Consider the following 121,896-nt stretch of genomic DNA (forward strand, 5'->3'; position numbering starts at 1 on the left):
AATCAAAAGAAAGGCTAGAGCAATAATAGGACAGCAGGTGTGTGCCAGGTATGGACCTCAAACAACCAAAAAAAAAAAAAAGGCTAATTACAGTTTGCACTTATTTTTTATTACTAATTTTTGTGTGTGTGTGTGTGTGTGTGGTTTTTGGGTCACACCCGGCAGTGCTCAGGGGTTACTCCTGGCTCCATGCTCAGAAATTGCTCCTGGCAGGCACGGGGGACCATATGGGATGCCGGGATTCGAACCGATGACCTTCTGCATGAAAGGCAAACGCCTTACCTCCATGCTATCTCTCCGGCCCCTTATTACTAAGTTTTAATTGAATCACTATGATTGTTGATGATTGAGTTTGTCATACAATGCCCAACACCCATTCCCTCACCAGTGCACATTTCCTGCCACCAATGCCTCCAACTTCCCTTCTACCCTTTCCTTACCTCTGTGATAGACATTTTCTTCTCTCTCTCTCTCTCTCTCTCTCTCTCTCTCTCTCTCTCTCTCTCTCTCTCTCTCTCTCTCTCCCCCCCCAACTGTGGTTTGAATTAGACACTGTGGTTTGTAATGTTGTTACTAAAGAGGGATCATGTACTTTATCCCCTGTCAGCACTCAGTTTTTGTCTAGAGTGATCATTTCCAACTCTCATTGTCACAGTGGTTCCTTCTCTGTTGTAACTGCACTCCTCTGCTCTTTGTGGCCAGCTTCCCTTTACTTTCTGATGGTGTAACATTCATTTTTGTTTTAAGCTTCCGTTTCCTCATTTGCCAAATGGAGAGAGAAATGTTGAAGTCTCTCGCATGAGGTACAGAATCACAAGGGACTAGTTCCTGGCCAGATGGCTAGAGGGGTGCTGGGTGCAAGGGTGCTAGGTACAAGGTGACAGAAGGGGAGGAGGGAACTGGAGTGGGTGCTGCCAACAGGGTTACCTGTCATGTCTTTTCACAGCACATTCAGCCTCTAGTTCCTCATCTCCGGCCAAGTCCAGAAGAGAGCATACAGGGTCTGGGGGAGTCAGGTTGCCCCTGATTTTTTTTTGGTTTGTTTTTTGGGTCACACCTGGCAGCGATCAGGGGTTACTGCTGGCTCTGCACTCAGAAATCGCTCCTGGCAAGCTCAGGGGAGCATATTGGATGCTGGAAATCGAACTCAGGTCCAACCTGGGTCGACTGCCTGCAAGGCAAACACCCTACCACTGAGCTATCTCTCTGGCCCTGCCCCTAATTTTGAACCAGGGAATACCTGACACCAGGGCTGCCCTTTTCTCCATACTGCCTAGAGCTGGTCCCATCTGGCTTTTGGCTTCTGAACTTTAACAGGAGATCTTTAGCATTCTGATCTTAAATGGAAGAAGCCCCATATCTGCCATGTTCTTTCCTTTCCCTTCAGACCTCCCATTCAGACCCCAACTTCTAAGGCCTTCCCAAGCTAGTGGAAGCCCGTGGGAAGGCCCAGTCTGGGCAATTGCAGGCCACTGTTAGCTGGTCTCCTTGCTCTGACCTTCAGAGAAAACAAAGAAAGGTGGGGCAAGGAGGGACAGGCAAGATTGTGTCAGCACAGATTCCTTCAGGAGCAATGATGTTTGCATTTCAGTTCATTCACCTTTCACAAACTCTTCTAATTTGTGTTTTGTTTGGGGGCCACACCTGGTGGTGCTTAGGACTTACTTCTGGCTCTTCACTCAGGGATCATTCCTGGAAATTCTCAGCAGACCATATGGGGTGCCAGGGATTAAACCCTGATTAAAGGCTGAAGAGATAGTACTTCTCAAACCTGACCTGGGTTCGATCCCTGGCATCTCATATGGTTCCCCAAACCTGCCAGAAGTGATTACGGAGTGCAGAGTCAGGAGTAACTTCCAACCATGCTAGGTGTGAATCCCCACCAAAACAGAACAAAACTAAACTAAACTAAACAAAACTAAGGAAAGAAGGAAGGAAGGAAGGAAGGAAGGAAGGAAGGAAGGAAGGAAGGAAGGAAGGAAGGAAGGAAGGAAGGAAGGAAGGAAGGAAGGAAGGAAGGAAGGAAGGGAAAGAGAGAGAGAAAGAAAAAAAGAGAGAAAGAAAGAAGGAAAGAAAGAAAAAAGGAAGGAAGGAAAGAAGGAAGGAAGAAAGAAAATAAACCAAAACAAACCTGGTTGGTGTGTTTTAATTTTTTTTTTTTTTTTTTAGGTTTTTGGGCCACAGCCTGTGACGCTCAGGGGTTACTCCTGGCTATGCACTCAGAAGTTGCTCCTGGCTTCTTGGGGGACCATATGGGACGCCAGGGGATCGAACCGCGGTCCGTCCTAGGCTAGCGCAGGCAAGGCAGGCACCTTACCTCCAGCGCCACCGCCCGGCCCCGTGTTTTAATTTTTAATCTTTAATTTCTCTCTTTCATTCTAATTTATTTATTTGGTTTATGGGCCACCCACCAAGTCCACAGGCCTTACTCTTAGTTCTGTGCTTAGGAATCACTCCTGGTGGGTCTTGAGAGCCATATGAGATGCTGGGGATTGAACTGAGGTTGGCTGCATGCATGGCAAGCACTCTGCTTGTTCTACTACTGCTCCAGCTCAGTCCTTTCGTTTTTTTGTTTTTTTTTTTTTTTTTTGGTTTTTGGGCCACACCCGGTGACGCTCAGGGGTTACTCCTGGCTATGCGCTCAGAAGTCGCTCCTGGCTTGGGGGACCATATGGGACACCGGGGGATCGAACCGAAGTCCGTCTCCTAGGCTAGCGCAGGTAAGGCAGGCACCTTACCTCCAGCGCCACCGCCCGGCCCCAGTCCTTTCGTTTTTAAACCAAACTTTCTTCAAAACTTCTTAAATCTTATTTCTTTATTTGTGTTCCCATCCCCCACCCTTTCATTGCTCTATGGCTGCTGTTGCAATGGCCAGTGCCTGCACACAGACCTGGCTGTGGCACTCTCCCAGTGTGGTGGTGGTGCTGAGGAGAATCAGGGTCCGACACACACAAAACACACACTCTACTGCTGAACCCCAACTTGGAAAAGGTGCTCACACTTCCAACTGCAGGTTGATGGAGGGTTGCATAACAGGTGGTTTGACTTGCTGTGGTGCTGCTCCCTGAAGTTATTCTCCCTGTTACTCTCCCTCTGCTGTGCTGTTTACATGCCTGCCTGCATGGGCTCTCATTCTTGGTTAAAGCAGAGGACTTCCGGTTCTGGTGCTCAGACAGCCCTTACTGCTGGAGACCAAGACCAGGACTCTGAGCTCTGTCCTGAGACCCAGTCTCTTGATTTACAGCAGCTGCTTCTCTCATCACATCTTCTTTTAAATCACATCTTTTAGAAGCCATTGTAATTAATTATTTTTTGTTTGTTTGTTTTGGGGCCATACCTGGTGGTGCTCAGGGGTTACTCCTGGCTCTGTGCTCAGAAATCACTCCTGGTAGACTCAGGAGCCCATATGGGATGCCAAAGATGAAACCCAGGCCTATCCTGGGTTGGCTGCATGCAAAGCAAATGCCCTACCACTGTGCTATCACTCTGGGCCCCTCCCATAACTTCTTGTATAAGCGTGGGGGGGTGGCTGGGGAAGTGAGTGTAAGTGAGAGAGTGAGAAAGAGAGAGAAGAGTGAGAAATGAAAGAGTTCTGGTGACTTTTTTTGGAGGGGAGCACCCAGCTATGCTCAAGACTTGTCCCTGGTTCTAGGCTCAGGTATCACGTCTGGCAGGACTCTAGGAACCATATAGGATTGAACCCTGGTTGGCCATGTGTGGCTATGTGCAAGGCAAGCAAGCACCTGCTGTATCATCTCTATGGCCCGTTGGTATCTCTTCTTAGGTCTCTAATCCTCATTTAACCTAAATTCCCTTCATAGAGACCTATCTCCAAATACATTGAGGATTGGGATTTCAAGATATGAATGGCGGAGGGAGTTCACAACAAAGACTGGGGGGAGGTGATGAAGGAGGAGTTCAGGAAACTAGAGGGTAGACTTGGCAGGTGACAGCTACAACTTCTTTTTTTTTTTTTTTTGGGCCACACCCGGTGACGCTCAGGGGTTACTCCTGGCTGTGCGCTCAGAAGTCACTCCTGGCTTGGGGGACCATATGGGACGCCGGGGGATCGAACCGCAGTCCATCCAAGGCTAGCGCAGGCAAGGCAGGCACCTTACCTCTAGCGCCACTGCCCGGCCCCATGATTGATCTTTTTTTTTGTTTGTTTTTGTTTTTGTTTTTGGGCCACACCCATTTGACGCTCAGGGGTTACTCCTGGCTATGTGCTTGGGGGGACCATATGGGACGCCGGGGGATCGAACCGCGATCCTTCCTTGGCTAGCGCTTGCAAGGCAGGCACCTTACCTCCAGCGCCACCTACCCGGCCCCGAGCTACAACTTCTATCCCTGGTACCATATGTTCCCCAATACTGCTGAGAGTAGCTCCTGAGCTAAGTACAATTCTCTTCCTACCCCCAAAAAGGTAGTCTGGAGTCTAGAGAGGATTGTTAGTTGATGTAAGAATTAAAGTGGAGGGGCCGGAGAGATAGCATGGAGGTAAGGCGTTTGCCTTTCATGCAGGAGGTCATTGGTTCGAATCCCGGTGCCCCATATGGTCCCCCGTGCCTGCCAGGAGCAATTTCTGAGCCTGGAGCCAGGAATAACCCCGGCGTCCCATATGGTCCCCCAAGCCAGGAGCGACTTCTGAGCGTCAAATGGGTGTGGCCCAAAACCCAAAAAAAAAAATTAAAGTGGGGGCCCGGAGAGATAGCACAGCGGTGTTTGCCTTGCAAGCAGCCGATCCAGGACCAAAGGTGGTTGGTTCGAATCCCGGTGTCCCATATGGTCCCCCGTGCCTGCCAGGAGCTATTTCTGAGCAGACAGCCAGGAGTAACCCCTGAGCACTGCCAGGTGTGGCCCAAAAACCAAAAACCAAAAAAAAAAAAAAAGAATCAAAGTGGACTTGCCCAGCAGAAACTAGGTGGAGGAGCTGCTGGAGGCAAAGAAAAGGGGAACTATCTGGGCCTTTTCTTTGGTCCCATAGTGGAATTTCCTGAGCTGGTTGCCATTCACTGACAAGACTGCAAGACACCAGCAGACCTGGGACAAACTAGGAGATGAGATTAGAGAGTCAGTTTGGTGGTGGCATGACCCAGAACAGGGAAAAGAGAAAAGGGGTAGAGGTAAGGCAAGTTTTCCCAATGTGTTTCATCCCTGTGTGGTCATGGGGAGATCCACATACTGAACTTGTGTCCCCTCTCAAACATAACTGGGTTAATCTCCCAAGAACTCACCGTGAGGGTTTGGAGCAATAGTCCAGCTGGTATGGCATTTATCTTGCATTCAATGACTTGGGATCAATCACCGATGCCCTCGGAATGATATCTGAGTTAAAACCAGGCAGGAGTAATCTATGAGCACCACTGAGGGTGGCTTCAAAAAACAATAACAAAACAAAAAGAATCCACTGTGCATCAAGTTCAACACTTTATCATGAAAATCGCTTCTATAGCATTGTGGGTGGTGGAGGGATGGTAGAGGGTGTTTCATTGGTTTGGTTTTTGGAGTCATGGACAGTTGCAGTGAGCTAATTCAGGTTTTGACTTTGTGAATAATGTTGTTATGAATATAGGGATGCATATATCCTTTCAAATTCCACATCCTCAGATCATTGCCTAAAGCTGGGCCACAATATATTTCCAGTTATAAAAATATATTATTTGGTCAGGAGAGCTAGTATAGTAGCTGGGGTGTTTTTGTCTTGCATGTGGCTGACCCAGGTATTGATTTAGAGTATTTCATATGGTCCTTCAAACCCTACCAGGAATGATTCCTGAGGACAGAGCCAGGAGTAAGTCCTGAGCATCGCTGGGTGTAACTCAAAAACAAAACAAAAAATCGATTTTTTTAATGCACCAAAGACATATGTAGACACATGATATAAATCTATATAATGATCCCATCTAGGGAAGTCTTGGAATAATGAACACTCGCTGTTGTGAAAAAACAACACTAGGGCTCAGAACATAACATCACAGAATAACACAGCTAGGAGTTTTCCCAATAGCTCCCCTTTCCATGATGACTCAGGGATCAAGGACCTTTGGGTGTAGGGCTGAGTCATCTCAGAGTCCTGCAAATTCTGTGGAAACATCAATAGTTTCTTTGTGTGTGTGTGTGTGTGTGTGTGTGTGTGTGTGTGTGTGTGTGTGTGTGGTTTTTGGGTCACACCCGGCAGTGCTCAGGGGTTATTCCTGGCTCCATGCTCAGAAATTGCTCCTGGCAGGCACAGGGGACCATATGGGCGCCGGGATTCGAACCAATGACCTCCTGCATGAAAGGCAAACGCCTTACCTCCATGCTATCTCTACGGCCCCGGAAACATCAATGTTTCACTCAATAAGGGATGGTTCGGAAGGCTGGGCTACTGTCAATAGTAGACTTGTTCCTGGGAAATCTCTGCACTTGTGGAAGGGATTACATCAGATCTGACCACACTGCCAAAACACATAGGAGCAGCTTAATTGTTAGAGCCTGGGAAATTAATTGTTTTCTTCCCTAAAAAAAAGGAACCAGGGCCAGAGAGATAGTATAGTAGGAGGATACACGTGTCTTGCACATGGCTGAACTGGGTTTGATCTATGGCATCCCTTATGGTCCCTGTAGTACCGCCAGATTCCTAAGTACAGACCCACTGAACATCACTGGATGTGGCTTAAAAAAAAAAACAGATAAACAAATAGAAGGAAAGGATGTGGGCTGTAGAAATAGTACAGTGGTAGGGTGTTTGCCTTGCAAGCAGCCAACTCAGGACAGATGGTGGTTTGATTCCTGGCATCCCATATGGTCCCCCAAGCCTGCTAGGAGCTATTTCTGATCACAGACCCAGGAGTAACCCCTGAACGCCACTGGGGTGTGTGTGTCAAACCCACTGGGGGGTCAAACAAAAACAAAAAGGAAAGGATGGTGAGTATTGAACCTCTGTGGATGGTAAGTATTGAACTTCTATTCTGAAAAATAAAAAAGGTGGGGCCAGAGAAATAATACAGGAGTGAAAGCACTTGTTTTGCATATGGCTGACCCAAGTTCAATCCATGGCACAACAGATGGTTCCCTGAGCAGAGTCAGGAATGACCCCTGAGCTCAGAGATTGTGCTTTGTACGCTGGAGTTCCAGAGTTGATCCATAGCACCCCAGTGCCACATGGTCTTCTCCCTTCTCCCCACCCCCATTTTTTTTGTTTTTGTTTTTGTCACACCTGGCAGTACTCAGGGGTTACTCTGGCTCTGTGCTCAGAAATCGCTCCTGGCAGGCACGAGGGACCATATGGGATGCCTGGATTAGAACCACTGTCCATCCTGGATCGGTTGCATGCAAGGCAAAAACGCCCTACCGCTGTGGTATCTCTCCAGACCCCACCACATGGTCTTCTGAGCACACCTAGGAGCAATCCTGAGCATGGAACCAGAAGTAACTTCTGATGCCTCCAGGTGTGGCCCCAAAACAAAACAAACAAAAGAAAAATAAGCAAATATATGCTGGCATGTTAATTAAAATGTTTCAGGAAGGATACATAAGAAACAAGATACAGGGGCCAGAGAGATAACATGGAGGTAGGGTGTTTGCCATGCATGCAGAAGGACGATGGTTCAAATCCCGGCATCCCATATGGTCCCCTGAGCCTGCCAGGAGTGATTTATGAGCATAGATCCAGGAGTCACCCCTAAGCACTGCTGGTGAGACCCAAAAACCAAAAACCAAAAAAAAAAAAAACCCAGGATACCGCATTGCCAGATGTGGTCCAAATCCCTCCCCCCACAAAGAAAGAAAGAGAGAAAGAGAAAAAAGAAAGAAAGAGGATTAGAAAAAGCAAATATTGATTATAGTGTGGAGACAAAGGCCTGTACCTGTTCGAGTCTCTTCAGAAATAAGCATGGAGGTTTCTCAAGATGCTAAAATATAAACATCACCCAGAAATGCCACTTCTGAGTATCTACCTTAAGGACCCCAAAGAGCTAATCAGAAAGGACACTTGTGTTCCTATGTTCATTGCAGTACTGTTTACAATAGCCAAAATCTGAAAATGGGCTGTAGCAATAGCACAGCAGGTAAGGCGTTTGCCTTGCATGTGGCCGACCCAGGTTCGATCCCCAGCATACTATATGGGCCCCCAAGCTTGCCAGGATTAAATCCTTGAGTGAGTACCACTGGGTGTGGCTCACCCAAAAAAAAATCTAAAAACAACTGCAGTGTTCAAGAACAAATTTTTTTTTTTCGTTTTTGGCTTTTGGTTTTTGGGCCACACCCAGTGATGCTCAGGGGTTACTCCTGGCTATCTGCTCAGAAATAGCTCCTGGCAGGCATGGGGGACCATATGGGACACCAGGATTCGAACCAACTACCTTTGGTCCTGGATTGGCTGCTTGCAAGGCAAACACTGCTGTGCTATCTCTCCGGGCCCAGAACAAATTCTTTATCCAGATAAAGAAACTATAATATATGTACACAATGAAATACTACACAGCTCTAAGAAAAGATGAAGTCATGTAATTTGCCTCTACATGGATAGAACTAGAGGGTATCATGGTGAATGAAGTCAGTCAGGAGAGGACAGATGTAGAGTGATCGCTTTCTTGTGTGGGATATAAAGAAGCACAGTAAAGAAATAAAAAATGGGCCCAGGGCCCGGAGAGATAGCACAGCGGTGTTTGCCTTGCAAGCAGCCAATCCAGGACCAAAGGTGGTTGGTTTGAATCCCGGTGTCCCATATGGTCCCCTGTGCCTGCCAGGAGCTATTTCTGAGCAGACAGCCAGGAGTAACCCCTGAGCACCGCCGGGTGTGGCCCAAAAACCAAAAAAAAAAAAAAAAAAAGAAAGAAAGAAAAAATGCCCAAAGCCACAAGAATGTGAGAAATGATCTAGAGAGATGAGTTTAGAATGGAAGGGAGATAGTGTAGGGGGCAGGAAAGGACATTTCACAGGGGGCTCTGAGACAACATTTAGAGGGACATGGAGGGAAATGGTCACTCTAGTGAATGATATGGTGCTGGCCCATTGTATGTATGGAAGCCTGTCATTAGCTGTATTGTAAATCATGGTGACTGATTTTGGACTGGAGAATCTCAATAAGCTGAGTGATTCTTGGCATGCAAAAGTAACCCTTGACCTTAACCCAGGAATAGCTCCTGACCATGTCATGTCCTCTTGGTGTGGCCACAGAACAGACCAAAACAAAACAAAACTTCAGCACTTCCACCCCTATCTAAGAACATACACATACTGATTTGTTTTCTTTGTTTTGGGGTCACAGCCAATGATGCTCAAGGCTTACTCCTGTCTCTGTAACAATAAGTGAATTAATTACTCCTGGTGGTGCTTAAGGGACCACCTGGGATGCTGGGACTTGAACCTGGGCTGGATGCATGCAAGTTCCTTACCCACTTGGCCATCTCTCTAGTCCTCTAATTTGAAAAGCTATATGAACCACTATGTTCACTGCTGTGATGTGTGTAAAAGCTAAGATATGGAAACAATCTAAATGCTCAATTAATTAAAAAAAAGGAGATGTGGTACAGTTCAGTGGAATACTATTCAGCTAAAACAAAAGATAAAACTCTGAGGCCAGAGAGGTAATACAGCAAATAGAGCACTTGCCTTGCATATGGCTGATGTGGGTTTAACCCCCCATGGGGATTATTTAGTCCCCTGAGCCCTGCCCGGCATGATCCCTGAATTCAGAGCTAAGACTAAGCTCTGAGCACCATCTGGCATGGCCCAAAATAAAGAACCCGCCCAATTTAAACTTTAAAAATATTTTGAGGCCACCCTTAGCAATGCTCAGGGGCTACTCCTGGTTTAGTGTTCAGATGTCTTTTCCTTAATTCATATGGTGCTGGGAATTAAACTGGGTCCTCCTGTTGGGTTACTGATCCTACCCGAATCAATAATTGTACTCGACTCTAGGGTGTGACCTGGTGACAGTATATTAAATTATTACTTACTTGGTATTCTGCTCCCACCCTAGGGTGGGACCTGATTTTTGTCAATAAAAGCAGGGGTCTGAGGAAGACAGGGGCTCATTCTTTGGTTTTCCACTGAGCTGCACTCCATCTTAGGAGCAGAAAGCTTTTGTGATTTGAATTCCTTGCTTGAGCACTGGATTTCCTGAACCCCATTCTTGTACCTTTTCTCTGTGAATTATTTTCTGCGGATCTCTACAATTGGAACTGTTCCCTGTCCTAATTGGACAGGGGAATGGGAACTGCCTTCCTGTCTGGGAATCAAATTTTAATAAATCTTCTAGAGAATGTGACACTTCATCCTCCCACTCCCACTTTCTTGGTTCCAAAGAATTACATAGTCAGGTCTCATGTCAACCAAGCAAGGGAAGAGAACCCTCCCCAAGGCAGTGAATGGGATAAACAGTAACACAGCCTATGACAGCAAAATACTGCAAAACTGTGAATTAAGAGGAAAAATCCTCAGCATGACACTAACTCTCCTAGCAAGCTCACAGACACAAATGAAGTGAAACCCCAAGCCTGCAATAAAAATGAGTTTGTAGCAGTTGAATTACTAAACTCCAAGCTTATTAGAAGACATAAATATAAAGGTCAGACAACACCCACATGAAAATGAGCATTAAACTATTGACAGTGCATCATCTTGTGGGTGTTAAGTAATCTCTTCTTGTTGCCTAACTAATCCCTCCCATCCTAAAGTGTGTCTTCAGAAGATCCGCCTCCCCTTTGTGCCGAACACAATTCTAAACAAAGTGATGTGCTATGGGGCTCATCTGCTTGGACAGATTTACCTGAACAGACCCGACCAGGAGATCTAGGGCAGAACTGCAGTCTTTGTTGTTAATATCACCTGAAAAAAAAAAACAAAACTAACTGTTCCAATCATCCATTCATAGTCAGGGCAGGGAAACACAGCCAATGATGGCACCACAGTCTGACAGTTCAAGGAAACTGACAGTCCAAGAGAACTTGGAACTACCTGGAAGGGTAAGGGTGGTCATTTACCCTGTAAATGTTGTTCCCTAACAACAAGGAACAGCTGATGCCAGGCTCAAGGCCAGCAGGAAGGGGGTTGAGGATGATAAGCTGAAAATTCTGCTGCACTTATTTTGATTTGGGGGACACACCTGGCACTACTCAAGGCTGACTTCTGGCTCTATGCTTAGGGATCACTTTTGGCAGGACTTCAGCCCTTCTGCTGCACTTCTTTTTTTTTTTTTTTTTTTTTGGAGCCACACCCGGCATTGCTCAGGGGTTACTCCTGGCTGTCTGCTCAGAAATAGCTCCTGGCAGGCACGGGGGACCATATGGGACACCGGGATTCGAACCAACCACCTTTGGTCCTGGATCAGCTGCTTGCAAGGCAAACGTTGCTGTGCTATCTTTCCAGGCCCCTGCACTTCTAAAAGATACAGCTGCTTTGTAGGAAAGAAACTTTTTCTTTTCCCAATTTTATTGAGAAAGACCTGGAGAAAGAGCAATGGACCATAGACTTTCTGCCTGACAAGTGTAGTCATGAGTTGGATTCCCTGGTGTCTCACGCCCACAGAGTTTGTAAGTACTGCAGAAAGGGCCTGTGAGCACTGCAAATAGAAAGATGGAGGAGCACCATGGATAAGAAGTGTGACCTCTGTCTAGTACCTATATGTGCACCATAGTGACTCTTTTTGTTTTTTGTTTTTTGGGCCACACCCGGCAGTGCTCAGGGGTTTCTCCTGGCTGTCTGCTCAGAAATAGCTCCTGGCAGGCACGTGGGACCATATGGGACACCAGGACTCGAACCAACCACCTTTGGTCCTGGATCTACTGCTTGCAAGGCAAACGCCGCTGTGCTATCTCTCCAGGCCACCATAGTGACTCTTGATGAGCCCCATAACCCTAACTTGTGTGCCTCAACTAAGAGTATTACCGTGGCAATCCCCTGGGAGCACTGTAACTATAGAAGTGTAAGCCTCGGGGCAGGAGAGATAGCATGGAGTTAGGGTATTTGCCTTTCATGCAGAAGGATGGTGGTTCGAATCCCGGCATCCCATATGGTCCCCTGACCCTGCCAGGAGTGATTTCTGAGCGTAAAGCCAGGAATAATCCCTGAGCGCTGCCAGATGTGACCCAAAAACCAAAAAAAGAAAAAAAAAAGTGTAAGCCTCAATGAGCACTATAGCCAGGTGTGTGTGTGTGTGTGTGTGTGTGTGTGTGTGTGTGTGTGTGTGTGTGTGTGTGTGTGAACCTGAAATCACATCACATCACAGCAACAAAGATCAACAGATCAGAAGGGATGTAGAGGTAAGGGCTAGGGAGAAATTCCCAACATGGGGACCAGAGAGATAGTGCAGGAGATATTGCAATTATTCTGCATGTGACTAATTCAGATGAATCACAGACAGTCCCCAGAGCACTACCAGGGGTCACTCCTGAACACAGAGCCAGGAGAAAGCTCTAAGCACTACTGAGTGTGGCACAACCCTACCCCTTCCCCTAGTTTCCTAGCTTGGGTCTTGGAGGTAAGCAGAACAGGATTTAAATCCTGAACCTTGGTCCACGTATTTGCCTAGAACATTTCTGAATCTCAAATCTGCAGTGCAAATCTATCAGTGCAGAGCTAAACAGTAATTTATGTGAGAGAACAGACCAAGAGCTTGCTACCTCAAGAGCTTGGTACCTCGAGGGACAGATAGGCAGCAAAGAGGAACTGGAGCTGTGCCTCCTTTATCTTTGCTCCTTTCTGTTTGGGCCACATCCGCCAGCACTCAGGGATCAGATTTGGCAGGGTTTGGGAGATTATCTGACGTGCTAGGTGAAGTGGAAGCCTCATGGCCCAATCCCGAAGGATTGGGGAAACGTGGGTCTCCAAATGCCAACAAAGGTAATAATCCGCACAAAATTGAAGGGGATGGTAGAAATCCAGGAAATTTCCACCACACGATTTCTGCTCCTAATGCTAAGGCCAGGGGGCATATAGCTCAGTTGTGGAAAACAAAACCACAAGTAGTTCTACCTGAAACTTGGAGTTTTTATTAGGAAGTGAAAGACCACCCTGGGGTGGAGAACAGCATCCAAAAGATGCTTCAATCCATTGAGTGATAAGCACCAGCAAAGAAGAATTATCCTGAATAGAATGAAGACCTGTTATTTGAACATTTCTCCCTTTTTAACTTTATATAAAAATTCAGACATATGAGGTAAAACAAAGTAATTTGTGTCTCAAGGTTCTAAAAGAAAAAAAGGTAGAAGTCTCTATCTAAAAGATAAAAGAGGTAACAGATTTTTGCATAGGTCAGCAAATTTTGGGAAAAATAGAAAGAAAAAAACCTTTGGCCTAAAAACAGGGTTTGTTACCCATGAAGCATTCTGTCTTAAGGCCAACTAGAGTTGACAGGTACACTAATTTTTCTAACCCCGAAGTCTTTCTTCATGATTTCAGAAAAGGTTCTCTTCAATCATGATTGTCAGTCAAGCTTCAGTAATTAGAGATTTTGGTGTTTGCACAGATCCTATGTCAAAGTCAGGGTGTCAAAAAGCATCTCTTGGTATCATCTCATTGGTAGGTGGTGAGGCAGGGAAACCCACCTGAAAGCAAATTGTTGCTGTTTCTAAGTCTTTAGAGTGTCATATGAGCCCACCAAAGTTCCAAAGGTGGGACCCAAAATTCAGGGGTGATCAGCCAATGCCCAAGCAACTGAATCCTAAGCCAAGTCACTATGACAAATGTTCAGGGTGGAAGGCCTCCTTGTAACAAAAATTTTAGAGTTCCCTCCTCTCTATAAGATTTCCAAGTTTTATGTGCCTACGTAGAAAAGAAAAATGCCTCAGTTACTATTGGTGCCTATGGGGAAATAATGACAAACTAAAAAATCCCTATAACCTATATATAACAACACAAAACTCAAAAGATACTATCTACTAGAATTTCCTACTAAACAAATCCAAAGAGGAGGTGGGAAACTACATCTACATCAGGAAATACACAATAAAGATTACACACATTGAGGAAATACACCTAAATAAATATACAAAGGAAATATACATATCCTTTTAAGTCCTTTGAAATAATCTGAGGAGAGTATAAATTCCAGATCAAACTTCAGCTGGCAACGTGGTCATGTAGAGACCAAAAAAATGGCTTGCAGCAGTCACTGATCAGGAAATGTCCTAGAGCCGAAGGTCTCTCAAAAGCTGAAACTAGTTGTGGGTAACAGTCCATGATGAAGGGAGAAAGGGACTGCCTAGAACAAATAATCAGTAGCAACGGTGGCGGTATCTTTTTTTCTGGGCATAGCAGGAGTAGGGCTGGGAGGTGAGGAAAACGTTCCAGTTCCTGGGGAGTTAAAAGCTGAGGGTAAAAAGGGTTAACTAGGGACAAATAACAAATCATGGTTGAGAGAGCCAAGGTAAACAATAGAAAAGAATTTTTAAAGTTGTAAGCAGGGGAGAGGGAGAAAGGAAGGCTATACACAATAGAAGGAAGGACTATATACAACATAGATCTTATGTACAATATTGACTGAGATTAAACAGACATAGAGTTGGTTACCAAACACAGACACACACACACACACAGACACACACACACACACACACACACACACACACACACACACACACACACACACACACACACACACACACACACACTGAAGAGCTATTCACAGGTTGCAGATGAAAAACTGAACCAGGTGGAATGGGTTAAAACACTTCAAAGGATACAGAGGCCACCCACAGAATGGGAGAAACTATTCGCCCATCAGATACCCATCAGATAAGGGGCAATATCTAAGAGTTACAAGCCACTGACAGAACTTAACAAGAAGAAAATCTAACCTCATCAACAAATGGGGAGAAGAGATGAACAGACACTTTCTCAAAGAAGAATTACAAATGGCCAAAAGACACATGAAAATATTATGATAGACATCTAAGAGAGCAGTTAGTTGAACACCTGAAACAGCTGTCCATTGCTGCAGGTCTCTTTGAAGTATAAAAAAGATTATAAGCTGTTAAAGATTTCACAGATGAGGTGGCAATTTCTGAAACTTCTTGATCATCAAATTTAAACCAATGTTGTCTTGCTGCATTGAAACAGAGGATAAGTTGTATTTTTCAGGGTTGTCTTAAGAATCGCACAGCGGCGTTTGCCTTGCAAACAGCCAATCCTGGACCAAAGGTGGTTGGTTCGAATCCCGGTGTCCCATATGGTCCCCCGTGCCTGCCAGGAGCTATTTCTGAGCAGACAGCCAGGAGTAACCCCTGAGCACCACCGGGTGTGGCCCAAAAACCAAAAAAAAAAAAAAAAAAAAAAAAGAATCCATAGTGTGGGGGCCGTAGAGATAGCATGGAGGTAAGGCATTTGCCTTGTATATAGAAGGTTGGTGGTTCGAATCCCAGCATCCCATATGGTTCCCTGAGCCTGCCAGGAGCGATTTCTGAGCATAGAGCCAGGAGTAACCCCTGAGCGCTGCTGGGTGTGACCCAAAAACCAAAAAAAAAAAAAAAAAAGAATCCATAGTGTGGGCCAGAGATATAGCATGGAGGTAGAGTGTTTGCCTTGCATGCAGAAGGATGATGGTTCGAATCCTGGTATCCTATATGGTCCCCCGAGCCTGCCAGGAGTGATTTCTGAGTGTAGAGCCAGGAGTAACCAAACCCTGAGCACTGCCAGGTGTGACCCAAAAACCAAACACTCCCCCCAAAATAAAGAATCCATAGTGTACTATGACAAGTTAAGGTTTTCCAAAGGAAAGTCCATGTAGGTCTGTAGTTTTTTTTTTTTTTTTCATCACTTGGTGTCATAGGAAAAGAGTTTCAGTTGTATTAAAAGCACAGGTGGTAATTTCCAAATTTCTGTCCTTTTTAAAGAATCCTTCTTGTATTGCAGTGACTGCAATAAGCCTTATTATTATTATTATTATTATTATTATTATTATTATTATTATTATTATTATTATCATCATCATCAACATCACCACCTCTCAGTTCTTTGAAAATTAATTTAACTTAAGGCAATTTTGCAAAACGCATGTATCTTTAGATGTCAAAGGCAAGGATAAATGAGTAAAGACCTCAAATGTCTGAGATTCTTGGTGGCAGGTGAGGTATTGAATTGTGGAATTGAACTGGCCTTGGAGAAATGTAGCAATAGTAGACACATTAAGTTGCTTGTGTTTCGCCAAGCTTGTTTTGCGACTTTTGAGTCAACAAGATAATCACTAGTTTCCTCTTATGTCTTTTCTGCCTATCAGCTTTGTTCAAATCCTGATAAGACCCTCCATCAGGAATAGAAGTAATTTATGTGAATCTTGTTTATTGTACCCTGCAAACTGGTCATTTAGCTTTCCAATGGTTGTCTTAAAGTATTTTGGGTTGATATACCTGTGTTCTACCCACAATGCTTTTATAAGTTTACCATACTCTTCTTCCACTTTGCCTATATGTCCCAATGAATTTGACCTGTTAATGTACTACTTGTAATGATTTTGGTAAAAGTAATTAGACTTGGAATATGACATAGGCATTGTAATATTGAGTTCATGAAACAAGTGTTTCCTAAATTATCAAGACTGGTGAGGGCTGGGCTAGTTCCCTCATCTACAGAACCAAAGTTCTGAAATTGGTCATTTCCAATACTGATAGTCTTTGCCTCAGTGTGAGGTGTCAGGTTTTTTTTGGTTTTTTTTTTTTTCGTTACCTGTGAAGGTCACAATTTGTTTCCTCTCTCTTTTTCTCGAGTAATCTGTTTTGGGTCTGAGGAAAGGCTTATAGTCCTAGGTTTGGAAGGTTCCTTACCATATATCAGTGTCTGAGTTTCATCATTTGTGAGAATCCTGCTTCTGAAAAGGCATAGTGGGATCCAGGATTTTTTGTAAGGGTTGCCATCTGTGGAAAAACAAGTATATTGTTTTCCTTGAATGAAGAGATTACCAGAAATCCACTCATCACAAATTTTTACCCAAATAAGTAAATTAATCGCGTTTTTTGTTTTTTGTTTTTTGTTTTTGTACTTTTGTTTCCTCTTTAAAGTGTCTTTCTGCAGCTGTGTAGGAATCTCCTTGGAGCATATGTAAGAAGTTTAGTGAAAATAGTGCTAAAGATAACAAGTCTATTGATCATATGCATTTTTCCTCTATTTTAATAATTAAATTTTGAGGGTTCTGTGAGCTCATTCAACTATGCCTTTCCTCGCAGAGTATAGGGTATTCCAGTGATACGTTTGATTTGACATTCTTTGCAAAATTATTGAAAAATTTTACTGGTGTAGGTGGGACCATTGTCCATTTTTATGGATTGAGGAATACCCATGACAGAAAAACATTATAGCATGAAGGTGCAAACATCATTTAGCTCTTTCAGAAGTCATTGGTATTGCCCAGAGAAATGTATCAACAACCATATGGAGATAAGGTTTTTTTGGGAAAGAAGTCAAAATGTGTAATAAAATGTGTAATATCCATTTGTTGTGATTTATTTGCCTGTAAATCTCAGGGGTTAGCCCTAGCTATAGTGTTCTTTTATGCAAAGGCTCACAAATGGTACATTTATCAACAATCTGTCTGGTTTTTCTTCATGGAATATGATATGATAGTTTACATGCAAGCAGTGGGCATTTGTATGGAGTGCTGTGTGTTCTTCTGCAGGTGACTTAAATATTAGCATGGCCAAAAGGTCAACAGTTTCATTTCCTCGAACCATAGGCACTGGGAGGCCAGAATGGGAACTTAGGTGAATGATGAATATTGACTTAGAACACTTTTGTAGAAGAGCTTATAATTGCTGAATCACTTCCTGAACCATGTGGTTATGGACATTTAGAGAAGTAGTGATGATCCCGGGGAAAAGGCTGACCACATAGTCTGAGTCGCTTACTACACTGTACAGCTCCGAAACATGTGATAGTAAGCAATATAAAGTAGCAAGTTCCACTTGTTGAGTGAACTTTTAATTTGTAGACACTGCTGTGGTGTGTGAAGGGTGAGTTTTGTTGCCTTTTCCTGATGATGATGCATCAATGTAATACACGGGGGTGTCAGGTATAGGGGAGAAACGAATAATTGAACAAATTACAAAATGTGTCCTTCTGAAAAAATCCCAAGGATTTTCAACAGGATAATGAGAGGAAACTTCTGAAATATCTGAAAAGGCTCATTGAAAGGTCTTACTGAGAGGTAGTATACATTCTACTTCCTTTTATGGAACTGGCAGGACTGGCAGGATCAAACCCTAACAAAGAAAGCTCTCTGAGCCTTGATTTGATTATAAGAGCAGCATCAATTTTAAATAGGGCACAAGTTTATGAGGTTGCTTGTTGTGTAAATACACTCTTTCTAAAGACCCAGACAGCTGAGCAATAGCACCCACAGAATGAAGAGAGAAACCTTCTTTCAAGGCATGAACTTGGAAAGAGGACTTATGGAGCCAGTCCATGAAACAATCCAATTACTTTTGGGCCATTCAAATGGGGCTATTTAAGACTAGCTCACCCTCAAGTGTGCTGAATAGGTTGTTGAATTCAGAATTTGGAATCTCAAGGAAGGGATGGATTCAATTTACGTTACCTAAGAGTTTTTGGAAATCATTAAGAGCCTTTAGGGGCTGGAGAGATAGCACAGCAATTGGGTGTTTGCCTTGCATGCAGAAGGACAGTGTTTTTTTTTTTTTTTTTTTTTTGCTTTTTTGGGCCACACCCATTTGATGCTCAGGGGTTACTCCTGGCTAAGCGCTCAGCAATTGCCCCTGGCTTGGGGGGACCATATGGGATGCCAGGGGATCGAACCGCGGTCCTTCCTTGGCTAGCGCTTGCAAGGCAGACACCTTACCTCTAGCGCCACCTCACCGGCCCCAGGACGGTGGTTTGAATCCTGGCATCCCATATGATCCCCCATGCCTGCCAGGGGCAATTTCTGAGCATAGAGTCAGGAGTGGCTGCCAGGTGTGACCCCAAAACAAAACAAACAAAAAAAGAGTTCTTAGATTTTTCTGATAAATAGAGATTTTGGGAATGCACTGAAGTACACTCCAATATGAAACTCAAGTATTGAAATGGAAGCAAAGTCTGATTTTTTTCCCCTGTGGCTATTGCTAAACCAGCAACCTGAAGGCAAGTGATAACATATTCATATAAACATTGTAATCCTCATTTTGTAGAGCAAGCTAAGAGGATGCTGTCTACGTAATAAAACACATGTTATAATGTAACACATGTTGTCCATGTGTAATATAAACATGGTGAAATTTTTCATGAGCAGGTGTACACTTAACAAAATATTGACACAATGTGGGTGTTCTGCCCCGAAGTAGAACAGTCCATTAAAACCACCGCCTCCACTTTTTTTTTTTATTGTTGAGTAAATAAACTGAAAAGGCAAAGCAATTTCTGTCTTTTGGGTGAGTGGAAATATTATAAAAATAGTCTTTTGGGCTGGAGTGATAGCACAGTGGTAAGATCCTTGGTATTCCATATGGTCCCTCAAGCCTGCCAGGAGCGACTCTGAGCACAAAGCCAGGAGTAACTCCTGAGTGCTGGTGGGTGTGGCCCCAAAACAAAACAAATAAACCAAAAAACAGAACAAATAAAAATAGTCTTGGGGCTGGAGAGACAGCATGGGGGTAGTGTGTTTGCCTTGCATGCAGAAGGATGGAGGTCCAAATCCCGGCATCCCTTATGGTCCTGCCAGGAGCAATTTCTGAGTATAGAGCCAGGAGTAACCCCTGAGTGCTGCCAGGTGTGACCCAAAAACAAAAAAGAAGAAAAAAGAAAAAAATAGTCTTTTAGGTCAGTTATTATCAAAGGCCAGTCTTTTGATATGGCTACTGGTGAAGGTAAGCCATTCTGTAAATTTACCATAGGAACTATGGATGAATTGACAGCTCTTAAATCAGATAAAAGTCTCCAGCTACCTGATTTCTTTTGTATAACAATTATAGGGAGGGGCCGGGCGGTGGCGCTAAAGGTAAGGTGCCTGCCTTGCCTGCGCTAGCCTTGGACGGACCGCGGTTCGATCCCCCGGTGTCCCATATGGTCCCCCAAGCCAGGAGCAACTTCTGAGCACATAGCCAGGAGAAACCCCTGAGCATTACCGGATGTGGCCCAAAAAACCAAAAAAAAAAAAAAAAACAATTATAGGGAAATTTTATTCAGAAAAGGAGGCTTCAATGTGTCTCAGTCTTACCTGCTAATCAACTAAGTTTTTCAATTTTGTGCTGTTCATGAGCCACTGGGGAGTCCCGATTGGAACATTCGATCCCATTCAATTGAAATGGGTGCTGGGTGTTGTAACTAACTGGCCCCAAATCAAAAGGCAAAACTTCTGAGCTGGTAAACTGGAGGGGTGTTGGGCAAGAGGATGAAGCATCTGAGATGGTGATTTGAGAGAAAGTTGGGGAGGGATATGGTACTCTGCCCCTTACTAGCTATGCAAGTCATGTCCCCAGAGGTTCAAAGAAATTGGAGTCACATATGGCAAAAAAGTCACTTGCTAAATTTCTGATCCTATGCACTTAAAAATTTTAAACTCTGATAGACAGGTGCTGAAGACAAAACACCACTTATTCCCTCCAGGCTATAAGGTATTTATTGCAAGGCTAGAATCCAGGTTTTAAAGCAACCATAGAAACTTCAGCGCCAGAATCAAACATTCTTCAACTTTTCTGCCCTGAAATTTAAGGGTTAACATTGGATGTTCTTCTTTAAACATAGCAGTATAGCCTAGTAAGAAATTATCAGAAGCATCAAGATTTGTACTTCTGAAACACCTTTCCCTGATGCATTCTGATTTGCCAGGCATAATATAAGGAAGTAATAAAGTTTGAGCTGTTTTCACCTTTTTTAAAAGTCCAAACTGTGGGCACAAAAATAAGTACTATTATTTCTCCTACATGGTCAAAATCTGTATTATAAGATAACCATAAATGCCTTTAATAGGCTGCTTCTCCCCATTATCAAGCCCACAGTTCCTGAAAGAATCAGCCCCTTTATGCCAGAACTTCTAGCTCCAGGTAAAGTGAAAGCCTCATGACCCAGTCTTAAGGGATTGGGGAAACATAGGTCTGGGAGCAAAAACCAACACAGAAAATCATTCACACAAAGTAAAGGGGATGATACAAGTCCAGAAAAATTCCACCAAGGGCCCGGAGAGATAGCACAGCGGCGTTTGCCTTGCAAGCAGCCAATCCAGGACCAAAGGTGGTTGGTTCAAATCCCGGTGACCCATATGGTCCCCGTGCCTGCCAGGAGCTATTTCTGAGCAGACAGCCAGGAGTAACCCCTGAGCACTGCTGGGTGTGGCCCAAAAACCAAAAAAAAAAAAAAAAAAAAAAAGAAAAAGAAAAATTCCACCACAAGCTTTCCACTAACACTACGGTTAGCAGGCAGATAGCTCAGTTGTGAAAAACCAAAACCACAACCAGTTTCTCCCTGAGACCTGGGATCTTGATTGGGAAGATCTTGATTGGGAAAGACCACACCCAGTTGGTTACAACACCCAGCACCCATTTCAATTGAATGGGATCGAATGTTCCAATCGGGACTCACCAGTGGCTCATGAACAGCACAAAATTGAAAAACTTAGTTGATTAGCAGGTAAGACTGAGACACATTGAAGTCTCCTTTTCTGAATAAAATTCCCTATAATTGTTATACAAAAGAAATCAGGTAGCTGTAGACTTTTATCTGATTTAAGAGCTGTCAATTCATCCAGGTAGGGAAAGGGATCAATCCAAAAGGAGCTTTAATCTAAAGGTGTTTCAATCCAATGAGCGTTAAATACCAGCAAAGGAGAATTATCCTGACTAGAATGAAGACCAATTATTCCAACAGCAAGGATCAAACTTGGGTCAGTCATGTACAAGGCAAAGTGCCTTTCCACTGTACTATCTCTCAGGCTCCTTCATGGGTTTTGTTGTTTTGTTGTTGTTTTTGGTTTTTGGGTCACACCCGGCAGCGCTCAGGGGTTTCTCCTGGCTCTACGCTCAGAAATCACCCCTGGCAGGCTCGAGGGACCATATGGGATGCCAGGATTCGAACCACCATCCTTGTGCTGGGAGTCTGGGGGTCACTCTCAGCAGTGCACCTGGCTTACACACCTAACCTGCACACTTGGCTTACATATCTGGCTCACCAGGTTGCAGACTTCAATGGCTGTACTGGCCGACATGTTAGCTCACTGACTCTGCTCTTTCGAATACATGTGGGGCTCAGCCGCATTTTTGTCTCCCTAGGTAGCAGTGGTGCTTTCACACATGCTCTCACACATGATCACTCATTTGCTCAAGGTCTTGGCCACAGTGCTTTCATACCTGTTAGTGGGGTACTCTGACACAACTTGGGTATGTGCTGAGGATTGCACACTCTGTTGTGGTGATGGGATGGGGTTCCAGATGGCAGGGTTTCAGGGATTGCATTCCCTGAGTCTTGGAGTGTTGAAATCATGGCTTCATGCTTATAAAGAAAGCACATTTGGTCCAGAGCCATAGTCCTTTTTTTCTTATGCTCTGTCAACCAAAGGAAGAGACTCCGGAAAGTTCTTTTACCAGGTGGCCTTGTAGACACTGCACTATCATTTCCACTTAAGATTCCTGAAACAGAATTAGCATAAGACTGAGGTCTTCATTTATAGGGACTCAAGCTAAGATAATGCTGCCCCTCCCACATATAGGCAGATTCACACACACACACACACACACACACACACACACACGCACGCACGCGCACACACACACACACTCAAACACACAATGGTGTATGATACACTGAGCCGAAACTTTAACTTTCTACCAGAAACTTTTTTGTTTGTTTGTTTGTTTTGGGCCACACACAGTGACGCTCAGGGGTTATTCCTGGCTCTGTGCTCAGAAATCTCTCCTGGCTTGGGAGACCATATGGGATGCCAGAGGCTTGAATCGCAGTCCTTCTTAGATTAGCCATGTGCAAGGCAATTGCCCTACCGCACCACCACTCCAGCCCTCTACCAGAAATATTTATGTACTTGCATTTCTTCTCCTTTTTTTTTTTGAGGGATGGGAGAGGATGTTATTGCCTGTAGTGCTCATGGGTCACTCCCAGCTCAGCCCTCAGGTATCACTTCTGGCAGGTTCAGGGGATGCTGGGGATTGAACCTAGGTCAGCACACATAAGGCAAATGCTCTACTGGCTATACTATTCCTTTTTTTTTGTTTGTTTTGTTTTTTGGGCCACACCCGGTGACGGTTACTCCTGGCTATGTGCTCAGAAGTCGCTCCTGGCTTGGGGGACCATATGGGATGCCGGGGATCGAACCGCGGTCCGTCCTAGGCTAGCGCAGGCAAGGCAGGGACCTTACCTCTAGCGCCACCGCCCGGCCCCGCTATACTATTCTTTAGCCCACATGCTTGCATTCTCTACCCCCCTTGCTTGCATTTCTTATAAGATGCAATAATGTTCACAATTAGGATGCAAAAAAAGACAGCCTTCATACACATACACACACGCACACACACACACACATTTAATTTTAAGAATGGGCCTCCATCAGCATTGTTATTTTATTTATTTTTGGGTTTTGGGTCATGCCCGATGATGCGATGATGCTCAGGGGTTATTCCTGGCTCTGTGCTCAGAAATCACTCCTGGCAGGCATGGGGACCATATGGGATGTTAGGGATCGAATCTGGTTCTGTCCAGAGTCGGCAGCATGCAAGCCAAATGCCCTATCACTGTGTTATCATTTCAGCCCCTGCATTTCTATATTGAAGAGAAAAAGGAAAGAAATGGATACATTTTAAAAGTTAGATCTCTCCAAATGCTTCCAAAGGAAAAAAAAATTTTAAAAGTGTTTTTTTTAGGGGCCGGGGCGATAGCACAGTGGCAGGGCGTTTACCTTGTATGTAGTCAACACAGGATGGACTTCGGCTTGAATCTCGGCATCCCATATGGTCCCCTCAGCCTGCCAAGAGCAATTTCTGAGTACAGAGCCAGGAGTATCCCCTGAGAGCTGTCGGGTGTGACCCAAAACCAAAAAAAAAAAAAGCTTTTTGCTTCAATTCGAGAAAGGAGGCAGGAAAGTGGGTGCGGATGGATAGAGAGAGAAGGCTAGTGGGGATCAGAGGGAGGAACCAGGTTGGTTACTCTGGTGGACAAACCCCTCCTGCCTGAGGTTCTCCTGAGGCAGGAGCTGGAGCTGGATGTCTTCATAAAAACCCTGCCAGGCTGGCAGTTTGGGTGGATTAATTAGAGACACAGAAAATTAGTTGTTTTGGCATCTGAAGCCAAATCACACTCTATTTCAGATCTGAGTTCACCTCCCAACTATGAACTAGACCCACAGCTTCTGCCTCATTTGAGATGTGTGGCCCGGGACCCAGGGATGTGTGTGGGCGGTAGATGGAGCATGTGCCTTGCATACCCAGGTCTGTGAGTCATCCCTGGCTCTGTCCCACATGCTGAGTTCCATTCCCAGCACTGCTGTTAAGATTCTAGGTACCACAACAAGTGTGCCACAGCCCCTGAAAACCCTCACTCCATACCCCAGAGCATTGCCAAGTGACTGTGTGATCCCTGGACATTGCCAGGACAATGAAGGGAAGGAAAAGGAAGAAAAAAAAAAAAGACAAAGAACATGTGACTGACTCTGAGCTGGTAACAAGAGGTTGGGTGCTCGACAGAGAACTCAGATCTGGGCTCATTACTTCCTGCTGGCCTTTAGTTCAGGAAGTCCCTGGACCCTGAGACCAGAGAAGGGATTTATGGGGTGGGAGTGAGGCACTCAGGAAAACCAGGATCTTTGTGTACTGTGTGCTGGGGAGGCAGGGAGGGCACCATGACGCAATGTCTGTGCTCTAGGTCGCATGTCCCAGCCCCTCTCCTCTCCATTTCCTCATTTGTGACGTTTGCTGGCAGCCTGACCTGGCTTCCAAGGTGATTGTGAGCACTAAGGGTCACATTGACTGGCGAGCCTTCACTGCCTGTTCCTGAGAGGCCAGATTCTACTCAGGGGGACTGAAGGGCAGGAGGTGTAGGACTGTGTGGAAGGAAGACTGTATTTGATGGACAAAAGTACGAAAGGGTGTGTATGTGTGTGTGTGTGATTGTGTGTGTGTGTTTGTGTGTGTGTATGTGTGTGTTATGGCTGGTATATGTTTGTTGAGAGACATAGAGTGTGTGAGTTGTGTTGTGTTGTATTGGGTTGTGTTGGGTTTTGTTGTGTTGTGTTGCATGGCCTCTGGGTTACCCTGGAATAAAAATACAAACATAATCTGACTTTAAAAATAAAGAGAGCCCTTGTAAAACAGGCCCAGGGATTTGGACTTGTATCTCTTCCTTGAAGGCACACGGAGAGCATGAAATAAATGTTTTGTTTTTGAGGTTTCCAGGCAATGAACCACACACAGGCTCAGATCCCCAGTAGAGAAAGTAGTTTCTGGAAGCCACATCCTTTGGGGCAAGCGGCCAGAATTATCCGGCTGTTGTTCTCGGACTGGTCACTAGAGGGAAGCCTGGGCTCAGAAGTGACCCGGCACAACGTGTTCAGGAGTGGGAGGGGGGCTTCCCAGCGCAAGAGAAGGACAGGGGTCTGTACCCCAAACTCACACCAGTCATCTCACATAGGCTGAGAAGGACCCCCATGTGACTCGACGGGTGTAGTCTCCCTCTCCTCCCCAGAACTTCTCCCCTTGCAAGGCCACACCCCATGGACTCTGCTTGTTCGGTTTGTCCACTGCTCGGAGGACCCACACTCAACATGGCACACAGAGGTCTGGGCAGCCTTGGGGCTCCGGGAACTCAGAGAAAGAACCACAAATTGGGGGGGAGGTGGTCTGGAGAAATAACACAACTGTAGGATGGTTGCCTTGCACGAGACTGATCCAGGACAGACCTGGGTTTGATACCTGGCATCCCATATGGTCCCCCGAGACAGGAGCAATTTCTGAGCACATGGTCAGGAGTAATCCCTGAGCGTCACCTCGTGTGGCCCCAAAACAAAACAAAACAACAACAACAACAACAAAAAGAATCACAAAGGGGCTGAGGCTCCTGGGCAACCTTCCCGGGCCTGGGTGGGCTGCAGTGAAGTGTCAGGGAGTACTTGACCAAGGTGAGACTTTAGATTGTCCTCTGCCATCCTTAGCTGGTTCCAAATCCAAAGTCAGCATAGGCGCTGCCCTAACACCAGTATTGGAGAGACAAAGAGCTGGTTTCAAGATAAAAGCAGTGGGAAGGGCATTTGCCTAGCCTGTAGCTGACCCAGGTTCGATCCCCGACATTCCATATGGTCCCCAAGCCTGCCAGGAATGATTGCTGAGTGCAAAGCCAGGAGTAACCCCTGAGTGCCACCGTGTGTGGCTCAGAAACCAAAGAAAAGAAGAAAGAAAAAAAAAAAAGAGAGTGGGGCGAGGAGATGGCACAGTGGTAGGGTGTTTGCCTTGCATGCGGCTGACCCAAGGCAGATGTGGGTTCAATTCCCAGCATCCCATATGGATCCAGCCTGCCAGGAATAGTCCCTAAGCACCACTGGTTGTGGCCCAGAAGCCAACAAATAAATAAAATTGAATTAAAAAAAAAAAGGGAAAAAGAGTGAAACTTGAGAGCAGAGCCAGAATAAGACCTGAGCACTGCCGAGTGTGGCCTAAAACAAAAACAAACAAGCAAGCAAGCAAAAAGAAGTGAGTTCCCTTGAGGACTTCAACTTGTGTGGGCCACCTGGTCTGAGGGCCGGGATTGAGTTGTTAGAGTGCAGTGATTTGGCCAAGGGTTGCTGATCCCGCCTACCCTGTGTCAGTGAGCTTGTCTGCGATGGGAGAAAGACTGCAGAAAATGGGCTGGGTCTTGCACAAGGATTTCTGCTGGTCATGTACGTTATATGTGTGTGTGATTCTGTGTGCATAATTGTACAGGTGTGTGAGTCTATGGTTGTGATTGTGACGATAAGTATTTTGTGTGTGTGATTATATGTGACTTGACTCTGAATTGGTGTTTGCGTGTACATGTGACTGTATGTCTGATTGTGAATGTGGTTGTGATTATGTGATTGTGAGTATGTGATAGTGCGTATGTGTGATTATATGCATGTGTATGTGCGTGCATGCCATGCACGCACACATGGGGGCTGCTGACCAAGTTCTGCATGCCTGTGTGTGTGTGGATGTGGCCCAATTCAGGATCTGTGCTGTTAAATGAAGCGAGGCATTGCCATGGCAACCCAGCTCCCTGCTCCCAGCCAGATGCCAAGGCCTTAAATTATATTTTTCTGGCTGAAAGCGCCTCAATTGCCTCTGGTCTCCAAAGTAAGGCGACTGTGGGGTACCAGATGCCTTACCCTCATCTCCAGCCTTTCAACAAAGGTGACAAGCAGGATACATGACGCTGGGGCACTGATGACTTATTTGGCGGACGGCTTGGGAGTAGTCTCTGGGGGGTGGGCAGGGACAGACCCCGCTGCTATCACCTCCCGGTTCAGTGATCTGGGATTAACATTCTCTGACATTTTGGAGGAAACTGTACAATGCATGTTCATGGAGATGCCCATCCCTTCGTGCACAAGCAGCTCTCCCATTCCGTCCCTCCCACCCACTACCCTTCTCCTGGGTGTGCAGAGGGACCACCCCTTTTTCAGGCCAGGTTAACAAAAACAAAACAAAACAAAACAAAAATGCTCCTTGAGGCTGGAGAGAATGCATGGAGGTAGAGCATTTGCCTTGCATGCAGAAGGACGTTGGTTCGAATCCTGGCATCCTATATGGTCCCCCGAGCCTGCCAGGAGCTATTTCTGAGCTTAGAGCCAGGAGGAACCCCTGAGCGCTGCCTGTTGTGACCCCCCCCCAAAAAAAAATTCCAGCTGTGAGTCTGAGTCCATTACCTAAATGTTATCAACCAGGAGAGCCTGGACTCAAGGAGCCACTGGGGGCAGCAGTGAGTTAGGCTGATAAAAGGAAGCAAGAGCAGAGAGGGGTTTGGGAATGGGATGAAGACAGAGGTGGCAGGTGCACCCAATCCCCTAAGTCTGGCTCACAGCAAGTGTGGACTCTTGTGTAATTCAATAATTTTGTGTGTCGTGCATTAAGGTATGGGGAGCTCTTGGCTGGTGATGCTAGATTTTGTTTAACCATATTTCCCCTCAGGATGAGCTGTGGACTCCCTTGGAAGACTGTAGGACTCAAATTCATGCAAATGTTGCCACTTCTCTTCCCATTAATTTCTAGCTAGGAACTTTTATGAGGTACAAGGTCACAGGCAAAGAGGAGAAAATAATGTTGTTTTCAGGCCTGAGAGATAGATAGTAAGGTGCTTGGATTGCATGCTGTAGATTCCGGATCCATAGACAGAAGCAATTATGGTTCCTCAGGCACCACCAGGGAAAAATAAAGAAAGGAGAGAAAGACAGATAAAAGAAAGTAGAAATAAAAGAAGGAAGAGAAAGGAAGAAAGGAAGGAAAGAGAAAGATGGGAGATAAAGAGTAAAGGAGAAAGAGAAAGGTAAAGAGAAAGGAAGAAAGAAGGAAAGAAGAAAGAAAGGGAGAGAAAGACAAGAAAAAGGAGAGAGAAAGAAAGTTATGTAAAGAAAGAGTGACTTGGTTCGAATCCTGGTGTCCCATATGGTCCCCCGTGCCTGCCGGGAGCTATTTCTGAGCAGAGAGCCAGGAGTAACCCCTGAGCACCGCCGGGTGTGGCCCAAAAACAAAAACAAAAGAAAGAGTGAGGAAGAAAGGAGGAAGGAAGGAATAAAGAGAAAGGAATGGAGGAATAAAGAAGAAAAGAAGGAAGAGGCTAGAGACAGCACTACAGGTACAGCACTTGCCTTATATGCAGCGATCAGCACTCTATATGGTCCCCTGAGCCCTGCCAGGATGATCCCTGAATAAGGGTGAACCTAGGAATAAGCTGGGTGTGACCCCTCCCCCATCAAATGAAAAAGAAAGAGAACAAGAAGGAAGAAGAAAATTGTCATCAATCATGTGTCAATGTTCTCAGGCAGGATTCTGGGTGTCATAAAAAGAGCTTGCCCTCAGGATGCTCCCCCAAGCTCAGAAACCTCTCCTGGTAAACTCAGAGAACCTATGAAATGCTGTGGACTAGGGGCAGGAGAGACAGCATGGAGGTAGGGTGTTTGCCTTCCATGCAGAAGAACGGTGGTTTGAATCCCGGCATCCCATATGGTGGCCAGGAGCGATTTCTGACCTTAGAGCCAGGAGTAACCCCTGAGCACTGCCGGGTGTGACCCAAAAACCAAAAAAAAAAAAAAAAAATTGCTATGGATTAAATCCAGGTTGGCCCCATGCAGGGCAAACACTCTACCCATTGTGCTATCACTCCATCCCCTCAATCTTCTTTAAATAACAATTATTACATGAGAACAGAAGTTACAACTGTGCTGCTCCTCCATAATGACTCTGCATTATGAACGTGTGATGGACCTGCAGGGCCAGGGCACAGTTTACAGACATGGTACCCTGAATTTACTTTCTAGCACTTCATAAGAAATGAAACAAAATAAGGTTCTCTCAGGGGGCTAAAGTGAAATCACAGTGGGTAGGTGTTGCATTAAATAATTAATGATGGGGCTGGATGGCGATGGATGGCATCCCATGCCACGTGGCTTCGCAACCCCATCCAGCCGGCGGGTCCCAGGCCCAGGTGAAAGGCGAAATCACTCACTCACAGGCAGGCATTAGGAAGCATCATCTTTATTCATGCCCTGACCACTACAGGTGTGTGGCCTATCTCCTAACCTTTCAAGCATTCGGCCATTCTTAGCCCTGCATCTTATAATTCAGCCATCTTCCTTTGGCCTCCATCCTGGTCCAAGACCAAAAGAGGCAAAGAACCTAAAGCCAGCGAGCTCAGCAGAGCAGAGAGCCCCTTAATTCCCTAGCTTCAGGGTTTATCTACCCATTCCAAGACCCCTCCCAGGAATGGGCGGGGTTTTGCAGGTAAGGTTACACCTAATATCTGGTTCCCAAGACCCCTCCCAGAAATGGGTGGGTCTTAGGTAGCTACACCCTAATCCAGGGTCTCAGATAGGTACACCAACAGGTAGGGCCTTTGCCTTATATGTAACAGTAGGGTACATGTACATATACATGTAGGGTTTGATCCCCAGCACCCTATGTGGTCCTTGAGCCTGCCAGCAGAGCTAAGAGAAAGCTCTGAGAACTAATGGGTGTGTCCCAATAAATTAGTAAACAAGGTCTTCTGGGGTATCTGGAAGCCTTTAGTCTCACAGGTCCAATGATAACAAATGCCTTCTTCAAAGACACAGGCGGAACCAAAAGTCCTTAGTCATCTGATTGACACTTTCTTTTGTTGTTTATTTTTCTGATTTTCCGGCCACATCAGCTGTACTGAGGGCTCACTCCTGGCTCCAGGCTCGGAGATGACTCCAAATCAGTGCTCTATCTACTATGCTATCTCTCCAGTCTGCTTGCCATTTGCAACCAGAAACTCTTCCCACCCAGCTCCAGGTTAGGGTCCCTCCACAACATACTCCACAACACTGCATACTCCCCTGCTTCCCTTGCCCTGTTGGTGAGTCCCAGAAATGCCTGGCTACAGTCTGGCTGGAAATTCTTCACAACTTAGGACTCTCAGACCGCAGAGCTGCTAGGAACATGTAGAGGCCTGGGCATATGCCTTTTGGCCTCATACAAGATAGTAATTTAGCCACTGTTTAGCTCTACCCCCTACCCCTCAGCACTTCACGCTAAGATTGCCAGATATGTTTTCCTCACTCATTCTAGGCCTGAATGCAGAAACCCTGAGTGCAGAGGTCCATCACAGTTGTACCACACAGGACTCGGTTCTCAGCGGCTCTATGATTGCTGGATAGACAAAAGAAGGGCTGGTGCTTGGTGATGGCATCAGCACTGAAGCCAAATTTACCCTTTGGGACACACACACACACACACACACACACACACACACACACACACACACACACACACACGGTTCTCATCCATAGTCAGAGACCAGGAGAGGGATTTTGTTAGATTTTTCTACTCTTGAGCCTGGTCCTTATGTTTGTTTGGCTACACCTGGCGAAGCTGAGGAGATACTTCTGGATCTGCACTCAGAATTCACTCCTGGCACGCTTGGGGGACCATATGAATTGGTGGGGCTCAAACCTGGGTGAGCTGTGTGCAAAGCAAATGCCCTACAAGCTGTGCTATCGCTCTGGCCCCAGAGCCTGGTCTTTTTTTGGGGAGCGGGGTTCATGCTTGGCAGCACTCAGGGTTTACTCCTGGCTCTGCGCTCAGAAATCATTACTGGCAGGCTCAGGAGACCATATGGAAAGCCAGGAATCCAACCACCTTCTGTTTTGGATCGACTTTGTGCAAGGCAAATGTCCTATCTCTGTGCTATCTCTCTGGTTCCTGAGCCTGGTCCTTTTTAAGTTGAGCTCCTCTTGACAATGCAGAGGTGGCTGCCAGGACCCTGGGGAGATAGGGGCAGGTCTCTCTCCAAAGCATGTGACCCAACCCTCAGCCCAGGGGAGCAATGGAAGCAGGTACAATCTGAAGATTTTTCTGATCCCAAGGTCAGGACAGAGTGGTAAAAAGGCCCAGGAACCAGATAGAGCTGCATGGATGGAGCACAAGCCTGGTGTGCAAGAGGCCCAAGTTCAATCCCCAGCACCACATGATCTCCAAGAGACCTCTGAGCACAAAACTGGGAGTAGCACCTAGGCACTGCTGGGTGTGGGGGAAAAAAACAGGGCAGGGGAGATTTCTCTAAACACATGTTACAACAGGAAATCAAACAGGGTCCAGTCCCCAACATTGTATGGTTCCCCAAGTACCACCAAGCATGGCCCTATTGTGACCAGCTCCATAAACAAAAGCGATCTGTCCTTACATAGTGAGTTACGTAGGCTACGGTGTCATAAATGAACCATAGACTATGGCCAGGAAGCCTAGGAAGCCACAGGATGCTGGCCAGTGGGGTAGACATTTTGATTTTTTTTTTTCATGCCACACCCGTTTGATGCTCAGGGGTTACTCCTGGCTAAGCACTCAGAAATTGCCCCTGGCTTGGGGGGGGACCATATGGGATGCCGGGGGATCGAACCACGGTCCTTCCTTGGCTAGCACTTGCAAGGCAGACACCTTACCTCTAGCGCCACCTCACCGGCCCCAGACATTTTGATTTTTGCTTGTTATTTTGAGCCACACCCAGCGATACTCAGGGGGTTAACTCTGGCTCTGCACTCAGAAATCACTTCTGGCAGTTCTGGGGAGACCATACCAGGATGCTGCGGATCGAACCTGGGTTGGCCTCCTGCAAGACAGACACCCTCCCTGCTGTGACACCTAGGGGTGGATACTTTGAACTGACAGAGAAAGGAGAGGAGGAGAAGGTGGGCTGAATGCTCGGGGATTTAGCCAAGATCCCAGTGTGTTGAAGAGTGTGGGGAGAGAAGTGAGAGGATATAGGGAACCAGGGGCTTGTAGGGACCTAATAAGCCTGAGGGTTTACTGGGGGTGGGGAGGGGGAGGAAAGATGAGAGCACAGGATACAGAAGTTGACCAGAGGCTGGTGCTGAGAACACAAAGAAAAAAGGTTGGAGGATCCCAATGCTTCAGATTAGAGAAAGGGAGAGCTTGTTTCAGGAGAACAGAAGAGCTTTCCTTCTGGGTAATTTGGAGGTCAAGGCCACATTCCTGGGGGATGAGAAGCAGGGTGTATTCTAAGAGTTCATTGAGACTGGTATGTCCACACTGGCCAGATGACAGCCATGAATGAACACCTCAGAGCCACTGCCTGCATTTTCCTGACTGCGCAAGGGCAGTGTTTGCAGGGTTCCTGGTTGCTGGTGACTTTGCTGGAGAAGTTTCCTTGGTTTCCCTCTCCTTTCCTTGGGTAACATTTTATCTCCTGATAAAGACTTGTCCATGGGCTCTGTGGCCACACACGACCAAGTCTTGTCTGTGGCCTCCTCTGTGGTCTCCCCTTGGGGAAATAGAGCTTTACGGAGCACCCCAGGGTCAGACCCAGCTGAGAAAGCTGAGGTCAGGAAACTTCACAGAGGGGGCCGGAGAGATAGCACATCAGTAGGGTGTTTGCCTTGCATGCGGCCCACCTGGGAGAGACCGGTTTGATTCCCGACATCCCATAAGGTCCCTCAGCCTGCCAGGGGCGATTTTTGAGTGCAGGGTGAGGGTGTGGCCCAGAAACCAATCAATCAATCAATCAATCAATCAATAAATAAAGTTCTTTTTTAAAAAAGGAAACTCCAAGGCTCTGATAAATGACTGTTTAGATCACTAGTTAAGCACTGTGGCTATTAGAGAGATGGAACTTTCCGGGGTTCAGGAGAAGTCTAAAGGGCTAAAGCTCATGTTTTGTCTGCTGCTGTTCCGGTATTACTGACCACACATACTGAGAAGGGTCATGTCCCCACTAAGGATAGACTGTGTTCCCTGATTAGCACACCATTATACTCATTAAACCATTTTACCTTCTAGAGAAATCTGTGGGGTTTTTTTTGGGGGTGGGGGGTGGGGGAGGCACACCTGGTGACACTCAGGGATTACACTTGGCTATGAGTTCAGAAATCGCTCCTGGCTTGGGGGACCATATGGGATGCCGAGGGATTGAACTGCGGTCCATCCTAGGTCACCGCGTGCAAGGCAAATGTCCTACCACTTTTGAGAAATTTGTTTTTGAGAGACCAGAGAGAATAGTTCTGGGGTTAGGGTGTTTGCTTTGTATGCTCCTGACCTGAGTTCAAGTCTCAACATCCTATAGTCCCCCGAGCCCTGCCAGGAGTGATTCCTGACTATAGAGCCAGGTGTAAGCCCTGAGCACCATTGTGTATGACCCAGAAACAACAACAACAACAACAATAACAACAGCACACACACACAATCTGTTTTGCCAATAAGCCTAATTTGCAACACACTCATCTCCCTGAGACCCCAGCATGGATCGGAGGGTGAGAAAGGCCTCTATGGGCCGGACCTTGTGACTCCCATGTACCACATGGTCCCATGAGCATGGAGACAGGAGTAGTCCCTAAGCACCACGGATGGGGTTTGGCTCCTGAACCAAACACGGGCAACAATCTCTAAGCTGAATAGGCGAGTTATCAGGACTGGCAGTCAAGAGGTATGGACCAAGCTAAGGAACTGGACTGTTATGGGTGAGCTGTGAGAAACAGGTGAGGTGTCTGTAGGCCTCACTCCTCCAGCCCCTCCATCACGCTGAGATCAATAACCATTCCCCAGGCTCCTTTCTGCTTCATTACCATCTTAATTTGCCTTTGAGCAAGCCACCTAAGGTATTAGGCTTTTACATTATTTTTTTCCTACTCTAATAAACCAAGCTTTTAGATAGAAGGGTGAAAGGGGATAAAACCAGCTAATCTTAGTGAAAACGGAATTGAGAAAATGAGAACCTAACAAGACACGTCTTGCTGAATCTGTTCTGTTCAGCAAAACAGCTCTATCCCACTGAGGAGACTGGGATCCTTCTAGGAAAAATCCAGTGTTGGTGTTGGGAATGGATCATACAAGAGGATGCACCAACATAAGCAATCAACATTATCTCAGACCATAAGCATTTTTGCTTTGTTTTGTTTTAGGCCATTTCTGGTGGTGCTCAGGGGTTAATTCTGGCTCTGAACTGAGGAATCACTTCTACCAGGCTGAGGTGGAGTGGGGGAACCATATGGGATGCTAGAGATTGAACTAAGGTCAGCTATGAGCAAAGCAAGCACCCTACCTGCTGTACTATCCCTCTGACCAGCCTCACGTAAATAAGTGCCTTACCCTAAAATTGTACTATCTCTCTAGCCCAGCCCTTCTCTTTTTTTTTTTTTTTGGTTTTTGGGCCACACCCTGTGACGCTCAGGGGTTACTCCTGGCTATGCGCTCAGAAGTTGCTCCTGGCTTCTTGGGGGACCATATGGGATGCCGGGGGATCGAACCGCGGTCCGTCCTAGGCTAGCGCAGGCAAGGCAGGCACCTTACCTCCAGCGCCACCGCCCGGCCCCCAGCCCTTCTCTTTTACTTGCAGGCAAACTTTCTCTTTTTTTTTTTTTTTTTTTTGGTTTTTGGGCCACACCCTGTGACGCTCAGGGGTTACTCCTGGCTATGCGCTCAGAAGTTGCTCCTGGCTTCTTGGGGGACCATATGGGGTGCCGGGGGATCGAACCGCGGTCCGTCCTAGGCTAGCGCAGGCAAGGCAGGCACCTTACTTCCAGCGCCACCGCCCGGCCCCCAAACTTTCTCTTTTAAAGGTCAAATCATCTTTCAGGCTCTATAGGCAGTGATTCAATTCCCTCATTTTAGCATAAAGGTAACCACAGATAATCTAAATAAATGAGTGCACTGTGTCCTTATAAAACATTTCAAGAAACTTAAAGGTTGGGGCCAAAGAACTAGCTTAAAGGGTTGGAGCATATGCCTGGCCCAGGGTTTGATCCCTGCACTAAATGGCCCCCCTAAAATCAATTGGGTACAACCTCAATGACCCTTGGGGAAATTTCCTAAAAAATTTCATTTGGGGAGCCGGAGAGATAGCATGGAGGTAAGGCATTTTTGCCTTGCATGCAGAAGGATGGTGATTCAAATCCCAGCATCCCATATGGTTCCCCCAAGCCTGCCAGGATCAATTTCTAAACGTAGTGCCAGGAGTAACCCCTGAGCGCTGCCGGGTGTGACAAAAAAAATTTTTTTTTTCATTTGGTGGATTTATTTTTGGGTCACACCCAGAAGTACTGGGGTCACCGTGAGGTGCTAGGGATTGAATCAGAGCCTCTTGCATGAATGTATTCCAGCCCATTAAGCCTTTGGGTTTTTGAATATTTGCTCCAATTTCAGAAATATCAATTTTATATCATTTGCATGTGGTACAAATAACTTTTGGTAGCAGCATTGGGGACTAATCTTACGTTTATCTATGAGGCATGTGCTTTGCTGCTAGTCATGTCCTTGACACCGCAAAATAGCATTTTTATTTTTCCCACTTAGAAATGTAAAGATGGGGCCGGAGAGATAGCATGGAGGTAAAGTGTTTGCCTTGCATGCAGAAGTAAGGTGGTTCGAATACTGGCATCCCTTATGGTCCCCCGAGCCTGCCAGGAGCGATTTCTGAGCATAGAGCCAGGAGCCAGGAGTAACCCCTGAACACTACTGGATATGACCCAAAAACAAAAACAAAAACAAACAAAAAGAAATGTAAAGATGAGAGCCAGAGTGGTGGCACAGTAGTAGGGTGTTTGCCTTGCACGCGGCTGACCCAGGACGGACCTGGGTTCGATGCCTGGTGTCCCATATGGTCCAAGTCAGGAGCGATTTCTGAGCACATAGCCAGGAGTAACCCCTGAGCGTCATAGGGTGTGGCCCAAACCTACCCCCCCAAAAAAAGAAATGTAAAGATGAGTCTTAGTATGTGGATAGTACAAACACAGGCAGGAAGGTTGTGTTTGCTCATCCCTGCCTTACATACTTAGGGGAATGATCAGAGAATTGCAGAATTGGCAATTCCCCTTTTCTTTTTCCTAAATTATTTAATTTCCTGCTTACTGTCAAAGTAATTTGGGTCAGAGTAGCATGACATACATCTGTAATTATGTCTCACGAGAGAATTGTGGAAACAGTTTTGCTGGTTGTCTCTGGGAGGGAGCCTGAGAGGGAGAAAAACCCGCTCTTCTCTTCTCACAGTAAGTCACTCTGGCCTGAGTTTCAATTTGTGCTTTTTGTGCAACAGTCCCTTGCCCCAAGTGTACACTTCGGAATAGCACCTGACTAGATGCTGGAGGGTTTAAGCTCTCCTTTGTGACAGCAGATTGGTTTACAGGTCACATAAAGCACATAATGGTGACTTTACGCTTTTTTTTTTTTTTTGACGTCTTTTATAATTAAAATTTTCCTATCAAGCACAAATTTCATTTTATTTTTCCTTTTTGGTTTTGTTTTTGGACCATACTCGGCCCAGTAACCCCAGCTCAGGGGTTACTTCTAGCTCTGCACTCCGAAATTACTCTTGGAAGACTTGAGAGACCATATGGGTCTCCCATATGGGGATCAAATCTGGGTTGTCTGTATGCAAGGTAAGCACTCTCCCTGCTGCTGTGCTACAGCTCTGGCTCAGCAAGTTTTTCTTTCCAACCTTTTTTAGGGGCAGAGGTTGGGGCCATACTGTATGGTGCTCAGGGATTAAATGAGGGTCTGCTTAAGTGGGATGACAAGGTAAGTACTATACCTCCTGTAGTATCTACTTATTTTAGGGGAGGGGGACCACAGCCAGCAGCCCTCTGGGGTTATTCCTGGTTCTGCACTCAGAAATCACCCCATGAAAGCTCAGGGGACCATATAGGATGCCGGGAATAAAATTACCGTCTCCTGGGTTGGCTGCGTGCAAGGCAAATGGCCTACTGTTGTGCTGTTTTCTGCCCCCTTCCCCCGAAGTATCTACTTTTTCCTTAAAAGAACTTTTGGTCACACGTCAATGCTCAAGGGTTAGTCTGGCTCTGCACTCAGGAATCACTCCTGGTGATCCTTGGGAGACCATATAGGATGCCAGATTGAACCTGGGATGGCTACATACAAGGCAAGTGCTCTATCTACTGTACCACAGCTCCAGTCTTTCTCTTTTTTTGGTTTTTGGATCACAACCAAGAATGCTCAGGGATAATTTCTCATGTTTCTGGTGTGTGTGTCTGTGGAGATTTGGGGGTGGAGGAATGTGCTGAGGATTGAAGATGGCTCAGGCTCATACAAGGCAAGTGCCTTAACCCCTATACAATCTTTCTAGCCCTCATGCACTACTTTTTGAACCTAGTAACAAATAAAAAATAAATCCTGGGCCCAAAGAGATTGCGCAGGGGTTAAGGCACTTACCTATCATGTAGCCAGTCCAGCATATGGTCGTATAGTCTCACAGATATGGTCTCTCTCTTTCTCCTTCTCAGCAGAGAGCCAGGAGTAAGCCCTGAGAAGTATGGGTCAGGCCCAAAAACAAAACAAAGAACTCAAAAGAACAATTTTATTAGTTTTTATTCCTTAACAGCGCCATCACTCTGGGTATTATAAATTCTCTCGGGCCCGGAGAGATAGCACAGCGGCGTTTGCCTTGCAAGCAGCTGATCCAGGACCAAAGGTGGTTGGTTCGAATCCCGGTGTCCCATATGGTCCCCCGTGCCTGCCAGGAGCTATTTCTGAGCAGACAGCCAGCCAGGAGTAACCCCTGAGCACCGCCGGGTGTGGCCCAAAAACCAAAAAAAAAAAAAAAAAAAAAAAAATTCTCTCTATATAAATACTTGTAAAGAAAAAACAAATGGGGACCAAAGTAATAGCAGAGTGGGCAGGGCGTTTGCCTTGCATGTGGCCAATCCAGGTTCAATCCCTGACATCCTATATAGTCCTCAAAGCCTGCCAGGAGTAACCCTGAGCAGGACACACTGGGTGTGTCCCTAACACAAGACAAAATAAAACAAAAAACAAATGAAGGGTGGGGTGTGTGTAGAGAGAGCTCAACAGACTGGAGTACAGGCTTTGTATGTAGAAGGTCTGGGTTGGATTCCTGCCACCACACAGTCCCCAGGACAATGCCGGAAGTGACTCCTAGCCTAGCTAGGAGTAGATGTGAGCCCTGTGGGTGTGGCCTTAAATTTAAAAAGAAAGAGAAAAGAAAAAAGCAGCAGAGAAAGCAGATGGTAAGTAGCAGGTATCTTTTCTCTAGCCAGTCCTGCCACAACAAATGGCGTTATTAAGTCCAAACAGTCATGAAACATGGCGTAACACCTTTCTAGAAAGGAGGACCAAATTCTTGTTCCCATCTGAAACATCAGCATCCCTTTACACAGATGGCAGTAAATATCTTCATTTTATGAGGGAGAAAACAGGTCCAGAGAAATGTAAAGTAATTCAGCTCAGAGTACTGTGAGTCAAGTTACTGGGAATATAAAGATTAAAATTCGAATGCTTCAAGCACTTTCCAGACTCTGTATAATCAAAAAACGACAGCAGTGACTGGAATAACAAAGACTGTCCTTTGTGAGTGAGAAAGCCACAAAGAAGGCTCAGGGCAGAGCAAGACAGGGTTGGGCCGAGAGAACTCCAATAGCATGAACAATACAGCCAATACAGCAGGGAAAAAATGAGTCCCTGATACACTAACCCTCCAAGACAGATACAGATCTTTAATTTAAAATCAAGTAAGTTTATTCATGGAAAAACAGTTACAGAACACCCTCCGGATATTTTCAAGCCCAACAATTAAAGCTGCATAAAAGAGGCTGCAGGGAGATTCCAGAAACTCGAGTGGCACCTGCAGCATAGTGGTGAGGAAATTCTTTTTTTGTTGTTGTTGTTTCTTTTTTTTGGTTTTTGGGTCACACCCGGCAGCGCTCAGAGGTTACTCCTGGCTCTATGCTCAGAAATTGCCCCTGGCAGGCACAGGGGACCATATAGGATGCCGGGATAGGAACCACCATCCTTCTACATGATAGGCAAACGCCTTACCTCCACGCTATCTCTCTGGACCTGAGGAAATTCTTTTACTGGGGATGTGATTTCCAGTCCTGCTGCCTTAATTTGGATAGTATGCATCGCTGAAGACTAGAAAAGGAGATCAAGGAATCTGACACTGACTGAAAAAACTAGACAGGTGAGATTAATGGCTGGTGCTCAGAACCACCAAAATACATTTGTGATTTTTACCACCAACCACCAGCTGCGGTGGCCGGAGGGGTATTTCATTCAGCATTAGCGAATTCTGAGCCATCTATGGAGACTCATAGATATGGAAACTCAGTCCTGTTTCCCTCAGAAACAGCGGGCGAGGCTGAGCAGGCTGCTGGGAAGGCCTCTTCCCACCCAGCCCCACCCAGCCCTTGCCTCTGAGCAAGACTCTTCAGGATGGGCTCCAGAGTCACGGGGTGATCAGGGGGAGTGTTTCTGGCTCTGTGCTCAGGTCTGTGGTGGCCTGGTGGTTTCATGGGAGATCTGTCCAGGTCTCAGCTGTGAGGGTCTAACCTGGCTCGTTTCACCTGGTCACTATTGTCATCCGGATGGCAGGACCCTTGTGTGGCGATGTCTCTTTTATGCTCGCCTGCAGACTCCGGGGGGAAGTCCTGGTCTGGGGCCAGCACCTGTCGCACCGTCATATTCACTCGAGCTGTTCTCAAATAAGCGGTGCACACCTGCAGGTCTTCCTCCGAGCAGGGCTCCACCACCGTGTCCGAAGGGAGCTGGGCGGGCAGCAGAGTCTCCAGGCAATGAGGCAGGCTGGCACTCTCGGGACTCGGGAGGACCCGTGGGACTGCGTGGTTCAACAGGCGGCTGAATCCCGACATCACCATGATGTCGCCACTGTGCATAAACATAGCTGTGGGGGCTTCATCTCGCTTGAGGCCACCCAGGAGAAAGATGGCAGACTGGCCAAAGCTAGGAGAAAACCAAACAGTGAGAACACTGAGTAAGTCTGTGACTAGCCACCATAGGAAGCTTGTGCCAAAAGCATCACACAGCCCTCCACCCCTCTGCCCAAATTCTGGCTGATATTTTTGTTCCCACATACTGTCTTTTTTTTTCTTTTTTGGTTTTTGAGCCACACCCGGCGGTGCTCAGGGGTTACTCCTGGCTGTCTGCTCAGAAATAGCTCCTGGCAGGCACGGGGGACCATATGGGATACCAGGATTCGAACCAACCACCTTTGGTCCTGGATCGGCTGCTTGCAAGGCAAACACCGCTGTGCTATCTCTCCGGGCCCCCACATACTGTCTTATTATTACTTTTTGGCCATGTTTGGACTAAACCTAGTGCCCCTTATATGTGAAAAAGAGCCTTACCACTGAGCAACATTTCTGGCCCCAATGTTTCTTTTGTTTATTTTGTGGGATCACATCTGATGTGTTTAACTGCTTCTTCAGGTTTTATGTTCAGGGGACCATCGATATGTGGTGCTGGGGGGGGGGTGGTGTCAAACCAGGGTTGACTGCATGCAAGTGCCTTAACTTTTATACTCTCTCTGGTCCCCCAAATCCTCCATTTAAAACTGTGCTAAGAGCAGAGTGATAGCACAGCTTGTCTTTCACATAGTCAACCTGGGTTTGATTACTGGTATCCTATAGAGCTAGCTAGGAGTGATTCCAGAGTGCAGAGCCAGGAGTAAGCCCTGGGCACTGCAGGATGTGGCATAAAAACAAAAACAAATAAAACATTTCAACAACAATAATATTCAGGGAGATAAAGAGCATCAACTACTCTGACTTTTTTTTTTTTTTTTTTTTTTGGTTTTTGGGCCACACCCTGTGACGCTCAGGGGTTACTCCTGGCTATGCGCTCAGAAGTTGCTCCTGGCTTCTTGGGGGACCATATGGGATGCCGGGGGATCGAACCGCGGTCCATCCTAGGCTAGCGCAGGCAAGGCAGGCACCTTACCTCCAGCGCCACCGCCCGGCCCCAACTACTCTGACTTTTGTGCTTCTTCTCTTTCAATAACCCAAAGGGTTGGTCACTTTGTCTTGCTCTAGTTTAGTCCACAGACACTGACTTCTCATTACCAAAGCAAAGCCTTTCATTATCCACACAGCTTAAACTGAAACATTACCTGTCATTTTCTGTGTGTGCTTAAAAGACTAAGCAAGTGCTTAGAAGTGAAAGAGTAGAGTTCACCCAACCACTCTTAAGAATGCTGTAGACATGTTAGAGAGTGATAGCACAAGAGGTAGGGTCTTTGCCTTGCACACAGTCGACCTGAGTTAGATCCCATGCATCGTATATGGTCCATTGACCACCGCCAAGAGTAACCCCAAGCACAGCTGGATGTGACCCAAAAACCAAAAACAAAAGCTGCAGGAAAAGAATGACAGCAGACTGTCCTTGCAATCCTGAGATAGAACTCACCTGAATGACAGCAGGGGTTTGGAGTGGTCGAGTTCCGATCTGTCGACATGGATCCCCAGCGTGGAGTCAAGCCGATAGTAGTTCAGGATACCTGCTTCCGCTCGGAAACCCTGAAATCCACAGGCAGCAGCGACTTGCTCTGAGAGGAAAGCCAGGTCAGAAGGGAAAGGTGTATAATGATCTGCTGAGTATTGCTTTGATAAAAGTAGGGAAAATAAGAAAAATAAACAATGATCTCAGGAAAACTGGACACGGTGGCATAAAAAAACCCCTACTGTTTTAAAACCATCTAGCTACAAGCCCCCCCCCACAGCACAGCATCACTCGAGCACTCCTGGTAATGGGGACAAGGCCCAACTAACTTTTGGATTAAGAGCAGAAGCACAGCATACAACGCTCAGGGGGGCAGGGTAAGCCAGACAGCAATGTGGCAGAGAGGCAGTAGGGGGAGCAATTACCTTCGTTCTCTGGGAGGGGATCCCTCTCCTATCCTGAGTTCCATTAGGGAAATGAAGGAAAACAGGGCAACTCCCCCGAGCAGTTCCGTTCGGGGTATGCAAATGTTTAATGCGATTTTTTGCGATTTTTTTCTTACTTACGCGATTTTTTATTGCGAATATTCGGTAAGCGAAATCCCTTATGTGGCCCTGTCTCACCCTGACTTTGCCTCCTGTGGCCCCCAGGTAAATTGAGTTTGAGACCCCTGTTCTACAGGCTGCAACTACATGTTAGGCAAGGACCCTAACCTTTGTACCAACATTCTGGCCTTGTCTATGTACTTTTTAAATTTTGTTTCACTTTTCTCTGATTAAACAAAGGTGTTTTTGGGGGATGGGGAGGGGTTGGAAGGGGGTTGGCTACACCTAATGATACTCAGGGCTTACACCTCAGGAGTCACTCTTGGCTGTAAAATACATGTAGTGTTAGGGACTGAATCAGGGTTGGTCTGTGCAAGGCAAGTAAGTACCTGAATTCCTAGACTAGTCTCGCCCTTAGAGGTTTTTGTGTTTGCTCTTGGCCACACTCACCCAGGGATGACTCATAGCTCTGCGTTTAGGGATAACTCCTGGCATGCTAGGAGAACCAAACGGGGTGCCAGGGATTGAATCTGGGTTGGTTACATGGAAAGCAAGTAACTTACTGACTGTACCATCTCTCTGGCCCTACCCCTAAAATGTTTGGTGATTTTCAAGCTTCCACTTTTTGTTGTTTGCTGGATTTGGGGCCACACCCTGCTGTGCTCAGGGCTTACTCCTGGCTCTGACTTAAGGATCTTCCCTGGCAGGATCAGGGGAACAGAGAGCCTGGGGCTGCAGGTCACGTCATTAGAGTAAAAGGCAAACATCTTATTTGCTGTACTATTGTTCCAGCCCTACTATAATTTGTTTGTTTTTGATTTTAAGACATATCTATCTGGCTGTACTCAGGGCTCACACCTAGCCCTGCTTTTAAGGATGACTCCTGACTGAGTTCAAGGATCACTCCTGGAGGGCTCAGGGAACCATATAGGATGCTTGGGATTGAACTGTATGCAAGACAAGTATTTTGCTCACTGTACTATGATTCTGGTCCCACAATCTCTACTTTCCTTAGTGAATGAAGCTGACTTTGTTGAGTCTTACCTAGTAGTGCTTAGGGGACCATATGCAGTGCTAGGGATTAAATAAGATTTGGCAACATGGAAAGCAAGTGCCTGAAATCTTGTATTATCATGCTAGTAACAGATAAAATAAGGGTTTTTTTTTGGGGGGGGGGATAATACTACAAACAAGAGTACTCCTGGTAGTGCTCAGTCCCTAAGTGTAGAGCATTCTTTCTCTTTCCTACTTGCTCAGACCTTTATAAAGTAATTAATGGTAATTCCTTATGAGCAGGGAAAGGTGTAGCTAGATCTTGAAGACTTTTTTTCTGAGTCAAAAGATGAGAAAACCAGAAGTATGTGCAAGACTTTGTTTACTCCAGGCAAACTACTATGTAGAAAATAACGCTCAACACTAACCCATAGTGGAAATAAAAATAAACATGAAGTTCTGTTCTGAAATGCAATAAAGAGCCATGGCCTTGGAATCAACCTATTTAGAGAAAGCACTGAACTAAGGACATCTGATAAAATAATACAACCTGAGGGCACACAAAGAAGACAAATGTTCACAATAAATAATCTAGACCTCTTGAGATATGGTGTCAAGAAGATTTTAGGGGAAGAGACAGAGATACTTCTACAAAAGCATACTTTAAAGCTTAGTCAGGAAGAAAACTATCAAGAAGCATAACAGGGAATAAATAATTGAAAAAATTGAGGATACCTTACTGTCCCAGTTATAGTGGTAGCCGAGGGTCACCCACCGCAGCTTCTCTAGCAAACTTCGGGGTCTTCGTTTATTCACGTCTTTACTGCTGCAAAGATTGGAGGGGATTCATTTCAATGGCAACAATCCCTTCCACAGACCCTAGACAGCAGGGGTCCTCAAACTTTTTAAACAGGGGGCCAATTCACTGTCCCTCATACCATTGTAGGGTCTACTATAGTAAAAACAAAACTTATGAACGAATCCTTATGCACACTGCATATACCTTATTTTGCAATGAAGAAACAAAACAGATACAAATACATTATGTGGCCCGTGGGCTATAGTTTGAGGACCACTGCTAGAGTCTAAACCTAAGATTCCACAGCACATGCAGCCCAATTGTGATAAATCAACAAAATAGCGAGCTAATTAAGAATATCATAATAGGGGGCCCGGAGAGCTAGCACAATGGCATTTGCCTTGCAAGCACACGATCCAGGACCAAAGATGGTTGGTTCGAATCCTGGTGTCCCATATGGTCCCCTGTGCCTGCCAGGAGCTATTTCTGAGCAGAGAGCCAGGAGTAACCCCTGAGTACCGCCGGGTGTGGCCCCCCCCCCAAAAAAAAGAATATCATAATAGGGGCAGGCTGCTTACTTTGCATCTAGTTACATCTAGCCAACCAGGTTTGATCCTCACTATCTCATAGTCCCACCAGGAGTAATTCCTGAGAGCAGAGCCGGAGCAACCCCTGAGCATTAGTGGGTGTGACTTTAAAAATAATAAAATAAAGAAATAATTATAATTGGGTTTGGAACAATAGTACAGTGTGTAGGACACCTGCTTTGCAGAAGGCTAAGGTAGGTAGAATCTTGGCATCCCATAAGATCACCTAAGCCCTGCCAGGTGAGTGATCCCTAAACACTGCTGGGTGTGGCCTCAAAAATCAAAACCGAAAGAACATAATAATAGTTAAAAACTTGTTAGCACTTCACATTTTTAGTTGCTGGCTCTAAATCCTGCTAAAGGAGATTTATTTTTTGGGCCATATCCAGTGGTGCTCTGGGGTTACTCCTGGCCCTGCATTCAGGAATCTGCTGGTGTGCTTAAAGAATCACGAGATGCTGGGGACCAAAACCAAGACAGGTGAAAGGCAAACCTTACCTGCTACACTCTTTCCAGCCCTTGAATGGGAGGATTTTATTTAAGTTCTTAAATTACTTTATTTAAACACCATGGTTTACAAAATTGTTCATAACATGGGGCCGGAGAGATAGCATGGAGGTAGGGCATTTGCCTTCCATGCAGAAGGACGGTGGTTCGAATCCCGGCATCCTATATGGTCCCCCGAGCCTGCCAGGAGCAATTTCTGAGCATAGAGACAGGAGCAACCCCTGAGCACTACCAGGTGTGACCCCAAACCCCCCTCCCCAGAAGAAATTTGTTCAGAACAGTTGTTTCTAGCCTTCAATGTTCCAACACCAATCCAATACCATTGTCCTCAATTTCCCACTCAGTTCCAAGCCTGCCTCTTTGGCAGGTACCAAATAATTTACTATATAGTGCTTGTTACAACTAAATGGCAATGGAAATATTAAAGAACTTCAGTATCAGAAAATTTATGAAAACTGTTGTTTCTCAAAAGGGTCATTAAATCACTGTACTAAGTTGTTTGTTGCTAGTTGTGCATTTGTTAATACTGTGTGTTGAGTTTATGCGGATTCTATTCTACTTTCATGTCTGATTTGGTGTGTGATGTGTCAGTACTGAAGAATTTTGAGGTGTCATGAACCACATAATCCAGAAATTCCAGGCTTTGTAGAGTTGGCTGATTAGCTTATATGGCAGCAGTTGTGGGATATGGTCGTAACTTCTGGGGCTTCTGGAAGTACAGAGGGAGCAGGAGGAAGCTATCTGCCCCCACTCTGAGAAAAATTCCAGTTTTCAGCCTCTTAAATTGGCATATCTGGCATTTTTATTGGTTAGGTGTCTCTGCAGAGGTTAGTGGTGAGCAGTGAAGTTGGGCCATTGGCGTGGCTGTGACTATGCACTCACTTGGCGTGTCTGAATGAGATCAATTTTAAATGCCTAGTTTCCAGCAGCTCGATAATGATAAAGCAAGAACGACAACAGAATCATCTTTACTGGACTATGGGGAATAGAACAGAGAGCACAATGGGCAATTAAAAATTTGGCTAATAGACTATGTTCAATTTGGTTGCTACAGTGAGGTCTGGTTAATCACAGTTACCACTAGGTCCAAAGACTGTAGCTTCCCACAATCACAGGTTGGAGGGGAAGTTTGGCAAAATACAATCTGTGATTAAAAATGACTGGTCTAATATGACTTCTTGAATCCTGTGTAACATAGCTAATTGAGGCTGAGCTAATAATTAAGGACCACTGCAAAAGACTTGGTTTCTAAAATATCCTTGTTTCAGCCACAGCAGCCATGAAATAGAGGTGACTTTCTGCAGGTATAGCGTATCTCATCCACTAGATGGATTTACTATTCTCTAAATAGAAAGCTTACTAGATTTAACTCTAAAATTTCTAAAAATAAGAGAAGGCTGGGCCTACTTTTTGTCCTTTGTAATCTGCCTCATTAATCAATCAAAAAAGATTTTTTTTTGGTCCAAGAACCACCGCTGTTCTTCTTAAAAAAGATTAGAATGCATCAGAGTTCATATTCTGACAGGAGCTGACAGATATGTACAAGAAGTGAGGAGAATTCAAGGCAGTATAAACTAGCATTTAATGGAACAGAGTGAGTCTGTAAGATGGGGCCGGGCGGTGGCGCTGGAGGTAAGGTTCCTGCCTTGCCTGCGCTAACCTAGGACGGACCACGGTTCGATCCCCCGGCGTCCCATATGGTCCCCCAAGAAGCCAGGAGCAACTTCTGAGCGCATAGCCAGGAGTAACCCCTGAGCGTCACAGGGTGTGGCCCAAAAACCAAAAAAAAAAAAAAAAAAAAAAAAGAATCTCTAAAATTAAGAAAAAAAAGAGAGGGGATAAGCAACAGCACAGCAGGGAAAGACTTTGTCCTGAATGTGGCCAACCTGGCTTCAATCCCTGGTTCAACCCCATACAGTCTCCCGAGCACTGTCAAGAGTAATTCCTGAGTAAAGAGCCAGAAGAGAGTCCTGAGCACTGCCAGGTGTGGCCCAAAAACAAACAAACACACACAGTAAAAGGAGAGTTCAAAGTCCACTGTCCAGACATGGCGGGACAGCAGTGCTGGGAGCAGGGCATGGCCCTACCTATAGTTGGCTACTGGCATCAGACAGGGTGCTGCAGCAAGTGGAGGCAACACAGCACCTACATGGAACCAGAGGGCTTATAAGAGGCAAATGGAACTCACTCTGCTGTCTGACAAAATTTTACAGAATAGATGCTATCTGTTCTCCCAGTTTCCATTAGAAGGACATCGTGACACAGACATCAGAATGCAGAACTAGGAGGAACAGAACCAACCCTGACTAAGAACAGCCAGGCAGAGGCACGGCAGGCTCCTGGAATGGGATGGGGGAGAGCTGCCCCATTCCCAGAAACACTATGCACTGGGCCTCATTTGAACACGAACTATGCTAATGGAACTCGTCTGCTTTTCCTCCAGAACACTGGGAAGTGCTGAGGAAGGCTGACCAGCTCCTCACAGAGGGCTTTGCTGGATGAGAGCCTCACGTATGCTGGTTGGAGCACGAAGCACATCTTCACTGGGAGAAGCCCGGGAAGCCTTGCCTGCTTCTTCCTAAAACTAAAACCACATGCATTTTCCCTAAAATGATTTGCCTTATTATTATTATTTTATTTTATTTTATTTTTGGTCACACTCAGTGTGCTCAGGATCACTCCTAGTGGGCTCAGGGAACTGTATGGGATGTCGGGGATGAAACCCCAGTCAGCCATGTGCAAAGCAAGTTCCCTACCAGCTGCACTATTACACTATTCCCATGCCTTGTATCTTTAGAGTAAGTTTCTTCCATGCTGTGTCTTGGGAATCCTATGCTCAGTCACTGAGCCTGGGGTGGTCTGGGGGCTCTGGCATACTGGAAAACTGAACAATTTAGGGAAAAAGAGATGCTGGTTTGGTCAGTGACTGTATGAGCTGATATGAAGTTACTATGGATAAGCACCATTATTCACATTTGCTGTGCATAAAAAAAGATGACAGTAGCCAGTGATAGCACAATGGATAGGGTGTTGGCCTTGCACATGGCCGACTGGGGTTTGATCCCCAGCATCCCTTATGGACCCCTGAGCCATATGGGGGCATTCCTGGCCACAGGAATGTGGTCAAAGAATAAAAACAAAACACAATTCCTTGATGTTCCTCTCTATTGCAGATTTGATTGGAGTAATTTTGAGATGGAAAAGTTCATCTTACTTCTGTCCTCTCAGTATATGCCTTCTTACTCACTGGTTGGAAACATCTTTGCATGTAACACCTTGGATTGGTGTTTAGACCACCTGGTCCCACCTTCTGTGTGGTGTCTTCCTTCAGAATACTCGAATTTTCAGAAAAATGTACTCTTGCATTTCCAGACCTCCACAGAGATTGGTGCTTCTTAGGAGCAAAGGGCAAACATGTGGGAACTCCTGAAAATCTGTTTCTCCCTCCATGCAGGTGCGTGTGGATTATTTTCCAAACTGCCATTTGCTTCCAGACAAGCCCCACTATCTCCGTCTCTCCAGTGTTTTGATTTTAGAACCCAAGGATTTAATTCTATAATCCACTCACAGCATTACTCTGTTATGGCTAAGTCTTTTTATTTTAGTTTTGAATTTTGGGCCACACTCGGTGATGCTCAGGGGTTACTCCTGGCTATACACTCAGAAATTGCCCCTGGCTTGGAGAATAGGGGACACTGGGGATCAAATCGAGGTCTGTCCTGGGTCAGCTGTGTGCAAGGCAAACAGCCTACCACTGTGCTATCGCTCTGGCCCATAAATGGCTAAGTCTTAACTCCCTTCTCTCAATTTTCACAATCACTGGTCTCCAAGCCCTGCTGACAATTATTTTTTGGTCTTTGTCTGTTTGGGGGGTGGTTAGGACTTACTGCTGGTTCTGCACTCAGGGAGCACGCTGGTGGGGCTTGAGGAGCTATATGTGATGTCGAAGATCACACCTTGCTTGGCTATGTGCAAAGCTGTGCACACATTCAGACCCTATTGACAATGTTTATTTTTCAGTCCTTTATCACAGTCTGCATGGATTATTAAGCTAAATTTTTTAATTGTGCTATTTGCTTATTTGTTGCTGATGGTGATTATGCCTGGGACTAAATCCAGGACTTCAAACATGTGTGCAACTGATCTTTCTAAAGCGAAAAAAATCAATTACTAATCTTGATACATTGCCACCATTTGCATCTTTCTTTTTCTGTTTTTAATATCTGCATCTTTCTTTTTCTTTTCTTCAGGGACATGCTGGCAGGGCTCAGGGGTTACTACTGGCTCTGTGCTCAGAAATTATTTCTGGTAGGCTCGAGGACCATGTGGGATGCCGGGGAGCGAACCTGGGATGACCATGTGCAAGGCAAACGCCCTACCCACTGTGCTATAGCTTTGGTCCCAATATTTGTATTTGTCTATATGGCACACAAATTCCCTTATAATCAGGTATAATTTTTCTTCTTCTTTTTTTGAGTCACATCTGAAGGTGCTCAGGGGTTACTTTTGGCTCACTCCTGGCAGGCTTGGGGAACCATATGGGATGCCAGGAATGGAACCTGGGTTGGCTGCATACAAGGTAAACATTCTAGCCACTGTATTATCTCTCCATCCCTAACTTTCTTATCCCTAATTTTCTCATCTTTTCTTCCAAGATGTCTCAGAAGAGAAGCTCCCCTTCATTTTCCATGGCTAATTCTCCTCTCTGGCCCACTTTCCCCCAGTTTTATACTGTTCCTCTATTGTTCCCCTGTGGGACCATGCAATTTTCCCTAGTCAACTCATAGCTCTGGTGCTGTCAATTCCTTAAGCATCTAGATTCTGGGGCTGGAGAGAGCACAGCAGGGAGGACACTTGCTTTGTACAAGGCTGACTCGGGTTTGATCCAGCCAACCAGGAGTGATTCCTGAGTGAAGAATCAAAGGGATTCAACTATGCAGAGCATGTGCTCTACCACTGAGCAATATCCCTGGGCCATAAAATTTAATAGATAATATATTTCTTTTTATTTGTTTTTTGGGTCACACCCAGTGCTCAGGGGTTACTCCTGGCTCTATGCTCAGAAATCACTCCTGGCAGGCCCCGGGGAACCATGGGAATGCTAGGATTCAAACCACCATCCTTCTGCTTGCAAGGCAAATGCTCTACTTCCATGCTATCTCTCGGCCCCGATAATATATTTCTTATAACATACTAATAAATTCCACAAAAGTGGCTTTGGTTAACAACTATGTACTGAATAAAATCCTTTATTTTATTTTATTTTTTTTGGTTTTTGGGTCACACATGGCAGTGCTCAGGGGTTATTCCTGGCTCTATGCTCAGAAATAGCACCTGGCAGGCATGGGGGACCATATGGGATGCTGGGATTCGAACCACCGTCCTTCTACATGAAAGGCAAACGCTTTACCTCCATGCTATCTCTCTGGCCCCAAAATCCTTTTAAAAAAAAAAAAAGTAAGGCTGGGGCTGGACAGATAGCATGGAGGTAAGGCATTTGCCTCACATGCAGGATGGTGGTTCGAATCCTGGCAACCCATATGGTCCCCTGAGCCTGCCATAGGTGATTTCTGAGCGTAGAGCCAAGAGTAATCCCTGAGGACTGCCAGGTGTGACCCAATAATCAAAAACCTAAAAAAAAAAAAAATGGTGTAAGGGGAGGCTGGAGCGGTGGTGCAGTGGGAAGAGCATTTGTCTTGCATGTGGCTGACCTAAGACAGAACGTGATTTGATCCCTTGTTGTCCCATATGGTCCCCCAAGCCAGGAGTGATTTCTGAGCACATAGCCAGGAGTAACCCCTGAGCATCACAGAGTGTGATCCAAAAAACAAAAACAAACAAACGGGCAAGGGTCAGAGAACTTGGTCATCCAGCCTGCTGTATGCAAAGCACTACATGGTTCCTGGCCACAAAGGCTGAGCAGAAAACTACACCCTTGATTCCAGGAGAGAGAGAAAAACAGAAGTTCTGTCTATTCTGCAGAAATCTCTTTCCATATCTTCTCACTTCTAGCCTCCATAATAATGTTGCAATCACTAAGTATTTAGTTTTCCTGAGTTTTGTGTCTTATACTAGAGTTATTTAGAAGTATGAGTAACTGGGAAATCTCACAGATGTGAGGCTTTTGTTAGAACTGTGACGCCCTGAACTGATATGAGTGCCGCCTCTGGATGACTGGGTCAGAGCTGACTGGTAGTCCTGTGGCATCGTGACAAGGTCTCCTCTCCAAGTAGAAAACAGGGAAGGGTGTGGCCAGGCACAGGGGAATTGTGGGGTCTTATGGTAGATAATTATAATTTCCAGGAAAACCTTTTCAACTGTAACTCCCCTTTCTGATATTCTGTGGGAAGCTGAGGGAACCAGTCTGTATTACTAGGGTGACTGACCATGACTCAGCCACTCTGAATGTCTTTTGCAGCCCAATTCCTTTGTTCCCAGTGAGGAAAACTGAACCGTGAACACACAGCGACAAAGAGCAAACAAGGACCCAATTCGATATTCAATGTAGTCAGCAACGTCCGAGCATATCAATCTTTCTCACCTATGACAACAGGAGGTATGGCTGGCACAATTTTTCTTCTTGCTAATTTATTTGATCAAAAAAAATTATCTTCCCTTGTTTACAGGATGATTTATTAAAGAGATTCATCTGAGTTATCTGAGATGGTGACAAGTGGGGTTTTTGCAAAGTCATTTATCAGAAGAAAAGAATCAATTATTTGAAACATTGGCTGGCTTAATAACAAGCTCTAATCTCTCTTGGATTAGCATCACTCGCTCATGATCTTTGCTCTCAGAGCCAAGGAAAATGCTCAGTCTTCAATCTGTATCATGAAGTTTAGGCCAAGGCAGCTTTAAAGAAAAATCATTTCTTTAATTTTACTTTGAATTTATTTATTTATTTTATTTTTGAGCCACACCCAGCTATATGCGGTGATCATTCTTGGCAGTCTTAAGGGAACAATATGGGGTACAGGGATTAAATCTGGGTTGGCCATATGCAAGACAAGTGCCCTTCCCAGCCCCCATGGCCCTACCTTCCTGGTGTCATCTCTTGCCAATTCTCTGCATGATTTCCAAGAAGCAATGTTCACAATCTGCCTACCTTTAATCAAACCATCCAAGTGACCCTTCATTCCCTGCACTTTGTGAATGAACTTTAATTATATGTTGACATGATTCTGTCATTACTTAAAATACAAATTTCTTTTTCTTTTTCTTTTTTTTCGGGGGGGTGGGGGTGGTCACACTTGGCAGCACTCGGGTTATTCCTGGCTCTGCACTCAGAAAACACTCCTGGCGGGGCTGGCGAGGTGGCGCTAGAGGTAAGGTGTCTGCCTTGCAAGCACTAGCCAAGGAAGGACCGCGGTTCGATCCCCCAGCATCCCATATGGTCCCCCCAAGCCAGGGGCAATTTCTGAGTGCTTAGCCAGGAGTAACCCCCGAGTATCAAATGGGTGTGGCCCGAAAAGCCAAAAAAAAAAAAACAAACACTCCTGGCAGGCTCAGGGGACTATGGGGGATACTAGAAATCGAACCAAGGTCCATCATGGGTTGGCAAGGCTTGTTAGCCTACTGCTGTACTATCGCTCCAGCCCCTAAAAATACAATTTTCTTGAAGGCAGGAACTATGACATCCAGCAGAATTCAACAGTTTTTGCTGAGTAAACACATGAAGTTACTCCAGAGGCTGAGCTCCTAGCTCACAGAACAACGTACTGTCTTACATATTACACCACTACACAGGCTACTCTCGTTATCCAAAGAAGCCTGAGCAGAAAGGTAAAAATCCTTTTTTCACAAAAATTTATTTTGAGCCTTATGCAAGACATGTTCAGAGCTTATTCCTGACCTCGTGTTTAGGTGGATCCTGGTGGTGAGGAACCATGTGGTGCCTGGAAACCCGAACCTCCAGCATATAAAGCATGTACTCAGCCTGTGAGCTAATTCAGCTCTCCTCGATCGATTTATCTGTCATTCCTTTTGGTTTTTGGGTCCTACCTGTGCTTTTATTCCTGTGATGATATGGTTAGAAAATCACTCCTGGTGGTGCTCAGCAATCTCTATTTGTTGCCAGGGATCAAGCAAAGTAAGTGCCTTAACCAGTATACTGCTTCTCTGGCCTCCTTCTAATACTTTTTAAGTTCCAGTTCAAATAGGTAGAAAAAATAAGAGACTAAAATCATTGTATCCTTTTTTGGTTTTGGGTTTCACTCAGCAGTGGCCAGGGGTTACTCCGGCTCTATGCTCAAAAATCAAAAAATCACTCCTGGCGGGCTCAGGGGACCATATAGGATGCTGGAGATCAAACTTGGCCATTTGGAAGGTAAGTACCCTATTAGCGCACTATCTTTCTAGCCTCTTTTTATCTCTTTTTACTTTTTTGGTTTGGGGGCACACCTGGCGTTGCGCAGGGGTTACTCCTGGCAATACTCATAAATTATTCCTGATAGGTTCAGGGGACCATCCGAGACATCAGGGATGAAACCCACATTGGCTGATATAAGACAAATGCCCTACCTGCTGTGCTATCGCTCCGCTCCCTTCTCCTCCTTGCATGATTTACCATACTTTTCGTGGTATAAGATACATTTCCCCCCAAAAAGTCCATCTTTTTTTTTTTTTTTTTTTGGTTTTTGGGCCACACCTGGCGGTGCTCAGGGGTTACTCCTGGCTGTCTGCTCAGAAATAGCTCCTGGCAGGCACAGGGGACCATATGGGACATCGGGATTCAAACCAACCACCTTTGGTCCTGGATCAGCTGCTTGCAAGGCAAACGCCGCTGTGCTATCTCTCTCGGCCCCTAAAAGTCCACCTTATGGAGTGAATGACACCTGGAGCTCAAGCCTGAGTGCAGGCGAGGAGAGCATCTAAAAACTAAGTACATCTTTGTCTTATACAGTGACAATTCTAACCACTTTATATCTTCTTTTTTTGAGCTGTTTAACGAGGAATTTTGGTGGAAGAGTCCCCCAGTTTAATGCTTATGATTGAACCATATCATGGGAATAATTGGTATTGTTCTTATGGCCCCCATATGCACCAATAACACCACGTGGCATTGCTTCTTATTTGCATAGGCACATTAAAATGGGAAAATACTATACATACAAATAAGATCCTATCTAATAGAGATTGGAACACACAAATCTTGTAGTGCAAAGGGACCTTACACCCTGAACATTGACATAACGACCTGGCACAGACCTCAGAAGAAAGGGCATAATCCATTCTCCCCTGAACCAGGGAAGCCATCCACGAAACATTCAGGCTGGTCTATAACATCACCTGGAAGCAATCCTCTACTACGGAAGACCTACACTGCTCAGACTTCGACCTGCTCAAAAGAGACTTCCCTTAACACTGAGAAGATTTAACAACAACAACGACCTGCTTACAGGACAGGGCTCCCTGCATTGCCCTTTGATTGTGAGGTGAAAGGAGAGGATGCTCCACATCCTGACTTCAATGTAAGATATGCAGATTCCAGGATCTTTAATACAGAAACATGATACCAACAACAGAGACTGTGTGAAAAATAAAAGTGTGTTGGCACTACAGACAATGTATTGGATTGGACGATCTAGCTTGCCTGGAGCCTAGACTTGGTCTTGTGCCAGGAAACTTCAGGGGTCTGGTCTCTTTGTACTTAGGCCAAGGTTATTTCTTTCCATGTCCCTCATATTTTGGTGGGCCTATGCAAACAACAATTGCCACTCTAACACCATTTTTACTGTGCTCCTTTGACTCTAATCCTTAAAAAGAACTCACTTAAAATTTGAGGTTAACTTAAGCTAATATGCATGTATATGGAAATGTAAGAAAATACTATGCCTGTAATGTTTAAGGAGTTCCGTAAGTTTTATGGCTTTAGATTGCCTTGTGTACTGTTAAGAAATATTATAATGTGTTACAATCTGGGGACTTGAGGGACAAAGTAATTGTACATGGATTCTGTCTTATTTATCTTAATGTTCTTTGGCTGAAATTTCAAAGTTAAGATATCAGCAAGGGGACTTCTGAGAATTATGTTATGGGTGATTGTCCTTCCACTGTAACTTTACCTTGTCCTCTTTCTTTGCACCCTTGTTCTCATAATTAAAAATAAAAATTAGGGCCCGGAGAGATAGCACAGCGGTGTTTGCATTGCAAGCAGCCGATCCAGGACCAAAGGTGGTTGGTTCGAATCCCGGTGTCCCATATGGTCCCCCGTGCCTGCCAGGAGCTATTTCTGAGCAGACAGCCAGGAGTAACCCCTGAGCAGTGCCGGGTGTGGCCCAAAAACCAAAAAAAAAAAAAAAAAAAAAAAAAAAAATAAAAATCAAAATTAAAAAAAAAAAGTAAATAAATTAAAAAAAAAAACTAAGTACATCTTATCGTCAGGTGCGTCTTATAGAATGAAAAATATGGTATTTCCGAGGGCAGGGACATAGCACGTGGGACTAGATGGCAAGCTCTGCATGTGGGACGCCTGATTTGATCCTGCCATGGCCCCATGAGCACATCTACAGGTGACCCTGAGCACCATCGGGTGTTGTCCCCAAGTAAGATAAAACAAATATTCCTTTTATCTCAGAACATTTTCCTTTCTTTTCTTTTTCCCTTTTTTTTTTTTTTTGGTTTTTGGTTCATCCCTGGTGATGTTAAGGGGTTACTCCTGGCAGGTTTGGGGGACCATACAAGACGCTGGGGAATTAAATCTAGGTGGCCACGTGCAAGGTTTACCCTTTGCATTACCGTTGAGTCCCTAAAGCATTTTGTTAAACACCTATTGTAAGGCTTTCCAAGCTCTATTATAATTAGCCCTTTTGACACCAAGTTCCTATCATAGTCTACATATTTATGAACGTAGGGAAAATACCTTTGTATCTCTAATGTCTAGCATAATACACAGTATACAAATGACTCCCAACAAATATATGTGGCAAGAATGAATGTTGAAACTTTAAAGCAGAAACATCCATTCAAATGAACAGGAGGTGAATGGGAATCAAACAGTTAATAGCACTGACTGCATCTAGGCAAGAAGCAGAGTTTTCAGTTTGACACCCCTGCCCCCAGGATGTCACGAGGTTCTAAAGAAATAAGTAGGAAAAAAAGGACTGCAGATGAATGATTAATGTGAATGAGTTCATATCTCAGTTATCAAAATCAAAATCTTAAAAATGGATCTCAATTTAATATAACTGTCAAAGCAACTGTCCAACTGTTCTGGGGAATGAATCTAATTGTGCTGTCTGCATGGAAATGAAGGGGAAATAAACAGCCCTGTCACTTGCAGTTTGCTGTTTAAGAGCAGGTCCCTGAATGACAAGGGCTGAACCGAATCCTGCTGTGGTACGTCAGGTTAAGACTTACCGCAGAAACTCTTTGCTTTGTTCCCACAGGTTGTGTGTCTCTTCTTTTGTCATATGCTTGTCCAGGTTACAGATATTAGGTTTCTGGCAATATAACTTAAGGCACTGCTTCACCCAGTGCCACTGGTAACCTGGGAGGAAGGGGTTGGGGATAAAAATAAATCCTATACCAAAAAAAAAAAAAAAAAAAAAAAAGAAGGGAAAGTCTCCATTAATGAAACAGCAAGTTTTGTTGATACTGTTACACCTGCTGCTTTATTTACTCCTCCATTTCCTTTTTTTTTTTTTTTTTTTTTTTGCTTCCAAAGGCCTCCAGAGTCTTAAGCAAATATTCTCATTCCTATTCTCCAGTTTTTTTTTTTTGTTTGTTTGGTTTTTTTTGGGCCACACCCGGCGGTGCTCAGGGGTTACTCCTGGCTGTCTGCTCAGAAATAGCTCCTGGCAGGCACGGGGGACCATGTGGGACACCGAGATTCAAACCAACCACCTTTGGTCCTGGATCGGCTGCTTGCAAGGCAAACGCCGCTGTGCTATCTCTCTGGGCCCTATTCTCCAGTTTTTTAAATTTTAATGCCCTACCACTGTGCTATCTCTCCGGACCCCTATTCTCCAGTTTTTATAGGACACATTTCTTCAAGTTAACATAAAGAAGATGATATTAAAAAAAAGCAAATATTATGTAAGCACCTCAGGTTTTTCAATATTTTTCTTTCTTTTAAAAAAATTACAAAAAGTATTTCACACAGCATGAAATTGAAAAGTTCAGGCCAGAGCCATAGTACAGCATAAAGGTGTACATAGTAAAGTCTTTTCTTGGGGGGAGGGGGCCACACCTGGTGATGCTCAGGGGTTACTCCTGGCTATGCACTCAAAATCGCTCCTGGCTCGGGGGACCATATGGGACTCCGGGGATCGAACCCAGGTCTGTCCTGGGTCAGCCGTGTGCAAGGCAAACGCCCTACCACTGTACTATTGCTCTGGCCCCTAAAGCATTTTTCTTATACACAGCCAGCCCAGGTTCAATCCTCAGCACCCTATAGTGTTCCCCTGAGTCTATCAGGAGTGTTCCTTGAGAGAAGAGCAGGAGTAAGTAAGGTCTGAGTACCACTGGGAGTAACCCCAAACCAAAACAAACAAAAACTGACAAATCAAAATTTTTATATGTCCAAGTTAACCATGTCTGAAAATGTAAAGCAGTTATTATGACTGATACCATGTTCAATATTTAATTTAATATTCTTCTAGTTTGTAACTAAGAACATCTAAATAATACGTAATTAAAAACCACAAATGAAAGGGCCAGAGCATTAGTGCAATAGGTAGAGTGCTTGCCTGTGTGTACCCACCCGGATTTGATCCCTGGTATCCCACATGTCACCTGAGGCCACTATGTCTGATCACAGAACACAGATGAATTCAGATATAGATGATCTGAACACAGCCAGATGTGGCCCCAAAACAAACAACAAAACCCTAAAAAACACAAAAAACATAACAAAGGAAGTGAAAGCTTTAAACTGGTACAGTTAACACCTACATTTCAAATTTGGAAATGCATATTTTCAAGCAGAAGTACGAAAGTATGAAGAATATACAATCTTGGAAAATTAGGAAAACAGGGGTCAGCGAGGTGGCGCTAGAGGTAAAGTGTCTGCCTTGCAAGCGCTAGCCAAGGATCAGGACCGCGGTTCGATCCCCCGGCGTCCCATATGGTCCCCCCAAGCCAGGGGCAATTTCTGAGCGCTTAGCCAGGAGTAACCCCTGAGCATCAAACGGGTGTGGCCCAAAAAACCAAAAAAAAAAAAAAAAAAGAAAATTAGGAAAACAACCTGCTACCAATATATTTCTAAATACTACCATATTGTTACTCCCGTATAGCAAGAAAAGTTCGTTTTAAAAATAGGTAAAATTCAGTGTTTAGGTGTGAACAGCTAGAGCTGGAAATACCTGAGTTTTTTTTTACATGTTTTTCTTAAAAGAAATAATAGTCTACAACTGTTACTCATGTATAGAATGAAACATGCCAAATCAGGTATCATTATTTATATTTTATTTTGTTTATTTTGGGGTCACACCTGGTGATACTCAGAGATCACTCCTGAATCTACACTCAGGAATCACTCTTGGCAATAGACAAGGATGGGTGTGGGGTGAAGGGAAGGAAATGGAAGGAATATGTGAGATGCCAGGGATTGAAATAGTCCGCCCTGTTCTAGGTAAATGCCCTATCTGCTGTACTATTCTCCAGCCCCTCATCATTTACAGTCATCCAAGATTTCTCTCCCCACTAATGCAGGCAAGGAAGGTGAAAATTATATTTAATTTAGGGGTTTTTGTCTATTTTTGGGGGGGTGGGAGGACCAAACCTGCGGCACTCAGGGGTTACTCCTGTGGCTCTGTAATCAGAAATTGCTCCTTGGGGATGGAGAGATAGCACAGGAGGCTGCAGTTATAGCACAGCAATAGGGCATTTGCCTTGCACGTGGCTGACTGGGAATGAACCAGGTTTGATTTCCAGCATCCATATGGTCCCGGAGCCTGGCAACAGTGAATTATTTATTTATTTATTTATTTATTTATTTATTTATTTATTTATTTATTTATTTTCTTTCTCCCTCCCTCCCTCCCTCCCTCCCTCCCTCCCTCGTGGGACCATATGGGATGCCAGGATTCAAACCAATGACCTTCTGCATGAAAGGCAAACGCCTTAACTCCATGCTATCTCTCCGGCCCCAGGTGTGGCCCCCAAACTGAAAACAAACAAATCGCTCCTGACTGGCTCAAGAATTTAGGCCAGAGAAACAGCACACAGGTGACAGCACTTGCCTTGCATGTAGCCAATCCCAGTTTGATCTCAGGTATTCTCTAGTCCCCTGAGCACCATAGTGAGATCAACTCCCAAGCAAAGAGATAAAATTAGAACTCAAGTACTGCTGGAAGTGGTCAAAAATCCCCCAAATAAAACAAAAATTTCTTCAAAAAGTTATAAAAAGATTCAACATTCTAAATCAGGGGTCTCAAACTCATGGCCCGCGGGCCGTTTGCGGCCCTCCGTACAACAACATTTTGTGGTCCTGCCCTAGAGGAATCTTTTTTTATTTTGTTTTGTTTTAGTTGTTTGGGTCACACCCCCCAATGTTCAAGGCTTACTACTGACTTTGCACTCAAGGATCACCCCGACCTTGTCTCCTGCGGCCCCCAGGTAAATTGAGTTTGAGACCCCTGTTCTAAATCAATCTATCAGAACTTCATTTCATTACTTGAATTCTCATTCCAAAAGATTGGCCCTGCTGATGGCAAGTTTTAAGCTGTTTTCTTCTGATACTGGAGAATGCAGGGACTTTGTGACAGAAGCGAGTGCTATGAGTCTCTCCGTCATTTCAGGGACTTGTCTTTGGGAGTGGGTGTTGAGCAAGTGGCAAGGAGTCCAGAGGCAACCTCCCTCACATTTTCATCTAGATAATGCATCACTTTAAAGAAGGGACTATGAACTCCTGCTCCATCCTCTGGGGATCTAAGTAAATGGAAATACTTGATAAGACAAAATTTAGAAGGGCCCTTCCAGTGAAACATTTCTGTTTTAGACTTTTATTTTGGGACCATACCCGGTGGTGTTCAGGGTTCACTCCTGGTTTTATATGCAGGAATTATTCCTGGCATTGTTTAGGGAACTGGATAAGATGCTGTGAATTGAACCTGGGCTTACCACATGCAAGACAAATGCCCTACACGCTATACTATTGCTCTGGCCCCAATAGTGAGACATTTCTGGGTGTTTAGTTTTCTTCACTGACTTGCCTACAGTGTCTCCTCTGGCATCAAAAAAAATGGCAGAAAGGTTTGCCTCCTGAGGCGAGCTGCACTTACCAGGGTAACCTTCCAGACCATAGGCCCTCCATTTGCTGACTGGTTGCAGACCGGCTCTATGTGCATCGTGTTCACTGACAGAAGACACACTTAGCTGAGACCTGATCACCTACAGGGAGAAAACAGAAGTCAAGGGCTATAAAGTGATTTCACAGGTTAACTTGGAGAACCTCAAATCTCTAAAGTTATTACTAGAATAGGGCAAAATTAGGTGTTACAATTCTAGGCTCCTAAACCTAGCCCTAACATGTAGCTAATGTAGTTAACATGTTAACTGTTAAGCCACTTAGAATTAGAATTTCAGTTTCCAGGCCCAGAGTAAGCTCAAAGAAGACCTTGGTTCAATCCCCAGAATATCACTTGAGCAACTCCAAGCACAGAGATGGGAGTAGCCCCTGAGCCTTACTGGGTGTGGGCCTAAAATAAATAAAAAATAAGTAAAACTTTTAATTTTAATAAAAATTTCCTTGTCAATGTACAGCAGCCACTAGAGACCTACATAAAGATAAGGTGAATAGTAATGAGGAGCAGGTTGAGTTTGAACTTAAGACTATAGTGTCCTATGATACTACATCTTATGACTGTGATTTGGGGGGGGGGGTTGGGTCACACCCAGCGGCACTTAGGGGTTACTCCTGGCTCTGAACTCATAAGTCATTCCTGGAAGGCTCCAGGGACCATGTGGATACTAGGGATTGAACTCAGGTCCATCCCAGGTCAGCTGCGTGCAGAGCCTTTCTGCTCTGTTACTGACTATGATTTCTTTAGGCCTTTAGATCATAAAAAGTGTCTCTGGTCCTGGAATATTTCAAGTTACAATGAGCTTTTCATTAATTAGCCACATTGGAAGTCTTTACAGAGAGATCTAAAGATTACCAGTCCAAGAAGGGTTTGATCAGTGTTTTCAAAGTGAGCAATTTTGGGGCAGAGCAGCGGTGCAGTGATAGGGCATTTGCCTTGCATGCGGTTGATCTAGGATAGACCTCAATTTGATCACCCAGTGTCCATATGGTCCCCCAAGCCAGGAGCAATTTCTAAGCACAAAGCCAGGAGTAACCCCTGAGCATCATGGGGTGTTGCCCAAAACGCGCAAAAAAAAAAAAAAAAAAAAAAAAAAAACCCAACCAAAAACAAAGTGAGCAATATTGTCTCTCCTCCATTACAGAGTACTAAGGGGGCAGTTTAGTCACCTAGGTAAAATTGGTGTTTTATTTGCCTAAAAAAGGTATATTTCCTGGAGGGAGAGGGCGCTAATTATTTTCTGGAGGGGTGCACATGAGGTGGCCCTTATGAGTTACTCCTGGCTCTCACTCAGAAATCACTCTTGGCAGGATGAAGAGAGGGGGCAGACCATGTGGGATGGTGGGGATGGAACCCGGGCCAGGAAGGAATAAGGCAAGTGTCTACCTGCTGTGCTATCACTCCACCCCTGACTTAATTTTAAAAATCAGTAGGTTAAATAATTGAAAACCTCAGAGTTAGATGAGGGAAAAAGTTCTAACTAGATAAAGAAACATTTCAAGGAAACATTGGCAACTTATTTGATAAAACATACTCTATTTTAGATGAAACCTCAAACTGAAACTTGGGTTTTTGCCCTTATTAACTGCTTAGAAACTAATCGGGGTTTGTGAAGGTTTCTTTGCACATAGGTATATTTTATGAAAGGCTCATGACATTGATTAAAGGGGGTTGGGTGTATGTAACTCAGTGGAAGTATACATGCCTTAAATGTGCAACGCCTTGGGTTGATGACTAGCATGTAAAATATTAAACACCCAAACCAAATCTTAGTTTGCTAAAATGATCCAACTAGAAATAGTCTTGAGTTTTTTCTTCTCTTTTCCTTAACATTTTTATCTCCAACAGAATAGCATAACTTGAATCATTCAGCCTCATGAATTGAGAGGGGAAAAGAAAGATACCAGGACCAGTCATCTGAACACATAGTGTAAATAAAAAATGACCAGACTGGAACACCAAACAGAATAAATACCCAACAACCTATAACAAGCTGTAAGGTGGAGACCAGTTACACTAGGATTCTGGGGGGTAAAGGAGGGATATGTGGGAGACAAGCTGGGAACAGGAGTGGAGGGAGGACAACATTGGTGGTGGGAAAGCTCTTCAATCATTGTCACTATGTACTGTAAATAATTCTGTGTAATGAACTTCAGTCACAATAAAAAAATTAATTGAAAAAAAAAAAAGAAATGAAAGAAAATAAATGCATTAACATTGTAAAAAAAAATAGTGTTGAGGGCCAGAGCAGTGGTATAGTGGTAAGGCATTGCCTTACAGGCGCCTGATCTAGGATGAACTGAGGTTTGATCCCCCTTCGTCCCATATGGGCCCCAAAGCCAGGAGCAATTTCTGAGTGCATAGCCAGGAATAACCAGTGAACGTCACAGGGTGTGGCCCCAAAACAACAAAAAAACAAAACAAAAACAAAAACAAAAAACCAGAAATATTCTTGGTGGCTTGCTAGGGCCCAGAGAAACAGTACAGCAGCTAGGGCACTTGCCTTGCATGAGGCCAACCAGGGTTTGATTCTTGACACTTCATGGAAAAAAAGGAATATTTAAGAGGAAAGAAACTTCTTTCCATAAATAAGTTTAGATTGCTTAAGTTTATGACATATCTTAGATCCTGTTCCCTTGGCCAAGAAGTGGTCCGGAGGAGAAATCAAAAAGTCTGTCTAATTAATTGCTCATAACAGTAAAATGGTTGTTGGGAATTCTCTTGAGTGCTGACTACTAGGTTCTTCTTCAGGCACCCAGCGCCTGGAAAGTTTTTATCTCAAACATTGTGTAATGATCTCCTAACTAGCATGCATTTAATACTACATAATAAATCCATCTGCACTCTCGGATCTGACCCTATTCTGTCATAAGTAGGCGACCGAAATAGTTGAACAACTGAAAATAATTGCTGTGATTCTCTGAGTGCTGACTACTAGGTATTTCTTTAGGCACCCAGGGCCTGATAAGTTTTTTGTTTTGTTTTGTTTTGTTTTTTTTGGGCCACACCCGGCGGTGCTCAGGGGTTACTCCTGGCTGTCTGCTCAGAAATAGCTCCTGGCAGGCACTGGGGACCATATGGGACACCAGGATTCGAACCAACCACTTTTGGTCCTGGATTGGCTGCTTGCAAGGCAAACGCCGCTGTGCATGCCGCTGTGCTAGATCTCCGGGCCCGCCTGATAAGTTTTTATTTCAAACACTTTGTAATGACTTCCTAAACAGGGTGCATTTAATACCACATAATAAATCCACTGACACTCTCAGATATGATTCTATTCTGTCATAAGCAGGTGACCCGACACTGAAAATGGTTGTTGTGATTCTGAGTGCTGACTACTAGGTACTTCTTCAGGCACCTAGGGCTGATAAGGGTACCCAGGGCCTGATAAATTTTTATTTCAAACATTGTGTAATGATCTCCTAACTAGCGTGCATTTAATACTACTAATAAATCCATCTTCACTCTCAGATATGACCCTGTCCTGTCAAAAGCACCCGACACTGTATATAAGGTTCCCCCTGCTCAGAGCCAGGATAGAGGCAAATGGGACAGCTAGAGAGGGCCAGGCCACTCCTCGCTCCATTACCTTGTGGGCAGCGGGTTCGGTCCCGCAGGCTGGGGGTACCGCCGAGAAATCGATGACCCCTCCCAGGTCCGTGCTCCCGGGCCGGCACTGCCGATAGAAGCGGAAAAGCTTTCGAAAAGCGTCTTCTCCGGGCTCTGCCGCCAGCGTGGCTATGGAGCCTATGGCCGCCGCCATCTTCCCCATGTCGGTGCCTGTGACCTCCTTTTGACCCGGAAGTAGTCGCCTCGCGCCAAGTTCTTCCGGGGTCGCGACCCAGGGTCACAGGGAGACTACAGCCTAAAAATGGCGGCCTCCGCGAGGAAGGCCGCGATGGCGGTGCGTTCGAGTTTGGGCCGGCACGTTGCTTTTGTCCGAAGAGTTCCCTGGACCGCGGCCGCCAGTGAGTGAGGATGGAGAAAGGGTTTTAACGTTTAGGCCAACGTGGTTGTCAAAAAGTGATTTTTAGGGCCGCAGAGGTGGCTCAGGGTAGGGCATATGCTTTGCATGCAGCTGACCTAGGATGGACCTGGGTTCGGTCCCTGGCGTCCCATATGGTCCCCCAAGCCAGGAGAGATTTCTGAGCGCAGAGCCAGGAGTAAACCTCTGAGCATCACCGGCCCCCAGAAAGGTTTAGGTGGTCATTACTGTCTTGCTTATGACCTTGGAGGAAAATATGTAAAGTACTAAAATATAATAATATTTACATATATTGAGGATATTTGGTGTGGTTTTCCTAATGTGACATTATTAGTATAGTTTAAATTTTATCTAGTACCTTTAACGATAAATATGTTGAATTGAGGTCATTTTGTATGTTTAGTTGATTCAGATAATGTTGTCATTCACGTACTCAGCCAGGAGGAACCCCTGAGCATTACCGGGTGTGGCCCAAAATCCAAAAAAGAAAAGAAAAAGAAAAAGAAAAGAAATGGTTTAGGTGGTCATCGTCTTGCTCCTGACCTTAGAGGAAAAATAATCATATATATATTGAGGATATTTAGTGTGTTTTTCCTAATGTAACATTATTATTATAGTTTAAATTTTATCTAGTATTTTAACAATAAATATGTTGAATTCTATCAAATGTTTTTCCCTCCAAGAATTGAGGTCATTTTGTATGTTTAGTTGATTCAGATAATGTTATGTCATTCATATACTCATAGCCAGGAGGAACCCCTGAGCGTCACTGGGTGTGGCACAAAAATTTAAAAAAATAAGAAAGAAATGGTTTAGGTGGTCATCATTGTCTTGCTTCTGACCATGGAGGAAAAATATGCATATATATTTATATATTAAAAAATACTCATATTCATATATGTTTTGTAATCACAAACATAAAAAAATGAAGCCCAATCCTGTGAGCTGGACTCCTACTTAGTACTAATCTCTTAGAGTGTATATTAGGTTACAAGGAAGCTTTGAATCTTGTGCTCCAAACGGGATAAATAGTCAGTAAATGATAGTTACTTTTACCAGTACTAAAATAGAATCTATGGGAGGGTTAGCAAAATCATGGGAATCTTAATCCACATTGACTGGAGGAAGTGGTCCTGCTTGCAGCTTTGAGATCAGATGTTTTTACATCTGTTTACCAATAACTACACCTTTGCTCTTGTTTCTGTGGAAACACCCTGGGTTGATTTCTGGCACAGCAAATATAAGTAAATAAAAATCCATGTCACTTATGATTATCTTGGGACCACACCCAGCGGTGCTAAGGAGTTGCTCCCGGTTTAGTGCTGGGATCTCTGACAGCTTTGGGGAGGTTGAGTGGGGGAATCTTGCTGTATTGAACCAGACCTGGGCCAGGCTCTTCAGTCATCTCCCCCAACCTTTTGTTTTCAGGTTTGTAGATATGGATGTGTCAGATTAAGGAGGAATAGTTTGTGTAATTTTGTGGTCCATATATGAGTAGAATGATAGATTTGTCTTGTCTCTCACCCTCTGGGTATATTCTGGGTGAAGCCCAAGCCTAGAATAGCTCTAGGTAAGGCTTAAGGAAAGCCTGGAGGGGTTCAGTAGATTTCCAGATGCAAATTATCAGGCCATAATGGACTGGTTTAAAATCCTCTATAAAAAGATTGTGCATAAATACAAGTTTGAAATAATTGAGGTTCATTTATTCATTCATCAGATACTTAAGGATTATCTACGTGGTGGTGGGCATTATTCTTGGTGCTTGGAGCTATTTTATTTGGGGGGGGGTAACAATGGCAGATGATTTTGAGAATGGTTATTACTACCTACCAGAATTATTTGGCTTTCTCTCTTTTCTATTTTTTTGGGCCACACCCAGTGGTTTTCAGGAGTTACTCTTGGTGCTGTGCTCAGAAATCACTCCTGGCAGGCTCATGGACCGTGTGGGATGCCAGGGATTGAACCTGGGTCAGCTGCATGCAAAGCAAATGCCCTACCCTCTGTACAATTGCTCCAGCCTTTCCTTCCTTTTTTTTTTTTTTGAGAGGAGTGGAATATTTTCTAGAATTTTAATCTCTGGTTTATTAAATTAAAAAAATTGATTGGGGGGCCACGCCCAGCTGTTCTTCTGAAGGGCTCAGGGGACCACATAGGTTTTGGGGGATTGAACCCAAGTTGGCCATGTGCAAGGCATGCACCCTACTTGCTGTACTATATCTCTAGCTCCTAATACCTGGCTTAAGATATGTCTTAGACCTTTTCTTTTAATTTCCTCATACTATGTTCCATGAGATTATGGTTTTGTTGTTTTGATTTTGTTTTTTTTTTGGGGGGGGCACAACTTGTGGTGCTCAGGGGTTACTCCTGGCTTTGCACTTGGGAATTACTTGGAGGACCATATGGGATGCCAGGGATTGAACTTGGCTGGCCATATGCAAAGCAAGTGCCTTACCAGCTGTACCAGTAGCTCCAGCCCAGTTCTTTGAGATTCGGATCTTGCCACCTGGTTTGATTATTATCAGCTCTATTTAAAAATTTAGCCCCGATGGGTTGAAGAATCTTTCATTTGTTTGTTCAGAAAACGATCACCTGTGTGGCCTCATAAAATTAACATTCATATTTGCTTATGGTTATTGTTGGAGTGAGAAAACAGAAACAACACATGTAGTCAGTTGTTAAACAATGAATTTTAGATGAACTGGGGGATTGTGCAGGCAATATGGAATGCAAGTCAGCTAAAGTACAAGCATTATGGTTCAGTTGATGAAAAGTTCATATTTCTGGGCCCGGAGAGATAGCACAGCGGCATTTGCCTTGTTAGCAGCCAATCCAGGACCAAAGGTGGTTGGTTCTAATCCCGGTGTCCCATGTGGTCCCCCGTGCCTGCCAGGAGCTATTTCTGAGCAGACAGCCAGGAGAACCCCTGAGCACTGCCGGATGTGGCCCAAAAAAAAAAATTCATATTTCTTTATTTGGGGGGGCACGGTATGGGCACACACCAAGCTATGCTATTCACGGCTTACTTCTGGCCCTGTGTTCAGGAATGACTCCTGGCTATGATTCCTGGCCATGCTAGGAGTAGGTTTAGCCATGCCAAGGCAGGTTGCCTTCATCCCTGTATTATGTCTCTAGTTTTTGGACAGAGGAGATTGAGTTTTTTGTCTTTTCAGACAATAATAGTTGCATTTGGCTGAAATTTTAAAGGCTAATTAGGTAGGAGACAGGTTACTGACATTTCAAGGGGAAAGGATGACATAGAAATTTAGGAATAGGGCTGAAGGAATAGCACTGTGGCTAGTATGTTTGCCTTGCAGACAGTTGACCTGGGTTTGATCCCTAAGGATCAATGTTTGGGCACAGAGCCAGGAGTGATCCCTGAGCATTGCAGGGTGTGCCCCTTCCCCCCAAAAAAGAAGAGATATAGGAAGGAATTCATAGGGTATGGAATTTTATTTGCTGCCCTTGAGAGTAACTAGAGGGGCTGGAGAGATAACATGGAGGTAGGGCGTTTGCCTTTCATGCAGTAGGTCATCAGTTTGAATCCCAGCGTCCCATATGGTCCCCCTTGCCTGCCAGGAGCAATTTCTGAGCGTGGAGCCAAGAGTAACCCCTGAGCACTGCCAGGTGTGACCCAAAAACCACAAAAAAAAAAAAAAAAAAAAAAAGAGAGAGAGTGACTAGAGAGCAATAGGAAACAAAACAGTACCTTTTCTTCCTTCCCTCCCTCCCTCCCTCCCTCCCTCCCTCCCTCCCTCCCTCGCTCTCTCCCTCCCTCCCTCCCTCCCTCTCTCCCTCCCTTCCTTCCTTCCTTCCTTCCTTCCTTCCTCTGCACACAGGAATTACTTCTGGTAGTGCTGAGGGTGCCATATGGGATGCAGGGATCGAATCTGAGTTGAGAGTATGCAAGTCAATATCTTACTGTATTATCTCTCTCCAGATCCAAGAACACAATTTAGAGTGCTGATTTCCAACCTTGTATATAAATTTTTGTGTTTGTTTTTGTTTTGGGGCCATACCCTGTGGTGCTCAAGGGTTACTCCTGGCTCTGTGCTCAGAAATCACTTCTGATAGGCTTGTGGGGACCATATGGGATGCCATGAATCGAACCTGTGTGGGTTCCGGGTTGGCCACTTGCAAGGTAAACACCCTACTGCTGTGCTATTGCTCTGGCCCTTTGTATATACTTTAAATCAGAAAAAGGCAAGGGATTTCATATGAGATTTCATTTGGAAACATAGTAAGCAACATACCAAGTTGTAGTTGTTTTGTCTTAGGGATAATTTTCCATGTGCTGTGCATATTACTTGGTGTGATGAAGACACTGTTTGCTGGGTCTGAAAACAGCTTTTGTAGTCTCTTTGCCACGTGCCCTGATCTATCAGATTGCTACTTTATTGTCACTATCAAAGCTATTTCCTAAAAGTTCTTTCCTTTTCTTTTTTCTATCTTTTTGTTTTGTTATGTTTTGTTTTGGGGGCCATACCAGGCGGCACTCAGGGATCACTCCTGGCTCTGCTTAAAAATCAATCTAGGCAGCCTCAGGGAACCATATGGGATGCCAGGGATCGATCCTGAGTCAGCTGCCTTCAAGGCAAGCACCTTACCCGCTGTGCTAAAAGTAAAAAGCACCGTATTAGATCCAGGGTTTTAGATTCGAAAGCTGCCTCTTACTGTAGCCCAGCTACTTCCAAATTCTGAGGCTTCAAAGAAATGCTAAGTAGCTCATGTTCAGGAATAATTCCTTTGATTTCTATTTACAATCTCAAATGAAAAGTGCAAAATTGCATTCATTACCTTTTTTTTTTTTTTTTTTTTTTTTTTGGTTTTTGGGCCACACCTGGTGATACTCAGGGGTCACTCCTGGCTATGCGCTCAGAAATCACTCCTGGCTTGGGGGACCATATGGGATGCCGGGGGATCGAACCACCAGTCTGTCCTAGGTTAGCGTGTGCAAGGCAGATACCCTACCACTTGTGCCACTGCTCCAGCCCCTACATTCATTGCCTTTTATATGTTTCTTCTCCCATACAGGTCAGTTGAGAGAACACTTTGGTCAGTTTGGTCATATACGGAAGTGCTCCCTACCTTTCGTGAGTATTATTTTAACGAGGGCATTTTATTTTTACTTTTATTTTAAAGTAAAGCATTCATGTTAAGCTCAGGGATCACTCTTGGCGGGGCTTGGGATCAACGCTAGATTGGTTTCGTGCAAGGCATTACCTGCTGTACTGTTGTTCCACCCCACAAAAATAGTTGTTTTTTATTTTTTCTTAATTTTAGGGGAGGGGAGGAGAGGAAGTGGGAGGAAACAAAAAATAGTTTTTTGTTGTTGTTTATTTATTTTTTTTGGTTTTGGGGCCACACCCGGCAGTGCTCAGGGGTTACTCCTGCTGTCTGCTCAGAAATAGCTCCTGGCAGGCACGGGGGACCATATGGAACACCGGGATTCGAACCAACCACCTTTGGTCCTGGATCTGCTGCTTGCAAAGCAAATGCCGCTGTGCTATCTCTCCGGGCCCTGTTGTTTATTTTTTGAAGTAAAAGCTTAATTATTTGGAGGTACTGAGGAAGAAAATAAGAAATAAAAAGTAATGCACGTTAGAGAGAGCACCCCAGTACAGTACAGTTCAAGTAGGAAAGTCCCCATTTCAAATGGGGAGAGGCAGGCGACATGTACATGAGGTCACCATGAACATAGGCCCAGGGAGCACATTTGACACAAAAATGGCTTTTATTGAAAGAGATTTACTTAGAGAAGTATGAGAGGAGAGGAAGAGAGGAATACATACATGCTCAAGAGAGAACATAGGCTTTTCCAAAGTGGAAAAAAGGCTTAGAAATTTTCTTAAAAAAGTGTTGTTGAGGGCCCGGAGAGATAGCACAGCGGTGTTTGCCTTGCAAGCAGCTGATCCAGGACCAAAGGTGGTTGGTTCGAATCCCGGTGTCCCATATGGTCCCCCGTGCCTGCCAGGAGCTATTTCTGAGCAGACAGCCAGGAGTAACCCCTGAGCACCGCCGGGTGTGACCCAAAAACCAAAAAAAAAAAAAGTGTTGTTGATAATTGTGTTACTTTTTTTTACTGCTGTATAACACAAATTACCACAACTGTTTGGCTATAAGCAATGCACATATTTTTGTCCTGTTGTTGGGGACTGCAGCTTCGCTGGATATCCCAGGGTGCAGTAGCTCCTCCAGTTAAACTCCAGGTGTCAGCTCAAGCTGTGGGGTCCATGAGAACTGAGAAAGAGGATTTCCTGGCTCCCTTAAGACTGTTGGCAGGACTCGGGCTCTGCTTCCAGCCCACAGGCATTGCACTTTCTTATTCCCTGCTTCCCTGAGGCTCCTGCCAGCAGACAGGGTTTCCTTCCCTCGGCTGCTTAGACAACTCACCCAGTTCATCAGTTCTGCAGAGAAGCATGTCGCAGATTCTGTCTAGATCCAGAGCAGGGACTTAGATTAGGAGGTAGTTGAAGTCTGTGAAGAACATGGACACCTAGAATTCTGCGTGCTACAGGATTCTTGGGAAAACGTAAAATGGGTGGAGAGTATTTCATCATAAAACAGATTGGTTAAGAATGACTTATTTTGGGACCGAAGAGATAGCATGGAGGTAGGGCATTTGCCTTGCATGCAGGACGGTGGTTCTAATCCCGGCATCCCGTAAGGTCCCTGGAGCCTGCCAGGAGTGGTTTCTGAGCATAGAGCCAGGAGTAGCCCCTGAGCGCTGCTGGGTGTGGCCCGAAAACCAACCCCCCCCCCCCCCAAAAAAAAGAATAACTTATTTTAAGATTTTTTCTTACAGAGTATCATCTTATTTGTTTGGTCTTTTTGGGCGACACTCAGCTATTCTTAGATTCTTAGGGCTTACTCTTGGCTCTGCATTCAGGAATCACTCTTGGCAGACCATGTGGGATGCTGAGGATCAAACCCAAATTGGCCGTGTGCAGAGGCAAGGGCCTAATCTGCTGTACTCTATCTCTGGCCCTTAAACTTTTGATTTTGAAAATACAAGATAATTTAGGTAGTGCTGTATATTGATTAGAGATATTATTTGCCTGTTTGGGCAAGGAGTGCCCCAGCACTAAAAATGTTTTCTCACTCATTGTTGCAGTGATGGGGAGCAGGACACATATGCTTGGTTGTGGGATTGTACATTTATGGTGTTTACACGCCTGGCAGTGCTTTTTAGGACTCACATGTCTTAGATGCAATGCCCAATAGTGCGTGCTTTCCAGGATGCACTCTAGTTGGAGTACATTCTGCTCGCTATGCTGACACATCTTTTAGTTGAAGTGGGACTTATCAAAGGTCACACACCCTACTTGTGGTCACATACACAAACTTTTGCACATACACTTTTGCCCCGGAGGTCACACAATCTGTTGGGATGCCAGGAGCCTCATGTACTGCTGCTGCATGTGTGACACCAGGGGATTGAATTTGTGACCTGAATGAATCCTTGTAGGGCAGATGCTTTGTGCTAGAGCCTGTTGAAAATTTTCACATAAGCTAATTTACAAATGGAATGACAAGTATTGTTTTTTGGCACAGGATGACATAGTTTTACAAACTACATGAAGCTAGATAGTGGCAAGTCTTTTTCCTAGTCTTCATCATGAACATGATTGTTATGGTAGTGGTTATCAGTATGATAGTTTGAGAATACAGCGAAGTTCTGAGGCTTAATTTTCTAGATTGAAGAAGTGAGAACAATATTATTCTTTTATTTTTTTTTTTGGTTTTTGGGCCACACCCGGTAACGCTCAGGGGTTACTCCTGGCTATGCTCTCAGAAGTTGCTCCTGGCTGGGGGGACCATATGGGACGCCGGGGGGGGGGGGGGGGGGATGGAACCGTGGTCCTTCCAAGGCTAGCGCAGGCAAGGCAGGCACCTTACCTCTAGCGCCACCGCCCGGCCCCACAATATTATTCTCTTTTTTTTGTTTTGTTTTTTGGGCCACACCCGTTTGACGCTCAGGGGTTACTCCTGCTATGTGCTCAGAAATCGCCCCTGGCTTGGGGGGACCATATGGGACGCGGGGGGATCGAACCGCAGTCCTTCCTTGGCTAGCGCTTGCAAGGCAGACACCTTACCTCCAGCGCCACCTACCCGGCCCCACAATATTATTCTTAATGTAATCAAAGATTTTTGCCCATAATTTACTTCTCCAGTGGTAGCAGATGAACAGAATGGAAAAATAACTCTAAGGAATGGTGTGGGGAGCCAGCAGAGTGAACATGTATTAGTTTCATTTTTTTAAGTTCAAGTGGGTCAGTCACTTGCAAGGCAAGTACCCTATCTGCTGATATAGCTAGGTCAGTGCTTCTCCAATAGTGGGGCATGCCCCCTAGGGTGGGGCACGAGTCTCCATAAAGGGGGGCTCATTTGACCTCAGCAAACAGTCATAGTAAGCTAAGCCCCGTGTTTATGTCTCTGTATGTCTTTGGAGCTGAGAGTTGCTGTCTCCTGCTTCAAAAAGCTATGCGTTGCAAAACGTGCTCATTGTAGCCATTAATCCAGATGTCACCTCTGAGTAAAAAATCAGCTCAAAGGGCTGGCAAGGTGGCATTAGAAGTAAGGTGTCTGCCTTGCAAGTGCTAGCCAAGGAAGGACCACGGTTCGATCCCCCGGCGTCCCATATAGTCCCCCCAAGCCAGGGGCAATTTCTGAACGCTTAGCCAGGAGTAACCCCTGAGCATCAAACGGGTGTGGCCCGAAAAACAAAAACAAAAAAAAATCAGCTCAAATTATGACATATTTTTGTTTTGCAGGTTAAAGTTTTTCTTAATATAAGTTACTATTTACAGTCGCGCGGGAGGCACGAAAAATGTTTTCTTCTTCCTAAGGGGGCATGACCGAAAATAAATGAGAAGCACTGAGCTAGATTAACATTTGCTTAAGATGTTTGTGACCCCATTTTGGCAAATGGAAAATTTGGTAGTTTGGAAGCTCATGGAAACATTTTCTAGTTCATAATTTATCTTTACCCTGAACTTTGAATTTTTAGGATAGAGAGACTGGCTTTCACAGAGGTATGGGCTGGATTCAATTTTCTACAGAAGAAGAACTTCATAATGCACTACAGCAGGAAAATCATATTATTGATGGAGTAAAGGTAAGTATTTTTCTTATCACATGAACTTTCTAGATATTAATGACTAGAACTTGGGAAGATTTTGGGAAGAAGGTGTTGAGCAACACCCGGCTCTGCAACTGGTGGTGCTCACTGTGGCTCCATGCCAAGATAGAACTCAGTTGAGCTCCAGCCCAATCTCTTTCTCTCTGGCCCTGGTTTATAATTTTCGGTTGACATTCAGGGAGTCTTAACAAGAAGACAAATTCTCTTCAAATGCCAGTTTTACTTTCCTTTTTTGGTTTTTGGGTCACACCCAGCAATGCTTAGGGTTACTCCTTGCTTTGCACTGTGGAATCATTCGTGCCAGTGCTCAGGGGACTAAACCTGGTTGGCTATCTGCAAGACATGCACCCGACTCACTGTATTATTGCTCCGCCCCCTAAGTGCCAGTTTTCAGTTTCAGTATTTTTTGTTTTCTTTTCTTGCATTTCTTTTCTTTGCATTTTCTTTTTTTTTTTTGGTTTTTGGGCCACACCCGTTTGACGCTCAGGGGTTACTCCTGGCTATGCGCTCAGAAATCACCCCTGGCTTGGGGGACCATATGGGACACCGGGGGATCGAACCGCGGTCCATCCGCTTGCAAGGCAGACACCTAACCTGTAGCGCCACCTTCCCGGCCCCTAAACTTTGCATTTTCTAATTTTTTTTCTTTTCCAGCTCCATGTTCAAGTTCGAAGACCAAAACAAGGGGCTCAAACAACCGATGAAGAGAAAGATTTTTAAGACTGCCACTGTATATTAAATAAAGTAAACAAAACCAATTTTTGTCTAAATGTTTTTATTCGAAACAAAGAGTTGCACCAAGCAAGACTTTCCCCACTCCGAATTAAAACAGCACAACAGGGGCGGGTTTTATTTGGCAGGATCGTTCCAATATGTGAACATCCTTCTTACTGTGGTTGGGGTAATAAGCAGTCGTTCTTATGCAAAATATTAACCCCAAAGTACTAATGTCACAAAAGAAAATGGTCTCAATTTCATTGTGTGTGGGTTATGTTCTATAAATGCCAAAAGGTGGGAGGACAAATACAACCCATTCTTTAAAAAAACTAATTCAACATAGTTTTCCATCCCCTCTTTCTCTTAATAAAAAGTAGCACTGGGTCTGACACCAGGTTTGTTTTTTATCCTGGTTGTTTAGGTAAAGCATTGCCCTATGTGACTTGTATCACTAGAGTAAGTTACAGTTCATTCCCTCTAGAGAGAGGTGTCTATTCCTTCCTTCTCTTCTTGCCTTCATGCTCATGTTCCTTGGGGCGGTTGCTATCTGAAGGTCTTTTTGAGCCACCGTGCTGTTTGGCTTCTTCCAAAAACTTGTCCAAACCAAAAGGATCTTCTTCAAACTGAACTGGTCCTTCTCGGCCTCTTTGCCTGCGATCTGATCCAGAAAACTCCTTATCGGGAACAAATCTAAGAGAAAAAAGAGAGTCCTATGAACTACTTGATTTTCATTAATGCAACCCTGAAATTGAGTTGTCTGCCCTGGTACCTGTTGGTCTTTATCCTGGCTTCTAGGTCATCACCATACATGTCTTTGTCCAGATTTTTACTGGGTCTGTATATGTTCTGGGCCATATCTTTACCACCTCTCCATGGCTGATCATAAACATTATAAATTTCATCTTCTCCACCTGCAAAACCACTGTCCATACCCTATGGAAAAAATCAGTGACAGTCAAGAAAATATATTAAAAATTGATTAAGCTTACTTGAGGAATAGAATTGCTCACAGCTCACTTTTTTGTATGTTTGTTTTTGGGTCATACCCAGCAGTGCTCAGGGCTTACTCCACTCCTGACAGGCTCGTGGGACCATATGGGATGCTGGGATTCGAACCATCATCCTTCTGCATGAAAGGCAAACGCCTTACTCCATACTATCTCTCTGGCCCCACAGCTCACATTTTAACAACCAACTGCAAATTTAAGAGATTTTGATTGGGGGTTGAAGTGAGTACAATGGGTAGGTTTTTTTTGCATGCAGCTGACCTGGGTTCAGGCCCTGGTATGCCATAATTCCCTGAACATGGCAGGAGTGATTTCAGGGTGCAGAGCCAGGTAAGAGTAAGCAAGACCTGATCACAACCAGGTGTGCACCCTATTCCCAAAGGAATTTTTTTTTTGGACTACACCTGGCCCTGCAGGCTCGGTGGACCATTTGGGGGGCCAGGGATCGAACCCAGGTAGGCTGCGTGCAAGACAAAGGCCCTACTGCTCTGTTATTGCTCTAGCCCATCCCAAAAGATCTTGATGAAACTCTTTCATTAAGCAGACAAACATCTTTATTATCCTTGTTTTTGTGGGGCACTCCTGGCTCTGAGCCAAGGAATCATTTCTGGAAGTACTCTCTCTTCAGCCCCATCCTTGGGTTTTTTGTTTTTGTCTATCTTTTTTGGGTCATACCCTTCAGTACTCTGGGCTAATTCCTGGGTCTGTGCTCAGGGATCACCCTTCCTTGACTGGGTTCAGGGGACCATAAGGAGTGCTGGGGATTAAATCCTGATCAGTACCATCTCTGTTGTACTATTTTTCCAGCCCCCATTCTTGGGTTCTTTTGTTGTTGTTGTTGTTTTGATTTGGGGCCACAACTGGTGGTGCTCAGAAGTTGCTCCTGGCAGGCTCAGGGGACCATATATCCAGGATGCTAGGGATCGAACCTGGGTCCATCCCAGGTAGGACGCATATAAGGCAAACAAACGCCTTACTACTATGCTATCTACTCCAGCCTCTCATTTTTGGGCTAAGATTAATATACTCAGGACTGGAGCAATAGTACAGTGGGTAGGGCATTTGCCTTGCACATGGCTGACCCGGTTCCATTCTGGCATCCATTTTGGTCTCCTATGCTCACCAGGAATGATTCCCGAGTACAGAGCCAGGAATAGCCCCTGAGAACTGCTGGGTACAGCCCAAACATAAAACTAAAACAACAACAAAAAAAGATTAATAGTATACTCAAACTATTTTGACTTTGAAGTAAAAATTATATTGAAGAAATATTAGTTACAAGATATGTAATTGACAATTTCAATATTTATATTCATGTGTTCCATAATTTCACCATAATCCTAAAAATATAAAGAAAAGAATATATACCCTTTATTAATTCCTTTTTTGCTTTTTTGGGCTGTTGGTGATCAAACCTGGGTTAGCCGCAAGCAATGTGAACACCTTATCCACTCTTTGGCTCCTCTGTTTTTAAAAACCAATGACTGACACCCAGGGCCAACCAAATATCTTCATAAGTATTTTCATTTTATATCAATGCCTCAAATTTTAGGCAACTGTGCTAAAATCAGAGCTGTTTCATGTTATAAGCTTTTTTCTTTTATCAATTACTTAAATAACTAATAATCAGCGCATTAGGATCATCTTTGGATTGCACTATTCTTGTACTACTCTGGCTTGGAGCTCTGGAGTTGTCTCCTGGCTGTGCTTTAGGGAACCTTTGTGGAACCAGGAATTGAATTTTATGGGCAAAACTTGAATTCCTATTCTCAGAGTCATCTCCCTATCCTTCATTCTACTTGTACCTTAACTGCTAATAGAAATTAGATTTTTGTCGCCATACCAAAATATCTTAGGTTGAGCCAAATATATGATACTCATTTTCTTTTTCTTGAGGTGTGGCATTCCTATCAATACTTAAAATATGCCATTTTTCAATTGCTCATACCTTGGTTTGACTGAAGAGCCTCTGGTCATACTGAATATCGTTGGAAGTCCGAGGGTTGGGCACACCAAGTGCAATAACTTCACTGATATCTCGGTTTTCATTTCTCTGAAGTTTAGACCTGTTTTGAAATACATGTTACTAATGGAAAACTCTTCAAAGACAAGCTGAATTTCAATGTTAAAGCCAACCTCAGAGGCAAAGGAAGTAAATGAGTTCTCTTATGAACAGAGAATATTTGAAAATGCATAATCAGGGTAGTCCTTACAGCATTCAGATGCAAGACTGACTTAAGAGGCAAGTTTTACAATCAGGCTGTTCTGGTACTGAAAGAACCACCACATGACTCATTCTTGACATGCTGTCTTTAATGTATGCAACTGTCTAACAACCGTGCTGGGATATAAATTTGCTATGGTCTGTATTTGTGATTATGAGCGCTAGTGGGGAGAGGACTGGATACATCTGGTGCATCACCTGAGTCACTGTCGATAAGCTAGAATAATTTTTTTTTAAACCTCACTATATTTTGCAATTTAATCCTAGCATTTTTGGAGGATTTGGGGTCAAAACTGTCATTACTTGGGGGCTCAGTGCAATACTTGGAGATTAATCCAGTGTTGCTCAAAGGAGAACATGAGGTGTTAATTGATCAAGCCAGATCTCTTGAATGTCTGCCAGTAGTTGGAGCTAGCTCCCACCCCACCACACCCCATTCTAGGATTCTGAGAAAAACCTGTCAATGGGTGCTGATGTTCAGATTAATTAAAATTCTCCTCCTATTTGAATATGTATGTGATCTACATAAAAGAAGATCATAGAATCATAATTTTACCATAAGTTTGGGTCTTAGAGTGATTTTTTTTTTTTGGTGTGGTTTTTGGGTCACACCCGGCAGTGCTCAGGGGTTATTCTTGGCTCCAGGCTCAGAAATTGCTCCTGGCAGGCACGGGGGACCATATGGGACGCCAGGATTCGAACCAATGACCTCCTGCATGAAAGGCAAACGCCTTACCTCCGTGCTATCTCTCCGGCCCCTCTTAAAGTGATTTTTAAGATAACCTGTCTTCATTTAATCACAAGTTGTTTATAGTTTATTTTTCCTATCTTCTCTCAGTCACTTTACTAGTCTTAAGCCCAATTATTCTAGAGGGCCATTATAATTTCAGGAATTTCAGACTAATAATGTTATTAACTATACACATTCATGATTCATTCCATTCCTCTACAATGTATTTATGCATCACTCTAAATTCAGATTTTTTTCAACACCAGAGAGATATGAAATAAATATGTCACTAGATAACAAAGAACACCTTAGTGAGAATCTTTTTTTTCCTTTTTGATCATTAGGCCATACCCAGCAGTGTATGCAGGGCTTATTCCTATCTGCTCTCAGGGGCCATTTCTGGTGGGCTCAGAGGATCATATGGGATTACAGGGATCGAATCTGGTTTAAACTATGTGTGAGGCAAATGTCTTAGCCACTCTATCAGTCCAGCCCTAATATTACACCATTTCTTTAGTTTCTCAAGAGTTTCAGTCTCCTTAGTTTTCGCTAAATCACAATCTGTACTTTATTCTGTCTCTGTTCATATATTCAGTTTGTTTTATACAATTTTGTTCAAGAGTATTTTTCCACGCCATTTTATATTATAGCTTAGTCTTCAGAATTAGGACGTTAAAATGGTCGTGGGAAGTAGATTCTTTAATTTTTAATAAAGCTATACTATATATTTATATATATTCTATAGATATTTTATACTCTTGTATATAATATTTTTATATAAAAGGATTTCAAGATATGTATGCAGTTTATTTCTTGTAAAGAGAATAGGAAAATAACATCTCTCTCACCATTTAAACTAGGAATATAACAAATGGAACAATCCTCGTTTCTTTTTCCCCTCCTCTCACCTCGTTTCTTTGGGGCCCAAATATGGCAGTGCCCAGGGTTACTCCCAGCTCTGTGCTGTGGTGGGGTGGAAATCAGGAAGTGCTAGGGATTCCCGGTCTCCTTCATGCACAGTATGAGCTCAGTGCAGTCCTTGCACTATTTTCTTAACACAAACGATCTCAATTTCCTTTTATTTATCCCCATCTTTGTCATTCTATATACTTGACAAGGTGACAAAAGAAAAGATCACACTAGGGAAAAGACCATTTCTCTGCTAAGACAAAGTATTTAAATAAAAGAAATTAAGTTATGATTTACCAAGTTATCAAACTAAAGAAAGGGAGAGAAATACAACTGGCCTTAGTAGATTAATCTGCTTTCTACGAAGTTTACAAAGGTTACTCTTCGGAATATTAATTCACCTTGACTAGTACCTTCCTGTCCCCAATCCATACTCCCATGAAGGCCATTCTGGATCACACTGTGGAGCATCCACGGGACAGAGAGGTAGGCCCAAAGTGCTCTGACAAATTAAGTTGAGCATCTGGATGGATGGCAGTATACTTTAGACAGTTCTACAGTGGGCTTCTCAGGAATCAGGAAACACCAGTGCCCCGCCCTGCCCACACCGACATCCAGAGAAGAGGGACCCTGGACACTTACACACAGAAAGTTTGCCCCCTATAAAGCTGACTCCACCTGCCTAAGATATTGCGCTGCCCACTACCCTCTCCTGCTCCAGGCACAGATTACCAACTTGTTCTGTATTTCTCTACTTCTCTATCCCAATAGGATCTCACATTTCTTCAGATTTTGTTGTCTTTGGGTTTTTTTTTTTTGTTTTTTGTTTGTTTGGGTTTTTTTGTTTTGTTTTTTGGGCTACACCGGCGTTGCTCAGGGGTTACTCCTGGCTGTCTGCTCAGAAATAGCTCCTGGCAGGCACGGGGGATCATCTGGGACACCGGGATTCGAACCAACCACCTTTGGTCTTGGATCGGCTGCTTGCAAGGCAAATGCCGCTGTGCTATCCCTCCAGGCCCGTTGTCTTTGTTTTTGAGTCACACCCTGGCAATACTTTTGACTCTGCAATAAGGAATCACTCCTGGTAGTGCTCAGTGGATCCGATGAGAATGCTGGAGATACAACCTGTGTCAGCTACGTGCAAAGCAAACGCCCTTCCCACTGTACTATCACTCGGGCCCCACACTTCTTCAGATTACCTCACACATACAAGTCCAGTTTTTCTATAAGCAGCTAGAACACCCACCTGCCTGCCCCCACTTCTAGAAGTCCAATGCACTTCTCCCTGAGATTAACAGGAATTCCTAATGTAGGAGTCCCCGAGGGAAGAGGGTCCTATGAGTTAGACCTCCACCCCCAACGCTTTCCAATATAAAGCAGATAGTTGCGCAGACAGATGGGACCTCCAGACCCACAAGTCCCTCCAACTGGCCCCCACCCCTTTTCTCCCTACCCTCACATAATCATTATTGCTTCATCTTGCAAGTTTCCCCTAGATGCCTTCCCAACAGGCCAAGCAGCCAGAGTAGACACCTACGAAACTGACCATGGGCACAGGAAGAGCCGATGCAGCAATGGTGGCCCCAGGAGGATGGTGAGCACCAGCACCTACCTCTTATCCGGAGCTGCCCTGGAAAGATTTCGGTCATGTTGTCTCTCTTTCCGCCTGTCATGCCGGATTTCATCCCTCTCGCGTGCCTCTCCATCCTCTGTGTGCGACAGGTAGAATTGGAAATCACCTCATGTTCTTTCCCATTCATATTTGAAACTAGAGAACTCTCTTTTGTACATCAGAAAACTCTGTGAGTCTCCTGTATCAAGCACTTGCAATTAGTATAAATTCATGTGAGTTCTAGAATTGTGAATGCAGCAAAAGTGTATAGGGGTAAAGAAACACATATATTTAATAACTGAACTCATCAAAGTGGTAAAGTGGATTGATAGAGAGCAGACAGATGGGCAGGTGGGTGATGTTAACTTTGTTTTTTGTTTTGGTTTTTGGGTCACACCCGGCAGCGCTCAGGGGTTACCCCTGGCTCTATGCTCAGAAATTGCCCCTGGCAGGCATAGGGGACCATGGGATGCCGGGATTCGAACCACTGTTCTTCTGCATGAAAGGCAAACGCCTTAACTCCATGCTATCTCTCCGGCCCCAATGTTAACTTTTTTTAAAGAGCTAACTGCAGAGGGGGACAGGAAGAGAGCTAAATAGGCTGGAGCACGTTCTTTGCATTTAGGAACACCCAGGTTTAATCCCTGTTACCATCTGGTTCCCTGAGCACTATCAAAGTGTCCCTCTAAAGCAAACACACATAATATAACTACAGAATTCAGGTGGTGGAGATACAGGAGTTTGTACAATATGTATTTTAAATTTTTCAAAATTTCAGGGAAACAAGAATCAAGCAGTTTCCATTGACACTATCAGAGACTATGTCTGAATAAAGGACTTGTTCATAATTCACGAGGCTAGCCACTGTGAGGTCTGACTACTTCTTATGTCCATTACCAAATTCTCTTTCCTGTCCAAAGTGAATGAACATACAGTGTAATCAAAAGAAAGAGATTTGGACTTAACCTGTCTGGCTTAAAATCCTAGGGTTTTTTTTTTTTTGTTTTTTTTTTTACCAGATTAGCAGTGTGATCTTGTGTGGGTAATATTTCCATAATCAAATTAGCAATATATTCTGTGCAGCTAAATAAGTGAAAAGGCCTGGATTGTTTTATCATATGAAGTAACAAAATTATCCAGTTGGAGAACTCACTTCTCTTCCTAAGTATTTCTCTTTTTGATTTTTGGGCCACATCAAGAATTGCTCAGAGGTTATTCTTGTTTCTGTGCTTGTGGCTGCCCCTGGTATTCAGAACACAGGGCTCCTGCATGAAAAGTACTAGCTCCAGTCCCCTAAAATCTTTCAATCCAGATTTTCTAAATAATTATTTTAAACTGTTATTTAAAGCATTGGTTTAGAACAGGTGTCGGCAACCTGCGGCTCCGGAGCCGCATGCGGCTCTTTTGAAGGCTTGCCGCGGCTCCGGAGCCGATGTCATAAAAAAAAAATACTGCTTTAATCTCAGCTCCGCTTCTCTCCGCTATATCTATAGCAGTGAGGCGGAGCTGAGGAGCGGAGCCAATGGAGGCAGCCGTACCTGGTGACGTATATAGCATTAAGGTAAGAAACAATATATGCAGTGTTATATTTGTTTTAAATGTTGCAATGGTTTTGCGGCTCCCAGTTTCCTTCGGAAACGGGTCCAAGTGGCTCTTTATGTCTGAAAGGTTGCAGACCCCTGGTTTAGAACGTCATTTATAGTTGAGTTTTAGAACAATCCCAACACCAGTGTCAACTTCCCTCCACCATGTTCTCAAAGTCCATCCTATACCTCACCCTTCCGTCCTGCCACCTTACTAGCCGCTTTTCAGATTCTGTTGCTCAAGAATGGGTTTCATGATTTCAGTGTTGATGACTCCATGGTTTGGATATTTAGTTCTGGCCTTCCTTAACACCGCCAATGTACCTGAATCCCCTTGATTCTTTCCCACATTATTTCACAGATGTCTTTCTCTCCCTTCACTTTATTTCTTTCCTCTCCTCACTATACTCTGGGGCCAAGAGCTTGTTTTCTAAGCTTTAAGAAAATTAAAATAAAAGAAAATCAAGCCCATCAGTAGCATAATAAGCAATTTAAAAAGTGTATTACTTGATATTTAAAATAATACTATATGGCTCCTGAGGCTGCCAGGAACAATTTCTGTGCATAGAGCCAGGAGTAATCCCTGAGCGTTATAGGCTGTGACCAAAAAAAAAAAAAAAAAAAAACCCAAATAAAATAATACTATAGGGCCAGAGTGATAGCACAGCGGTAGGGCATTTGCCTTGCATGCAGCCAATCCGGCCTCTATCCCCAGCATATCATATGGTACCCTGACCCTGCCAGGAGCATATCTGAGTGTAGAGCCAGGAACAATCCGTTAAGGCCGCAGGGTGTGGCCCAAAAACTAAAAAATAAAATAATGCTATAGCAGTGGGTAGGGCATTTGCCTAGCAAGCAGCTGACCTGAATTTGATTCCTGACATCCCATATGGTCCCCAGAGCACTGACAGGAGTTAATTCCTGAGTAATGCTGGGCGTGGTCCAAAAAAACAGAACAAAAAGCCTTATAAGGGCCAGAAAGACAGTACAACTGGTAAAGCACTTACTCCGTATTTGACCAATCCTGATTTGATCTCTGCCATCATACCATGTCCCCCTAGCACATCAGGGCTAATTCCTGAGCACAGAAGATCAACCCTGGCTAGGTATGACTAAAACCTCTCCCCTCAATAAATTAAGTACTTATAGTGTAGGTACTTAAGATTCACGTTTAAATATTCCTTTTCTGCCGTTTTAGCTATGTAAATCGGGGTTTGCTGTCATTTAAAAGCTATCTACACTCTCAACCAGCTTCCTAAGCAGTGCTCAGGGAGCCAGGAGGACAATGCAGCAATACTTAGCCAAGTGGGCTGTACAGTTAGATGCCAGGAACAATGGATGAGGGCTACTCAGGCTCTGAGATGCTGACGATCACCACAGTTACATCAGTGGTATTCAGCAGCCTCCGGGGCTACCTGAGCACCAAAGGATATGCAGTGCTGGAGACTGAACAGGCATGCAATGCAATACTAACTCTCTTTATATTTTACTCAAATGTCTATGTTACATTTGTTTGCAGTAATACAAGGGATTTCTAAAACAAGACCTGTTCACAAAATAAATCCATTAATGCAATGAGTAAATTGTACCTTTCTCCACATGAGTTTTGATCCCAGCTCTTCTCTCCCTGGCTTTCTGGGCCATTTCTCTAAGCTTCTCTTCATGTTTCTCCTTTTCTTTTTGAGCCATTTTCCTCTCGACTTGAGCACGCATTTCCACTGCTTCACGAGCCTGTTAGTAAAGCCAGAAATTAAAACACCCTGACTAAATAAAGTCGGGCTTGAAAGAGCAGTTATACAGAATTCAGATGTTACTGCTAATTAAAACAAAAATTCTTTTTTTTTGTTTGTTTTGTTTTTGGGCCACACCCAATGATGCTCAGGGGTTACTCCTTGGCTATGTGCTCAGAAGTCACTCCTGGCTTGGGGGACCATATGGGACACTGGGGAATTGAACCGCAGTTCGTCCCAGGCTAGCTCAGGCAAAGCAGGCATCTTACCTTTAGCACCACCGCGCCGGCCCCAAAACAAAAATTCTTGTCTCTGAAAAGCCTGTCTGACAGACATCACACACTTTATTTGGGTAGACATATTAGTTGTTGAAACTAGTGACCCAAATCAATTCTATAAGTCAGGGATTCAGTCAGAGAGGGAGGAGGAGGTATGGGGGCATCTGGTCTACAGGCTTTGTGGTCTGGCCCTGATACAGAACAGGTAAGACAGGTATGGTTCATGTCAGATGCCGCAGCCCATTTGCTTAAATTGTATGACCCACAAATCTAATGTCACAAATATTCAGGAATGGGGTGAAGAAACTGATCACCAGAACGTTGGTTTACGTCTACAACTGAGCACAGGCAGAAAGGTGATGCCCAACAAGGGCATTCTCTTATATCTCAGAATATCACCAGGTAACAACTTACAAATGTTTAAGAGCATTACACAATTAAATTCTAACAGACCAACCTTCCGATCAGCAATGTAGAGCGCTTCAGCCAGTTTCGCAAAATTTTCATTGATGTGAACGGTCTGTAGTCCTCTTCCGTCAGCAGCCAGACGTTTGTCTAATGGAATTGTATAACCCTAGCACAGGAGCAAACAACAGAATCACAAAGAGTAACAATAGAGGCTTGCTTGTTAAATTTAGGGGTTGGGGATAGTACAGTGGTTCGATTCTTGGGCTTAATCTCAGTATCACATTATCCACTGAGCACAAGTGGGTGTGACCTTGTATCAAACCACTGATCTGGTTGGCCAGTGGAATCCCTGGACTTCATAAGCATTGTTTTGAAAGGCATTCCCCCAAGTTAAGATTTAAATACCAATTTAAAGCTAACTAATGTTTTAAAGTTTTATCTGCCTTCATAGTTATGCAATGGTAGCAAAAACTAACACTGAACTCATCATGTTAAAACATAAAATTGATTGTTAAAACATTACAGTTAAGGTTTTAACTTTCACCACAGACCTATGAGCTGGTAACACTTGTTTCTATTTCAGAGATGAAGATATTGAGGCAGAGAGCTTAGGTTATATCTCCAGTGTCAATATAGTAAATACATAAGCTAGAATTCAAACTTGGGCAAGTGTGACTTTCAAGACCAAGTTCTAGGAAAACAAATTCTCATATGAAAAATGATGTTTATAACTGTGGATTATAAAAAATGACTATCAATTAAGTAAATATAATAGTCATAGCAAAGGTGGAACACAACATTAAAATCATAGTATGTATAGGTAGTTTAATCTGTCATGCTTTAAATTCAATCTGTTTTTGCCGTAGGTTGCCACTCCTGGCAGCAATGACCATGAAAAGCAGGGAGTGAGCCCTGAACTCTCATATACAAAGCATGCCTTCATGCTGAGTCACTTCCCTGGGCTGCTGACCTGTTTAATTCTGCACCCTGTTTTAACAACTCAAATATCCATGTAATTTTCAGGCTTAGCTAAATTTTTCTAGATTTCTTCCTAGATTCTCTAATGCTGGCCTGGAATCGTCAAAGTGGTAAAGCTCTAAGTTCAATTCCTGGCATCACAGAGCTCCCTGTATAGCCAAATTTTGTGTAGATTGGATGGTTCAGTTGCTGAAGCACTACTGGGAGGATTAAACTTCTAATCCATGTTGCTGTGTTTTTTTCCCCCAGTGCCAGACAGGAATCCAAACCAGAATCATATATATGCAAGTCATGTCTTACCACTGAGCCATACCCAGGCCTCATGTTCTTTATTTACAATAAAGTATTACAGAATCATCACAAGATGCCACATAGTTAAACAATAATAACCCATATTAGACCATCCAAAACTCTTTGTATTAAGATAAGCATCTTTAAGTATTAAGTTATATTTACTTTATTATTTTTTGTTTGTTTGGGGCACTCCTGGTTCAGGGTTCAGGAATCAACCCTGGCAGTCAGATATTGGGAGAATATATAGGATGCCGTGTCTCCAGCTCCCAAATTATACTGTTATATTTAATTCTTGGATGAAATATGATTTGGGATAACGAGAATGTATGAGGAAAATGGAGAGCCTGTCTAGAGTACAGGCGGGGGTCGGGTGGGGAGGAGGGAGACTTGGGACATTGGTGATGGGAATGTTGCACTGGTGATGGGTGGTGTTCTTTACATGACTGAAACCCAAATACAATCATGTATGTAATTAAGGTGTTTAAATAAATTTAAAAAAATTAAAAAAAATATGATTTGGGAAAAGAGACAATAGTGATTAGTATCACAACAAGTGATTTATTCCAAAACTTATTAAAAATTCTTCATAACTCTAAAAACTTTGGTGATTAGCAAAGATAGAAAAAGTTTAAATAGGGGCCGGGTAGGTGGCGCTGGAGGTAAGGTGTCTGCCTTGCAAGCGCTAGCCAAGGAAGGACCGCGGTTCGATCCCCCGGTGTCCCATATGGTCCCCCCAAGCCAGGGGCGATTTCTGAGCACATAGCCAGGAGTAACCCCTGAGCGTCAAACGGGTGTGGCCCAAAAACCAAAAAAAAAAAGTTTAAATAGGGGCCAGAGCGACAGCAGTAAGGCAATTGCCTTCAAGAAGCTGCTCAGAACGGACCTGGGTTTGATCCCCGGCGTTCCATATGGTCCCTGCCAGGAGCTATTTCTGAGCACATAGCCAGGAGTAACCCCTGAGCATCACCAGGAGTGGCCCCAAAACAAAACAAAACAAAAATTTAAATAGTGTATACGTACTGTGTTATAAACATAAGCAAATAATGAAAAATTAAAGAACTAAGGAAAATTAAAGCTGAGGAAACATGTAGAAACTCGGGGATCAATACCCAGTACCACGCTGGGAGCAGCCCCTTACGCCCATCTGTGTATGCCCCAAAGCCAGAGCCCAAATCCAGCAGAACAAGAAAAATTCCACTGTATATATGCCTAAAACATCTGTTTTGTCACATTTGATTTGTTTTAATTTCTTTCAGAAATAATTTTAGGTATAAATTTGAGATCTTCAAAAGAAAACTTGTTTTTCATTGTTGTAACTTCGTTTCATTTCTTTTTTTAATATAATTTTTATTTTAATCATAGTTGCTTACAGATCATTCACAGTAATATTTTAGGTACATATTAACATTGAATCAGGGGATCATTTCATTTCTAATACTACTACTAAGATACTAGAAACTACAATTCTACTGTTAAGACTGTGCCTTGATACTGTTGCCTTCCTCACACCTATATTCATTGCAGCGCTATTTACAATAGCCAGACTCTGGAAACAACCAAAATGCCCTTCAACAGATGAATGGCTAAAGAAACTGTTATATATATGCACAATGGAATATTATGCAGTCATCAGGAAAAATGAAGTCATGAAATTTTCCTATACATGGATGTATTATGTTGAGTGAAGTAAGTCAAAGAGAGAGAGACAGACACAGAATAGTGTCTATGTGTTTTAAGAAAAATAAAAGACATTATTAAAATAATGCCAGAGACAACAGAGATGAGGGCTAGAAGGACTGCCTCACGATAGGAAGCTTGCCACAAAGAGTGGTGAGTACAGTTAGAGAAATAACTGCACTGAGGACTATCTTAACAATGTCAATATGTGAGGGAAGGAGAAAGCCTGTCGTAAATACAGGTGGGGAGGCTAGGGAGATGGGGGCATTGGTGATGGGAATGTTGCACTGGTGAAGGGCAGGTGTTCTTTTTATGACTGAAACCCAACTACAATCATGTTGTAATCAAGGCGCTTAAATAAAGATGTTAAAAAATAAAAATAGGAAAAAAAATAAATAAAAATAGGGCCCAGAGAGATAGCACAGCGGCGTTTGCCTTGCAAGCAGCCGATCCAGGACCAAAGGTGGTTGGTTCGAATCCCGGTGTCCCATATGGTCCTGTGCCTGCCAGGAGCTATTTCTGAGCAGATAGCCAGGAGTGACCCCTGAGCAACGCCGGGTGTGGCCCAAAAACCAAAAATAAATAAATAAATAAATAAAAGTAAAAGTGTTATATGTTCCTTTTTAAAACAAACAACATTTAATGGAATGAGGTTGTAGTTCTTTTATGGCTGTTTTCCAGTACCTTAAAAAAAACTGTTAAAATTGTTTTTAGGGCTGGAGAGATAGCACAGTGGTAGGGTGTTTGCCTTGCATGCAGCCAATCCAGGAGAGATGATGGTTTAAATCACGGCATCCCATCTGACCTCCCAGCCTGCCAGGAGCAATTTCTGAGCACAGAGCTAAGAGTAACCCCTGAGTGGAGCCGAGTGTGACCGCCCCCCCCAAAAAAACCCAAAAATCAAAATTGTTTTTGTAACAACTTAATTACCTTAGCATTTTTCCAATTTGAAATACATGGAGGAATCTTCCATTCTTGCTGTTCTTTCACAGTCATCTGAATTAAGGAAAAAAACAACGAAGAGGAAACATCTTTAGATTTGTAATCTAATTAAAAACACATTTTCAATCTTCCTTTTCAAAGACAGTTCTATATAGTGACAAACAGATTTAGTAAAAGCCAAATTGCCATTTGTTCGGTAAAACTACACATGCTTATGGTTCCATTTCCAAGTGAGAATTCTATAATAATTTACTGCCAAGTATGAAAAATTAAGTTACTGTAGATAGTTAGAAATGCTGGAAAGTATTTTCCATAGTTAAGGGAGATGATTAATGTGAAAAAAATCTTGATCTTTCAGGTTGAGGATACAGCTCGGTGGTAGAGCTCATGCCTCACATACATTAGGCTCTGGAGTTGACTCCTATTGCCAAAACACAAAGCAAACTGAATCTTGTTCTTTGAGTTGGGCAATCAAACAAATCTTAAAAAAGCAACTCAGATGATCAATCAGACACCTAATGATCCCAGGTCCTCACTTCCTATGACTATCAGCCTTCATATCAAATAGCAGATCCTGTTCATTTTATAAAAAGCAGGGGTTAGGGGCCGGGCGGTGGCGCAAAGAGGTAAGGTGCCTGCCTTGCCTGCGCTAGCCTTGGACGGACCACGGTTCGATCCCCCGGCGTCCCATATGGTCCCCCAAGCCAGGAGCGACTTCTGAGCACATAGCCAGGAGTAACCCCTGAGCGTTACTGGGTGTGGCCCAAAAACCAAAAAAAAAAAAAAAAAAAAAAAAAGCAGGGGTTAGATTAATAATACTATATCAAATACCTAACATTTTACATAAATTTCCTAGGTACTCTAAACTATATATTTACTTTATTTTTAAAAACAAACTGAAAAGCATTGTGTAGTAAAGTGTATCTAGTATCAGCTCTAGACTTTATTCTTTGAGAAGTTATTTCTAAATCAATAATCACAAGTACAAAAATAGATTTCAGACTATAGCAGACATTACCTTCCGGCTAGGAGAATGCATGACAGGTGCAGGAGGAGAAGGTGGTCCCCGAGGAATTTTCTTATTAATCCTGTAGATAAATCAAAGCACAACCATATATGTGTGTATGTGTTTGAGTGTGAGTGCGTGTATTTTCCCTCCACCTTCTAGTTACTACATTAAGTCTCCCCTTCTTCTTATTAGTTTCATACAAAATACAGAAAGACCATATATATAACATGCAAAAATATAGTGTGCTTGTATCACACACAGCAATTATAATCAACAATTAATAAAACATTGTCAACCTTGCCAGTATTACTACTTCCCTTACTTAAAAACTATCACTATTCTTTTTTTTGTTTGTTTGTTTTTTGTTTTATCGGGCCACACTGTTTGATGCTCTGGGGTTACTCCTGGCTAAGTGCTCAGAAATTGGCCCTGGCTTGGGGGGACCATATGGGACACCGGGGGATCAAACCATGGTCCTTCCTTGGCTAGCGCTTGCAAGGCAGACACCTTACCTCTAGCGCCACCTCACCGGCCCCACAACTATCACTATTCTAAGCAATAGTATAGCGGGTAGGGTGTCTGCCTTGCATGCAGTCGACCCAGGTTCAATCCTCAGCATTCCATATGGTCCCTGAGCTCAGCAGGAGTGGTTTCTGAGTATAGAGCCAGAAGTAACCCCTGAGCACTGCAAGGTGTGGTCCAAAACAAACAAACCAAAAGAAACAATCACTATCATTTTATAGTGTAATTTATCTCTTACTTTGTTTTTTTGGGACATACCCGGCAGCACTCAGGGGTCACTCCTGGCTCTACGCTCAAGAAATCGCTCCTGGCAGGCTTGGGGGACCATATGGGGTGCCAGGATTTGAACCACTGACCTTCTGTATGCAAGGCAAATGCTGTACCTCCGTGCTATCTCTCCGGCCCCTTTCCCTGATATTTTTTTGTCATATCCAGCTGTGCTCAGGGAATCTTACGGGGTGCCAGGAATCAAATATGAGCTTTGGCCACATGTAAAGCAAGAACCCTACCCACTGAACACTCTGACCTTGATTTATTTATTTTTTTTTTGGTTTTTGGGTCACACCCGCAGGGGTTACTCCTGGCTCCATGCTCAGAAATCACTCCTGGCAGGCTCGGGGACCATATGGGATGCTGAGATTTGAACCAATGACCTCCTGTATGAAAGGCAAACGCCTTACCTCCATGCTATCTCTCCGGCCCCCAATTTATTTTTTTTAAGGAGAGGTTTACACAGTGCCTAAAAAGGAAATAAAGGGGGGGGGGAATAGAGGGACGGTGAGTGGGTGAGAGAAGAATAGAGAACGAGGAAGAAGAGAGCGAGAGAAAGAAGAAAAGTGTCTACTAAAAGAGGCAGGCTGAGGGGTGGACGGGAAGGAAATTGGGGACACTGGTGGTGGGAAATGTATACTGGTGATTGATGGGTGCTGGAACATTCCATGACTGAAACTCAATCATAAGCAACTTTATGTGTATGTTCAAATGATTTAATTTAAAAAATAAGATAAATAAATTTAAAACAAAAAGATTAAAGATGAGAAGTATTTTCAGGAAGTCACCAACTTACTTGAACCTTGGAGGCTCCATGGGGTCCTTCTGCATTTCCACCATCCGAATAACCCTCTGTTTAGCTCCAGAATTGAAAGCTACTCCTTGTTGAGAAGGAGTGTATCTAAAGAGAAAAGATGACACTAAAGATGTAACAAGTTCATGTTTTCAACAAGTATTTTCCTTCTATTCAAATCTGGCCTATATTCATTTCTATTCCAAAGGATTTAGAAGAAAATGGAAAAATATTTTAGAAAAGCAGATTACTGGGGCCGGTGAGGTGGCGCTAGAGGTAAGGTGTCTGCCTTGCAAGCGCTAGCCAAGGAAAGATCGCAACCGTGGTTCGATCCCCCGGCGTCCCCCATATGGTCCCCCTAAGCCAGGGGCGATTTCTGAGCGCTTAGCCAAGAATAACCCCTGAGCATCAAACGGGTGTGGCCCGAAAAATCAAAAAAAAAAAAAAAGGAGATTACAACAGAGATTAGAGAATAACAACTGTCAGTTACAAGCAAAATGTAAACTAGAGTCATATTAGTTTGCAACATCCATCCCTGTCCATTTTCCACCATAAAAGGCCAAGTTCAACTTCACAGGTAACAGCTTTATAAAAATATCACCTTATTTCTAAGTCTGAATTTGAGGAAAAATGTCCTGTAACATTCTCAAAAGGTATCTTACAGTGAATAGATATAGACTAATGATAGGCTTTAAGTCAGAGAAAACTCCAGGTGAGAATGCAGACTGATCCAGCCTTTTTGAAAATCAATATGCAGATTCCTAAAAAACTAAAAATTGAACTCCCATATGACCCAGTAATACCACTCCTGGGAATATACCGTAGAGATCCTAAAACACAATGTAGAAAACTTATCTGCACTCTTAAGTTCACTGTAACAATATTCATAATAGCCAGAATCTGGAGACAACCCAAGCACCAAAGAATAGATAAGCGGGGGGCTGGTGAGGTGGCGCTAGAGGTAAAGTGTCTGCCTTGCAAGCGCTAGCCAAGGAAGAACAGCGGTTCGATCCCCCAGTGTCCCATATGCCCCCCCCCAAGCCAGGGGCAATTTCTGAGTGTTTAGCCAGCATCAAACGGGTGTGGCCCCAAAACCCAAAGAAAAAGAATAGATGAGTGGATAAAGAAACTGTGGTACATCTATACAACAGAATACTATGCAGCTGTTAGGAAAAATGAAGTCATGAAATTTGCTTATGGAGGGAAATGGAGAATCTTATGCTGAGCAAAATGAGTCAGATAGTGAGGACAGGCATAGAATGATCATATTCATTTATGGGAATCTTAAAAAAAATTGCATGGTAATAATATCCAAAGACAAAACAGAGATGGGTCAGAAAGATGACTCGAAGGACTAAGTACAAACTTAGAATATAGGAGGCGGGGCCAGAACCATAGTACAGAGGGTAAGGTGTTTGCCTTGCACAAGACTGACTTGGGTTCGATTCCCTGGCTTAACATATGATCTCCCCAGTCTTCTGAAGGATTCCTGAGTGCAGAGGCAGGATTAATTCCTGAGCACTTCTGGATGTGACCCAAAATGTAAAATAATAGAAGAGACACAATAGGTTCAATTCCTGTCACTGCAGTCTCTTGAACATAATGTTGGAACGAGCTCCCAAGCACCACCAAGTGTAGCCCCTAAATAAAATGACTATATTAAGAGGCCTGGGTTGTGGTTCAAGTGGCAGAGCACATACTTAGCATGTGCAAGGAACTGTTTTGTTTTGGGCCATTTACAGCGATGCTCAGTACAGGGATTACTATTGGCTCTGCACTCAGAAATTATGGGATACGAGGGATTGAATGCAGGTTGGCTGCTTGCAAGGGAAGAGCCCTGTCCACTGTATTATAGCTCTAGTGCAAAGCATGTGCAGGGAACTGGGTACAGCACCCTGTAAGGCAAGCACACCATCCTTAACCCACCCTACCAAACTGTGGTGTGTGACCTCTACAATAAGAAGCAAAACCTTAAACATTCTGATTTCAAATATCTAAATAGTGTCAAATGACTTCAAATCATTGTTCAAAATTCTGCATTTGGGATTAAGTAGGAAAATGAAAAGACACCAGAATCACCAACCCTAAATCATGTTCAACATGATACCAAGACTTCCAGGCATAATTCATACCGGATATACTGAGCAGGTGCCAGCTTATCAGCTGCTCGAACTGGCATGGCTGCGGCAACCTTCTGAGATACAGATTTCTCTAAGGCCACTCTTGTCTTTTCTGTTATCTAAAATAAAAATATCACCACAAAGTTATGTAAAAAGTCATGTGCAATAAGTATATGTGTATATATGTATGTATGTACACACACATTAAACAATTTCTACTTGCCTCTTTAATGGCTTCTTCATCAGGTCTTTGTAGGTCAGGGTCATCTGCATTCATCACTTCCTTGGGAACCAGGTCAGTGTACTTGCTATAAATGACCTAAAAGTTAAAATACAAGTAGGCTGCTTAGGAAGAAAGAGCTGAGAATCAAAAGAAACTATCTCATTTTAGAAACCAACATGTCCTCTCACCATGTTTAGCAATTTAGGACAGATTTTTTTCCTTTTATATTTTAAAGCTTAAAACATACAATTGCTGTCTTGATTATAAAAATAAATATTTTTCTTTTGATCACATGCATTAAACAAAGACATTCATGTCAAAACCCAAATAAACTGTGCCAACAAAACCTATGCATAGAGATCCCTATTTTTGAGGCTAACCAAGGGCTTGAAATGAACGATGATACAAATTGTTTGTTGCAGCATTATCATGGTTGACAAAGTGATCAAAATTGAAGCCAGACCAGTGAGAGTGGATAAGGCACTGGCCTTACACTTAATTGATAAGGGTTCAAGCTCCAGCATCCCAGTCCCCCAAGCACTGCCAGGAATAATTCCTGAGTATCGAGCCAGGAAAAACTCTTGGACAATGCAGGGCATAGCCAAAAATAAGTAAAGCACATTTATCATTCAATTTCTAAATTTGCTAAGTAATAGAAATTTGTTTTGCCTTTACCCCCACTTATAATGTCTTTTCTATTCAAAGATCAAAAAAATGAATATAGGCTAGTCAAAAAACTAAGAAAAGGTGGGCCCGGAGAGATAGCACAGCGGCGTTTGCCTTGCAAGCAGCCGATCCAGGACCAAAGGTGGTTGGTTCGAATCCCGGTGTCCCATATGGTCCCCCGTGCCTGCCAGGAGCTATTTCTGAGCAGACAGCCAGGAGTAACCCCTGAGCACTGCCGGGTGTGGCCCCCCCAAAAACAAAACAAAACAAACAAACAAACAAAAAACTAAGAAAAGGGTCCAGAGAGATAGTAAAGTGGGTAGGGCACTTGCCTTCCATTTAGCCAACTTGGGGTAGAGATCCCAGAAATAATATAGTTCATTGAATCTGCCAGGAGTGATCTCTGAGCACATTTGAGTGTGACCAAAACACCAAAAACAAGACAATAAAAACAGACTATATGGGATGCTGGGGATGGAGTCCAGGTCAGCTGCATACAAGGCAAGCTGCAGTGTTATCGCTCTACCCCTCCTACTTTCTGATTTTGGGGGGTGGGAGGTTTGAGCCACACCATGTGGTGGTAGGAATTGAACCCAGCCACACCTGGTGATGCTCAGGAGCTACTCTTGCCTGTGTGCTCAGAAATCACACCTGACTTGGGGGACCATATGGGACACTGGGGGATCAAACCGAGGTCCATCCTAGGCTAGTGTGGGCAAGACAGATGCCTTACCACTTTTGCCACCGCTCTGGCCCCTACTTTCTGATTTTTATTAAGCTTAACATAGTTTTTATTTAGATGAACAAATGTGGCCCCTGATAAACAGAATATTCTTTTCATGTATATCTACATTTCTAAAATACTTTCACTAGTCTTATATTAGGCTGGAGAGATAGTTCAAGTGGTTGAGCATATGCTTTGCATGTATAAAGTTGGGTTAAATACCTGACATATGGTCCCCAAAGCACTACGTGTAGCAAAAAAAAAAAACGAGCAGAGCCAGAAGTAGGTGTGGCCCCCAAATTAAAAACACCACCATCAAAAAATTACATGACAGAACTCATAGGAAAAAAAGTGGGAGATGTTACTGGAAAGTTAACAAATGAACAGTATTCTATGTTTTGCTGCTTTTATCATCATTTTTTGAGACCTACAAAGAATAATTTATAACTATTAAAGAAAACCATGGCCGGAGAGACAGTACAGCCCATAGGGCACTTGCTTTGCAAGCGGAGAACCTAGGATCAATTTATTGCACGTCATCTGGTTGCCCAAGCCCCATCAGGAGTAATCCCTGAGTGTGAGACAGGATCAAGCCCTGAGCACCATCCAACTATGACTCAAAACAAAAACAAAAACAAAAACAAAAAAAATCAAAATCTACCAACCAGTGGCTGGAGTGGTAGCACAAGTGGTAAGGCATCTGTCTTGCCCAAAGTAGCCTAGGACGGACCGTGGTTCGATCCCCCAGCATCCCATATGGTCCCCTAAGACAGGAGCGATTTCTGAGCACATAGCCAAGAGTAGCCCTGAGCGTCACTGGGTGTGGCCCACAAACCAAAAAATAAATAAAAATCCACCAACCAACCAACCACCACCACCATCTGGAGCCAGAGGGGCAGAAAGAGCAAGAAAGATGCTTGCACCACACAAGGCCCACCCAGGTTCAATTCCCAGCACCCATATGGTCCCCTGAGCACTCCATCCCTGAGTGCAGAGATAGGAATAATCTCTGAGGACAGCCATGTATGGCCTCCCCCCCAAAAAAAACAAATAATGGAAACCAAACTTTGGACACTGAAGATTATCAAGTATTTTTTTCTCATTTATTTAAGAGCTGCTGCATATTAGAGCATTCCTCATTCCTGTGAATGAGGTCACAGATTTGATCACTGGCACCATAAAAAAGAACAACATATTAGTCCAAACAACTAACTTACATCGGTACAGTAAATTCTCCTTTAACTTTGTCAATATGTTCTCAGAAATCACAACTTTTAGAAAACTGATTTATCCAAATGAAAGCAGGGACTGTTTTTATTTCTCAATATTAAAACAAAATGCAGAAAGAAATGAAATTATTGAGACCAGTTACAATTGCATTCTGCATATCATATTCCTTTAAACAGTTTAAAGCTATTGCCATTTACTGCAAATAACAGAACAATACTTTAGTGCCTATATGATTGGACCTAGTTTTGCTACAGCTTCCATTCCTCCATATGCTCTCATTCCCTCCATGTGTTTTGGGCATACTGGGCTTTAAAAAAAAATTGTGTGTGTGGGGGGAGGGCACTTGGTGGTACTCAAGGGCTTACTCTGGCTCTGTACTCAGGGATCACTCCTGGTGGCGCTCGAGGGATCATGTGTGGTACTGGTCAGCTAGGTTATCTGCATTCAAGGCAAGCACTCTACCTTCTGTACTAAGGATCTAGCCCCTCTAAGGTGTTTTTTTTTTTTTTTTAATTAACACAGCATACTCTTTCCTAATCCTGGGCCTTTGAGAGCGACTTTACATAACTGTTTAAAGTTCTTTAAGTGAGCTGTGCACACAGTGATGAAACCTCCTGACTAACAGTGCTGCCATCTATTAATTCATTATCACCGTACCCTGTTTACTCTCCGCAGAGCACTACTCACGGTCTTCTTTAGTTATTCGACTTACTATCTCATCACTAAAGAAAAAAATAGGAAATAAAAAGCAACCATTTCTTAAATTTTGTGTCAGGTTCTTTCCCCTTCCAAACACCAACTAATATAACCTTCAGATCAAACCTATGTGGTCTGCAAAGAAAGACTATTTCTCTGGATTAAAGCTGATGAGGAATCATTAATTCAAAGTGTCTCTAGTATGCCTATCAATGACTGACCTACAAGAGATATTCAGCAAAAATGTTTTATACAAATAAATTAATTTTAGGGATGCTCTCTCATGCCAAAAGTGCTTATAATTTAGGCCCCAGAGAACATTTTAAATAAGCTTGTTTACAAAAAAACAAACAAAAAACACTCTTTTAGCTATACACTGAAATCCCTAGTTTGCCTTTCTCGAAATCAGGAAAGTGCAGGCAATTTGCAACAAAACGTGTACTAATAATTGATATGTGAGCCATAAGAATTACCATACCAGGGCTGAAGCAACATCACTACGGGCACAGGGCATTTGCCTTGCAAGTGGCCAACCAAAGTTCTATCCGCACATTCTATATGGTCCCTGAGTCTGCCAAGAGTGATTTCTGAGTGCAGAGCCGGGAGTAGTCACTGAGTGCTGCTGGGTGTGGCCCAAAAGACAAAAAAAAAAAAAAAAAAATCACCATCCCATGAGCGTTCATTTGGAAAGGACCTATAACGCTTACTCCAGTTAGAAGACTGAGCTTGGTGTAGTAAGGTCTCATGGTTTGTAAATTTTTATCTCAAAAATTTTATTTCCTTTCAGCATGGAAAATCTTCAAAATTTTAAATTACACGATAGTACTCTAGAAAATAAACCAAGACAATGAAGAGTTAATTACCTTTGCACAGCAATTGTTGCAGAAATGGATCCTAAGTAAATGGCACCCTGATAGTCATATGTGTTCAACATAAAGTCTCAGTACTAATTTAGCATACAAGAACCATTTGCTGCTTCTTATTTGGGTATTCCAAAGTTAATAACCCTTTAAATGAGCATCAGCGAGATTCCAGCATCTCACAAAGCTGAATGAAGGACATCTGAAGAGCAAGATTCCTCTATGACAACATAAAACACCGAATTTCTACAGCATGAGAATAAAATATGAAGAAACTTAGTATCCCAGAAATTTAAAGAGCTAAGGATTATCTGAAAACTATGCTATTGCTCTTGAGGCATCAAAACCACAACTGAGCTTTGTAACAAGACAAAGCAGTAATGTGCCTGTGAAACCGGACTTTTGGGGCCATACCCGGTGGTACACTGGGAACCATGTGGTGGTAGGAATTGAACCCAGCACTAATGTATACAAAGTATGATCGAGCCCTTGGAGAAAATTTCCCAATGTTCAATAATGAAAAAAAAAGTTTTAGTTTTCGTAGTCTAGTCAGTTCTCAGGGATCTCTGTACTTAGGGATTGAACCCAGATTAGCCATATACAAGGCAAATACCCTATCCACTGTACTATCAATTCGGCCTCCACATTTTGTTTTAATTTTATTTCACATATTTAGATATACTATGTCCATAACAAGTGTGAATGTCATAAATGGACCTAGACAGTTATGTCTGATTTGATAAAATGTAACCTAGCTGAAGGAGCAGAAGATTATGAGTACATTAGTACAGAAGGCATACCAAGATAATGTGCATATGTTTATTCTTTTTTATTGTTGTTTTGGGTTCATATGCAGTGGTGCTAGTGGCTTACTACTCTTAGCTATCACTCCTGGATGGGCTTGGGATCAAAGCTGGTTTGGCTTATACATGCTGTTATCATTCCAGCCATTGAAAAAAATTTTTTAATCATTAAGATCTGGAAAAGAACTGGATTGACCATAAGAATAGATACACACATTCACTGTTTCAGAAGCAGAAAAAAAAATCTTTAGGTCTAGCTAGCTTGTAAAATCATAGGAACTAAGATAATGACATAATTTATTCTGATGTCAATTTAAAGCTGTTGAATTTTTATTTACTTATTTGTTTTGCAGAAAGGGAGTTGAAGTCTTTTAAATATTAACACGTGTTTATTTCCAACACTAATTATTTCAGTGTTGGAGGAAATGAATGGAGGAAATAAGGAATGAAGCAGCAAGGCATTTAATTTTAAGATTTATCATTCAAGTCACACTGAATTTTATCTAATTGGTTAAAAAATGGGGCCGGAGAGATAGCATGGAGGTAAAGCGTTTGCCTTGCATGTAGAAAGTCATTGGTTTGAATCCCGGCATCCCATATGGTCCCCTGAGCCTGCCAGGAGCGATTTCTGAGCATAGACCCAGGAGTAACCCCTGAGCGCTGCCGGGTGTGACCCCCCCACCAAATATCTTTTTTCCTCTGATTCTCTCAGGACCAATAAACCTTACAATAGTTACTTACATGTAAAGACAATGGCTGTATACTTGGTCTAGAATTTAGAATATTATTCATTGGAATCTGCTTAATTCTTCGACTCTTATAACCAGGGCTGATATTTTTCCACTGCCAATCTTTCACTACTCATATTTTACACTATAGTGTAATTTCACCAATACAGACTTAGTTTCATTACTATGTTTAGGGACTCTGAATATCAGCTCCTGAAATTTTAATATATTTTATACCAAATTCTGACTTCTAGAGTAGCAGATGCTGGAATTCCTCCAAATCTTCCTTCCTGCTTAAGAGAGGGTCTGGGAGAGAGTGTAGGGCTCAGGGTGCATGCTTTCAATACAGGCATCACGTGGTGGGCCCTTATCCCTAGTGATCCCCAAACCAGGGCTGAGGAGGACCTGAAGGTTCTTTCCTGGCACTACATGGCTAGGTTGGTTTTTGTTTCTAGGCTACACCCAGCAGTATTCAGGGGTTAATCCTGGCTCTGTGCTTAGAAATCACTCCTGGCAGGCTGTGGGGGACCATATGGTATGCCAGAAATGAACCTGGGTCTGTCCCAGGTCACCATGTCTTATGGCTGTGCTATCGCTCTGGCCCCTAGGGCCAGGTTTTGGTAGTAGTGATCTTTTGTGAAGTCAATAAAAACTGCCAACATTACTGTAGCAAATAGTGGTAAATACCTGTGTGTCAAGCTATCAGACACAATGAAAGAGGACGTTAAAGTTAACTTTGATATAACTTAAAGTTGTATCAAAAGACTAAACATTAGTAAATAATTACAATAACCACCACCACCAAAAATGATAATATTGAAAGACCGAGTAAACAGAGAATGGAAAGAACCAATCTAGTCCAAGGACTATCAGGTTGAAGATCCTGAAACAAGAAGAGTGGGTTGAGATTGAAAGAACATAATTTAGTCAAATAAGAGAGGAAGTTCCCACAGCAAGAGAGAATGTGCCCTATTAGGGGAGCTCCAAGTAGATTCTATAGGAAACATTTATGGGAATGCCTTGAAATTGTGTTTTTCTCCAAATACCACCTCCAATGGTAAAAGGTTGTAATGAAAATAAATAAAGGGGCCAAAGAGATAGCAGGGAGGTAGGGTGTTTGCCTTGCATGCAAAAGGATGGTGGTTCGAATCCTAGCACCCCATATGGTCCCTCGAGCCTGCCAGGAGCGATTACTGAGCTTAGAGCCAGGAGTAAACACTTAGCGCAGCTGGGTGTGACCCAAAAACCAAAAATAAAAAAAAATAAAAAAAAAAGAAAGAAAGAAAGAAAAAGACTTCTCATTTTTGGCTTCCAGTGCTCTGATGATGAATGCTGTGACTACACTAGAAAGGCAAGCAGGCCACAGGAGTATGCCAAATATATCACAATAGCTTAGTTGATGCTGAGATTTAAAGGCCATGAATGTTTTTAAGTATGTTTGCTTGTGTGTCTATGTTGGGAAGACAGAATATGGATGAATTTTTTTTTTTTTTTTTTGGTTTTTGGGCCACACCCAGTAACGCTCAGGGGTTACTCCTGGCTATTCGCTCAGAAGTCGCTCCTGGCTTGGGGGACCATATGGGACACCGGGGAATCGAACCGCGGTCCGTCCAAGGCTAGCGCAGGCAAGGCAGGCACCTTACCTCTAGCGCCACCGCCCGGCCCCTGAATTAATTTTTTAGGTATACAAGAAGATGGACTCAGACTCTGGCAGTAAACCAAGTAAGAAATAAGAAATGAGCGAAGTAAACAACTAAAGGATGAACTAAAAGACAAACAAAAACAGGAGGAGATGGCAAGAACCATTAACAGAGCTCCTTTAGCTGAAGAGATAGCACAGCGGCAGGTTGTTTGTGCCTTGCAAGCAGCCGACCCAGGACCAACTGTGGTTCGAATCCTGACATCCCCTATGGTCCCCCATGCCCGCCAGGAGCGATTTCTGAGCAGAGAGCCAGGAGTAACGCTTGAGCGTTGCCAGGTATGGCCCTCCCGCCCCTCCCCCCCCCAAAAAAAAGAGCTTCTTTAAAGGAAGGAGAAACTTCCCAATATGTGGCATTATAATGGTACTCACTAATGATACATATGGTTACCCTCTACTAGATTAAGAAAGGCTAAAAAGAGCAATCATCACAATCTGACTTACTATCTTTTGATAATTGCATTTGCCATTCCTTTAAGTTGTTAGGGCAAGTAATATGAAAAAAATACTACATTCTGTCAAAAGGGCAGGCTGGGGGGATGTGAGGGAACCTGTGGATTTTGGTGGTGGGATTGGTGTTGGAACACTGTAATTCTAAAACAACTCTATTATGAACAACTCTGTAAACCATGGTATTTATTTTTTGTTTTCATTTTTGGGCCACAGCTGGCAGTGCTCAGGGATTACTCCTGGCTCTGCACTTAGGAATTACTCCTGGTGGTTTTAGGGGGACCACATGGGATGCATGAGATCAAACTCAGGTCAGTTGTGTGCAAGGCAAACATTATATCCACCTATCTCTCTGGCCTCATAAACCATGGTGTGTTAATGAAAACAAAAATTTTTTTTTGGTTTTTTGGGCCACACCCATTTGATGCTCAGGGGTTACTCCTGACTAAGCACTCAGAAATTGCCCCTGGCTTGGGGGGACCATATGGGACACCAGGGGATCGAACCATGGTTGCGATCTTTTCTTGGCTAGCGCTTGCAAGACAGACACCTTACCTCTAGCGCCACCTCGCCGGCCTCAAAAAATTTTTTTTGTTTGTTTGTTTTTTTTGTTTTTTTGGGTCACACCTGGCTGTTCGCTCAGAAATCACTCCTGGCAGGCTTTGGGGACCATATGGAATGGCAGGATTCGAACCACCGTTCTTCTGCTTGCAAGGCAAACATCTTACCTCCATGCCAGCTCTCCGGCCAATGAAAATTTTTAAACAGAAATAGGGACTAAACAAAAAGAGGCTCTGAGGGACTGTAAAATAACTAAATTGACTAAGCAAAAGATTTGTAGAGAATATACCAGAGTCATGCGATTTGAAATCTGACTACCCTTTCGCCCAATAAAACCACAAAGAATTTATTTTACACAAATTTTATATGTAAATAACATTTGTATAGGGATCTTGGTACTGTCTACAAAATAAAACAATGGCTGCTATTTTACAGAGACCAAAAGCAGGCTACAAAAAGAAGACTTTTCTTCAGTCTCTATATGCAAATAGTTGGTAGACATCTAAGCAGAGAGAAAAGGGAGAGGGCTATGAATTAAAACTTGGAAGACACCAAGGAAACCAAGTTTTGCAACCTGAGATATAAAACTAAGTAATTGGGCTGGAGTGATAATTTGTCTTGCATGCTCAAGTGTAACCCAAAAAGCTGCCAAGTGTGCCCCCCTCAAAAAAAACCCAAAAAGTTCCTGAGTAATTGTGGAGTTGGAGAGAGTACAGCAGGAACGGCACTTGCCTTGCATGCAACTGACCACGATTCAATCTCAGGTACCTTGAGAACCCTGAGGGTGACCTAAATGGAGAGCTGGGAGTAACCTGTAAGTACCACTGTGTGTGGACGACCCCCTCTCAGCAAAAATCCTAAAAAAAAAAAAAACCCAAAGCAAAAAATAACCCAAAACTTGCATAACTTACCTCCAAAATTTAGCAGCTATAATACAGGAGTAGAAACTCAGGCCTCAAAAGCTGTTCTGTAGTAAGATTATTTTACTCTTTGAACTGCTTTCTAGGCAGTGTCATCTTAAATCTAAATTGGATAGCAAGTGATAGCTTTGCACTTAAGAGTATTCAAAATGGGGGCCGGGAAGGTGGCGCTAGAGGTAAGGGTCTGCCTTGCAAGCGCTACCATAGGACGGACAGCGGTTCAATCCCCCGGCATCCCATATGGTCCCCCCAAGCCAGGGGCAATTTCTGAGCGTATAGCCAGGAGTAACCCCTGAGCGTCAAATGGGTGTGGCCCAAAAACCAAAAAAAAAAAAAAAGAGTATTCAAAATGGGGCCAGAGAGATAGCACAGTAGTAAGGTGTTTGCCTTGTATGCGGAAGGACGGTGGTTCGGATCCCAGCATCCAATTGGTACCCTGTGCCTGCCAGGAGTAACCCCTGAGCGCTGCTGGGTATGACCCAAAAAACAAAAAACAACAACAATAAAAAAAAAAAAGAGTATTCAAAATGAACTTATTATCTATGAAAGTACTATGTAACTATATGAAGAAAAATTAGTAAAAAAAAAAATAATAAAAGGAAATCAAAAAGTAAAAAAAACTATAGATAAGACAAAACTTTAATTTTTGAGGGTTGCTGAATTGTGGTTTTATTTTCTAGGGGTCTTCCAAGCAGTGCTAAAGTCGTCTGGGTACCCCAACTGCAATTCTTAGCCAACTGGACTAGCAGTTCCATGCAAGAGGCCAAGAAAGTGAAAATGTTCAGACCCTGTCTTGGGGGTCTTCAAGGTTGGTGGAAATAGAACCTGGGGATGAAGCATGTGTCCCAATCACTATCTTATCTCCAAAAGAGTCCAGATTTGAAAGATTTTGCTAGCATTTAAAAAAAACATTTAAGGGGCCAGAGAGATAGCACAGCAGCATTTGCCTTGCAAGCAGCCAATCCAGGACCTAAGGTGGTTGGTTCGAATCCCGGGGTCCCATAAGTCCCCCATGCCTGCCAGGAGCTATTTCTGAGCAGACAGCCAGGAGTAACCCCTGAGCACTGCTGGGTGTGGGCCAAAAACAAACAAACAAAATTAAAACTATTAGTACTATTTAATTCTTTTTTCATTTAAGTTTTGGAGATACTTTTTTTTTTTTTTTTTTTTTTTTGGGCCACACCTGTTTGACGCTCAGGGGTTACTCCTGGCTATGCGCTCAGAAATCGCCCCTGGCTTGGGGGGACCATATGGGACGCCGGGGGATTGAACGCGGTCCGTTCCTTGGCTAGCGCTTGCAAGGCAGACACCTTACCTCTAGCGCCACCTCACCGGCCCCGGAGATACGTTTGGTGGTCCTTAGGAGCTCAATGCTTGGGACAAAATCCATTTTCCTGCATTCAAAACATATACTCCAGACCTTTTGCGCTATAATTCCAGTCCCAAAGAATTGTCTTTAATATATAAAGTAGGGGCTGGAGAGGTAGCATGGAGGTAAGTCGTTTGCCTTTCATGCAGAAGGATGGTGGTTCAAATCCCGGCATCCCATATGGTCCCCTGTGCCTGCCAGGGGAGATTTCTGAGCCTAGAGCCAGGACTGACCCATGAGCATGCCAGGTGTGACCCAAGAACCAAAATATATATATAAAGTAAACAAGCTATGAGGCCAGAGAGATAGCATGGAATTAAGGACAGTGATTAGAATCCTGCATTCCATAAGGTCCCCCCAAGCCTACCAGGAGCGATTTCTGAGCGTATAGGCAGGAGTAACCCCTGAGTGCTGCCAGGTGTGACCCAAAAACAAACAAACAAAAAAAAAATTAAACAAGCTATTAACTACATAAGCTATTAATCTGAGGACTTTTAAAATAATTATCTGTAGTTAGCCTAAGTATCCTATTATTTTTCATGTAAACTAAATGATTAGAGGCTTATACTTTCACATAATTAAAACAACAACAACAACAACGGTCCTGGAAGAGTGGCACAGTGACTCAGAGTACATGCCCTGCAAAATGTGGCCTTGAGTTGAAATCCCCAGTTTCCCACAACTGACAAACACAGTTTGGGCAGTTATGCTTCTTGGGATCCTTGACACTTGTCAAGGATTTCTCAATGAACTGCCATCAGGTATGTCTATACAATGCAAGGGGTATGACTCCCAGTGTGCGCCATAACGAAAAAGAAGTAAAAATGCCATGGCTAAAAAGTGCATCTGCTGGCAAACACTTAGGTGAGAACCAGAGAGACTACTGACAAGGACCATTAACCTGTGCGCCTAAACCTACTAACAAAGAATGACCTCCTGCAAGCACATGTGTAAGCATCACAACTACAGAAACATAAATTCCAATGAGCACTGCAGTCTGATGTTCACTGACCATGACAGCTAAGTATGTGTCAACCCCAGTCTTCCCAACAGTGACAATGACATCAGCAAAGAAATGAGGAAGGAGAGAAAAACCAGAAAAACTTCCTAAATATTCAGTGAAAAAAGAAAAAAAAATAAATCAATGAGCACAATACCTTGTCTTTTGACTGTCCCTGTCGAGCAATCGCATCATACTTGATTTTTCCCTCAGCATCCACCTGAATGGCCAGTGCATTTGACATTTTTTTCTTCCGGCCCATTTCCAGTGGATATTGGGCCACATGGATCTCTGGAAAGGCACCTCCATCTCCAAAATCCTATATAAATATATATAAACAGATAAACCAATTACAATGAAAATAACTTTTTACAGTAATCTTGATATTCCAAGCAGTCTTTTTACTAATTATTGAGCTTTTATTATGCTAAATACAAGAAAAATATCACAGCAAACAATGATCCTGGATCTTGTGGCATATACATTCTAGTGGACAATGATAGACGCAGCATATTTTTTGGCTTGTAATGTCTTCAAAGTAATAGTGGAAATGGGAAGTGGGGCTAACTTTAATACTCTGACTGAGAATGGTCTTTATGAGTTAATGAGCTAAAGACTGATAAGAAATCAGTCATGGGACAATCTAAGAAAAGCATCTTCCAGGCTCATCAAATGGGAAGTGTAAAGGCTCATAGAGCTTAACAATTTTGAGGAAATGAGAGTCAAGTGGACTAACAGCTTACTGAGAACAGAGGGCAGGTGATAAAGCTTCTGGGGAAGCAAACACCACATTCTGAAAGACTGCTTATTCCAGGCTCTGCATTTAAGGATCACTCCTGGCAACTATTAGGGGATGCTGTGTGGTGCCAAAATAGGACCCAGGTAGGCTACTTGCAAGGCAGATGCCTTATCCAATGTATTATCTAGTGTTCCAAAAACAAAATTTCATTCTTTTCAACAGCAGAACATTATTCCTATTGCACATGCACTTGCACATACATGTACAAACACATGTGCACACAAACCCTTCTTCATCAAGTTATCTATGTATCATCAAGACATTTAGGTTGCTTCCATGTTCTGACTTTGTAACTTTCCTAAGAGTGCTCGCATAGCCTCTAGATAAATGCCCTAGAGTGTTATTTATTTCATTGGATCATCTATTTCCTTTTTTATAATTTTTTTTAATTACTCAAGGAAACTCCATGTTCTTTTTCTATAGTGGGTGTATCAATGTACTTTGATATTGTTAGCCGGGCTCCTTTTTGTGAGTGGTGGTGGTTTAGAGGCAACACCCTGCAGTACTCAGGGCTTACTCCTGAACTCTACAATCCAGGATCACTCCCAGGAGTTCAAGAGACTGCAGGGATCACACAGGATGCCAGGATCAAACCTGGGTCAGCTGTGTACAAGTCAAGTGCCCTACCCACTGTACAATTCTCTGGCCCAGGGTTCCTTTTTCTCCTACAACTTCCTTGATGTTTGTTACTTTCAATACTTTTGACATAGGATATCTTAACAATTATTAGGTAGTGATTTCGTTTTGTTTCCCTAATAGTAACTCATGTTAAACATTTTTCGCTATCACTGAGTCATCTCTTCCCAATTGCTACATTCCCTTTTCTGGTTTTTGTGGTCATTTCTTTTCTTTTGCTCAATAATATTTTGGATTTGACTAAGTGTCATCTTTTCAATCGTGCTTTTGTTTCCCTTATCAATGGGGTCTGCTCTCCAATTATATCTCTGGGCATGGGATCCTTAGAGAATTTTAATCTGTTTTCTTCAATGTATTTCATGGTTTTAGAATACAGAACTTTTTTTTTATTGAAACAATTGTGATTTACAAAGTCTTTCATGATTGGGTTAAATATAGAACTTTTGACCCAACAAACCCACTGTGTTTTCTACTACACCTGAGTAGTTTTTTTTTTAGGTCAAAATGAGGGAAATGGAGAGCCTGTTTAGAGTACGGGCGGGGGTCGGGTGGGGAGGAGGGAGACTTGGGACTTTGGTGATGGGAATGTTGCACTGGTGATGGGTGGTGTTCTTTACATGACTGAAACCCAAACACAATCATGTATGTAATCAAGGTGTTTAAAAAAAAAAGGCCATTCAGAACTACAAAGAAATGACAGCAATGACATAAAAATTAATCTGGGTGGATAATGAAAATATTCACTTTTATAAGACCCCAAGATATTTTATTAGAATGTTTTTTTTTTTTTTTGGATTTTTTTTTTTTTGGTTTTTGGGCCACACCCGGCAGTGCTCAGAGGTTACTCCTGGCTGTCTGCTCAGAAATAGCTCCTGGCAGGCACGAGGGACCATATGGGACACCGGGATTCGAACCAACCACCTTAGGTCCTGGATCAACTGCTTGCAAGGCTAGCACCGCTGTGCTATCTCTCAGGGCCCTTTATTAGAATCTGGATACATATCTTATTGGGTATCATATGCATCTTCTTTTTTTTAAAAAAAATTGTGGGTCACACTTGGCAGTGCTGAGGGACCATTATGTGGTACCTGGGTATCAAACTGAAGTTGGCCATGTGCAAGGCAACTGAAGTCTCTAAACACATTACTATGCTCACTTCAGTCATATGTTTACTTCTAGAGAAAGTTTTATTTTTTCTAAACAAACAATAGTCTGAGAGACAATTTCTTATAAATTTGGTAAAAAATGTTAAAGCATTTCCAAGAAAGATACTACCTGTACCTAAGCCATCAATCTAATACATGCTCAGATTTACTAGGGTTTTTCAACTACAATAAGTACTACAGAACTATGCTGTAGCATTATGTAGTCATTAAATGTGCCAGAAAATCATAGCTTTTACCTTGAAAACTAGAACAAACATTTTCTTCCACAGAACAGTCATTCCCTTCAAAAAACATTCACAGTAGGTATTTTGAGAATAGCTAGCCATTTTGCCTTGATTTTCAAATAAACCATTGTTCCACCATGATATGCAGTTTCTGATAGTCATGTGTGACTTTAAAAACTAATAACATTGAATTTTTATAATGCTGAAAAATATGGAAGATGTGATTTTTACTATATTTTAAAATATGCCTGTCACCCACTATTTAATTTATTGGGGTCAAGTGAAGAAAATTTATATTCCCTCAAAGAGACACTCAATCCCTTCATTAGATAACACCAATCACTATCTTTCAGTGCCCAATAGGGGCATATTACAATATCCTTCGTAATCTTTAATTTCTTTTTTCTTTTTTTTTTTTTTTTTTTGGTTTTTGGGCCACACCCAGTGATGCTCAGGGGTCACTCCTGGCTTGGGGGACCATATGGGATGCCGGGGGATCGAACCGCGGTCCATCCTAGGCTAGTGCTGGCAAGGCAGACACCTTACCTCTAGCGCCATCACCCCGGCCCCTAATTTCTTCTTTTTAAATCATAATATCAAAACACAACCAAGTACTGATCAAAATACAAAACAAACAGAAAACCAAAGAAAAAAGAAACAAAAAACTTTCAACAGTTATAATAAAAACTGGGGCCGGCAAGGTGGCGCTAGAGGTAAGGTGTCTGCCTTCCAAGCACCAGCCAAGGAAGGACCGAGGTTCGATCCCCTGGTGTCCCATATGGTCCCCCCAAGCCAGGGGCAATTTCTGAGCGCTTAGCCAGGAGTAACCCCTGAGCATCAAACGGGTGTGGCCTGAAAAAACAAAAATAAAAAAAAAACCAGTAATAATAAAAACTTCTTAATAATTATAATAAAACTATCCTTCATATTTTTATAATTAATAAGGACCAATAACCAAGAGAGCTTGTGGATGACAAAAAATTAGAACATATGGGCTGAGTACTCATTTTCTAGGTTCTATGAAGAGTTCTGACAGGCAGGGAAAAGGACAAACATAGGAGACTCTGAAAATACAGATTCAATTCAATGAATACTTAGTTATCACTTTAAGGTAAAAAAGTTATCACTTAAGTTATCACTTTAAGAAAAAAGGTTAAGAGCATGAGCCCAGGGATTGAAGCCATAGTACAGCAGGTAGGGTGTTTGCCTTGCATGTATCTAACCCAAGTTGGAGCTCATCCCTTGTACCTCATATGGTTCTCTGAGTTGGTCAGGGAATAAACCCTGAGCATGACTTGGTTTTACTTAAAAACCAAAACCAAACCAACAAACAAAAAACAAGTATTAGTCCTTCACATTTGTAAAGAAAAAATAGCCACTTATGGGGCCGAAGTGATAGCATTATGGGTAGGGTGTTTGCCTTACACCAGGCCAACCTGGGTTTAATCCCTGGCAACCTATAAGGTCCCTGAACATTGCCAGAAGTAATTCCTGAATGCAGAGCCAGGAATAACGTCTGAGACTGCCAGGAGGGGCCCAGAAATAAAAAACAAAAACAAAAACCAAACGAACAAAAACAAATAACCATATAAAAACAGAATATAACCAAATAAAACTGAAAAATACTGGTGACAAAAGTGAATGTTTACAGACACTAAAAGAATTCTCAAAATGGCTCTTTTTTTTGTTTGTTTTTTTTTGGTCACACCCAGTTGTGCTCAGGGTTATTCCTGGCTCTGTGCTCAGAAAATGCTCCTGGCAGGCACAGGGGACCAAATGGAATGCTGGGATTTGAACCACTTTCCATCCTGGATTGACTTCTTGCAAGGCAAACGCCTTACCGCTGTGCAATCTCTTCAGGCCCTCAAAAATGGTTCTTTAGGCAAAACAGGTGGCCAAGTTCCCTGGACAGAGCAGGGACAAAGGGCAGATATGCAGGTATCTAGGACTCCTTGGTGGGGTCTTCCTATACTTCTATTCAGCTCTCAGTCTTCTCTCTATGGTTAGTTTTATAAATCATTACCTATCATATATTATTATATTAGTGGTATGTTTCTCTACTAGTATATTATTTTTTGTTAATTGTTTTGGTCAAGAAAAATAGATGATGCTTGGTAAGGTGGCGCTAGAGGTAAGGTGTCTGCCTTGCAAGCACTAGCGAAGTACGGACCATGGTTCGATCCCCTGGCGTCCCATATGGTCCCCCCAAGCCAGGGGCGATTTCTGAACGCTTAGCCAGGACTAACTCCTGAGCATCAAACTGGTGTGGCCAAAAAGAAAAAAAAAGAAAAAGAAAAAGAAAAATAGATTATTCAGCTTGTTTTGGGGAAATCTGGAATTAAGGAAATAAATATGCAGTAAACTATGAAACAGGACAGGTGTTACCAAAGAAATCTATTTCCTTTTCATTTTTGTTTTTTTGTTTTTGACCACACCCAGCAATGCTCAGAAATTGCCCTTGGCAGGCTCGGGGACCATATGGGATGCCAGGGTTCAAACCTGGTTGGTTTCGGGTGAGCCTCATGCAAGGCAAATGCCCTGATGCTATCCTATCAGTCTAGCCCCAGAGAAATCTGTTCCTTGGGAACACTCCTCTCAATTCCTTGTCAGCACTCTTTCAGCTACTACTGGGAAAGAAATCGGAAAGAAAATGCTACTGGCATTTTCCCTAAAGAAAGGCTGTCTCTAATGGGTTACATACTATATTACATCCTTAGGGGAGAAAGAGAGAAAGGTACTTTGATAATAACTAATTTTTCTCTTCTTCTCTCTTCTCCACATTTTTCCATATGCTATAATCCCAGGATTAGTAAATGACACATTAGGTTCAATTTCTTTTTTTTGGGGGGGGCCATACCCGGCAGTGCTCAGGGGTTACTCCTGGCTGTCTGCTCAGAAATAGCTCCTGGCAGGCACGGGGGACCATGTGGGACACCGGGATTCGAACCAACCACCTTTGGTCCTGGATCGGCTGCTTGCAAGGCAAACGCCGCTGTGCTATCTCTCCGGGCCCAGGTTCAATTTCTATATTTATAAAAGTTTGATTTAAAAATAGGCAAAAAAAGAAAAATAGGCAGGGCCCGGAGAGATAGCACAGCGGGTTTGCCTTGCAAGCAGCCGATCCAGGACCAAAGGTGGTTGGTTCGAATCCCGGTGTCCCACATGGTCGTCCCCCTCCCCCCTCCGTGCCTGCCAGGAGCTATTTCTGAGCAGACAGCCAGGAATAACCCCTGAGCACCGCCGGGTGTGGCCCAAAAACCAAAAAAAAAAAAAAAAAAAAAAGGGCAAAAAAATTGGGACCGAAGCGGTGGTGCAAGATGTAAGGCGTCTGATTTGTACATGCTAGCCTAAGACAAACCACGGTAGATCCCCGGGTGTCCCATATAGTGCCCCAAGCTAGGGGCAATTTCTGAGCACATAGCCAGGAGTAATCCCTAAGCATCATTGGGTGTGCCCCCCGCCAAAAAAAAACAAAAACAAAAATAGACAAAAACTTGGTACAAGTTTCCAGTGCTCACAATGTGATAATAAAGGACTGAGTTAGAGACAGCTCAAGTTCTAAGTGTATGCTTTGCATATGTAAGATGCTAGGTTCAATCTCTGGCACCAAAGAGGCTCTTGTGGTCAACAATAACAAAATAAAAAGATCAGTTTTCTAAGAGGAATACATGTCTTAAGCACTTAGAACCCAATTTCTGTCTACTGTATTTTTCGCTCTATAAGACACATCTGGCCATAAGATGCACATAGATTTTAGATGCTTTCTCCCCTGCACTCAGGTTTCAGCTCCAGGTGGCATTTGTGTGCATCTTATAGTATGAAAAATACAGTCCTTCAACATAGTAGAAACTGAGTTGTGAGTGCTTAAAACATGTCAATATCACCCACTTTCCAATATCCTTGGGCTTAACCTTGTACTAGAAAGGCACTATTAATAAACTTCAACACCATAAATTCAAACTGAAGATGGTTATTACCTCTAATAACCGTGGTATCCAGCCTTTCCGGTACCCGTATGGTGGAGGTTCTCTTCGGGAGGAAACCAGGGAGGTTTGTCGTGATCGCTGAGATCTTGCCTTTTCTTCAGCCTCAAGCTGGTCCTGAGATAACTGAGTAGGTGCAGGTAAAAAGCTGTAAGCAAAGACAACAAAAATTTGAATTAAAAAACAAAAACAAAACAAACAAAAAAACAACTTTTTACATTTGATTACTGCAATTTGACTCAAGAAACTATTTTCCCTTACTACTTTTTACTTTGAGCATAAAAAGCAAATTTTCAATGATGTATAGTAAATTTTGGTATGAGTTATTTTATTTTGCTTGGAAAGAAATGAGTTTTCATGGCCCAGGGGATAGTTCAGGGTTCAACGCAACTGCCTGGCAAGAGGATGGACAAAACTTCATATACACGATCCCCAGCACTACCAGGTCTGTCACCCAGCATCCCGTCCCCTCTCCCCACAAATATAATAAACATATAGGAAGCAAGAACATTTGACTAGGATACAGGCAAATGGTAGCCAGAACAAAGCATTAACAAGATATTTAAGACAAATTTACATTTCTTTTGGAGGGAGGGAGTGGAACTACTAACAGATGCTCAGGGAAACTAGGGTTCACTCCTCGGGCACTGAGCCCACCAGGCATGGGACAGTCTCTGGATGATTATTCATCTCAACAGTTGGGTGTGGGGCTCCAAAACTATACCCAATGCTTGGTAAGCCACATGCTGCCAAATTTTAAATTATTTTAAATATTTAAAGTTTTTTTAAAAGCATGATTTTTTCAGTTTTTCATAATGTCCTGGCTATTCTAATATGCCTTACTTTAAATTATTTTATTCTTATCTGTCTTAAAATTTATTAACCATTTCAGTGCCAATATAAAAGAACAAGGATTGCAATGTAAAAGAGGTGGGTAAAAATTAAAAAAGATACTTTACCTGTAAGTACCTTTCCCATGGTTATCTAGTTCAGAATGCAATTTAAAATCTAATAGGTCAAAGATTCAAAGTAGAATCTCTGATGCTGTAATTTACTATTCTTTAATCAAAGCAGCTTTTATACTAAAGTGTTTTAAGTATAAGAATAATCACAGAGATATTCTAAACTTGCAGGGGTCCTCAAACTTTTTAAACAGGGGGCCAGTTCACTGTCCCTCAAACCATTGGAGGGTCTGAATATAAAACAAAACTTATGAACGAATTCTTATGCACACTGCATATATCTTATTTTGCAATGAAGAAACAAAACAGATACAAATACAATATGTGGCCCGCAGGCCATAGTTTGAGGACCACTGTTAAAGTATTATAAAAGAATTCCAGAAGATGAATAAAACGTTAAAGGAAAAGTTAAGGGGCCGGTGAGGTGGCGCTAGAGGTAAGGTGTCTGCCTTGCAAGCGCTAGCCAAGGAAGGACCATGGTTTGATCCCCCAGTGTCCATATGGTCCCCCCAAGCCAGGGGCAATTTCTGAGCACTTAGCCAGGAGTAACTGCTGTGCATCAAACGGGTGTGGCCCAAAAAAAACCAATAAATAAATAAATAAATAAGAAAAGTTAAGGTTCCGGGCCCAGAGAGATAGCACAGCGGCATTTGCCTTGCAAGCAGCCGATCCAGGACCAAAGGTGCCAACCAGGAGCTATTTCTGAGCAGACAGCAGGAGTAACCCCTGAGCATCGCTGGGTGTGGCCCAAAAACCAAAAAAAAAAAAAAAAAAAAAAAGTTAAGGTTCCTCTGTGATCCCTGGAAAGTAAGCATATTTCAACAAGCTGCCGGATTTATTAAAAAAGGCTTATTGGGGGCCGGAGAGGTGGCACTAGGAGTAAGGTGTCTGCCTTGCAAGGGCTAGCCTAGGAAGGGTTCAATTCCGCCCCCCATGTCCCATATGGTCCCCCCAAACCAGGAGCGATTTCTGAGCATGTAGCCAGGAGTAACCCCTGAGCATCAAGTGGGTGTGCCCCCCAAAGGGCTTATTGATCATATAAATCATTCCTCATTTATTTACTAATTCCTTGGGTGCAGACACAGCATTTGGCAGGGAGAGCCTGGAAACATAATTTTACACTCTTTTCAGAGTAGAAACAGTCAAACTTAGTGTACCACTTAATAATGATTTGACTTTTAATTAGTGACTTCTCAATTTTACAAATGCACAAAAGAAATATACATTAAAAAAGAGTCTATGGCCATACCACCCTGAACGCGCCCAATCTCGTCTGATTTCAGAAGCTAAGCAGGGTCGGGCCTGGTGCTATAGGCTTAAAAAAAAAAAAAAATCGAAGTATTTCCAAACTAGCTATTTGTGGTACGATATCCTCTCACAATATTGAGCAGTTGTAGCCACTAATCTGCTACATAATCAAGGGTAAATTACCAATATTCTAACATTATTAAAACCATAATCATAAAATATTTTAAAGAAATAATTTTCAAAAAACCCATAAATACTCTACAGATGTTTTCACTTTCTTTTTTTCTCCCCCGGTTTTCACTTTCAATACAAATACAGCATTCAATAAATTTTACAAGAGTCACTTTATTATAAAATATATTCTGCCAGTGCCACACACACACACACAAATATTCTGCACACAAGCAACACAGTGTCACAGTTCCACAACTAATCTCAAAGAGATGCCAAGCTGCTGAACTGTCATAGTTCCACGGCTCCTGGAGTGTGAGGCCACCTGATACAGTACTGACAGCCCAGTATGAGTACAGCCAATTAGGTGGAAAGCTGAACAGAAGTCCACTACGCTCAATAAGCAGAAACAGTAACAAAGAAAATTCAACTAACAGCTCAGTAAATCCTCAATGACTTTGGTTAAAAACATGGTGAAACACATGTTGTGACAAGCAATATAAAGTAAATTGTTTTGTGCCTACTAAGAGGGCAGTCTGGGGGTGGGGGACTGGAGATATTGATGGAATGTATAGTGCATAATGGTGGTGGGACTGGTGTTAGAACACCAAATACCTGAAATAATTGCACAATAAAACAACTTTGTAAAATCATGGGATTTAAATAAAACATGTCTGAAACAAAAATATATATACTTTGTATTTGATATCAGTTATAGACTAAAAAAAGTCTGAGCATATTTAAAGTAGGCTAGCCTAAACTATGATGCTCAATAAATTGGATGATATAACATATTTCCATTTTACAATGGTTTATCAAGGGTAATAGCCCCTTCATAAGTGACCATCTGTAATCACACAAGTCTGTAATTACAAATTATTTCTTTTTGTTTTTGTTTGCTTTTAGGCAACACCTGATGATGCTCAGGAAATCTTATGGGATACTGGGAATTGAACCTGTGTCAGCCATGTACAAGGCAAATGTCCTAGCCTCTGTGCTATCACTCTGGCACCATGTAAGTACAAATTATTTTCAGTAATTAAAACAAAACAAAACCAGAATGCAGGGCTTGAGCAATAGTATAGTGTGTAGGGTTCTTGCCTTGTACGTGGCCAACTGGGATTCAATTCCAATACCTCATATGGTCCCAAGAGTCCCACCAGGAGTGATCCCTGAGCATAAAACCAGGAATAAGCATGAGTAGCAGGTATGCACCCCCTGCCCCAACCAAAAAAACAACAGCAATAACAAAACCACAATGCTATGACAGCATATATAAGAGGAATCTAAATTGAATATGAAGAACAAGGCCCGGTAATGTGATACCTCAAAGCTCAGAACTCAGATACTGGGGTGTTGGAACATTGTACTACCAAGACCAACTATGAACTATCAAGAACTTTTAAACTTTAATAATCTTATGGTGATTTAATTTTTTAAAAATCATAAAAAGAGGGTGACCCCAAAGCTCATGAATGTGCCTTTAAGGAGAGTTAGCATGGAGGTAAGGCATTTGCCTTTCATGCTGAAGGAGGCGATTCAAATCCCGGCATCCCATATGGTTTCCTGAGCCTGCCAGGAGTGATTTCTGAGCATAGAGCCAGGAGTAACCCCTGAGCACTGCCGGTGTGACCCAAAAATCAAAAAAAAAAAAAGGGGGGGGGGAATAACATACAAAAAAAAAAACCAACAACCCCAAAACACTGAGATACTACTGATGCTATCCGATATGTAATTTATCTCTCAAAACTCTCAAAATAATATGTAATGACAAATCAAAGGACTAACTACTTGGGGTCTTTGTTTATTTGGCTACAATCAGTTGTGTTTAGGGTATACTCCATGCTTTGTGCTCAGGATATGCCCCAGTGCCCTACATGGTGTGCTATCGTTCCAAACCATAGACTATCTATTTGGGGGTTGGAGAGATAGGTGTAAGTACTGAGCACCTGCTTTGACTGTAGGAAGCCCAAATTCATTCCCAACACCACATCGTCCCGCTGGAAGGACTCCTGTGCACTGGCAGAAATAGCACCCAAGCACTTCCTACTGTGGTCCAAAAACAAAATAAAGACTACCTGGTAAGGCTGTTTTAAGTATTAAGTTTCAAAGCCCATGAACCACTTGGCACAGACTTGATAGTACCAAGATAGCTCTATACGCAGCTGCTTCTTAAGTAACTGGACCTGTTCCATTACTCGCCATTTGGGTTAGTTTTCACCCACCCATGTTCCCACAAGATCCTGTTTAATACCACTACAATATCTTACTATATTGCAGTGGTCTATTCACTTAACATACTAGTAGCACACAGCAAGATGAAAGAGGCCTTCTGCTTCTTTCATCCTTAACTCTCTAGGAATTGCCTAGCACACAGGAGACATTACTTAAACTTGTGCAGGATACATAAATTCACCCCATTCCTTGCATTTACCATGTCAGTTACTCCAGTCTTCTCAGCATTTCTTAAAGAAGCCATGCCAAGATTTTTCTCTATTTGTTACCGCCTCTGCCAAAAAATACATCTATTTGCTTATGAAGGCTCAGGTGCAAGGCATGAGCTCTACCCGTTCTACAGCGTAACTTTGCTATTTTTTTTAAAGACAACATTCCACAGAGGTCCAGTTCTACGGAGGGAGGGGTAACAGAAAGTTCACACAATGCCACATGTATAATACTTACACTTCAGTGGTTGTAGACAGAAGCTACAGTGTCTATAATGTAGATCTGTGGTGGAGAAGTCTGGACTGTGACCCTTATCATGTGGTCTGGTCTTGGTACATGACAGGACAGACATGGATGCTGCTCACTAGCTGCCCGTCACCTGTCCCCCTGTACTGCATAGCTCAAAAATGTTATAAATATCCAAATGGCCACTGGCAGAAAAAAGTTTCCTCATCCATGACAGATATTTGAGTCTCAGGAGATATTTTGATTGTCAGAGTAGGAGGGTGTGCAAACAGGGAGAGGGTAGATCCAAAGAGGTTGGCACATTCATCATACAAAACTCAGGGAAGTTCAATCAAAAATGAATAACAAAAAAGCACGGGGTGAGGGATACATATCCCAGCACAAGTCTCAGCTCTGCACTATCTCTTGTAAACACCTGCTCTCTCCCCAATCAACAGATGTGACCCTCCAGGCTTTAAACACCACTTAGTCTGGTCTACCAGGCCCTAAGTACTACTGAAGTGTCCCTGAAGGCCCATGCACTACAAAGTCTTTTATTATTATTACTATTTTTTTTTGGTTTTTGGCCACACCCGGTGACGCTCAGGGGTTACTGCTGGCTATGCGCTCAGAAGTTGCTCCTGGCTTAGAGGACCATATGGGACGCCAGGGGATCGAATCGCTGTCTGTCCTAGGCTAGCACTGGCAAGGCAGACACCTTACCTCTAGAGCCACCGCGCCAGGCCCTTTTTGTTTTGTTTTGGGGCCACATCCAGTAGCACTCAGGGACTACTTCTAGCTCTGAATTCAGAAATTACTCCTGGCAGGTTTGGGGGACTATATGAGATGCCAGGAATCTGGGGGTTGGCCATCTACACAGCCTTTAAAGCACTACATTTTCAGGAACTTGCTTTGAGTGATTTGGCTTAGTTGGCTCTGCAACCCCAGGAATGACATGTAGCCCTCAAGCCATGCTTTTTTTGCGATTCATTTTTGAGCACTTCCTGGGAGCCCCCATTCAAAAAAGAATGAACAGCGATAGCACAGTGTGTAGACCTGCTACTGGGGTAGGACTAGATCCTGGGCATCCCATATGGTACCCAACCTCTGCTAGGGGTCATCCCTAAGTGCAGATGTAGGCATAAGCCATGAACACAAGCTAAGTGTGTCCACACACACACTAAAAATAAAAAACAAGCTAATCGGGGCCGGGCGGTGGCACTAAAGGTAAGGTGCCTGCCTTGCCTGCACTAGCCTTGGACGGACCACAGTTCGATCCCCCGGTGTCCCATATGGTCCCCCAACCCAGGAGCAACTTCTGAGCGCATAGCCAGGAGTAACCCCTGAGCGTTACCGGGTGTGGCCCAAAAACCAAAAAAACAAAAAACAAAAAACAAGCTAATCAGTATGAAATGTCAAAATGACAGGAATGAATTATGCAGAGCAAATCATAAAAAGTGGCACAGAGACATCTTAATATATATACCTTTAGCCATAAACCATCATTATATGTATAAACAACCCTTAAATTGGGCCAGAGGGATAGCACACTAGCTAGGGCATTTGCTGACCCAGGTTCTATCCATGACACCCCATATGGTCCCCCAAAGCCTGCCAGGAGTGATTTCTGAGCACAAAGCCAGCAGAAACCCCTTAATGCCTCTGCTTGTGATCCCCAAACCAAACTAAACAAACAAAACAACCTTTAATTAATCTTGAATTTAGAAAATAAAATCAGCATGACTTTAAGTTTGTAGTAAGCAACAAATCAATAAGGCACCTAGACTGTTAGCATAATAATCAAGCCTGTGGTCTAACCCAGTAGATCTTGGGGATGATGCCATATGACCTGGAAAAATGAACCCCCGCTCAGCTAAAACTCAACACCATCGAGAGTCTCGCCATTTAAAGACTGTGCTCTGCTGTGGAAATATTCAGCACACAACTCTCATTTTCCAGGTGTGTGAATACCACCTTGCCAACAAAACCTCCTTCCCCCCATAACTCCGGCAATCTGTCGCAGTGCCCTTCCACCTGGGCGGGACCCTAACACCCACCCAATGTTACTTGGGGGAGAGGGGGGGCTTGGGTTAGTAGGGAGGTGACCAGGAAAGTGGAGCGCACCCACACGATGGTGGTGGATGTTGAGAACATTTGACATTCTAGCAAAGCACCCTCTTTTTACTCTCAAAGCAAAGAAATCCTTCCCATCCATTCCACTCATTCTGCCTGCACTTCTGTAGGTGCTAATACCAATGACTCTTTTTTGTCATTCTTTGCCTCTTTTTAATATGTGCCTTGTTACCCCCTCACGCATCTTCCCTGCATCCCAACATCGTGGGATGTTTCCTTCCGTACATGCACAAGCCCCGAGAGAGTGCACGGTACCCCCCTAAAAATAAACCATCAAAATCAATAATATCTAGACTCCTAACTGCCATCCATTCAGCAGCAAATAAATATATAAAGCTGTGCGGGGAGCTGAACGCTGGAGACTCTGAGTAGCTGGCGCGTGGAGGGATAGCACACTGGCTAAGGGCGTTTGCTGACCCGGGGTCTATCCCTGGCACCCCATCTGGTCCCCCAAAGCCTGCCAGGAGTGATTTCTGAGCACAGAGCCAGCAGGAACCCCTGAACGCCTCTGGTTGTGGTCCCAAAACCAAAACAACAAATAAAACAATTTAAAGTCATCTTGAATTTAGGTAATAAAATCAGCATGACTTTTAAGTTTGTAGTTAACAAACCACTAAGATGCCTAAACTGTTATAGCACAATAATCAAGCCTGTGGTTTAGAACCCCAGTAGATCTTGGGGGATGATGCCATTTGACCTGGAAAACTGAACCCCGGTTCAGCAAAAACTCAACACCATCGAGAGACTCTTCATTGAAAGACTGCGCTCTGCCGCAGAAATATTCAGCACATATCACTCAGTTTCCTGGTGTGGGAATTCAATCTGTCGAAGTGCCTCCCACTTGGGTGGGGCCTAACACCCACCCAAAGTTACTCAGGGGTGTCGGGGTGCTTGAGTTAGGTAGGGAGGTGGCCAGGAAGGTGGAGCGCAATCAACACGATGATGGTGGATGTTGGGAACATTTGACATTCTAGCAAAGCACCCTCTTTTCACTCTCAAACACAGCAAAGGAACCTACTTCTGGAGGTGCTAATAGCAACGACCCTTTTGTGTCATTCTTTGCCTCCTATTTGTATGTGCCTTGTTACCCCTTCACCCCATCTTCCCTGCATCCCAACATAGTGGGATGCTTCCTTCCTTACACTAAGCACAAGCCCCGAGAGATCATGGTACCCCCCCAAAAAATAAATCACCAAAATGAATAATATCTGGACTCCTAGCTGCCATCCATCCAAGCAGCAAATAAATAGATTACTATAATATACATAGCCTATATTATTCTATAATACTATATACATTGTATTATTTTATATCATACATAATATGTTTTATATATATATATGTATATATATATATATATGTATATATATATATGGCGGCGCGGGGAGCTGAAAGCTGGAGACGCAGAGTTAGCTGGCGCGTGGGCAAAGCGCCCCGATGCTCCGGGGAGCGCCCACAAACTTTATTCGGGGCGGCGGGAGTTATGTAAGTAACTTGGAAGCAACTTTTCACCCCGGCCCTCCGCAACGCAGCAGCAAGCAGTTGCTAGGGCAACGGGTGGGGGACAGCGAAAAATCCGAAGTGGTTCCATGCACCTAAGAGATAGATTCCAATGCCCCGAGTCCGAGTGCGGTGGGGGGCCCGGACCCCATTTGGACAGCGGTCAGGGTCGTTTCTATTCCGCCTTTCCCGCGCCTCTGGGACTGGAGACAGAGCCGGGATGGAACCGGATAGAGTTTAGCAGACAACAGCCTGAGCCCAGTAGCATCCCGCCATAGGGTCCGGTGGACCCGCGGGCTGGCGGGAGGGCGGGGGTGGGGGGGGTCGCTCCGCCACCCACGACGCACGCGCACTGCAGCCCCCGGCCCGAGAACGAGGCTCGCTCTCTCTGTCTCTCCGCGCGCGCAGCGGCTCTCAGCCCTTTCGGGAAGCGCTTTCAGGAAAGAGCGCGGATTCTCGCGAGGCCTAGTGGCTCGGGCGGGCTGGCCGGAAGTAGGGCCCGGGCACGAGTCACTAGGCCAGTGGCGCTCATGGGACCCCGAGCCGGGCTCCTTCCCGGAGAGTGTAACTCAGCGAAATGAATAAAACGGCGAATCCCAGACCCTTCCGTATCTCTCTCTCTCGAAGCCGAAATCAACAACCCACCTGGTGAGCGCCATCTTCTTCCGCTTCTTCCAGCGCGAACGACAGCACCTCGGGGCGGGTCTTGCCCCGCGTTGTGGAACTGAGGAGGGCAGGGGAGGAAAAGGGGAAGGAGCGCGTACTGCGCAGGCGCCGTCGCGCAGGGACTTCTGGGATATGTAGTTCTTCTCTGTTCTGAACCCATCAAGCCGTTGCCATGGAAAGAGCCACCTGGAGAAAAGGGAAGGCTTCACTAGGCCTTTTAGAGATAGCATGGAGATAGGGCGTTTGCCTTACATGCAGAAGGACGGTGGTTCGAATCCCATATGATTCCCCCCCCACCCCAAGCCTGCCAGGAACGATTTCCGAGCATAGAGCCAAGAGTAACCCCTGAATGCAGCTGGGTGTGACCCCAAAACCAGAAATAAATAAACAAACAAACAAACC

General features: G+C 43.7%; 3 protein-coding genes across 3 annotated transcripts; 1 reads left to right on the forward strand and 2 right to left on the reverse strand.

Moving 5' to 3' along the window:
* The first annotated feature begins 24,770 nt into the window (after window positions 1–24,770).
* SLIRP (SRA stem-loop interacting RNA binding protein) lies at window positions 24,771–74,358 on the forward strand. The gene is made up of 5 exons (XM_049770522.1): window positions 24,771–24,775; window positions 64,334–64,448; window positions 69,497–69,555; window positions 73,473–73,580; window positions 74,259–74,358. The coding sequence occupies exons 2-5, from the start codon at window positions 64,352–64,354 to the stop codon at window positions 74,322–74,324; spliced, it is 330 nt and encodes a 109-aa protein (XP_049626479.1). The 5' UTR covers window positions 24,771–24,775; window positions 64,334–64,351; the 3' UTR covers window positions 74,325–74,358.
* On the reverse strand, window positions 39,415–64,252 carry ALKBH1 (alkB homolog 1, histone H2A dioxygenase). Its single transcript, XM_049770443.1, has 6 exons — window positions 64,070–64,252; window positions 60,460–60,568; window positions 56,594–56,756; window positions 44,078–44,168; window positions 41,772–41,965; window positions 39,415–40,310 (listed from the first exon to the last, which is right to left on the reverse strand). The coding sequence occupies exons 1-6, from the start codon at window positions 64,250–64,252 to the stop codon at window positions 39,881–39,883; spliced, it is 1,170 nt and encodes a 389-aa protein (XP_049626400.1). The 3' UTR covers window positions 39,415–39,880.
* Window positions 74,359–74,362: 4 nt separating the features above from the next.
* SNW1 (SNW domain containing 1) lies at window positions 74,363–121,555 on the reverse strand. The gene is made up of 14 exons (XM_049770543.1): window positions 121,474–121,555; window positions 112,139–112,292; window positions 105,494–105,655; window positions 93,631–93,726; window positions 93,420–93,526; window positions 91,291–91,395; window positions 89,712–89,781; window positions 88,682–88,747; window positions 84,852–84,968; window positions 83,976–84,117; window positions 80,804–80,900; window positions 77,277–77,394; window positions 75,091–75,254; window positions 74,363–75,011 (listed from the first exon to the last, which is right to left on the reverse strand). The coding sequence occupies exons 1-14, from the start codon at window positions 121,485–121,487 to the stop codon at window positions 74,813–74,815; spliced, it is 1,611 nt and encodes a 536-aa protein (XP_049626500.1). The 5' UTR covers window positions 121,488–121,555; the 3' UTR covers window positions 74,363–74,812.
* Window positions 121,556–121,896: the final 341 nt, after the last annotated feature.

The sequence above is a fragment of the Suncus etruscus genome, chromosome 3, assembly GCF_024139225.1.
Source record: "Suncus etruscus isolate mSunEtr1 chromosome 3, mSunEtr1.pri.cur, whole genome shotgun sequence".
Lineage (NCBI taxonomy): Eukaryota > Metazoa > Chordata > Mammalia > Eulipotyphla > Soricidae > Suncus > Suncus etruscus.

Excerpts from the sequence above, each read along its gene's own strand:
- ALKBH1 (XM_049770443.1), bottom strand. The coding sequence starts at position 64,252 with ATGGGGAAGATGGCGGCGGCCATAGGCTCCATAGCCACGCTGGCGGCA. Across the intron at positions 56,757-60,459 it reads TGGTCTGGAAGGTTACCCTG|GATTTATTTTTATCCCCAAC; the intron begins GTAAGTGCAGCT and ends TTTTTGGTATAG. Across the intron at positions 44,169-56,593 it reads CAAAGCAAAGAGTTTCTGCG|CAGTAAAGACGTGAATAAAC; the intron begins GTAAGTCTTAAC and ends CAATCTTTGCAG.
- SLIRP (XM_049770522.1), top strand. The coding sequence starts at position 64,352 with ATGGCGGCCTCCGCGAGGAAGGCCGCGATGGCGGTGCGTTCGAGTTTG. Across the intron at positions 69,556-73,472 it reads GGAAGTGCTCCCTACCTTTC|GATAGAGAGACTGGCTTTCA; the intron begins GTGAGTATTATT and ends TTGAATTTTTAG. Across the intron at positions 73,581-74,258 it reads ATATTATTGATGGAGTAAAG|CTCCATGTTCAAGTTCGAAG; the intron begins GTAAGTATTTTT and ends TTTCTTTTCCAG.
- SNW1 (XM_049770543.1), bottom strand. Across the intron at positions 105,656-112,138 it reads GGATACCACGGTTATTAGAG|GATTTTGGAGATGGAGGTGC; the intron begins GTAATAACCATC and ends ATATTTATATAG. Across the intron at positions 75,012-75,090 it reads GCCAGGATAAAGACCAACAG|ATTTGTTCCCGATAAGGAGT; the intron begins GTACCAGGGCAG and ends TTTTTCTCTTAG.